We start from the raw sequence: 142,897 nt of genomic DNA, 5'->3' as shown, positions 1-142,897 counted from the left end.
CTCTCACTGTTGTGGCCCTCCCGTTGCAGAGCACAGGCTCCGGACGCGCAGGCTCAGCGGCCATGGCTCACGGGCCCAGCCGCTCCGCGGCACGTGGTATCTTCCGGGACCGGGGCATGAATCCCTGTCCCCTGCATTGGCAGGCGGACTGTCAACCACTGCGCCACCAGGGAAGCCCTCTGCCCATTCTCTCAAGAAATTCTCTCTCTCACTCCCCTCTTTCTCTCTCTCCTCTGTACACAAACTTTGACTTTGATTGCTCTATCCTGATTTTTCCAAAATTCTCCTAATCTTCTAAAGACCTATCTTGGTCTGGTCTGAGTTTACCCTTCCAGACTTCTCTCCCATTATTCACCGACATTGGCAAAGTTAACTGCTGTTAAACTGCTGTTTACCAAAAGTGACTCATGTTTATTGCTTTATAGGTAATTGCCTTTCTTGATTGAGAGCTTAGAATGTGTCTGGATTTATTATGATTTCATTCAATCCTCACAACCCCTGGAGAGGGAAATATTATCTACATTTTTAAGAATTTAAACTGAAGTTCACAGAGGTTAAGTAAGTTGGCCAAGGTGACGCAGCTAGCGGAGCTGGGATTTTAACTCACAGCTGTCTGATCCCAGAACCTCTGTTCTTATACACTTTGCTATTCATGCATTTGCTTATACTATGTTTATTTTGGAATGTTTATTCTTTCCATTTACAACTGCTTTTCAGGGACCAGGGCAGGTACAGCCTCCTCCATGAAGCCTTCCCTCATTTCATGTCCCCCGAACCCCAGAAGATGTGACCTGTCCTTTGGCTATGAGGAGTGGCTGTTGGTGTGGGGCAATAGTGCTGGGAGCTAGAGGAGCATTTGGAACACTGAAAAGGGACAACTGAGCTAGAGGTAAAGGGAAGGCTTAGAGTTTTGCACTGAATGTTTGCGCAGAATTTTGTGCACTTTTATTGATGTGCTACAAGGATGGGAGGTTGGGTAAACTGATAACATGAAACCAAGCAGGACCCTGAGGGGCTTTCCTGGGGACAAAACATCCTATGTCTCCCTGCCTCTTGTTTGTAGAAAAGCTTTAGCATCCTAGGCCTTCCCTGAGTTATTTTTTTTTAATATTTATTTGGCCACATCGGGTCTTAGTTGCGACGCGTGGGCTTCTCTCTAGTTGTGGCATGTGGGTTTTCTCACTCTAGTTGTGGCGTGAGCGCTCCAGGGCATGTGGGCTCTGTAGTTGTGGCACATGGGCTCCAGAGCGCATGGGCTCTGTAGTTTGCGGTAGGCAGGCTCTCTCGCCGAGGTGTGTGAGCTCACTATTTGTAGCGCATGGGCTTAGTTGCCCTGCAGCATGTGGGATCTTCGTTCCCCGACCAGGGATCGAATCTGCGTCCCCTGCATTGGAAGGCGGATTCTTTACCACTGGACCACCGGGAAGTCCCCCTTCCCTGTGTTCTAAAGAACAAATTTAATCAGAGAAATAAAGAAACAAAGGAAAACAGTCAGGTAAGACAAAATAATAAGAATGTAGCCATAAAACAAAGTCAAAGACCTTTAGTTCCTCCTTAGGGGCTAAAGATAATATCCTGAGTTGTTTTGCAGAACCCCCATCAGGTAGAAGAAGTTAACTGCTGACCACCAACATGTAGACCCCAGACCAGTTGGAACCAGAAGTTTGATGATGTTGGTGTTGACTTCCAAAATACCACCGAGTTACCTCACCACCAACCAATCAGAAGAACGTCCATGAGCTGATCAGGCACCCTGAGACCCTCTCCCTTACCTTGCCTTTAAAAACCCTTCCCTGAAAGCTATCTGGCAGTTTGGGCCTTTTGAGCATGAGCTACCCATTCCTGCTTGACCCTGCAGTAAACACTGTACTTTCCTTCACCACAACCTGGTGTCAGTAGATTGACTTTGCTGCATGTCGGGCAAATGGACCCATGTTTGGTTTGGTAACAAACACAAAACGCACTGTTGGGCTCTGGTTGGTCAGAGCAATGAATTTAAACCATATGAAAACTATGTTTGGGGGGACAAATGGGAACCAGGTGAATAAAACACAGAATTGGTCTTCACTAAATAACTGCACATGTGCAAAAAGTGGGGAGAGTGATTAGGAAGGGTGTGAAAGGGCTTTTCTTGGAACATAGAATGGCATCTTGGTTAAATAAATTGTTGTTGGCACCAGTTGGGTTTAGATCCTGGCCATGCCACTGAGCAGCTCTGTGACCTTGGCCAAATTACTTAACCTCAGTCTCCCAATCTATAAAATGGAAATAATAATATTAATACATATTTCATAACATTGTTGTGAGAATTAGATGAGTCAGTGCCTGGTGTACAGTCCCTGCTTGAGGAATATTATTTTCCTACCCATGGCAGAGGTTATGCAGCCAGCCCCCTATTTGAGAGTACGAAGTTGGGACAGATTAGATAAATTTTGGTGTGTTGAGAGGCATCAGTACAGTTCAGGAGATGGTTGGGGGGTCTGGAAGAGCAGACTGTAGGAGCAATAAATTGGGTTGATTAGGATTGCTGTGTCTATTCTGTGCAGCCATTTCTCCTGCTCAAGTGTAGACCTAATGGAAATAAACCTCTTTGGAGTTACCAATATTCCTATCTCAACCTTCGCCTTGCTCTTGACTTGAGAAGGACTAGTCTAGACCAATCAGGGAAGTGATCTGAGCAGTCAGTCTCTTCTTCTCAGGTCTCTAACTGGCAACCAGACTGTTCACATTAAGTCTCCTGCTCTACCGGCTAAGTTAGCCAGGTACCTTTGGCCTGTTCACATTAAGTAGTGCTTTTAAAAACAACTTTATCGAGATACAATGCATATCGACCATTTAAGGTGTAGAATTTGGTGGTTTTTAGTATATTCACAGAATTGTACAAGCATCGCCATGAAATTTTAGAACATTTTCAATGCCCTGAAAAGAAATCACTTTCCCATTAGCAGTCATTTCCCATTCCTCTTTCACCCTAGCTCCTGGCACCACCAATGTACTTTTTACTTCAATAGATTTGCCTATTCTGGACATTTTGTATAAATGGAATCATACAATATGTGGTTCTTTGTGTCTCAGCATAATGTTTTCAAAGTTCATCCATGTTGTAGCATGTATCAGTACTCCATTCCTTTTAATTGCAGAATAATATTCCACTGTTTGGCTATAACATATTTTATTTATTCATTAATCCATTGATGGGCATTTGGGTGGTTTCCATTTTTTGGATATTATGAATAATTCTTCCATAAACATTTTGTGTGGACATGTTTTCAGTTCTCTTGGGTATATACCTAGGAATGGACTTTCTGGATCATATTGTAATTTATATGTTAGAAAACTAAATTCAACTGAGTAAAATTTTGAAGATCTTGCTGGCTTTATTCAACAATTCATGAATTGTGTAGCATCTAATCTAGCAGACAGAAACAAATTCCGAAGAGCTATATGAAATGTAAGACTTTTATAGTCGGAAGGGAGCAGGAATAAGGAAGTTATACTAGGTAAAAAAACGAGTTGGTTATTGCAAGGTTAGTTTCCTTTAGGGGATGGTAGAGGTCTATCAGGCAGATTACCTAACTAGTGATGATCAGGTGATTCTTGATTGATTGGTTTAATATTCCATTTTTGGGAGAGCCCAAACTGTAATTAAGTCTTGGTCTGGTGACATGAGGCTTAGCATAAGTAACTCCATTTTGGTGCTGTTGTCTCATTTTTAAACATATGTTTAACTTTTAAGGAACTGCCAGATTGTTTTCCACAGTGGCTGAATCACTTTACACTCCCACCAGCAACACATGAGGGTTCCAATTTCTCCACATCCTCACCAACACTTGTTATTGTCTATCTTTTTAATTATAGACATCCTAGTGAGTTCAAAGTGGTATCTCACTGTGGTTTTGATTTGCATCTCCCTGATGCCTAATGATGCTGAGCATCTTTTCATGAGCTTATTGGTCATTAGCATATCTTCTTTGGAATCTGTACATTCAGATCCTTTGTCTATTTTAAAAATTAGGTTATTTGTCTTTTTTATTATTGAGTTTTAAATATCTTTATATATTCTAGATCCAAGTCCCTGATCATATATATGATTTGCAAACATTTTTTCTCATTCTGTGGATTGTCTTTTCACTACTGTGGAGCTGTAGAGAGGGGTATGGGAATAGGTGAGTAGGTCAAGTTATAACACTACAAACCCTGCTGTCTTTGTGGATGTTCAGCAGGTTTTCTTGAATAAGTATTCCTCAGATTTTGCAAGTGTTTGCTTAATTTCTAGAGCTCTGAAACATTAATTTTGACAATTTTTGCTAGTGTTTTTATTGCTTTTATGGAGGGGTGGATTTACAGAGGTCCTCACACTGGCATTCCAGAAACCCTGCCTAGATAGCCTAGATAGCCCTTATGCATATCTTTTTGAAGACATTAATAATAAAAAATAAATAACAAAAGCCTGCCTTTTATTATTTATATATTTATATTCTTTACAAGGTTTTAAGTTCCTGTGGCTAACCTTATGTGTTTTTCATACATTAAACACTCACTCATACCACAGGTACTGAGTAAAAACCTTACATGGAGTAGGTGGTAAAAAGTGAATGACCAAATGAAATTTCATCCTTTTTTATTATCCCCATTCTGAATCCATTGTGAAGGAAGTGAAGATGTGACCTAATTTCTTATAAAGGGAACTTTTTCTTCCTGTCATGATAGAAGTGAGAGAATAATCCATTTTCACCTCATTACTTTTCAGTTGCCTCCTTTATGGGATATTCACAAGTCTTATCTTCAGGAGAGAACAAGTCTTTCAACTCTGCTGGAAACTTTTTCTTCAAGTAATTATTTTCAGAAGCAAAACATACAATAAGGCTTTTGTATTGGTTGAGCTCTCAGGTTTTGGGAAGTCCCACTATCATTCTGGCTCAAACAGTCTGAAAATTTCTTAGAAAAATGTGAATTATCATTGTCAAGACATCATAATGTAAGCTTCAGACAGGGGCATACATTTAATTAACAAGATGAGAAACTAAGATCTGCAAGTTTTCTTATCTTACTTGGCTCTATCTGAGAAGTCTCCTTCATACTAAACACCTATGTTTTTTTTCTTACCTTCTCCCTGCCATCTAGTTCCAACCTTTTTTCTGCTCCCATGTATTCAGTAAAAATAAACAAAACAAAAAGTTCTCCCCCTGCCACAGAAAAAAGGAAAGGAAAGAAAATGTTGCTAGGGGCTTAATGCAGTCACTCAATTGTTCTCTATTCTTTTTACCTTTAAGTATATGTTTTCCTGATATCAACATAGATCTACAAAATTTTTTGTTAGTATTTGCTTGACAAAACTTTTTCTCATTTTCTTTTCAACCTTTTGAGTCCTTATGTTGAGGTGTGTCTTTTGTAAATTGCATATAGCTGTATTGTTTTTGGCTTGATAATCTGTCTTTTAAAATGATGTATATGTCCATGCCACTCTCTCACTTTGTCACAGCTTACCCTTCTTCCTCCCCATATCCTCAAGTCCACTACCAAACGTAAAATAGCTAGCTAGTGGGAAGTAGCCGCATAGCACAGGGAGATCAGCTCGGTGCTTTGTGTCCACCTAGAGGGGTGGGATAGGGAGGGTGGGAGGGAGGGAGACGCAAGAGGGAAGAGATATGGGAACATATGTATATGTATAACTGATTCACTTTGTTATAAAGCAGAAACTAACACACCATTGTAAAGCAATTATACTCCAGTAAAGATGTTAAGAAAAATCTACAAACAAAAAAAATAAATAAAAATAAAATGTATAATTTACCTACAGTAATGTTCATAAAGTTTAAGTGTACTGCTTAATGGATTTTACAAAAGTATCCACCCATATAACTAACCACTAACTACATCAAAACAGAATATTTCCAGTGTCCCAGAAGGCTCCTTTCGGTCCCCTCTCAGTCAATATTCCCCAAAGGTAACCACTGTAATGACTTTTATGATTATAGATAATTTTTTCAGTTATTTAACTTCATATAAATTGATTTATATAGCATGTACTCTTTAACATCTGGCTTCTTTCACTCAACATTAGTGTGAGAGCATCCAAGTTCTTGCATTTTAGCAGTAGTTCATTCGTTATTTATAAGAGCTTCAATATGGAAACAACACAAATGTCAGTCAATGGGAGAATGGACAAGTAAACTGATCTGAGGGGAAAAGAGTTCAATATTTCATCATTAAATAATACGCTAGCTTTTAAAAAATGCCCCTGATTTAGAGAAGTCCCTTTCTATTCTTAGTTTGGTGTGTATGTTTTTTTTTCTTAAAATAATGATCAGGTGTTGAGTTTTATCAAATACCTGTCCTGCAAGTATTGGCAGCTTTCTCCTTTATTCAGCTAATATAATAAATTGCATTGGTTGACTTTCAAATACTTAAGCAAGATTCATTATTGAGATACACCTCACTTAGTCATGATTCATTTCATACATTGCTGGATTCCTTTTGTTAATATTTTGTTTAGGATTTTTTCATCTATCTTCATGACAGATATTGGCCTGCATTTTTCATTTCTTGTTGTGTCCTTGTTAGGTTTTGGTAACAGTGTTCTGCTGGCCTCATTAAATACAATTGCTTTGGCTTTCTCTTTTGGTGTTTGCATTGTATATATTCCCACCCTTTATACTTTTAACTTTTCTGTATCTGTTATTTAATCTGAGTCTCTTTTAAGCAGCATGTAGTTGCATTTTTTCTATAAAAGAAAAAGTCTGATAATCTTTGTATTTTAATTGAAGTGTTTAGTCTATTTGCATTTAAAGTAATTATTGAAGATAGTTGGGCTTATAGCTACCATCATGCTATTTGTTTTTTATTTGTTCTGTCTATTCTTTATTTAGTTTTTCTTTCTTGCCTTTTTATTATTAAAATATTTTTATTACTCTGTTTTATCCTTTATTACTTTTTAGTTGTATATTCTTTTATAATTCCTTTCGTGGTTACCCTGAGGATTATAATATGCATCCTTGACTTATTCCAGTCCATCTTAAATTAGTATTTTTACCATCTGCTGAACACGTAAGAACCATATAACAGTTTCACTCCATTTATTGACCTCTCATCCTTTGTGCTATCTTTGTTATATATTTCATTTCTATGTATGTAAAAACTCTATGCGAGTTAATTTTTACGTTATGTATATTTTATCACAATACGAAACTCCCTACAAGACATTATCATTGTTTTAAACAGTTTGTGCTCTTTGCGCCTCCCTGAAGTTTCATGCTTCCATCTGTGATCATTTTCGTTCCACCTGAAGTGTCTACTTTCATATTTCTTGTAGTGTGCATCTGCTGGCAAAAAATCAACTTTTATTTGAAAATCTCTCTTGTTTATTGAGGTGAAATTCTTTTTTTTTTCTTTTTTTTTTTTGCGGTACGCGGGCCTCTCACTGTTGTGGCCTCTCCCGTTGTGGAGCACAGGCTCCGGACGCGCAGGCTCAGCGGCCATGGCTCACGGGCCCAGCCGCTCCGCGGCATGTGGGGTCTTCCCAGACTGGGGCACAAACCCGTGTCCCCTGCATCGGCAGGCGGACTCTGAACCACTGCGCCACCAGGGAAGCCTGAGGTGAAATTCTTTTAACACAAAATTAACCATTTAAAAGTGAGCAGTACGGTCACTAGTGTTAACAATACTGTATTATATTCTTAAAAGTTGCTATGAGAGGAGAGCTTTAATGTTTTCACCACCAGCACCACCACAACAAAATAGTAATTACATACACACACACACAAAAAAAAGTAATTACATGAAGTAAAGGATGTGTTAGCTAACCTTATTGTGGTAAACATTTCACAATATACACCTGTATCGAGTCATCACATTGTACACCGTAAACTTATGCAATGTAATATGTCAATATATCTCAATAAAGCTGAGGGGAAAAGTGAACAATTCAGTGGCATTTAGTATATACACGATGTTGTGCAACCACCACTTCTGTCAGATTTCAAAACATTTTCATCACTCCCAAAAGAAACCTTGTACCCATTAAGTAGTTACTCCTAATTTCCCCCTGTTCCTAGCCCCAAGTAACCACCAATCTGCTTTCTGTCTCTATGGATTTACCTATTCTGGATATTTCGTATAAATAAAATCATATAATATTATACAGGACTTTTTGTGTCTGACTTCTTTCACTCAGTATAATGTTTTTGAGGCTCATCCATGTTGTAGCTCTGCTTTTGCTGCATCCCATAAGTTTTGGTATGTTTTGTTTCAACCATATATGCATCCCGTATTTAAGGAGTGTAGCATATAAGGTCCTGCTTGTATTGTTTGCTTGTCAACATCTCCAAGCACTTTTAAAAATACGTATTTTGTGTAATTTTTATAATTGTTTCCAGTGGGAAAGTTAGTCTGCTAAAAGCTACTCCCTTACTGCTGTAATTGGAAGTCTTTTTTCCCATCCAGCTTTTGACTTCAACTGAAGAGGTTAGTTTATTATGTTTATTATGGCTACTGGTATATTTGGATTAAATTATACATTCTAACCTCTTACTTTGATATTTCTCATTGTCCTGCTACTCTTGTTTCTCTTCCGCTACCTTACTTCTTGCTTCCATTTGGATTGATATTTTAAAATGTGTCTGTTTATCTCAACTACTTTTTCTATTTGGAAGTTATATGCTATGTTTTTATTCTTTTAGTGGTTACCTAGAAATGTTAACAAGCATATTTAATAAAGTTTAAAGTAGGGCTTCCCTGGTGGCGCAGTGGTTGAAAATCTGCCTGCCGATGCAGGGGACACGGGTTCGTGCCCCAGTCCGGGAAGATCCCACATGCTGCGGAGTGGCTGGGCCCGTGAGCCATGGCCGCTGAGCCTGCGCGTCCGGAGCCTGTGCTACGCAACGGGAGAGGCCACAACAGTCAGAGGCCCGCGTACAGCAAAAAAAAAAAAAAAAAAAAAAAAAAAAAGTTTAAAGTAAATCAATGTATTTGCCATTCTCCCGAACAATGCAAGGACCACAGAACACTTTAACTCAGATTGCCCTGTTCTGACTTATAGGTATTTATTGACCAGAGTTTTTGTTCTATATTTTGACCCCATAAATTAGACATTGTTTTATGCATTCACTGTTTATTTTGGCTTACTCATATATTTACCACTTTCTAAATTTATTAGATCAAAGGGAAGGAAATGTAAGTTTGGTCAAGGCAAATACATTGACAGAGGTGTACTCTCCCAGGATTCAGGATTGAATGTGATGGGACTCAAGTACTTGAGACTGACACACAATGGGAGAAAGGAGGACTATTTTTGGAACCCAGATGATTCACTGAGTTTTTATTACACTCCTTTGCCTAATTATATTGGACAAATGGAAACTGAAGCAACCCAATAATATAGATAATACCATAACGAACTCATATCCTATAGACATAAAGAACTTGGTTTTCCCGTGAATTTAAGAACCTGGTCTAGCCTGGATGCTGGCAGAGGGAAAGGGGAATATAGAATGGGTGGTGGAAGAAGGCAGCTTTGATTATTATCTTAAGCAAAGTACAAAAACCAGAGATTGCAGCTGCTATGTTTTATGTTATTTTTTTAACCCTATTTTGATCCCCACCACCCTATGTAAAAAGCAGTAGTGGTGACCACTGTTTTAGGTTTCAGGTGGAAATTTGACTGGATTCACATCACCCTGTGGTCATACAGTAGCTGGTGGGACTTTGACCCTGTGCTTGTGAAACAAAACCTTCACCTAGATGAAGGATAATGAGTGGATACTGCGGGGGCATGAGGAGTGGACTGTGTTGGATAGCTTCCACTTGCTCCTCCAGATGCACTCCTCTACTTTTCTTCACTCTGCTCTAATCCCTGGGAGGCTGACCTTTATGGATTACATCAACAGGATCCCTGTCCTTTAGTTAATTTCTAGTTAGATATGTCCATTGGAAGTCCATGGCAGGATATCATAAAGAGATGGAGGAGTGAGGTTAGGCTATTTATTACTCCCAGCTCCTTCCTGTAGGATCACCTAGAGCAGGTTCTTTCAATCTACCAAAGGTCACAATTCTTTTCAGAGTGGTCCTTCTACATGAATCTTTTTGAGTTCTGGTAATCACTTCCCTCATTCCTTCCAATCTAGGGGTTTTAACAGCTCCAACATATAATGTTATCCCTTGTGGTTTTGCCACACCCTTGCCTATATCTTTGTAAACAATCCCTTTATTAAACCCTCCTTGAATTTTCCTATTTTGAGTGTGTCATCCATTTTGTATTGGAACCCTAATATGTCCCTTCTCCTTGTTTCCTCCCTCTCTGTCTTGTCCTTTTCCTTCTCCAATTCCCTTAATTGTAGGTATTTACTATAATTTCAGCTATTTGCTATAAGCAGATGACACCCACATCTACAGCTCAGTGTCATCCAGGCCTCAATCTCAAAGTCATATCTGACTCACAACTCTGTCCCACTCCTGCTTCCACTGCTACCAAATCAGTTGCTGTTACGTCTGTTTTACTTCTTAAATGTTTCTTCCATCCACTCTCCCCTCTCTAGTCTCCTGGCTATTATAGTGTGCAGCATGGTGATGAAGAGCATGGACATTGGCCTCAGTCAGACCTGGGTTTGAATTCTATATCTGCCACTTTCTTGGATGAGTTCATTCCCTCATTCAGTAATTTTTTTTTTTTTTGCAGTACGCGGGCCTCTCACTATTGTGGCCTCTCACTATTGTGGCCTCTCCCATTGCGGAGCACAGGCTCCGGACGCACAGGCTCAGCGGCCATGGCTCACAGGCCCAGTCGCTCCACGGCATGTGGGATCTTCCCGGACCAGGGCACGAACCCGTGTCCCCTGCATCGGCAGGCGGACTCTCAACCACTGCGCCACCAGGGAAGCCCTCATTCAGTAAATATTTACTGAGCATCGACTTTGTGCCAGGTACTGTTCTAGCCCCTAGGGATTCAGCAATGAACAAGACTAACTCCTGCTTTCCTGAAGCTTACATTCCAGTGTGGGAGGCAGATTATAAATACATGAACAAAACAATAAAAAAGATAATTTCAGATTGTACCCTGATGAAAACAAAACAGGGTAATGGAAAATAAGTGTCATAGGAGGAAGAAATCTTAGAGTCATAAGGGAAGTGTGGCTAGAAAAGAGAAGAGGCTCTTGGACTAAGCTCTGGGGCATGCCAAGATTTGGAGGTTTGCAAAACGAAGAGCAAATGTGTTTATGGTCTTTACTAAATGCCAGGCACTGTCCTAAGTGCATTATGTACAGTAATCCATTCAATCCTTGCCAGAACCCTAGAGGGTATCATTTTGATATCACCGTCATTTTACTAAAAAGCAAACTGAGGCACAGAGAAGTTAAGTAACTTGCCCAAGGTCATATAGAAAGCAAATGGTAAAACTTGTATTTGGACTTAAAGCAAGGGTAGGCTAATAATGTTTTATGTAAAAGGCCAGATAGTAAGTATTCTTAGGCTTTGTGGGCTATGCATTCTCCATTGCCACTACTTATCCCTGCCATTGTATAGTGAAAGCATTCATAGAAAGTACATAATACAATGTGAGTGGATGTGTTCCAATAAAACTTTACTTATAAAGCCAAGCCTGGGGAGGGCTAGATTTGGCCCACAGGCCAGAGTTTGTCAACCCTTGGCCTACAGAATTAATTTGACATTCAGGTCCCTACCTGCCTCTTTCAACCTTGCCTCCCACTTGCTCTCAGTTGTTGGTTCCCACTTGCTCTCAATTGTTGGTTCACAGACTGACCCCTGTACACAGAGGGCAAAAAGACATCAAAAAAGTGGCAGAGCACTCCAGATTGGTAGGTGACAGATTTAATGAGCAAGGGAACTTACATACTAGGCTTATCTTTGGGGCGGGTGGGGGGGGGGCGTCCGCAAGATGAGTAGATCTCTGCATCCATTCTCCAGAATCTTACAAGTTTATATACAGGCCTTAACTGGGTTTGGTCACGTATGTGCTCCAGATGGTCTCAACACATTATTATCTCAAGGCTGTGTCCTTGGGATAGCTTGTAGCGTGGGGAAAGCAAGCAGAATGCACATTCCAAAGATAAGGGCGGGGGTGAGGAGCTTCCAGTTGCCCGAGTCCAGCTTGCAGGTCAACTGGTAGTCACATCCTCTCCATGACCTCCTCCAACACCAATCATCCATTTAATACTCCAGCCAAACCAGATGATGCTCTGTTCTCTTTGTTTACACTAGTTCCTCTAGCTTAATTGCCCCCCTCTTCAAGCTCTGTCTGTTAAAGTCCTATGTATCTGTATTGATTAGGGTCCTTTGCAAGCATTAGAACTAACTTTGGCTGTGGTATAGACTGCAGGTGCTCATCAATATCAGTGTTCTTTTCTTTCTGGATGCCCATCTAGATTACATTTCCCAGCCCACCTTGCAGTGAAGTGTGGCCATGTAACTGAGTTCTGGCCAACGGAATATGAACAGAATTGACATGTGCTATTTTCCATAAAATCCTCCCACATTTGATCCTGCCAGCTGAATGCAGAGGATGCCTATTTTAGTCAACTCAAGCTGCTATAACAAAATACCATAAACTGAGTGATGTAAACAACAGAAATTTCTTTCTCACAGTTCTGGAGCTGGGAAGTCCAAGATCAAGGTGCTGGCTGATTCAGTTCCTGGTGAGGTCCCTCTTCCTGGTCTTCAGATGGCCACCTTCTTGGTGTATTCTCACATGGTGGAGAGAGATCATCTCTTTTGTGTCACTTCTTATAAGGGCACTAATCCCATTCATGAGGGTTCCGCCTTCATGATCTAGTTACCTCCCAAAGGCCCCAACTCCAAATACCATCACATTGAGGATTAGGGCTTCAACACATGATTTTTGGGGGAGACACAACAATTCAGTCATAGCAACTCCTAAGACCTAGAGGAGAGCAGAACCAAAGAATGGAAGGAGCCTAGGTCCCTGAGTAGCATGGAGAATAGTCCTCCTGCTAACCCACTTTGGATTGGACATGAATAAGAAATAGACATTTTTTTAAGCCACAAAGATTTAGGAGTTTGTTTATTATTTACCCAAATGAATATACTGGCTAATCAAGGAATACACCTGGAAGGCAATGATTTAGCTCGCAGAAGGAAAAAGTAAACAACCAGGTCTCAGAAACAAGGCATCTTGCAGGATCTAGATAGAGGGAACTAATGGACCACTTTTCTAGGCACACTGGCACTATGAATCAGCTCCAACTCTTTCCCATCTTTGCATTGCTCAGCTCAAAATTTAAATTCCTAAGAGGATCCAATTGATTTGGCTTGGACCTCATGCCCGCCTCTTGACCAGAGAAGCGCAGGATATATTGGTTGGCCGTCCTTCAAATGCTACACACAATGGGGGAAGGGAGTCTTCCAAAGGGAATAACACAGCTGGCGCTTGTAATGTCCTGAAAAGTAGCAGTAAACATTAGTCTTTATGTGGTCCATGGAGAATTCTTAATTTCATTTATTGTATTTTTCAATTTCAGATTTTTCACTTGATTATTTTTTATAGATTCTAGCTTTCAGGTAAAATTCACTATGTTGTCGTTTATTTTCTTGAGTATTTATAGTCCCTGTCATACAACTGCAATAACTGGATCACTATGAGTCTGTTTCAATTGCTTGGTTTTTTTTTCTCTTCTTGGGCTCATTTCTTGGTATGTCAGTTAACTTTTTACTGACTGCAAGACTTTGTGCCTGCAAAGGTATACAGGCTCTAGATGATCGTGTGTCCCTCCAAAGAGGTTTCCCCCCATTTTCTGTGAGGCAGCAGAAGGGCAAATTACCTTAATCCAATCAGCCACTGAAGTGACTTGAGGCTGTTTTACAGCGCTTGCTAGACTCAGCCTGCCTCTAGTTTGCCAGACTCAGCCTACCTCTAGTTTGCCCCATTCCAAGGATATAGCTCTTTACGGGGTCCCAAATGAGAGCCAGGGGCTGGATGTTTCCTAGGGACCTTCCTCTGCGAGAAGTCCTGGACTCCGACCTTTATTTCCTCAGCTCTCTGAAACTTCCCCAAACTCCACTCTACTTTTTGGCCACTCTGCTTGACTTCTAATATTTTGCCCTGTGCAACTTAATTGGCAATTTCCTGAAAGGAAAAACCTGGGCTGAGTGTCTTGCTCACTTTTCTGTGCTTCTCCTCCCTCCAGATTGTGGCCACTCAAATCCTAGTTGGCTTTGGCAGAACTTAAACCCCAATTTTTGTCGCTTCAGTCCTGTGATATTACCTAAAGCTCTGGTGGCCTCTCTGCCTCTTCAGAGTCACCCTCTACCCGGTGTCTGGGCCACGAATTGACAAATATCCTAAGGGAAAAAACAACATGTAGGAAGTTGGGCTTGCTTTGATGAATTTCCCTTCTTTCTGGAATCTCCCTTCTCAAGTCCTGGTTCTCTGATATTTTCGAAAAGGATTTTGTTTTTTGGAATTTTACCTGATTTTTCTAGTTACTCTCAGCAACAACATTGGTCTGCTACAAGTTACTCCATCTTGAAGCAGAAGTCCCTTGTATGGTACAATATTTTAATAAGTATTGGGCCTCCAAGAAATTTCTTATATATTTACCTCATTTATCTGGCCCATAACTGAATTGGAAACCAGATGTTTACAACACCTTAAATATGTAATGTTTAATGATGGTGACAATGTTACAGTGTGTGTATCAGTCAGATTTTAGTGCAGGAAACAGAAGCCACTCTAAGAAGTTTAAGCAGGAAGAGATGTCCCTACCTCTTTATTACAAAAACAGAATTATACAACCTGTTGTATTGAATACATCATATATCATGACATACATACACATGTCAGTACACACACCACATTTTTTTCAGTTTGGTCTAAAATATCTCATAGTGAGATGTACTGTATGAATTTAGCCAGTCCCCTATTGATGGAAATTCAGGTTGTCACCAGGATTTTTTTTTTTTGCCACTAAAAATAACACTGCAATAAATGTCTTTGTGGCAATGGACCCTGATGCTCTTATTTCTGTACAATAGAATTTTCCAAATAAGACTGCTGGGTCAAAGGGTACAAATATTTTAAAACCATAATAGATAGTTAAACTACATTCCAGAAAGTTCATAACAATTTACAGCAACGAATTTAAAACAGAGAATTGAGTACTTACAGAATTGCTGGAAGGTCTAAAGGAGTGGGGTGTAGGCTGGATTTAAAAGAATAGTTACAAAAAAATACTGAACTGAAACCTCAAGGGAGCTCTTACTTCTGATGTCACCTCTAGACCCCTGCCAGAATCAAGGACCTGCCATTGTCACCTCTGCAGCTTTCTCTGAATACCCAGGGAGCTAGACGAAGAGCATCCATAACTGCGCTCCAGTGATTAGAAACCACATCAAGAAACTGCTGTTACTGCCTTTGCTGGGGGTAACCCCTCTGTTCCTCTTGATACCCGGGAAGCTGGAGAAGAAACACTGCAGAAAATCATTTCTACAGGCAGGACTGCAATTTCTAGCTTGTCAGCCGATTTCCGTCTGCCAGACTTTCACATAAGTGCATCTACTGGGTGATATCTAATTCACATGCAAAGCCCTAGCTGGATGGGACTCTGGGGTGGAATGCAAGTGGAGTAAACCAATGCACACTGTTAGCCACAGTCTGTAGTTATTATATAGCATTACTAACTACCCAATTCTGCATAATGCTGGGCCTTAGAAGTGGGGGAAGATACAAAGAGACACTCTACAAAACAGGAAATGCATATGACTTATAAAATAATGGCAAAAGAATGTTTAAACAACTCACCAGTAATCCAAAAATGCATATTAAAGCTAGATTTTTTTTTTTGGCCTGTGGAATTAACAAATACAAATTTGAGACAAGCTGGAGCTGATGACAGAGCGATAAAAAGGACACTTTTATTTTATTCACTGTTAGAAAGAGCATAAATTGGCCCAAATATTTTGGAAAATGAATACCATACATGTCAAAAATCATTACTGATATTCATATACTCTGACCCAGTAATTTCACTTCCGGGAATCTATTCTAAGGTAATAATGCTAATATACTGAAGAGAAGTTTATATTATAAGATATTTGTTATAACATCACTTATAATAGAAAAAAATTGGAAACAGCCTAAATATATAATAATAGGGGAATGGTTGAGTGAATTTTGGATCGTACACAAAATTAAGTATTCCACAGCCATAAAATAATGCATAAGTGTAATGATAATAATGTTAGCCAGAAACTTTTATTTTAATCCATCAAGCACTATAGGCACAATGTCTAAGATCTATGAACTTTTATAAGACCTGCAAAGGTGTTTGACACGTGATGAATATTATTGGCTTCAAAATATGTAAGTAATTGCAAAATTAAAGTCAATAAATGTTTAAGTAAATGTCAAAAAATGTAACACATCGATTTTATGAATTACTTCTTTTTGTACTCAGAAACATTTCAGTACATTGGAAAAATTGTTGGTTAGATTGAATCAGTTTGTAAGAGTTCCTGAGTATATATAATCTCTGCTAAGAAGTCATAACTAATACATTTCAAAAGCAAAATTTTTAAAAATTACTTCAATTTAGCAAAAAATATATTTAATGTAGGATGTGGGTACATGTTAAAGTATAAATGGAGAGATTTGGGTGAGGCCACCTAAAGCAAGAGTACATGGGGTTTAGCATGGTCTTAAAATGCTCTGCCTAAGAAATGCCATGTTTTGAGTACCTACTGTGTTCCGGGCACTTTATATGCATCATCTTTAATCCCCACAGCAGTGCTGGGTTGTAGCTCTCTTTAATCATCGTTTCTTTCATAGGAGGAAACCTAGGCTTTAGGGAACTTATGCAAGTAGCCCAAGGTCACATGGCTAGGAAAGTCAGAGCTGGAATTTGAAGACGGGTTGGCTTGAATCCAAATCCTGAGCCCTTAAATTTATGTATGTTATGGTATCAATTTTTTTTTAAAAGGAGCTTACAAAATTGTATATGTAGTTTGATTGTGATTTTTAGAAAAAAATACAGTATTCATTAAAAACAAAATTTTTCTGATTTTTACTGCTCTGCATTTTCTAAAATATGTTTACAAGTCATGCAACACTTTAATTAAAAAAAAAAAAAAAATTGAGGAGTTTGAGAATACTTGTATAATAGTGACATCCTGTGGCTATGTGTGGGTTCATTACAGTCTTAGTTTTAATTTCAGTTTGGGACCTGACTACTAGAAGGCAGCACTGAGCTTCATGCTGGTCAAGATTCCTGGGCTGAATGTGGCCGAAAACTAGGTCAGGATTCTACCTTTCCTCTCAAAACTGGAGAAAAATAAACCCATTTATAATGTCATTTTTTGGCAATTGTACTTAAATATAGTTCAATGTAATTGTATTATATTTAAAAATATTATTCTGGGAAGGGTCTGTAAGCTTCACAAAATTGCCAGGAATCCACATTAGGAAAAAGGTCACTAATGCCTTTATCTGGCATATTCCAGACAGGCCGCTCCACCAGCTGGGTCCTGGAGAGAAGACCACAAGAAGCGGAGCTGGGCTTCCCTGGTGGCGCAGTGGTTGAGAGTCCGCCTGCCGATGCAGGGGACACAGGTTTGTGCCCTGGTCTGGGAAGATCCCACATGCCACGGAGTGGCTGGGCCCGTGAGCCATGGCCGCTGAGCCTGCACGTCTGGAGCCTGTGCTCCGCAACGGGAGAGGCCACAGCAGTGAGAGGCCCGTGTACCGCAAAAAAAAAAAAAAAGAAGCAGAGCTGCCACTGACTCATAAAGAAATAGAATAGATAGATGGATAAATAAATAGATAAATGAAACACCCTCTAATAGCTTCTCTGTATCCTGAAGCAATATAGCAAAGTTACTAAGCTCGCAGCCCTGGAGCCATGCTACCTGAATTTGAGGCCTGACTCCACCATTTCCTAGCTATGTGATCTTGGCCAAGTCACACAACTTCTCTGGACTTATCTTTATCTCCATCTCTGAAGTGAGGATAAGAATTGTCTCCCACATCTTAGGGTTCTGAGAGAAATAAAATAATACACTTATAGTGTTAGTTGGGGGGTGCTTAATAATTGGTAATTATTATATTGCCTGCTACCCAAAGCTATTCTTCCTTTAAGAACCAATATGTATCTTGTTGAGCATCATAACCAGAGAGAACTTTGTTATTGCTACTGAATTCGCAAAAGAACTTTCAGTGGGTTAGGGTTTATATGAAACATTTAAAGAGAGGTGGAAAATTGCACTTCAGAGCTTGCACTGGAATCAGGCAGATCTGGCTTTGAATCTGGCTTAAGCCTGCAAGGTACCTGCTCTGTCTAAGCCTCGTTTGTCAAAGATGGAGAAAATAATATTACATGCGTCATAGAGTTTTTGTGATGATTGAAACGAGAGAGCACCTTTCATGCTTGTAGCACAGTGACTGGCATGTAGAGCTCACAGCAACTGTTAAATTTTATTTTCCTCCTTATCTTCAGCAGGGTTATATGTGACATGGCAGCCCTTGTGGCAAAATGTGGACGTTTGCAGTCAGGAAGTCACGTGAGAACCTAGGGAGCAAGGGAGGTGGGGGAAGATGACAGAGAGTGGGAGATTAACTAGGAACACACCATTCTGGACTTATTTTTATAGCCCAGGCCCCAGCCCTGCAGAATTATTCATCCTGTGCCTCAGTCTCAAAAAGAATACATAGATCCCAGGCTAATGTCATGGAAATCCTTTCCCACTTTCCCATGATGTACATAATTGGGGGTTTCCTGTAGTGTTTAGTAGTGAAAAAAAATATTAAATATTAAAGGGCTGTGTTTCTGTCTTTGCAGCTAAAGTTAAGAGGGAACCTGGACACATGTGTCTGGCTTCACAATCAGTCTTGTGGGGAGAGAGGGTGCCATTTTGGATCCTTGTTCCATGGCTCCTTAGGAAGTAAAGATCATCCAGAGATGCTTGAATTCTATAAATTGTTAGGCTTCGATATAGGGAACATAGAATGGGAACTGATATAAGTTTCAATAAAATCCAGTAGAATCCCACTAATATTCTCCAACAAGACCCCTGAGGGACAATATTTAACCAGACAGTGTAGCTGATGTTTCTGACACAGCGATTCTAAAAGGTCCATAGGAATGACCCCTAAGATTGTACTCGTGAATTAACTTAAGGTTTTTGTAAAAATTTAGACTCACAAGGAACCCTGGTGGTTTTGAATCATTATCATTTATCATCATTAATTACACTGTCACTGAGGTCTAGAGATCCAATGAGTATTTTTGAGCCTATGGATAAATCCAATGGCCCCACCCTACAATTTCTTTTTTTTTAAATTAATTAATTAATTTATGTTTGGCTGCATTGGGTCTTCATTGCTGCGCGCGGGCCCTCTCTAGTTGCGGTGAGCGGGGGCCACTCCTAGCCGTGGTGCGCGGGCCCCTCACCGCGGTGGCCTCTCCTGCCTTGGAGCACGGGCACCAGGCACACAGGCTTCAGCAGTTGCAGCACTTGGGCCCAGTCGTTGTGGCTTGCGGGCTCTAGAGCACAGGCTTAGTAGTTGTGCATGGGCTTAGTTGCTCCGCAGCATGTGGGATCCTCCCGGAGCAGGGCTTGAACCCGTGTCCCCGGCATTGGCAGGCAGATTCTCAACCACCACCACCGGGGAAGCCCTACAGTTTCTTTTAAGAGGCAGTCGTTAAGGACCTTGAGTCTAAAACTAGACCACTTGTTTTCACAATCTGGCTCCACCACATACTAGTTGTGTATCCTTGGGCAAGTTACTTGACTTTTCTCTGCCTCCGTTTCCTCATCTATAAAACGTGGATGATAATAATACAAACCCTATAGGACTATTGTGATGATTCAACAATTTAGTATATGTAAAGCCCATAGAGCAGTGACTAACACATAGTGAGCCTTCAATAACTGTTAGCTATAATTATTAACATAGAGACAAGTGTTTGTGGAACTCAATAAAAAAAATATCGCTTTAGAAGTTTTATTTATATGTTAATTCCCAGCTACTCCTACCTATAAATTTGGAATCTCATGCCTATTCAGGATTTTGGAGCATTCCTTGAATGTGGCCCCTTGAGCATCCTAGCCCTTATCAGAACTCTCCTGTGAAGAATCTGCTGTCCCCGTAGGTAGAGAAGGCTAGAGGGCCCTCACTTGCATGAATATTTCTATCACGTCACCTAACATTCCACAACTGGGGATTGTTTCCTTTGGGTAGTCACCAGGATTTCCTGGACCCCCTGTTAAAATGCAAGCAGCCTTGGACGGACGTATAGCACAAGAGATGCATTAGTGGAATGCGGCAAGGATAAGAATGGGCTTTGTTGGAGCCAAATGGCCTTGGGTTTGAATTCGGAGTCCACCACTTATTCAGAATCCAACTGTCTGGGCTTAAATTCTGGCTCCACTGACTAGTGGCTGTGTGACTTTGGGTCAGTCACTTTAACCTCTCTTTACTTCTGCAATTCAAACAGTACCTATCTTATGGGATCATTGTGCAGATTAAAGGAGATATAGGGATTCCAAGAATGCCTACCATATCATCAGTACTCAATAACTATTATTGCCTAACTTATCTGAGTCTTGGTATCCTCATTTACAAAATGGGGGGAATAATAGCTACTTTCATGGTTGTTGTGAATATAAAATGAGATAATGTACATGTAAAAATGCTTACCATACTAAAAACCGGCAGCCAAATAATGACCATTGGCAAGAACAGGTGGAGAAACAAGAACTCTCGTATATTGATGGTGGGAATGTAAAATGGTACAGCCTCTTTGAAAAACAGTTTGACAATTCCTCAAAAAGCTAAACAGAGAGTTATCATGTCCCAGCAATTCCACGTTTAGGTATATACCCCAAAGAATTGAAAACGTATGTCCACACAAAAACTTGTACACAATGTTCATAGAAGCATTATTCATAATAGCTAAAAAGTGGAAATTACCCAAATGTCTATCCATTCATAAATGAGTGAACAAAATGTGATATATGCAATAAAGCAGAAAATTATTCAGCCATAAAAAGGAATGAAGTAGTGATGCATGCTACAAGATACATGACCTTTGAAAACATTGTGCTAAGTCACAGATGACTACATATTGTACATGGGCATTTATATGAAATGTCCAGAATAGGCAAATCCATAGAGACAGAAAGTAGATTGGTGGGTGACAAGGGCTGGGAGGAGGGGAAGCATAGGGAATGACAGCTAAATGGATACAGGATTTCTTTGTGGCAGGTCATAGAAATGCTCTGGAATTGGATAGTAGCGATGGTTATACAACCTTGCGATTACATATATCAAAACCCGCCAAATTGTACACTTTAAAAGAGTGAATTTTATGGTATGTGAATTATGTCTCAATAAAGCTGTTAGCTTTTTAAATGTCTGCCATATGGTAACCATAATTTAACAGAAATCATTTTTAGCCACCAACCCCTCAGCTCTTACCTTAGGAATACAGAACAGGTCCCTGAATGAGTGATGCTCGCGACAAAGAGGATTGCTAAGGGGAAGGGGATAGATTTAAAGTATGGGCGTGTGTGCAGAGTTGGGGGAGAGGGAGTTGGGGGGTCTCTCTTGGAAGGAAAGGCAGTGAGGCATTTAAGGAGGACAGGAGACAAACTTCACCTACTTCGAATTTTGCAGGGAGTCAGCCTGGATCATCTTTCATATCCTGGACTGGAATCACAACTGATGAATGTTCTGGCATTTAAAGCCATCCTGGAAAAAGGACATCATGTGTGATTATTGGACAGAAGAGAAAAAGGAAGAACACAGAGGCAAAATCCGAGGGTATGTGAGTCCAACTTTGAAAGGTAGAAGTAGGCAGTAGTCCGTGGAGGATGCATTTATCCAGAGGACTCTGTTAATCTCTGGGTCAATGCATTTAGGTCAGCACTAACTCTGCTACAGGTGGGATCAATTTAAAGGATTAGAAGTGTCTCTCTAAATCCTAATCCTGGTCTTGGGCTGGGGATGCTGAAGAGTGATTTAAAAAAAGGTTTATTCTCCCTCTCAATTATTTCCCCATTAATGGAATTTATCAACAGACTGGAGTCCTTGGCAGGATTGTGAACGCATAGAGGATGCCCTGAAATGGACACACGGGGTAGCCAGAGATTTGCATGCGCAGATGGTAAATTGAAGACTTTTGAGTGGTGAATTACATGGTGAGTAGTTGACAGCTCTTGTTTATTAGAAATATTGTAGTGGGGAAAAAACATAGCCCACTTGGGAGCTCAATCTTCTGACTGAGATATATCAGTTTTACTGCAATGTGTGGCGGGAAAAAAGAAACAAAATAAAAAATGAAAGAGAAAGAAAGAATGAGAGAGAGGGGGAAAAAGAGCTTTCAAGACACTTTAAATAAAGATTTGGGCTCAAAGGCTCTCATCCAAGCTTTCATTTAGTTTCTCGTGATTCTTTTTTATTTCATCCTGATGTTGTCTTACACAAGCTGTTAAATAACTTGATTCAGGCTGTAACTGCGAAGATCTATCATCCATAGAAGTCCCCAGCTTGACAAGCTAGGATGAGGAACCATTTTCCTCAGAGCTATTTGTCATAGTCTTTCTTTGTACATGTTTAAAGAACAGTCATTTCCCTTTTGAAATCAGGCTTCGCATCACATTGTGAAAGCTACCTGAAATAAAATGATGCATCCCTATGCTCCTTTCCATGGAAGCCCGATTCCATGCAGGTGTTCAAACCTGAGTTACCTAGGCAACGGCCCCAGAAGAGCTGTGGGTCAGTAGTATTCTATTTTCAAAATTTAATACCTTCAAACTTTTAGTTATGTCCACATTTCCCATTAATCCCAAAGAAGGCTTCAGCAGGCTTGTTGCGAAGACAGTGTCTTTTACACAAGAGCTTTATAATTTTGTTTTTAAACCCAAATCAGCAGGAAAAAAGAAGGCTTAGGGCATCCTCTCTCCCCCCTCCCTCCCTCACTCTCCCTTCCTTTTTCCCTTCATTCTTTCCTCCCTCCCTCCCTTCCTCCCTTCCTCCCTTCATCTTCCTCTCTTCTCTGTCTCCTTACTGTTTTTTTTCAGGCTAAGTTTCCTTCTGCAGAATCCTGGGATCAGGGATCAAGACTACATTCTAGAGCAACACAGAACTTTCTGGTTCTCAAGGGAGTGCTAGCAGAGCTAGAAACACCACCCAATGCATGAAATAGAGCCCAGGAAGAACGGAGAGACAAATCTTCAGCTTGGGAGTTGTTTAACAAAGGGCAACAACAACGTAGACAAATAGCAAGAGGTACTCTCTGACGTGTGTGTGGCTTGAGGAAGGACCCATGTTGTAAATGTGTAAACTTGAAAAATGCTACACAAAAGGAGCAAAATTTGAATTTTTTATTATAAGAACACTTAACATGAGATTTGCCCTCTTAACAAATTTTTAAGTGCAAAATACAATATTGTTAACTATAGGCACTATGTTGTACAGTAAATCTCTAGATCTTTTTCAGCTTGCTGAACTAAAACTCTCTGCTCATTGAACTTGCCATTTCCCTCTCTCCATAGCCCTCAGCAGCCACTATTCTATTCTCTGCTTCAATGCATTTGACTACGTTAGACATCTCACATAAGCAGAATTACACAGTATTTGTCCTGGCTTTTTCATTTAGCATAATATCCTCCAGGTTCATCCATGTAATTGCATATGGCAGGATTTTCTTCTTTTCAAAGGCTTAATAATATTCCATTTTATGTATTTACCACATTTTCTTTTCCATTCATCCATCGACGGACATTTATGTTGTTTCCATATCTTGGCTATCGTGAATAATGCTGCAATGAACATGGGAGTGCAGATATCTCTTTGAGAGCCTGATTTCAATTCTTTTAGATATGTATATCCAGAAGTTGGATTACTAGATTATATGGTAGTTCTATTCTTAATGTTTCGAGGAATGTCCATACTGTTTTCCATAGCTGCTACACCATGTTACATTCCCATTAAGAGTTTGCAAGGCCTGAAACAAAAGCCTGTTCAAGAACATGGTAATAAAACCTTTCACTTGTGCTCCATGTCTCCTCTTCACTATTTATTCAACAAACACTTGCTGAGTACCTATTATGTTTCAGGCCCTGTGCAGGGCCCTGGAGATACCATGGTGAGCAAAAGCAAGCAGGGAACTTACAAATTTGACCTTTTACACATGAGCCATGTTGGTGGATATTATTGCTCTCTTCCTCCTGATGTACATAGTTTCTTTTCCTGGTAAGATTTCTTGGCCAGGCCCTATAGTCCCCCACTTTTTATTTTGTAGCTACAGGCCTAGCACAGAACAGGTTCTCAATGTATCCTTGCTCATAGTGATAAGATAGTGAATGGTTTTAGGAATCCAGATTTTCAGTATAGTATAACTACAGCATGGGGGTGGCACTTCACATTGTAGGTACTTGATAGAGGATTCTAGACCAAAATTTAAAATGATCAGGAACTAGATCTGCCAGATGGGAGTAAGTGCAAACCACTCCAGCAAAATCTAATTAGAACAGCAGAGCCTAGGGAATGTTGAATGAATTCAGAAAGCAGTTTCATAGTGCAGAGGTTTAGAAAAGTCACTGCTTGGAAGAAGTACAGAATCCCAGGATCAATGTACATCAGAGAAGAAAGGGACTTGAAGATCCTCTAGTTCAGCTGAGGGAGAAAAAAGAGAGACCTAGAAGGGGGAACAATATCTTCAGTGTCACATGGTGAGTCAGTGGCAGATCTGGGTTCAAGATCCAGGCCTTCCGATTCCCAAAGCAGTCCTCTTTCCAAACAGCAAGGAAGAACTAGTATTTACTGAAGGACAACTGCGTGCTCAGCATTCTGTCTTATTTAATCCCTTACCTCAAAAGCGTTCAATTAAATTTGCCTCCATCTTGTAGATGAAGCAGTTAAGAAACAGAACTAACGTGCCAAAGGTCGTACTCCCAAGACTTCTGTTCTCAAAGACTAGGATTAGCTTCACATAGAGTACAATGTGATTGGAGGCCCGCACCCCCAGTTGTGCAATACTGCACCCTCAGTGAGGGGTCCCCAGGTTTGGCTGGAACACTGGTGGCAAATTTCTTCTAGTTGGATAATAAATTTCTGTTTGTTCCTCCTAGTTTACTCCATCCCTCCCCCTCATTACTTAATTTATTATTTCATAGGGAACAAAGGGATTTTTAAAAAACCACCAACGAATCATTCGAGCTCTATCTGGGTAGCATAGAAGGTATAATAAGGACTGTCTCAGTGACTTCATAGATTAGGGGCTGTTGGCAGGCAGTGCTTGATCAACTGGGATACAAATCCCCATCCTGCTACCATGTGCCCTCAGGCAAATTACTTGCCCTTTCTGAGCCTCAGTTTCATCATCTGTAAATGAGGGTAATAATAGTATCTACCTCAAAGGGCTGCGACGAGTAGATTTTATTTATTTATTTTACTTAGCCATTACTATCATTAGTTGCTTTTCTTTTCTTTTTTATTGAAGTATAGTTGGTTTACAGTGTTGTACCAATCTCTGCTGTACAGCAAAGTGACTCAGTTATACACATATTCTTTTTTTATATTTTCCATTATGGTTTACCATAGGAGACTGAATATAGTTCCCTGTGCTAGACAGTAGGACCTTGTTGTTTATCCATCCTACATATAATAGCTTTCATCTACTAATCCCAAACTCCCAGTCCTTCCCTCCCCCATCCCCCTCCCCCTCGGCAACCACAAGTCTCTTCTCTATGTCTGTGAGTCTGTTTCTGTTTTGCAGATAGGTTCATTTGTGCCATATTTTAGATTTCACATGTAAGTGATATCACATGGTATTTGTCTTTTTCTTTCTGACTTAACTTGGCTTCGTATGACAACCTCTAGTTGCATCCACGTTGCTGCAGATGGCATTATTTTGTTCTTCTTTTATGGCTGAGTAGTGCTCCATTTTAACCTGTGTACAAATGATGGGGCATACTATTGTGGTACGTCTGTAAGATCCAGCAGATGTGCCACTGACTGGTTTCTTGAAGAGTCAGGCTTTCTCATAAAATTAGGGGTGAAAGTCAAGGTGATAAGCAACAGACCCGGCCCAGACAGAATTATTGCTGGCAAGCCCAGTCACACAAGAGCCAATTATTAACCCTGAAGAGAGCCATGCCATTATTTTGATCTTTGGTTGGAATTAAAAATTCACTAAGGATTTTCCTCATTACTATCTCCCCCAAGCAGTTAATTCTTCTTTTTATATCTAGTGAGGTTATTCTTGGCCTTGGAGCAACTTTAGTGTTTTATTAATTCATTTCACAAACATTTATCTGGTACCTACTATGTGTTGGCTAGGCATTAGTGCGATGAAGAAGATCCTTAGGAAGTCCCAGTACAGTGGGCTCTGTTCCCCATAGAGAGTTGCCCTCGTTGCCTACCCCTTGTAGTTGAAAGTATGAGGTCCTGTAAATACAGAGATAGCAAACAGTTCGGTAGCTCTGTCACAACACAGACCAGAAACAGGGACAGTTTATAAATCAGAGGAACGCCTTTCCTAATGGGTATAAGGCACAGGTGGAAAAACAATGAACTCAACCTGGGGGTGTTAATTAAGGCTGCACAGAGGAGGGAACACTTTATTTGGGTCTCGAAGGTAGAGTTCATCAGGAGAATCTGGAAGTGAAGTATGGGAGGAAGGAGGAGGACATTTCAGGCAGAAGGAATGGCATTTTCCAAATCCTATGCTTGGCAGACTATGTGACATATGTCTATAGAACTGCAAAAAATTTACTATAGCATCAGGAGAGAACAGGGAGATGGGGGGGTATAGGGAAAGACAAGGGCCAAGTGGAGAAAGGCTTTGCATGCATCATCTTGAAAGAACTCTCCACATTTACTGACTCCACTTCATTCATCCCCATTCTTTTTTTTTTTTTTTTTTTTTTTTTTTTTTGCGGTACGCGGGCCTCTCCCGTTGTGGAGCACAGGCTCCGGACGTGCAGGCTCAGCGGCCATGGCTCACGGGCCCAGCCACTCCGCAGCATGTGGGATCTTCCCGGACCGGGTCACGAACCCGTGTCCCCTGCATCGGCAGGCGGACTCTCAACCACTGCGCCACCAGGGAAGCCCATCCCCATTTATTTTTGACTCATTGTGGGTCCTTCCACTTGCAGCCTTACTCTCTGAATCCAAATCTAATGGACAGAGACCTTTCTATATGTAGCTCACCTGACTTCTCAACAGAGTGTGAAATGTGATAAACAATCTTCATCCTCAAAGTGTCATCTTCCTTGTATTGTAAGATATCACTGTCTCCTGGATTTTGCTGTTTCTCTGGACTTTTCATGGAAGTTTTCATTACAACCTCCTTTCTCTCTGCCTGACCTTTAATTTTGTGGGTTTTCAGGATTTTGTCCTCTGACTTCTTTCTCTACTTTGCAACTCTCTTTTGTTGATCTTATACACTGCCATGTCTTCAGTTACCCTCTATCAATTGATTACACTCAAATTTATATCTCTGGCCCAGCTTTCTGTTACAAGATCCAGTATGTCAAATCGCCAACTGGATCTTGCTACTTGGATATTCTACAGGCATCATCAGTTCAACGTGTCTGATAGAATACATTATATTTCCCAACCCTTCCTTTAGTGTTCCCTATCTCAGAGACTTATATCATTTTCTAACCAGTTGCCTAGCCCAAAATCATCTTGGAGTCCTCCTTTTTCCCCCTTACCTTCTACATCTTGTCAGTCACTAAGTTATTATTGGCTTTACCTTCTTAATCTCCTTGATGTTTTTAATCTTGGTGGAATTCATCTCCATTCCTCTACGTCTTTACTACCACTTTCTTGGTCTGCCATCATTTCTCATACGGATTACTACAACAGCCTCCAAACTGGTCTCCCTGCCTCCAGTCTTGCCCCCTTCCGACCCATTCTCCACACTGCTACTTGATTAATCTTTAGAAAATGAAAATCTTATTACATCATTTCTCTGCTTAAAACTATTATCTACAGGATTAAATCTAAAAACTTATGAATGGCATATAGGACTGTTGGTGACCTGGCCCCTGCCTTGGTTGACATCACAGACCTGAGCAGAACAAATGCGTATCTTTTTCCTTTTTCAACCTCTGGGCCTTACTGTATATTGTTCCTTCTGCCTAGAAGGCTCTTAGCAACGACCCCTTGCAACCCCACTCACCTGGCTAACTTTTCTTTCAATACTTAACTCAGAGAGACGTCCTTCCCCCCTCCCTCTTCTCCTCCCCTGAAATTTGGGTTTGGGTGATCCTCTCTGTTTTCCTCTGTCTGGGCTACCTCAGTCATAGCACTTCTTTCTCTGCTTTGCCATTATCTATTTACATCTGTGTCTGTCCCCAAGAGGGCAGTGTGGTGGAGAAACATGGACATATTTGAAACTATAATAATGATAAAAATATCACTAATATAAAGTTAATGACCTGCCAAACCCTGTTAAAAGTGTTTGCTGTATGTTAATCCATGTAATCCTTACAACACTGTGAGATGAGCAACTATTACTGAAGTTGAATCAACAGTACTTGGTGATGGATTGAATGAGGGGCAGAGAAGAAGGAAGAGTCTCAGCTGACTACCAGGTTTCTGACTGGAGCAAGTAGGTGAAGGGTAGATGGAGGCACCATCTCCTGAGATAAGGATTACAGGAAGTAGAGGAAGAGGAGGACTTTTGGTCAGGGTAGGGGAGAGAATCTTCTAGTGTAGGGACTGCCATTCCTTTGCCATTCTTTCATAACTGTTATTTCCAGAAGTTTCAGGAATAATGTGAGTAACATACCTTTTCTTCTGATTGACAGGCATTTGGAAACAACAGTGTCCATCTCGGGACAGCAGACTCACCTTCCAGTATTTCTTCATTAGCCTGCTGGAAGCAGGAGAGCTCTGTTCTTGGGACCCTGGCCTTTCTCTCACCTTATGCTCTGGTTTGCGGCTCCCGGAAGACAGCGAGGGCACCATGGCCTTGCATCCTTCAAGCTCCTGTGGTGTTTGTGCCTCCTGGCCCTTACATCCCTCCCACAGCGGATATGGGCACCCCCCTGCAAGATAGGGGTGGTGGGCCCTTGGACTTGTGATCCGTTGTTCTCAAAGGCCCTGCCCGAGGTTGCCGCTCGGTTAGCCATTGAGCGGATCAACAAGGACCCATCGTTTGACCTGGGTTACTCTTTTGAATATGTGATCCTCAACGAAGACTGCCAGGCTTCCAGGGCTCTATCCAGTTTCATTTCCCACCACCAGATGGCCTCAGGATTTATTGGCCCTGCCAACCCTGGCTACTGCGAGGCAGCCTCACTCCTGGGAAACAGCTGGGACAAAGGGATTTTCTCTTGGGCCTGTGTGAATTATGAATTAGACAATAAAAATAGCCACCCGACCTTTTCTCGGACACTCCCTTCTCCCATCCGGGTGCTGGTAACCGTCATGAAATATTTCCAGTGGGCTCACGCTGGAGTCATTTCCTCAGATGAAGACATTTGGGTGCATACAGCCCATCGAGTTGCAAGTGCTCTTCGGAGTTGCAGCCTACCTGTAGGGGTCGTCCTGACCACAGGACAAGACAGCCAAAGCATCCAGAAAGCTCTACAGCGGATTCGCCAGGCAGACAGAATTCTCAGTGAGTGCCTTCTCCTGGCTCAGCTTTAAATGTGGCTTCAGTGAAAGGATATGACAATGTCCAAAATTTTCCTATCCTCACACCCTAGGATAGCACATCACTCCCCAGTTCTTTATGCATTTGCTCCCTTTCAATCACACTCGGGCCCCAAGACTATCCTGCTTCAACAGAGCCTATCTCAGCACCTGGGTGGGGAAGATTAGCATCAAGAGCAACTGTGGTCACACACCCTCCATGCCCTTAGGACCCCAGCAGTTTCAGATCAGCCAAGAAGCGGTGTTCTTGTAGCTCTATTTTTGTCTGGTCTAGTCAACTGAAGGGAGATTTACCGTTGATTCTCTTCTGGGTACTTTCCCTCATAGGTGCTCAGTGCCCTTGTGTCATCACATCTCACTTAGAACCTGTCTTCTCTGAACTCAAAAATGCACACCCACCCCTTCTCACTTTCCACTGCCTGAAAGCAGGGCTTCTCTCTCTGCAGCACACAACAAGCCGATATGGAGGGAGCTAGCTGATACATAAAAGCATATTAAAATGAGAAGCCTGCCTAAATTGTAACCTTTCCCCTCCCAAGAGAAGTTTTATGTTCAAAGATGATTCTTAAAAAAAAAAAACACAAACAAAGATGATTCTTGAAGAGATCATGGACCAAGTGTAAAGCAAAGGACTGACCCACTGACCCAGGGTGAGTTGGGTGCATTTTGGGAAAGGGGAGGGCTCTTCCTGGTCCTCTTAAATCAGATGGAAGTCTTTTACATATACATACTGCAAGCCTTTGTGACACTTGGTTTTGATTTTTTTTCTATTCGAATTTTTTAATCTCCACTTTACCTTTTTTCTGGAAAGTAGCAGTGATTTGTGGGAACACTGCTCATCCTCTCTTGCAGTCACTCCATCGCTTTAGGACAGATAGCTCATAAACTACTTGTCAAACTGATTACTTCTAGGATTAGTCCTGGTCCTAGTCATTTCCTTAACACAGCAATGGACTTGTTAGAGAATGGTCCAGCTTAGGGCTGGCCTATACCCAGGAGCCCATTTTAAGTTTCAGGTGTCTCCAGTATTGGACCTTAATTATGATCATTATGGGAGGATGAGGGCAAGAATTTTTAGTTCCAGGAACTATAGTAGTCTGCTTCCAGCTCCAGTCTACAAGATCCTATAAATGTTAAGCAATCAGTGTGGCTCTGATTACTTCATAATAGAGCTTGATTCTTTCAAAGCAGAGCACAGAATTATTTTTAAAGATATACAACCATTTCCAGGGAGGAATCATGCCAGAAACAGGCTAACATACTTAATATCATAACTTTATAATATGTTACAAATCTTCATGAAGCCCAGTGTCTCCTGCAAGTTTACATTCCATGAGTGTTTCACATCCCACCCATTCTAAATAGTATACTCTTTGAAATGACATTTTGGCCTCTACCATGAAATGTTAAATAAATCCAGGCCCCAAAGCTCTTCAGGTTGTCAGACTGAGAGAAGTTAGGATTGAGTGTTTACCACCCACAATTCTTTTGAGGCAGGGAGGTAGCAAATGTACATATTATCGCCGTACTATTAGAGATGCATTCCTCTAGGTCAATGGTTCTTACTCTGGCCGCACACTGGAAATACCTGGATATCTTTTCAAAATGATTGGGGCCAGAGTACCACCTCCAGACATTCTGATGGTCTGTGGTGAGGCCCCAGCAAAGGTATTTTAAAGAGCTTCCCAGGTGCTTGTAAAATGTAGCCAGAGTCAAGAACCACTGCTTCAAGTTCAAGAAAATGCAAATAAATGTTCTCTACTTGAAGTAACCAGACAAATTTTTGTCTTAATATGACTTTGTTTAATCAGATTGCTTTCTGTATAGCAGTGTGGATCAGCTCACTAAGAGAATGAAAATTTTAAGATGGGGGTAAGGGGGTAGGAGGCTGGAAGCCTAGAGAGGGAGGTATGTGGTTATGCAGCAAAGAAAGACCCTGGGTAGGGAGAAAAGCAGCAGAAAGCGCAGTAGGGACTCAGAAAGGGAGATAAAAGGGAGTGAAGACAAAGCTCTGCTCTCCAAGACTTTGCCCCGGGTTTCTGACAAAACATAGGCAGACTCAGGTGAAGTGTGCTGGGAGCTCAGCGTTATGAATCAGAACGTGCGTAGGTTGGGGCGGATGCAGGGAAACTGAGCCATTGGCTGAGCTGCGGCCTGAGTAGGACCTCGGGCACCTGAGTGTGCACTGTCCAAAAGCGTGCGTAGTACTCACACTTGGCACAGCTAGTTTTTGGTGTCTGAGGGCACTCCAAGTGATGGGTGCGATATGACAGGAGGACTTGCAGAAGGGGAGTGAGTCTTAAAGTAAGGTAAGCTTGTTGTCCACTTGATCATCCATTGAGACTAGTGCCTCAGCCAATAGGAGTATGATTCAGAGTATGAATATAAATAGAGTATCGGGACTTTAGCCACGAGGCCTAGGGTTCAGGGCACATCTCCAGTCCAATCAGAGAATGGGAGATCTGGTGAGAAACTGAGCTAGAAGTTAATGAGTATGGATTGGGCCAACTGAGCAGTAAGGACGGTTACAATACACCATATCCAGCATCTACTAGATCAAATCTCTAGCTGATCTTCTAGCCCCTTTCAACTGGTAGGAATGAGCCTGTGAAAGTATTCCTAGCTGTTGACTATTGGGACTGAAAGAGCACTGAGGTTTTTGTGGGGACCTCAGCTGAGAAGGGCTGAGGAAGGCAGTGCCTGGCCTCTTCCTTATTTTGCTGGGTATGAGACTACTTCTTAACACTGTGGACCCCCAAGTAAACCTTCAGAGAAGGACCTTTTGTGATGTAGAAAATATAGTGGAAAGGGATCCCTTCCTTTGGAGAGGACTGGCAATATTTGGAAGTAATGGAAATAGCTGGAAGACTGGTTTTGCCTGACCTACTCACTATAACAGTGACCAAAGCCCCATGTGGCAGTGGCAGTGGTGGCGGCAGTGAGAGATAGTGGTGGGGAGGGAGGGTAGAGCTGCTATGCCACTTCTCTTCCTTGTAAATTTATGTTTCCAATTATCACTGGCACATTACTGGAGTCAGAAGGAATGTCTTTCTCAGAAACTGGTCTAAATTTTGCTTACACAACAGCAGGACAATGATAAAATTTAATAGTAAAGATGATCATAACAATAATAATGGTTGTGGGCTCTTGGGAAGGGAAACAGCAGGGGTGTTACTAGAGGCTGCCATTGAGACAATGAAAGCAACCATAATACCACTTTACATGTGAAAAGCTCTCTACAGTTTACAAGGTATTTGCATATAGATAATGTCATTTAATCCTCAGGGTTTTCCAGGAGCAAGGTATTTTCTTCCAAGTTTTACAACAGCTGTGAATCTCACACAACAAGTAGGTAGGTGTATGCATTATTAACACCAAAGAATGGGGTAAATGAAGTCCCAGAGAAGGGGGGATTCAGGATTCAGCCTCTCCCAGATTGTCAGCTCACTTCTTTTAAGCTTCAGAGGCAATTACCAATTAACTTTGTGTCTGACAAAGTCATATAGGAGAGAGATTAATCAAGGACAAAGGCCTCAGCTTACAGGCAGGGCTGCTGTGTGCGGCTTTCCCTGCCCAAGGGAATCTAGCTGAGTGGGCATGAGGGCCAAAATTCAGTTCACTCTCCGCTCCTTAAACCATGAGTCCTGTTGGAGATTTTGATCCAATGGCACAAAAGAGCATCACTCACCAGGCAGAGCACCTGAGGGATTGCAATTACCCAGAAGTTCTTTTGCTAATTCTCAACAAAGACTAGCAGGAGGCCCCACTAAAAAGCTCTTTAGAGAACTTTTCAAATGGCTATTTCGAGCCCTCCTCCCTTCTCCTCACCTTTTTGCCTATCAATGCTTGGCTGATTGTGAAATCCTTTCAATTTGGGTTTACAAGGTTGTTGAACCATTTGGGGATTTCTTTAAATCCTTCCAAATTGGGAATGCTTCATTACAGTATGATGTTCGGTAACTAGGACACAGTCAGAATGTCCTTCTCTTTTTTTTTGTTTTGTTTTAAACATCTTTATTGGAGTATAATTGCTTTACAATGGAGTGTTAGTTTCTGCTTTTAACCAAGTGAATCAGTTATACATATACATATGTTCCCATATCTCTTCCCTCTTGTTCTTCCAAAGTCAGATACTTTATTACTACCTCATTGTCAGGGACCTGGCTGGCCTCTTCCATCTATTGAAGATTCTTGACATAAAAAAAAAAAAACAATAATAATAATAGCAATGATAATAGCTAATATTTATTGAGAATTTATTATATGCTAGTCATTTTGCAAGGGTTTTATATGGACCATCTCATTCAATTCTTGCAACCTCCCTATAAAGTAAGGCCAATTACTATTTAATGCACTTCACGAATGAGACTTTGGAGGCTGAGAGAGGTTAAATAACTTGCTTAATGTCACACAGCTAGTGAGTGGGAAAACTAGGATATGTATTCAGGTTGATCTAAAGCAGTGCCTCTCAAACCTAAGTGTGACCGGAATCCCCTGGGGGGCTTGCGTCCCTCCTCCAGAGTTTCTGACTCAGGAGGGCTGGGATAGGGTACCAGAATCTGCATTTCTAACCAGTTCAAGGTGGTGCTGATGTTGCTGGTCCAGGGATCATACTTTGAGAATCACTGGTTTAATGAAAGACATGCTCTCCTGCCTCCTGTCCACTTGAGGGATGCCCCTAAAGCTTACTCACTTGACACCCTGTGTTCCATGGTGTATAATTTAGCCCTTCCATTTTTCTCTCTTAACTTTTGGGCCCACTGATGAAATTCTTTTAAGTGCCTCAAGGTAACAAGTATCGCCCCAGTTTTCCTACAGTAGTAAGAATAGTGATACTGTAATACTATGGCCAAGAGCCTTAGTGCTGATAGGGAATTTGGTATACAGTTTGGTATAGATAAATGTAAGTAAATGTAAATGGTGAAAGGACAACTTGCTCTCTTGAATGGGTCCACTATCAGTAATGATATATTTATTGAAGACCCAGCCCAGGAGGAAATCTCTAAACATCTAGGCTTCCTGCGTTTAGGAGGCCTTACCTGCATAGCAGTTTAGGAAAAGCTGAAGAAAACATACGTTGCAAAGTATGGAGAAATATTAGAAACGTAAGCTGGGCAGCAATGTGAAGGCAATAAAAGTACTTGTAATAACAGTTTTACTGGGTAAGAAAAAACACGATCTGATGCAGACAGAATGGCCATTGAATGTAATATGTGTCTGACAGCATGCTGAGCTACTTGGACCAGTTTGACACTGGTGGCAGGTAAGTTAAGTGGTGGTCTCAGGACTTAAGGCCAAAAATGTGTGCAGGGTCCTCAGTCAATAGAAATAGCCACACATCGTGTACTACAGTGTTCTTAAAGTGTGGTTTGAGGGCCTCCTGCCCTGAATCACACTTTGGGCAGTGGTTGGGAAACATGCAGATTCCAGAGCCTCCCACCCTCTTTTTATGTATCCATTTTATAGAGTGCATGGGGGAGAACTGAGGGGAGGAAGGTGTGACTCTACTTGTTTCAGAGTGTGGCCAGATGGGGCTGAATCCTGGGGGAATGTGAGACCTGGGATAAACCACACTGTATGCCCCCCTCCTCCTCTGACCTGCTTACTCTCCCATCTCTCAACACTTGTTAACACAAAATAGGTTAAAATGAAGGTTAGTGGTAGGAAATGTCACAAAAGGATTAAAATGAAAATTAAGGACAATAGAATGGGGGGTTTCTGTGGATTGGGAGCAGTATTGTGGGCTCACAATATGAATATGACTCCTAAGAACTTCTTCAGCAATAGCTAGTGAAACCATTTTCATCTCACAAGGTGTGAGACTGGGCTCAGGTTCCTCCACCAAGCACTCCATAGCCAGTAATCTGGGAGAAATAAAATTTGCTTTTGGAGAAACATAGTTCCTCCACCTCGAGGAAGTATTGGATAGAGTATTTCAATATAGGAAGAGAGGTAGGAATTGAGTGACTTGGGAATTGGCTTCTCCTAGAGTTAGACATTTCCTGCTGCTAGCATTGAGGGTGAAAGAGAGGGTCCTGAGCAGCCTGCCATAGTGGGTACCACAGTATGAAGACATAGCTACTAGACAACTCAGTTGGGGCTCAGGTGGCTCAGAGAAAGCGCTAATGTCATATCCTAGTGAGATGGGATCTCAGGAGGATGTATCTCCTGGTTCCTGTTTAGGCTATAGAGTGGCTTGACTGTTAACAATCAGGATGGAAACTTACAAATTAATGTTACTCAGTGATCACCTGTTGACCCAGGTCTTGTCAAGGATTTACGGTTTCTGTCCACTAATCCTTTCCTGACAACTTACAGGTAAAATCCCATTTTAATGAATGTCATTTTGAGATAATAAAGCTATTTAGTAAAATAATCATGTAGAACAGATGCATCTACAAATCCCTATTGACAAAGCACTCAATCTATTAAATTAAGATGGTGCTGTTTGAATTCAGTATTTATGCTTTCTGTTTTAATAGTGTTCGATGGAAAAGTCTTACCTTGCAAAAAATAGAGTAGCTTGTGATCATTCCCTCTTGAGGCTTCCATTTCATCATCTGTAAAATAATGGGGGAGTAAGACAGGCTAGATGGTCTCAAAGGGTCTTTACAGTAATAAAAATTCTGACTCTGCCTAAAATGTCCTCTGTGTGGGCCAATGAAAGGAAAATTAACGGGAGGGTAAGGTCTTGAGCACAGTTAATGACACTAAACATTAAACACAGGCATGTTATTATCTACCTGCCCAGCAAATATCCCTTCGAATTGTTCCTCCATACTAGCAATTCAAAATGCCCATGTCTCGCATCTCAAGGAACCCACAAAAGATACCCAGATACAAAACTTCTCTTTCTGAAATTGTTTCAAACATTCATTGTTCATTGGGTATATAATATGTACCAGGATACAGAAATAAAATACAGTTTTTGACTTCAAGGAACTCATGGTTTCATAGTAGAGGCTGACATAAATAAATAAGGCAATGAATCTTGTAACTGCCATGACAGAAGTCAGTTCAGGGTACAGTGGGGCTCTAAACCAGTGTCACAAGTTGGTACCCTAGTAAAAAGAATGGCAGATGGAGATCTGTGTGCAGGAAGCTTATTGGGGGAATGCTTTCAAGGATAACACCTGTGAAGGAGAGGCAGCAGTAGGATTGGAAAAATTAAACTGTCATGCAGTCACAACAAAGGTCCCAGCCAGTCCCTGTGGGAGCTCTGGAGCTGGGGTGGCCCTTCAGTGTTGTCCAGAATTAAGGAGTGTTGGCCTCTATGCCTCCATATTGACCAGTCATTGGGTACAGGCAGATATAGAGAAAGGGGTGCAATGTGATAATAATTGTTTAATAGCCAGTTTATCGGGGGAGGAGGGGAAAGCCCTGATCTGTAGCATTTGCTAATTTCCATGGTGTTATAACACCCACCATGGCCAATTTCAAGCTACCAACATGACATTAACTAGTTCATAATATCCCTGAAAATTTAACCATAGTCTTTTGTGAACCAGCACAAGCCAGCTCCCAACACACTATGGTGGTTCTCCTCAGCTGAGGGCAATTCCCTGAGAGGTATCAGCTATTATCTCCAAACATTCCCAGCAGCTAGGAGAATGAATGCTTCATTCCTGAGGGTTGCATCTGACTGGCACACCGCAGCGCCCAATACACATAGTATATGTTAAAATATTTGCTGTATTTCAACCAACACAAAGCACTTAGTTCTATTTAACATTTCCCATCCAGGGGAGTAATTTTAATATTCCTTTAAGTTAATTAAATGAATTTTATCTCTATTGGGTAACCTTGGTCTCATAATCTAATCTCTGTTTTTGTAGAAGATCCCAATACTGACCCGCTTGCCAAGGATACTGTTGGAAGAACTGACCAGCTACCCGAAGCACCTGACTAAACTCAGTTTTTCCCCTCAATGGACATGTTACTGAATTAATTTGACCAAAGTGATTCATGTTTAATGGTGTAGCCAAACTTAGGGAGTTAGGGGCCTTCGGTTCTAGTTTCTCTTTCTAAATCCAATCATTGCCTTGTTGGACCTCTCTGTCACTCCATTTTCCCATCATACAATGTGTGATTATGAACAAGGGAGGCTGAATTCCTTGTGTGGCTCAAGAACTAGCTCCAAAGATATCCCTAGAGTATTCAAAGGAAGGTTTGCGCATCAGAATACGTGTAGAACCTCTCAGGGTAATTATATTGAAGGAGTTAATGGTCATTTTGAAAATTCAAGTTATGGTGTGTGTGTTTGGTATCTAAATCAACTTCATAACTTACTAGGTACACCTTAAAAAATAAAGGGTACCATCTCTGGCTCAAAGGGGAAATTTTCTGAGGGTATCTAACAAGTGCAAAGAAGGTTTTTGAAAATAGATGAGGCAATACGTAAATACCAAAGACCAGTCATTGAACGTAGTTTAAGCATACTCAGTTCCTGAGATTAAAGGTTCCATGTAAGCATGTATAATTAATAGTTACCAAAGGCAGTAGGGTCTTTGCCTTTCTTCAAGGAGCTCAGAATACTTGCCAGGCATTATCTAATTAAACTACTCAATGTACCTGTGAAATGCATTGGCATCTACATTTTAAAGATGTGGGCAGTGAAGCACAAGTGGGCTTAAACTAAACTCATTTAACATGCCAAGGGCGAAATTGGATACAAGACTTTCAGTCTCATGATCTAGCTGTCATTCTTCAACTGTGGCCTCCACTAATCCACTCTATTCTAGCATAGCCTTGCCAAACAACATAGTTTCATAAGTCTAGGAAGAATTAAAGTGAGTGCAAAGTAATTCCTATTATAGGGAAGTTGGATTTTTTAAAATTGAACATATCACCCATAATATTAGTAGCATTTATAGCAGAGTGTGAGTTAGTACCATTCATTGTCTATAATGGCCTTGGTAAGGGTGGGAACAGTTGGTCAACATCTGTTAGAATGTATGTCTGTAGGAGGTAGGCAATAAAAAGCAACAGTGGCTATGGGAATATCACCCATCTTCTCCCTCTAGCCTTCTTATTCTTAGGTATAATAATAGCTACCATTTATTGAGCGCTGTGTGCTAAGCCCATTGTATGTATTCCCCCTTCAGTCATCACTACCACCCCACGAAGTACATATTTACTATCTCCATTTTATGAATGAGGCAGAGAGAGGTTAAGTAATTTACCTAAGGGTATACAGCTAGTAACTGGTGATGTTAGGATATAAACCTAGGTTTTCCAACTCCAAAGCCTCTTAATTATGCTACCTCCCACTTGCTATGTTTGTTTATTTCAGTCTAGTACCAGTCTCCGCAGCCTGTAGACGTGTCTGATTTTTCCCTATTGCCTAGAGTCCCTGAAATACCTCAGCCTCAACTCAGGGTTTCAACATCTTGTTCATCTTAAAGACATAAGATAGATATCATTTACAAATTGGTTATAATACAATTATTTGTTTCTCCCAGTCTGTAGTTTTTGGTACTATATTTTACTAACATATTGCCACCATAACCTCCCTGCTTTGTCGGTTTCAGTAATCATCATGTGTATGCATTCGACCTTGATTGGGGGAGAGACTCAGACGCATCTCTTGGAATGGGCTCACGATCTGAAAATGACTGATGGAACCTATGTCTTTGTTCCCTATGACGCCCTGCTCTACAGTTTACCTTATAAGCATACCCCCTACCAGGTTCTAAGGAACAATCCAAAACTCCGGGAAGCCTATGATGCTGTGTTGACCATTACAGTGGAGTCCCAAGAAAAGACCTTCTATCAAGCCTTTATGGAGGCAGCAGGTAGAGGTGAAATTCCTGAGAAGCTGGAGTCAGATCAAGTAAGTGCAGATTCACAAGTTAATCATGAACAGAAAACCTCAAAAATCAGGAAGGTAAATATTTTTCCTATCAAGTGCCTCTATTCCATAGGAAACTCAGTCAACAGCAGGCAACCACACACAAATTAAAAACACCTTTTGTTTGCAGAAAACATTTATAAGACAAAGATACATTATTGGAGGTTTCTTTTTTAAATCTTCAAGCAACCTGCAATGATAACATATACAGCCATGAAGAAGAAATAAAATGTGTTTCAGAACAGGGAAACAAAACTTTAATATATACTAGTGCCGTTCAAGGGGGCCTAGTAAAAAGAAATCTTGTTTCTCACTCGAGTTTGGAACCAATTCAACAATAGGAGAGCTGGTATATAGGAAGATATTACCATTATTATTGATAAAGCTGGTGCTGGAGAATGCGGCTTCTGTCTATATGCATTTGAGTTTCCCAGTATTGAATCTAGGGGTTGATCAGACTTCTCCATCTAGTTACCAGCATTGCTGGACCCCTATATTTCTGCCCCGTGAGGACATGCCTTTTGTAAAACGTCCAGCCTGAAAGAGCATAGTGGAGCTTGCTCCCAAGAGAAAGAAGTTAGGAAGGCTTGGGCTACACATGTTTAGTTCTCCTTCCAAACTAACCAGTCAGATTAAGTCACTCCTTTGTGGGAAGGAATGAGTAAAGGGTTGAAGAGGTCAGGTGTTTTTTGTTAGTAGAGCTATCTGTATATGAAAGGAATCATTTGGAATGGGGAAGAATTCCTCCCTAATAATATACAAGAAATAATATTTATGTATGTATAGATGAATATATGTATAAACGTATTTCAGATCAAGTCACAGCCATTTGAGGGCTAGTGGAAGGAAAAGCAGTGGGGACAGGATGAAAGCAAGGACATGAATGGACAAGAGTAAAATGGACCAAAAAATGGACAAAAGACAAAAAGAGGGAAAAATACAAAAGAGACAAGGAATATGAGAGGAAGAGGGGAAGGCCAAAGATAGTTAGATTAGAAAAAATACAGAGGGGGTTTTTATAGGTTAGAGGCCAGATGTAGAAGGCAGTCATTTTCAGAATGGCCCATCAATAAGTTTAAAAATTCTAGCATTTGCTAACATACTGTATTAGTTATAATGCTCTGTTATAACTAATACATTAGTTATAATGTATTAGTTATAATGCTCTGGCTGTAACTAAGAGACAGCTCAACACAAAATGGCCCAAGTAGTTGTTTTTGGTTCAAAACTGGAAGATATGGGGGCTTTAGGGTCAGTTAATTCAGCTGCTCAGTGATGTTATCAGTGAACCAGGTTCTTTTCATCTTTCCACTTTATAATAGCATGCTAGATTGCCCTCATGATCTGGGTCTTCTGGTCCCAAGACGACTGCTACAGTTCCAGACATCATGTCCAAGTGCAACTGTCTACAGACAAAAATGGGGAATGTCCCTCTCTTGTGTCTCTTTTTAAGAGTGACGAAATCTTGCCCAAATGCTCCTCAAGCAGACTTCTCCCCACATTTTCCTGGTCACAATTGTGTCCCATACCCATACCCAAACTAATAATTTAGAAAGAGGAATGAGACCATCGTGACTGACTCTTATGGCTGCTGGAAAAGTGTGCAAAAAATTGAAATTCCATTAGCAAGGAAGAAGGCTATCAGGTAGGCTGGTGGTTGTGCCCAACACTCACATTCTCTATGATCTTCTCCTTTTTGTATACTATTTATTCCTTTATCCTGTGCACTGCCTCTCTATCTGAATAAATGATTCAGATGAAACTTAGGTTTTCTTATCTCTTTCTGTCCTGAGTATTGATAACAAAGATTTTGCAGATTCTTGTTCTAATAAAAAAAGTGACCAGCAGAGATATTAACAGTGTTGGATTTAAACTTTATTGCCACAGATATGTTTATAATAAATCTTTCTTTTAGGAGACACACACATGTTTAATTGAAAACAATTCATTGATTTGGTCAAGAAAGGCAAGAATCCCTCAAACTGCTAAGAATGATTGCTCAAACCAGTTGTTTGGTGTATTTATAGGCAAGCAATCATATGGTGAATTTTTGTACTTTTTATCCAATGATATCGCATCACATAGATACAAGACTAAGTCATCTTTTTACTTTAATCACAGGATTGAGGGAAATAGAAAGGTGTGTGTGTGTGTGTGTGTGTGTGTGTGTGTGTGTATCATATGTATGAGCAGATATTTTGATAAAAAAAATTCAGACCTTCTACTCTTAATGTTTGATCCAATCTCTTTGAGCTTGTGGAAAACATAAGGTAATTAAGGTAAAAAAAGACGCCATTAGTGTGGTTGCTAGGCAGCCTGTACGCTACTTTAGACAAAGAAATAGAGAAAGTGAAAACAAAGACTCTAAAGCTTATTAAAAAAAAAAAGCTTTTTTGGATACATTTCCACCCCCACTTTGCACGTGCCTTGGCTTTACTTTCATAACCAAAGAATGATAGAAGAGTGAGACAATTATTTTCATATCTCTGATAAACAAAACCCCCTTTTTTCCTAAATTACCTTGCTAAAAGGTATTTTTGAAGGGAGCTAGTATAGCAGAAAGAATATATGATAAGGAGTTAGACAAACTCGGGTTTAAATCTCAGCTCTCACTCTTACTAGTTGCGTGTCCTTGGGCAAGTTACTTAGATTTTTGAGTCTCAATTTTACCATCTGTAAAGTGGGTTAGTGATCTACAGCTTCTAGGATTATTGTGAAGATTAAACAAAGTAATACGTGTGAAGTGACTAGCAGAGTGCCTGGCTTATAGCTACTTCCTTTCCACCTTTTCTTTTGGGGGCCAGGATGACCTTATTGGTTGATGGTGACCTAGCATCTAAGTTACAGTCTGACCTCAACTTCCTGCTCTCTTGAAGTTTTATGATTACTGGCACAGAATCGCTCAATAGTTCCAGCTTTCAAAATTATCTCACTTTCAGAATTCCAAATGGTATTTTCTCAGATCAAATTACGTAGCTCAATGTTTGCTTATCCCTTGGCTCCTGTTGATTTTTCCTATTCAGTCAACAGATCAACAACTATTTATTAAGCACCTGCCATGTGCCATGTACTATGCTGAACTTCAGATAGAACAGTAAACAAGACAGGATTTTTGTCAGTAGTGAGTTTTTTCCCTTTTCATAGAGCTGTTGCCAACATTTACTAGCATATCACTTGTTCCTGCTCTTATGGGGCTTAAATTCTAACGAAAGAGAGATTGTAAATGAGTAAACAAATGTATGAGAAAGATGGCTATATTTCTCCTTTGCCCAATAACTTCCAGTGGAATTGAAATTTCTATATATAGGCTATATTGCTTATAGAAGTGGTTTGCATCCTCTTTTAGTTTATACACTTGCCCATTCAAAAATTATAAAAAACAAAAAACTAGGGCTTCCCTGGTGGCGTACTGGTTGAGAGTCCGCCTGCCGCTGCAGGGGACACGGGTTCGTGCCCTGGTCCGGGAAGATCCCACATGCCGCCGAGCGGCTGGGCCCGTGAGCCATGGCCGCTAAGCCTGCGCGTCCGGAGCCTGTGCTCTGCAATGGGAGAGGCCACAACAGTGAGAGGCCCGCATACCGCAAAAAAAAAAAAAAAAAAAAACACAAAAAACAAAAACATAAAAACAATTTTATACACAGTAAAATCTGTTAAATCCCTTATCAATTTCATTTGTTTTTCCTGAGGCTCTCTGTCCTCCTATTCCAATCTAAACTTGTTCCCTAAGGCTGCTGTACAGCTGTTATGGTAGTATCTCTCTTTTCATCACCCTGGAATTTGCTTTCTCTTTTTTCTGTGCCGGATTCACTATTCATGACTCTCATGACTCCCATTTGCTTGTTTACTCTCTCATTTTCGTTGAGTGCATCCTTTAGTAGCTTCTGAAAAAGGTATACAGGAGGTAAACTTTTGAAATTTTGCACTGAGAGTCTTTATTCTAGCTTCATTATTGATTGATAGTTTGATTAAATATATAAATCTAGGTTAAAAATTATTTTCTATTAGCACTTTGAAGACATGGCACATTGTCTTCTTATTTCCACCGTAGGTATTGAGAACTCCAACGTCATTCTTATTCCTGATCCTTTGAAGCAACCTGTTTTCACTCCTCCTTATCTCCCTTGGAAACTTTTAAGGTTAACTCTTTATTCCTGAAGTAATGAAATTTCATGATTATGTTTGGGTCTTTGACATGTATTATGCTGTATATTTGGTGGGACCTTTCAATCTAGAAGCTCATTCTGCCTAGAAAATTTTCTTATGTTATTTTTTTTTTTATAATTTCCTCAACAACATTGTCTTTGCTCTTTCTGAAAATATTATTAGTTGGGTAGAAGATTGCCTGGGTTGATTTTTTAATTGTATTATTAGTTCTCTTGTATCACCCATATCTTTGTTTTAAGCTTTTCTTCCTTGAAGAATTCCTTAAGTTTGTGTTCTGACTCTTTTACTGATTAAAAAAAATTTTTTGCTATCATGTTTTTAAGTTCCAATAATTGATTCTAGTTGTTTGATTATTCTATTTTTATAGCATCCTGTTTTTGAATATGGTATTTTCTCATATTTCTCTGAAGATATTCATTATAATTTCTTTGAAGTTTTCTTCTGCTCTTTGTGTTTCCCTCAGTTCCTAATTTTTCATGCTTCTTTGTTTTGGTCTTTCTATTTAATCTTGGAAGCTTTCCTTAAATGTCTGATGATCCTGGCTATCTGTATGTTTTTAAGAGTGAAGCTTTAAAAGGAGAATTTGAAAGTGTATGTACATGGTGGTTATGTTGACCTGTAGGCTTCAGTATAGGGCAATTGGCTTGCCAGCTGTTTTTTTTTGTTTGTTTGTTTTTTCCCAATACCTGTAGATCTTGCCTCTTGAGCCAGTCACTTTCTTCAGAGAAGAATGTTTCAATCTCCTTCCTGGGAGTTGTAATCCTGGTTGTCACTCTTCTAGGAGCCATGTTGGGGGAAGTAGACTGGGATTCTCATCATTAAGTATGAAGACTTTAACTTCATCACTCTTTTTTTATGGCCCACCTCACTCTCACCGTCATTTGGGTCAAGTGTCCCAGCTCCAGAGCTGCTCTGAATCAGTTTAACCTGTTTCCTGCAGAGATCTGGTTCTCCTTAGTACAAGTGGGATGGCAGAAGTCTAACTGCTCCTTACACAGACATCCAAAGCCATCCCTCTTTCGTGCTCTGCCTAACCTCCACTTCTGTACATAGTGCCTCTAATTCCTAAGCCTTTCCAGGATTCACAGGGAGCAAATCTGCTTGCTGCTTACCAATATTCCCCTCTTCAGATACTTAGATTTAATCACTCTCCACTCTGCTAAATCAGTTACCACTCCTGTAGCAGCCTTCTATCTTCATATTCTGTGGTCAAGTGCCACTTATCTTCTAGTGCCATTAGATATGGTGGTTTATTGTTTCTGTTTCTTGTTCTCCTTGTTGTTTGGGAGTGATGTTTGAGAGGAGGAAGAGAGTGAAGGAAAAAAATCTTGATTTTGCTATCTTTAATCGGGAAGTCATGAAAGGAAAAAAAAGTTACAAAAGGTATATATGATATTCTTTTATTGGTGGGTTTAATGACAGTCCATGAATTAACTTAGCATTTATTTATTTATTAAGCTCAGATATAACATGGTAGTTAAGAGCATGGGCTCTGAAGGCAGACTGCTGTAAACTTACTTAAGCTCTCTGTATCTTCTTTTCATTATTTTTGGATTAAATAAGTTAATACACATAAAGAGCTTACCTGGCACCTAACATCAATATGATGTTTTTCATTATTATTGTTAATGTTGTTATTTTTATTATTATGATGGCCTTGGCACTCTGCTGGTGATATAATGGAAAACAAAATAGAAGCAAGATCTTTCCTCCAGTGAAGGGGAACAGTTTTACCATTTCAGGGTGCTAAGGACACTGGGTCCAAAACTGGCACTCTATTACATATTTGTGACAAATTCAAGACTGAGACAAGGGTCTTGAACACTAACTTCCATGATGATATTACCAGAGCCCTGTGTTCCTCTTCTTAAATGCAAACAATAGCAGCTATCATGTAGTCAGTGATTATTCTGCACCAGGTAGTTTACGTAAATGATTCCATTGAATCCTCAGACCAAGCCTACAAATTAGGTATTATCAACTCCATTTTATGGATGATGAAACTGAGGCTCAAGGTAACTTGTCCAAGGTCATACAGCTGGCAAGTGGCAGAGCTGGAATTCCAACCTAAGTCTACTACCTGAAGTAATACAACCTGACCATTTAACCACACATTAGCCTTAAAAAAAAATTACATCGTGTCCCATGTCTAGTGCTTTACTCAAAGTAACATTGCTAAGTGACTAATACTTTGATTTGAATGGGTATTTGATTTGAATGGGTATTTGATTTGAATGGATTGTTTTCCTCTGATATAGGAGGTGATAGGGCTTTATGAGGACCCGTGAAAAGAGAAAAATAAATCAGAATGGAGAGATTGCGGGGGTGGGACATCAGTGAAAAACTTCCTAATTTGGTCTCAGCATGATTGGGCAAGGATTATCACTTTGTACCTTTATATTTTGGCACAAAAAGACTTCTGAAATAAGATTTTAGTTCCTGCATTCTTCTCTTTCATTGTATTCCCAATGCTTGTTTTCAATGAAATTCTATTGGCTACAAATGCATATTGCTAGAACACACATTTTGGATATTTTTTCCAAATGTGGCCTTAGTTGGCTAAGCAAAAGAAATCCTCTGGATTTCTCAGCCAGCCCGGGGGACCTTAAGCTCCTACACCTATTGTTTTCCATTACCATAAATATGGGTGCTTGGCAGGGGGATGCTAGGCCGAAGGTGATGTGGTTAGGACTGGAACATTCCAGGATGGGGCCCACTAGACAGGTTGTCAGAAAAGCTTGCCTGCAGCTCACAGTGGCTACAATTGTCTTTGTACTGCATTCTATGTAAAATAAGAGTGTTATCTTCATGAGTATCATCATATCAAACAGATTAGGCTATTAGACATTTTTTGGCTAAGTCCAAGGGTTGAGATCATGCATTATTGGAGGTACCACCTTTAATAACAAGAATTCAATTACCCTTTGGCTTCTTGGTCTCTGTATGCACCTGACTTTTTGTTCAAAGGTGATGTTGCCATTTTGTCCTTCAAGTGGTGCTTTCCAAGCCAGGTGTTTTAATGTACACTTCCAAGGACAAAGTTCTTTGGAAATCCGTTTTGTGTCCTTTAAGCACAGTAAATCTGAACTGATGATAGTCAGCTTGATGACACCATGAGCCATTAAACTGAACAAATTCAAATATCACTGCTCCTGACCCAGACCTTGTTCTCTTGGATACAGGCTCCAAAAATGCCTAGGGTAGAGCTAGCTAAAGTCACTGAATAATAATGAAAGATAAGTTTCCATTATCATTCATTTATTCACAATTCATTTGTTCATTCAGGCTCAGGTCTATACAGCACTCCAAACCAATAGACTGAGTCATCAGTGGTTTCACCATTCTGGCCTGTGATATAACAAGGCCATCTGCCCGACAGAAGGTCTTGCCAATCCTGTCTTGCTTCTTTAGAACCTAGTCAGAAACCAAGACAGAGGGTTGTAAAGAGTGTCCTTACTTTCCTTGTCCAATCCTCTATCTCTTTTTCTCATTATTTGCAGCAGTTGCAACTACAGAGCTTTTGTTACCAATGCTAACAGAGTATGCCTTTGGCTTATGGGAAGGGGCAATTACCATTGCTGAAAGGCACAGCAGGTAAAATGGCAACACAAACCAGCTAGAACACAAATCTAAGGCCTCATAGCAAGAGTGGGGCATAGTGACAGCCCCTCTTTTGCAACCAAATGCTGTTGCTACAGCTATGTTCTTTCCTAGCTTCAAGTCCCCCTACCATACTTCTGTGGCTCTGCGCGCGTGCGCACGCGCGTGTGTGTGTGTACACGTGCATGTGTGTGGTATGTGGTGGAGGCTGGAGAATCCTGAAGAACAAGCTTCAGGTTTCATTCATCTTGGGGAGTTGCTGTCAGTCAGCTCTAGCAGGGGTCAATCCGAGATGGCCAGCTGAAAACTCTGTGCGATGGGTCAGCTCAGAGGTGAGGATGATGTTTTTAAGCGTTTTAATCTTTGCTTTTTGTTGTAGGTTAGATGCAGTCCCTTTCCCAGAAGGCTCTGTGCCTTTCAAAACAGAATACTAGCATTCTCCCTGCTCTCAGGGTCTTGCTGCCCTGTGGTTTTTTACTCATTTGTTTTACTAGTATTGATTTTATACTCTACCTTCCAGCCTTCACTTATCGTCATAACCTACCAAAGCCCCAGTAAACAGGCAGACTCTTGCAGCAATCCTAAATACAATTAAATGGATCATCTGAGAACGTCAGGAAGGGGAGTTAGTAAAAACCCCTGGAGGGACCTCAGTGTGTGCTAGGCAACTAAGTGTGGGTGCCTTGGTGGCAGCACATGTCATCCATTCACCATGCCTATATCTATAGTGTGTGTTAAAGCAGGGTGGTGAAGGGAGATCATTGGAATAAAACTCAGGAGACTGAGATGTTGATTTCTACTCTGCTATTAGATGCTCTGTTACTGGGGCAAGGTCTTTGGCCTGAACAACTGGAAAAATGGAGTAGCTTTTAACAAAAATGGGAAAAACTCATAAATGGAGCACGAAGATTTGGGGTAAAGATCAGGAGTTTGATTCTGGGTACACTGAAACTTAATATTTAAGTAGAGATACCAAGTAAGCAGTTGACTATATGACTGGAATTTAGGAAACAGGTCATAACTGGAAGTGTAAACCTGACATTTATGGCATAGAGTGGTATTTAAAGCCATGAGAGCAGAAGAGATCACCAAGGGAGTGAGTGTAGATAGAGAGGAGGACCAAGGACTGAGCTGTGCGGCACGCCAATGTTAAAAGATCAGAGAAATTAAGAAGAAACTATAAACAAACCAAACAAAAAAGTCTGCAAGCTAAATTTGCTCCCTGGACTAGATCAAGATTTGGGAAGTTTCACAGGAGTTTAGAACTAGAAGAGACCACGGAGAACATCTATTTCAACCAAGAATGCTAAAATAAACTAAGAACCAAGAGACTTGGGTTCTAGTCCTGATTTTATGCCTAGGTGAGTGACCATGACCACTGCAGGACATCTGATCCTGTCCCAAATATCCATAAGACATTTGGTCCACACCAAAAAGTCCTTGATATTTGGTCTTGACCAAAACTTCCATCAACATTTGGTCCATAAGACATTTGGTCCATGCCAAAAGGTCCTTGATATTTGGTCCTCTCCAAAACCATTTGGCATGGACCAAATATGCTCATGGACATTTTGGGTAGGACCATATTTCCAGGACCTTTTGGTGTGGACCAAATGTCTTATGGACATTTTGGATAGGACTAAATATGACCAAATCTCAAGGACGTTTTGGCATGGACCAAAATCTTATGACTATTTTGGACAGGACTAAGTGTTTGCTAATCGACCTTGACAAATCACTTCTCTGGGTCTCTCTTTCATATCTAGGAAGTAAGATCGCTAGACCAGATGACTCCCAAGGTTTAGACATTCATGATTCTATATCCTCATTTTAGAGAGGAAGAAACTGAAGTCCAGAGAGAGGGAATAAGTAACTCGCCCAACATACTGGCATTAGGAAAAGACCCCAGGCCAGTGTGTCTTCTTCTATACTGTTGGTCTTGAACCCTGTATGAATATTAGAATCCCTGGGGAGCTTTTCATAATACTGATTACTGGGTTCCTAACCTAAAGTGTCTCATTTTGTTGGCTGGGTTGTGTTTGGCATTAGTATTTTTGACATTCCTCAGGTAATTCTAATGTGCAGCCAGGGTTGAAAACCCTCTGCTCTACATTTACAAGGCATGGCAGTGTTTTGCTAGCTGCTACACCACTCTGCATCTTGACTTGTATTTCTAACACAAAAATGATTCACTCAATTTTAAACCCTTTTATTCAGATGCAGATTGTTACAGGAGGATAGCTTTCTAGACCTTATGAAACCAAACTAGCAAGTATCAGCTTTCCCTGAAGCTCAGTAAAATGGCATGACCATAGCTTTCTTGAACTCCATCCTAGAAGTGAAATGTTGTGAAAAGCCACGAAGCCATGGCCAGTGTGGGAGGAAGCATGGAGGGATCATTTGCTCTTCTTCCCCACCTTTTTGGAAAAAGAATACAAGGTTTGTTCCAAAAATAAACTTACCAGGTTAATGAGCAGGGTATCAGACACAGGACACAAATGCTGTTGCTTTTACCATATTTATATGAGAGGAAGAGTCATGCTGTCCATTGTAGCAGCCTTGTTGCTTTACAGTGGCTTCTCACCAAAGCTTTGCCACTTTGCACAGCAATAGGATATGGGATTTCTTGATTAAAACCTACTTTCTCTATACACAACATTTGGCTCTGTATTTGTGGGTTTGTGTGTGTCAGTGTGCATGTCTGCATGTGTATGAGTTGGGGTATATGTTTAAAACTGTATTCTAGTGTTCACTTTCTCTGGGGAGCATGTGTCTAGGAGAATACCCTTTTTTTTTTTTTTTTTTTTTTTTTTTTTTTTTTTTTGCGGTACGCCGGCCTGTCACTGTGGTGGCCTCTCCCGTTGCGGAGCACAGGCTCCGGACGCGCAGGCTCAGCGGCCATGCCTCACGGACCCAGCTGCTCCGCGGCATGTGGGATTTTCCCGGACCGGGGCACGAACCCGTGTCCCCTGCATCGGCAGGCAGACTCTCAACCACTGCGCCCCCAGGGAAGCCCGAGAATAGCCATTTTGAACTAAGTCGGGACACAGACCTGGACTGTGGAGACACATTATTTATAGTCTTACCACATACACCTACCACTCTAGTAGTGCCAACCAAATGATTTTACTGGGCTTCCCTGGTGGCGCAGTGGTTGAGAGTCCGCCTGCCGATGCAAGGGACACAGGTTCGTGTCCCTGTCCGGGAGAATCCCACATGCCGCGGAGCGGCTGGGCCCGTGAGCCACGGACGCTCAGCCTGTGCGTCCGGAGCCTGTTGCTCCACAACGGGAGAAGCCACCACAGTGAGAGGCCCGCGTACCGCGCAAAAAAAAAAAAAAAAAAAAAGATTTTACCGTGCACAATGCACTAGTAATTAACCTGGTCAATTTCCTTTGCGTGCCTCTTGTCTAAAAAAAGATTTTACCGTGCATAATGCGCTAGTAATTAACCTGGTCAATTTCCTTTGCGTGCCTCTTGTCTATTTCATACTTATTTTTTTAGTGCCCTTTATAACTCTAAATCACTATCTTAGTTTAGGAGCATAAAAATATATTGTGTATGACTTGGTTTGCTCATAAAATTGTCATATTTGATATATTTAAAGATGTGAAGGCCTGGGGGAGAAAACCAGAAAAAATTCAGGGGAGAAACCAAGCAAGTCCTGAGAAACAATTGTTTTTTTTTTTTCCTCTGGGTCTTCAGAGCTCACCTCCACTCAGACGTGCAGCCCTTAATAATGAACACAGGCTTGGAATACACTCTGAGATTGCTCTAGGGTGACTAGGGCTCAAGATAATTGTAATTTTTAAAAATAGGTTTCACCGTTGTTTGGAACCATCTACAATTCAATTTACTTTATTGCACAAGCCATGAATAATGCTATGAAAGAAAATGGACGGGCTAGCGCTGCCAGCCTGGTTCAGCATTCCAGAAACATGCAGTTCTATGGATTCAACCAGTTGATAAGGACAGATTCAAATGGAAATGGAATTTCAGAATATGTAATCCTGGACACCAACTGGAAAGAATGGGAACTCCACAGTACTTACACTGTGGACATGGAAACAGAGCTCCTACGATTCAGAGAGACCCCAATTCACTTCCCTGGTGGCAGGCCCCCTCAAGCAGATGCAAAATGCTGGTTTGCAGAAGGGAAGATCTGCCAAGGAGGTAAGGAATGGAAAATCAATGGTAGTCAATTTGGCTCAGCTTGGGTTATAGGGAACCTCTTTAGGAGAAGGCATATTTTAATATTGGGACACTCATAGAATCAATCATTTGCATTTAGGTGACATAAACATCTTGGCACTCTACACAGTTAATTTAAAATAATAAGGACAATGATAGGTACTTTGCAGCCTTAAATAACCATCCACAATTTAAAAGCCCCCCCTACCTGTTTTTAAAAGGATCCCACTCCCAAAGAGGTTTTCCTAATAAGAGGAAGGCATGATGCTTTTTCTTGGTCTTTTGTAGGCTGCGATCTGTGACTGTTCCCTCTGCTAGAAAATTCACCTGTCCTTCCCTTGATGTATCCAAATCCTTTCAATCAGGTTCCACCACAGAAATACCATTTTCCACCCTCTCCTCTCTGAACTCTCGTTGAACTAAAAGTCTGTACCTCACAGCTTAGCACAAAATTGCTTTTCAGTTGTTTCTTGTGTATTGATTGTGTCTCTTCCTCCCAAATGGACTGCTTCTTGAGGGCAGGGACCAGAGCTAATAATTCTTATACCTTCCAACCACCCAACACAGTTGGCATCCCATGAATACTTGCATTTGATTGACTGATGGAACTCCTCTAGTTTGTGGAAGAGGGGAAACTCCATCTAGTCTCTGAGAGCCAGAGGGGAAATTTGGAAGGATCTATACTATTCCTATGCAAGTGTACCCCACACCCTTCTAAAACCAAATGCATCTATTTGAAATAGACTTCAACTTCTATTTTGTTTTAGCATGACATACCCAGCTACCTCTTTACTTGCCTCATCATATATTTCCCTCTGAAATCTTAGTAATCTATCCAAATACTTAGATTTTACAGAGGACAATTTACATCCTAGTGAAAACACTAATTATCAAAAACAGACTTACCCTTGAAGGACAAGTGTTACGTTTTTCATCTATAACTCACGAGGTCTATGGGCTCAGGTGAATTAAAAAGGTCTTTTATTTTATGAAGCCAACATAATACCCTTCGCAGGTGAGATAATATATTTATTCTCAAGAACTCTATTGCTGTCCAACTTAAAGTACTCAAAGTTTTCCATTCGTGGACTTTTTTTCTCCAAAGAAACACCCGGGTCAGCCTTAATTCATGTGATTTGTTATTGTCAGAGTGGTGAGTGGTTTTGCTTCAGAACAGTGAAATTGCTTTCTGTGTCCATAAAGTCAACAAGACAGACTGTGCCGGAGAAAAATAGAATTAAGTTAGGTAGATGTAGCTTGATTTTAGAGTCACCAGAAAGCACGAGGAGTCGCTCAGTGGTGCCCTTTATTTACAGCCTCTTTCTGATACCATTCTCCCTCTTCCTCTTCCTCTCTGCAGGCATCGACCCTGCCTTTGCTGTGATGGTCTGCCTTGCCTTGCTTATAGCCCTGCTATCTATTAATGGATTTGCTTACTTTATAAGGTACGTTTTTTCTTTTTGTATGTAAAAACACAAGCCCATTATAGCCTTGTTAATATTGATTTCTGGGAAGTCATGTTTCAGTATAATTGCCTCATTACATGACCCACTGATTTTCTTTTTTCCGTAGTGATTTACCATCCCTACCGGCCCATTTAGAGTGAAGTGTTTTCATGATGCCAAGAATAACTTCCTCAGCTGTGTTGTCAGTGTTGTCGCCTGTGAGTAGATCTGGCTGTCAACACTATCGTGAAATAAGGGAACTAGTACTTTAGGGCCTGCCTACTCCCTAGCTGTGCTCCCTTTTCCACTGGCAGAGTCTCCTGTAACCACTTCCTTCCTCAAATGGTATGGACTGGTAGGTATGGACTGGGAATATTTTAACAAGTTCCAAGAATTAGGCAGACTTTGGCTAGAATCTAAGATTTAGGAATAATGGTATTAATTCACAGGACTGTAGTGGGGATTAAATAAACTGAAGCAAGTATTGTACCTAGAACAATAGCTGACTCACAGTAGGTGCTCAAGAAACAGTAAATCTCATCTGCTTCCCAAGCACGTGGGACTCTCCTGCTGATTGTTGGGAGCCCAGGATCCTCACTTTGACAGTAATCTCTCTTGCCCAGGGTATCATATTCCAAATTTTTACTGTCCTTCTTCCTTGGACAAAAACTATCCTAGCTGATCATCAACATCATCAAGTCCTTGTTTTTCTCCCTCAGATCATTTAATACATGACCAACTACTCTGAGGAACTAATTCAGGATCAGGGATAAATGGCTGAAGATGGCTTAATATGACATCCCTTTCTTATAATCTTTGCATTTTAACAGTTGGATCCTCCCCACATTAGGATGATTTGGGAAAAATGAAAAATGAAATCAGCCATACCCCTCCCACTTTACCCTTTCCACCCTGTGAACCACACCTTTGTTATCTCTTTGTGGGTGGTCCTAACAGCAATATGACAAGAACTTGGTAGGGAACGGGAGTGGAGCTACTTTGGAAAATTCCAAGAAGAAAAATGTCTAGAGTGTATTAAGTAGCTGTGTAAATTTTTTTTTTCTTTTTTGCGGTACGCGGGCCTCTCACTGCCGCGGCCTCTCCCGTTGCGGAGCACAGGCTCCGGACGCGCAGGCTCAGCGGCCATGGCTCACGGGCCCAGCCGCTCTGCCGCATGTGGGATCTTCCCGGACCGGGGCACGAACCCGTGTCCCCTGCATCGGCAGGCGGACTCTCAACCACTGCGCCACCAGGGAAGCCCCAGTAGCTGTGTAAATTTGGACAAGACACTAAATCTCTCTTGGCCAGAATTTTCTCATTTGTAAAATGAAGGAATTGGATTAGATGAACTTTAAGAGCCCTTCCAGCTCTGATGTTCTAATGAGTCTGCAAAATCCTGGATTGAAACTATAACAGGTGTTACTCTTAGTGTTAGAATGTTAGCATCGCTATGAAAAACCACTATTATCCATCTCCCCGGTATTAGAAACTTGATAAAGCCACACAAAATAGTAGGTAGCTTATGCATTGTTAAAGCGCACTTGATAAAGACAATAGTGTAGTTCAAAGGAAGTTTTTCTTTCAATTTCTGTGACTGTGACATATCTCTGCTCAGAACAGAAATTTAATGTCTTTAGCTGCTGCCAAAGAATAAAGTATTTAATTAACATCACGAGATACTTAGTGAAAATAAATGCCCTCCAATCAAAATCTTCCCCCTCTAGGGAGATTTGAAGAGTAATAGGCTCTGGTTCCCCAATGCCAAAAGATGCCATGGCAAGGTGGAAAATGGAGTCACTTAGCTGTTTATTTGTCAGCCCCCCCCACTCTCCCCCAAATGACTGATCTCACTGGTCTTTCCCATGGAATGGACTGGTTTTTTGGGCTTAGAGTGAGCCTAACCTGCAATTCTCAGGAAGGGAAGGAAAAAAAGAAAAAAAGTCATGGGAGGGGGTTTGTTTGGATCTTGTGGGCTGAAGGGCAAAGAAGACTGGAGAGGAAAATGATTGGAGAGGAAAATGAGTGAGACAATTGGTACTTCAAGTGGTCACAGAAAACTCAGAGATGGGAGAGAGGCACATCATTTCCCAGAGTCACTTGGGCCTTGGTTCTTCAGTTAACAAAGCACAAAAGATGCCCTCTCTCTGCTGCCTTCCAGCCTCTCGCTGCCCACCGCGGCTGCAATCAGAAGAGCTGAGTGGCTGATGAGTTTCTGTAATAGATGGTGATTACTTGCAGGAGAGTGGCTCTCTGTTCCTTCCTTTTCTCTGTTTTGATTGTTTAAGTTTTTTTCTTTCTTCAGAAAGAAAGACGTGCAAAGAACCCAACCACCCCAAAAGAAAGGATTCTTTGAACTCCTCCTTTCTCCCTACTCTGAACCAGATTGCCTCGCCTTTCTATAAAGCTCTCCCGTGCTCTGTAATACTAATGATGATAATGAAAATAATGAGCTCTTATACTTTCATAGTGCTTCGTGCTTTTCGGAGCACTTTCACATATATTATCTCATTTGATTTTCAAAACAACTCTGTAAAGCGAGTAATGCAAGGACTATTATCTGGCGAGGTAGATGAGGACACTGGGGCATGAAGAGGTTAAATTATTTATCCAAGGTAATCTGGCTAATTAATGACAGAATCTGGATTGAGAGTCCAGTTTTTTTTCTACTAGAGTGTATTCTGTAGCATGATTATTTTTACAGGTGTGCCTGTTTTAAGACAATTCACTGCACATATGAAATAGATAAGTTAGGGAGTGATGCTTTACTTTGCCAAAAGATTCATGTGCTCTACCCAAGAATTCACCACAGGGCTCTTTTAATTTTCTCTGCAGGGCAGCAGCTCCCACAGTGATAAGGGACATATTTGTTGGCAGACAATTAGAAACACATTAATTGTTTGTTTACAAATCAGTAGAATCACTGAGAAAAACTGTCTGGGTTGCCGGTACTTAAAGCTACAGCGACACTGTAGACTTCTTAGAGCAACTTGACAAAGCAGTTTCATTCAATGGTTGTTTTCCCCATTCTGGCTGTCGGCTTTAATACATTCCACAGGGTGACCATTAAGGGGTTATGGAAAAAGTGAAGCCAAACTGTAGCTATCAGAGCCCCCAAGACAAAATAGAACAAAACAACCACACGGACTAATCCAAGGTTCCCTTCAGGTCCTCAGGTTGCTCAGTTAGCTCAACTGAGGACCCACCTGGCTGTGTGGGTAGACATCATAAACTCCTATGTGTCTAGTAATTGATTTGTAAGAAATAATTGCATTCACCGCAAATTAATGGGCATGTTTGGAGAGAATCAGGTTTAAACTGTGAGACAAGACTCTTTAAACAAGAGACCAATTCAGTCAAAGGAAAAAAAACTCAGTCAGCCCACTTGTTTGGAATCATGTAGACAAAGCAACCAACTGATTGAATTTTTCCACTTTTCAACCTGTTGCTTTGGCAACGTACAGATGCAACTTTGCAAGACAAGTGGTCTTGTGGGCAGAAATCTGGGCCCACAGCCAGACACCAAGGATTCAAGTCCCAGCTCTGCCTCAGGCTATGGAATCTCACATAATTTGCTTAATTTTGTTTTGTTTCTTTAATGTGTTTTTTTGTATTTATAAAATGGAGATTAATGATTCTTGGCCTTGGTATTATCAGAATATATACTATGGCATATGAGAAAAGTTGTTGAGTTCTTTAAAAGTATTCAGAGGTGTTGTTTTGAATGTACCCTTGATGTGGAATCACTGTTTTATTAGTCTGAGATATCATCCCCATGCAGCGCTTTCCCTTTTGATATCTCTTTAATAGCATTTTCACTTTTCTCTTTTGGTCTTTGTAACATTGCAAGTGATGAGGACCAGGCTTGTTCTCTCTCTTTGCTGTGGATACTGTGGTAAACATCTATGTGTGGTTATTCTCTCAATTATCTTGTATATTTTTAAACTTCTGTCATAGGGCAAATTTACCCCTGGTTTGCAAAACATCCAGCCCCCTGTGACCTTCTGATTGTATGCTTCTTTCAGACGTCGTATAAATAAAATCCAGTTGATTAAAGGACCCAACAGAATTCTCCTGACTTTGGAGGATGTGACGTTTATCAATCCCCACTTTGGCAGTAAGGTAAGGAGCATCCCTTGCTCTTACTGCACGGCCCAAGCTGGTATCCACACGCCACAAGTGACTATTGGGCACTTGGCATGTAGCTAGCCTGAACTGAGATGTGCTGTAAGAGTAAAATACACGTTGGACTTAGAAGACAGTATAAATGTAAAATATCTCATTAAAATTTTTAAATATATTAATGACATGTCAAAATGATAATACTTTAGATATATTGGGTTAAATATATTACTAAAATTAACCTCACCTGTTTCTTTTTAGGGTTTTTAATGTGACTACTAGAAAACTTAAAAGTACATATGTGGCTCATGTTACATTTCTATTGGATAGTGCTGTCTTAGTTTTGAGAAAGTGATGCAGCGCACTTTGGGCAATAGTGTAGCTTTGACTACATATAGCCCTTTTTTGTACATTTGGACTCAACATGTGATTGCTAGTTCCTCAATGGTGGGGGTACATCTTTTTTGTTTTAATGTTAGCCCATAGCACCTGATGTGGTGCTGATAGCGTAATAGGTGCTCTTAAAAGTGGTGAATGAATCAACTAGTGAAAGAAAGTTAAGCGTCACCAGGGGTCCTCTTCTGATTGTGATTGTGTCGTAATTGGCTATTTTCACTGAGTGCCTGCCACTATGTCCTGGCCTTGGGCTAGGCTTTGTAAGAGATGGCATGTAGTCCCTGCCTTCATGGAGATTACAGTCAAGTCAGAGAGACAAATCATACCATACGAGTCGGTGGATGCCATATTGTACAAAGGACACTAGAAATATGGTAGAACTTAAGAGGAGATAGATCAGTGGAGGAAGGCTTCTTAGAGACCCAGCACCGAATCTGGGTCTTAAAGAAGGCGGGAGAGGATTTGTCTAGGTCCCAGGTCACAAACTGGTAACCACTTTTGTCTGACATTTATGGTTTAAAAAAAATTGTAGCCAGAATTTTGGAATTGTGAGATTATATATAAAAACCTGGATTTCTGGATGTTCTTTATAGGTTGGAAGATCTATCAACTTTGGGCATCATTGTGGCAACTGGCTGAAACTCTTCAGTAGTTGCCATTTTGGGAAGAATTTGCAAAAACGGTGTCTGCAGTTTGACACAGTTCCCATCACTCTCTATTGTCTTAATACTCAACTTAATTCATCAATTTATATTACCTGCCTCGCCCCTATAGGCCTCCTAGGCAGAGAAAACAGCACAAACAAGAGCTTGGAAAAGAAAATGTGTAGGGAAGAGTTTTGTCCAGTGCAGCTAGTAGTAGGAGACTGTGCCTCTTTGTGCCCAGTATATGTGGTCAAAATAAAGACATTAGTCTTTGCCAATTCTAGTATGGTGGTGGCAGGGTGTAGGGAGAGGATTCCCACACCTCACATTGTTCTTATGTGCTATTTACTTTTGCTACACCAGCATACCAGATCTGAGAATTAATTATCTCTGTGACAGAACTGATCACTTGCCTAAATGTGACACTAAAAGGTATGCTTTAACTAGTTGGCTGGGTGAGAGTGGATTTACATGATAATACCCTGTGCATTTGGAATCAAATGAAAAGTTCAGCTGTTTGCTTTAAGTCTCAATTACAACCCTAACTCTTACTTGTTTAAATCACCAGATCCTTTTGTAAGGTTGATATCATGTTCCTGGAAATGTATTGCTGAATGCCAAAATGATCACTGTGGCTGAAAGCTACATTCTACCCTTATGCCATCAAAACTTATTGATGTTAGTCTCCATTTTTGAAGCCACCAGAGGACACTGGAACTCAAGTGGTGGAATTTGTCTGGATTTGTCATATTCAATATAACTAGATGTTTTGTGTGTAAAGTGTCAAAACAATAAACATAGCTCAATTTTGGACTGAATTAGCCTCTCCTTTTTATAGGCCTTGCAGTAGTCCAGTAAATATAAAACCTCCTCCACCTATGCCTTCTCTCTTTCCTACTGAGACACAAAATATATTTGGGTTTCATACCAGTTCTCACAAAATCACCATAAATAGCAGAATAGTGCTACCTTCAGATGAGCAAAGTGCCCAAGGTTGTAAAATCTTGTTCATGATAATAGATCTTTTCTTTTACTTGTGCATAAATTCTGACATAATGAGAGTTAAAAAAAAAACAATCATCACCACGTCTCACCATATGAGTGATAAAAATTAATAGCAACAGGGATAGATAGCCTTACAGGGCTGCTGCTGCTTCTTCTTCTTCTTCTTCTTCTTCTTCTTCTTCTTCTTCTTCTTTTTCTTCTTCTCCTCCTCCTTCTTTCTTTGCTATATTGGCCCAGGTGGAAAGGGATGGCATTACCTAGAAGAGCATAGCCCTTGGCCTCCAGATCCTTTGTGGCACTTGGCTTGTATCATGGGTTCTTATGGAAGAAGATAAGGGGAGCATGTATTTTCCTTAACTGCTGTGTAGTCACAAACGTGCAGCTGGCTGTGTCTAATCAGTCAAGAAGCCAAGGCAAGAATTCCATCCAAATGGAATGTCTGAAAGTGTAAACTCTTGGTGCATAAAAAATTAATTCAGTCTAGAAAAATTGGCAGGTCAGTAGAAGTCAGGTCAGGAAAGGAAGTTTTTAGAAGAAAGTGAAGCTGAAGCCCAAATATATGTGGATTTTGGCAGATTCTCTTGCTTTCTCCTTTGCCCTTCATGGAGAGGTTTGTATCTCAATATACAGATCTAGGTGCTCCTGCTGAGATATGAAAATAAAGAATGAAAGGGAAGTGGATTCCTCTCTGGCCTTGCTCTGTTGAGGAGAGTTCAGGTTGATGCAAGGGATATGTGAAGAGTCAAGTTTTCCACCTTGTCTGAATCTTGAGCTGTTGGGACTTCAACACATTAGGGGCTAAGTATAGCTTACTATTGCCTTGGAGCTTTGTGATTGTCTTGTCTTGGTAGAATGAACTGAACTCGGGGCTAAATCAACTGGTGATCTTCAGTTTATCAAAGACTGTTAAGGGCAGAGTGTGTGAAACTACTTAAGATTAATTTTTATTGGCAAGCAAGAGAGAAACAAAGCATGATGTGGTACAAAGAACACAAGACTGGAAACATAACATCTACGTTCCTCTTCCAGTCCCTAAGTCCCTCTCTGGGTCTCTGTTTCTTCATTGTAAAATGAGAGTGTTGGAGTTGGTGGTGGGGAATGGCCTAGACAATACCAAATGTAACTGCTAACTCTGAATTGCTATAATTTTAAGAAAGGTATATTTAGAGAAGTGGAAAAGGGTATGAGGATCTTGTTGACTTATTATTTCTTCATATGAAGTACGTCTGCTGGTTCAGTTGAAGATATTAAGTTCAGTTGAAGATGTTCAATTTTAAAAGTTAACACAGATTGGAGATAACCCTTCCTTTTGTCATTCAACTGTACACTTCCTAGCCCTCTCTTATCAGACTTATGTGTACTAATTAACAAATAAAGGAATAAGAAATTTGGCCTATTTAAACATCAGACTTATAAATCATGGGCAGATGATCTTCTCACTCTCTACCATCTTATAGCTTTCTGAGATATCTTCTGCCATTAATCTTTCCTGCACAAAAAAGGATGCCATTCAAGATGGTATAACATAAAGAGCTAGGCCTAAGAGCCAGAACAGTGGGATTCTGTCCTAAGTTTTCTATTGATTTTTTTCAAAATGTTAGATTCTCATCTTTTTCTCATTTTTGTCTATAAAATGAGGGTCCCAAATTAAATTATGACAGGCGTTCTTTCTTGTCCCCCAAAATCCATGGCTCTAATCTTCTCTAGGAGATGGAAATATCTGCAGAGCTTTGCCTTTCTTTTGTGGTATATGGAGGTGAATTGTGGTATACGGAGGTGAAGCGCAGAACCAATCCTAGCATTAAAAAATGCTGGGGATAGGAAAAATTAATCAATCTCATGTTTATAGAGCTCAACTCATAGAGTTACTCGATTAGGAATTAAAAAAGAAAAAGAATACCATGTAAGCATAGTGTCTATACCATAGCTCAATGCTCTGTCCTTAATCACGATAATTTTGTTCATAAACTTTCTTTTCTAATCCTTTCACAGAGAGGAAGTCGTGTCAGTGTAAGCTTCCAGATCACGTCGGAGGTCCAAAGTGGAAGGTACCCAAGGCTCTCCTTTTCTTCAGGGAGTCTAACTCCAGCTATCTATGAAAACTCCAACATAGCAATTTATGAGGTAGGATATCCAACAGCTATCTAATCTGCTGCCTTCTTGGGTTTTAAATTGAGGCAGTGACGTAGGACTTACTTAGTCTTTGTGCCAAAATATTGAGGCCTTTGTTAAGTCTTTCCTTTTGATAAGTATTTTTGTCCATTATCCCCTTACAGACTTGTTTGGTTGACATTTTTGACGATGATTTTCCTCGGCAGCTAATCTACTTACTTCCAACTTCATTGATCTTTCAACACCATGTATTTACTATGAATGCAGAAAAAAGTTCGTGAGGCCCAAACACTTAACCATGTCACTCATTCCAGAAGACATAGATATCATAATAGAAGAAATGACTTCCTGAGTGAACTGTTTGTGATGGGATGTCTAGAGACGTGCTTATATAGAGTAAGGCTTGGGGCAAGCTCTTCCCTTCAAATACTGCTTGTTCTTCCTTTACCTGTTAATCTCTGATATTACTGAAATCTTTAAAAAATTATTCATTTCTTTCCTTTCCTCAGCCTGTACTTCCTCTTGCAGTAAAAGGTTACCTTCTGATGTCTAAAATAGAAATCCTTTTTATTTCACTTAAATTTCTGTCTTTCATGCTTTAAGAGACCACCCCCAACCCCTTGTTCTAAGATTCTGGAATTTGGCAACCAGAACAAATCTTGCATCAGTTAGAGAGACGAACTGTTTCTTCTCAGCAGGAAAGAGTTAAGCAGGGGGTAAAAGGGAAACTAGACTGCCTTTCTGTCCCTCCTAAGTAAGGCCTTCCCAGTATGGTTTCCTTGTTTTGTTTGAAGATACTCCCAAAAGCAGCAAACACTCTCAACTTCAATAGTAACTACAAAGAAAGTCCAAAACAGGCCAGAATGAGTTTTTAGGTTGTCCACCATTGGATTTTCCAAGTGAATGCTCTCCTTCATTGGATAAATAATTTATAGCTACATAAAAACACCAAGATTAGCATGGCATATATTTTCTCATTGTACCTGAAGTGTGTTGACTTACATTTGGAGCAGGAAACCTCTGGGTCTTGCCTTGAACTTAATTTAATCAAAGAGGAGATTTGATTCAAATGTAAACTTGAGGTATTGGGGAATTGACAGTTCTACTCTCTCAAAGACCAAAGGCAAGATAATCTCAAGATAATCTTCAGGATGTCAAATGGAATGGGGCTGATGGCTTTACAAATATATTGACATCTCTAAGATTCTGAAGTAAATCTCAATACCTATGGCAGTCTCTTGGTTTTTCATCTGTAAATTGAGGGGTTGAACTAAATTCTTAATCTTGGCTGTTCATTAGAATCTCTGTGGGAAACTTAAAAAAATACCTATGCCCAGGCATAGTAACTCTGATTCATTTGGTATGGGGTGGGCCCAGGCATTGGTATTTCTTTTAAAAGTTCCCCTATATGTGCAGCCAGGGTTGAGAATTGCTGAACTAAGAGTAAGGCCTCTTCTGGCCCAGATATGCTATGAATCTCTGATACTGTGGAAGAATTTATGTGTTTAATTGTGGTATGTTTTATTTGGTGGAGCTGGAAGGTGATAGTGTAGAATTAAGAAGGGAGAAAATAAACATCTGTATGTAATTGGCCTTTAAGAATTTGTCAGATATTTCCTCACTTTGGAAGGAAGCAGTCAGTTGAGTTAGTTCCCATAATGCCTGTTGTTGGTCAGTCAGATCATGGGTGTTTCTGAACTGTGTAGGCCAAAGGAGGACTTTATCTGCACAAAAGGAAGGTGTTAGTGAGAATAATACCACACCATGAGGTCAAGATTAGGCTGATGGCAGGGTGTAAAGGAAGACAGTTGAAGCTAGAAAACTGCCTAGCTAGAGCTAAAGAGGACTCCGGGAGAGAGCGGTAGTCAATCGAATCAACAGACCAAAGAAAGAGGTCCAGTGTGCCTTCTGAAACAGCCCTCTATTAGGAGTGTTTTAAAGATTCATTATCTAGTTTCTGTTTAGAATAAACCGAATTTTCATAAGAATTTTTAGCGGAAGGTGTGGAAGTTCCAGACAATGTGCCTGGAGTAGCAGATACCTAATAACAGAGGACAGGCTTCTTTAGGACATGCCATAACATTGTAATACACTGACACAGATTCACACTTTGATGGGACACACAGATGCATAGCCTTCGGAACTGTACAGGAAAATCAGCCCTTATCTCAGAGATACTCTGTGAGATGTAAAAGGAAAGCCAGCTGAGCAGACTGCTGGGGAAAGAGCAATGACTGGCCGATGCAATGGGGACGTGTCAGGATCTGTTCTAATAGCCACAGTCTAGGGGAGAGGGGGTGAGGTGGGCAGTAGTGCAGCCCTGACACACTCAGAGAGAACCCACTGAACTGATCCTCCCTTTTTATTCTCTGACTCCTTCTGTCCCTCAACCTGTCCCTGTGTTTTTCTCTTTGTCCCATTTCTGTCTCTCCCCCGTACACCCTCCCCATTCATCTCTCTTTTCCAGAGCCTTTTTTTCTATCTTCCCACCTTCTATATCCCATATAGCTCTCTCTCCACTCCTCTCCTTTGCACCAACCATCTTTTCTCTCTCATCACAGAATTGGATCATCAAAGCTGAAAAGGACCTTAGAAATCATCTAAGTCGTCCAGCTCTATCAGTGAGGAAACTGAGGCTCAGGCCAATGAGGTAGCTACCCTAAGACCACCCCTGAATTTGAGGCAAAGCCAGGTCTAGAACTTAATTCTCTTGACTCTTAGTTAATACAACAGGGCCTTAGTGCAAAACTGATGGACTTTAAATTACTTCTAAAAACTTTAGTAGATAGAGTTTGATGTTTCTTCCTCTTAATTAAAAAGTGAATGATGAGTGAAGTATTTTATCATTCTTTCTCTTAAAAGAAAAAACAAAACAAATAGTGCATGCACGGTAAAGATAACACCGGCCCATATCCTCCCTTTTCCTCATTACTCATAAAGTAGGATACACACAGACTTAATAAACATTTGCTTATAAAGTTCATGAGAATTGTTTAAATCTTGAAACAAACACACACAAATCCCCCAAACCAAAGAAAGCCCATGGGAGGAAAGAGCAACAAAGTGGGAGATGGAAGACCTTGGTTCTGTTACTACCTAACCTTCTGACCTTGGGCAAGTCATTTAATCTCTTCAGGCTTCAATTACTTTAAATATGAAGCCCTCAAATTTGGTGATTTGGGAGGAAAAAAAGTTCTGCTTAACTACTTGTAAAAGTTAATAAGCAAGAGAGAAAGCGGACCCATATCTGCAATAGGGTGGACTCCAGGAAGAAGGTATTAGGCACTGGCTATAGGCAGAGTCAGGGCTGCCAGTACTGATATTCAGGCTGTACACTGCACAAGGGAACCACTTCTAAGAGGGTACTATTCACATTGTAGACATATAGTAACGTATATGAGAGTGGTGCAGGAGTGAGCAAAGAGATTCTGGCCTCTCAGCCTAGCTCTGGAATGAGGTAGCGGACCTGACAAAGAGGCCTTACCTGGCAGGCAGGGCTTGGTGGTACGCAGAATACTGAAGCTGCTAGTGGAGTGTTTTCCCTGGTGTCTGAAGGATGTATGAGTCAACGAGAGTGTGGTACATGCACAGATATATACAGCTGGGGCTGCTGCCCAACATCACAGGGCTGCCACAGGCTGCAAAATAATATTCTCACATTATTTTTTTACTTGAGGGAAAGCACCCTTTGCTAATTAGCACAAAGGTGCCATAGAAGCTAGCGGTGACCATGGTCCATGTAATATAATGGCAAACGTGCTGGGAAGGCTTTACTATATACACATCAGTGTATAACCCACACATGGGCTGACTTTGTAAACTTTCAGATTAAACCTCAGCCTTTGATCCCTCTAAAGGGCAAAATCCTTTAGATTTTGTGGGGCCTTACAATGGGCCTTTCTAACCAGTTCCTAAGTGACTATGATGTAATTGGTCTAGGGCCACACTCAGGGAACTGCTGGGCAAGAGACCAGGAAAGCTGCCTTTGGTACTTTGACCAATCTGCTACAGACAGGCACTGGTCCTGGACTACCTGTCTGAATTTTGTGGGCGTGAGCCTGGCTGACACAGTTTTGTTCAGCTGCTGAAGGTCTCTAGAAGCCATTTCCTAGTTAAAGGGTTTTGAGCTCCTTGGCCAGAAGATACCCTCTAACACACAGTACGGCGAGTAACTCAGATGCCTGCAGCTCCCATTATTAGCCTTTGCCTCCGGCTGGTCTCCAGATGTAGTGCCACAGCTGGATATATTCCATAATAAGAGAGTGGCTACACTCTCTTATTCTCGGAATTTGACTGTACAGAGCTCTCTGCTTTATTATCTCTACTTGATGACAAATTGGTGCAGCCTGAAATGGAATCTCCAGGCTATAGGTAATAGATGTGAAAGCACTTTGAAGAGGAGAGAGCGCTGTGCAAATGTAAGGCATTATTATTATTATTATTACAGAGAAAAAGGAATCTGTGTATTGCTTTTTTCAGATTTGGGCTGGACAGAAACTAAATAGGGCTTGGTGACTGATGAATCCTTGAGGCTATGCACGTAGAAGAAAATTATCTATCAGGCACTGGTGTTAAAGTGAAGACAGTAAAATAATTGTTGTCTTTGACTTGACAGCAGCCTTAGAAATAGCTGTTTTGTGCTTAAAAAGTCAGAAATAGACTTCTGAAAGAGTCTAGATTACTCTATTACTACGGTAGTACATTTGTACATCCAAATAAAAAATGTTTAATCGATGTTTAAGCCAATCAGTTTATGATTAAAGCATAACAGGCCCCCAAAATGACCTGTCCCACAAGAGAAAAATGGATCAAGGTAAATGCAGGAAACATTTGCTGCACTACATCTCCTGCCCTACATCTCTCGACATAGACGCCTCAAGGCAGTGAGAATTGCAACCACTAACCATCACCATTAATCGCAGGAAACCTGGTGCTACATCACTTAGCTATGAATGAGTGAAATGACCCGGGACTTTCTGCAGTTACTTAAGGAAGTCTTTGCAGAGAGCAGTATCATTCCTTTGATGACATCTGCATCCCTGCAATTGTTTCCCTGCTTTAGTTAATTGGAATTTTAAACTTTAACTTCTCGGTGTGACCTCCTTTTTAGCTCTGAATACAGAATGTCCATGGGGCGGAGGGTGAGAGAGGAGGAACAACGCTTGTTTAGGCTGATGGTCTAACTATAGACTCTTCATGTGGAAGGGACATTGCTCTAAAGCTGCTGGCAACTAAGGCTCACCAACAATCTTTACCTTTTCTTTCTAGGGTGATTGGGTGTGGCTGAAAAAGTTCCCCTCTGGAGATTTTGGAGACATTAAATCCATCAAATCAAGTGCAAGTGATATGTTTGAAATGGTATGAGAAACCCTCTCTTATATATATTCCCACTGAAACCACCAATCGTTTCTCCAAAGTAACTAATACCAGCTGTTAGGAAGATCCTTTAACAGATCAGTGCAGGGAAACTATAGGGTAGCTACTGACTCATTACGACCGTATGATGCAATGGCAAAAGTATGGGCTCCGGAGTCAGAAAGACATGAAGGATTCACTTCTCAGCTCTACCACTTAAGAGATATATTAACTTGGAAAAGTCACCTAAACTCCCTGAGCTTTACTTTCCTTATTTGTAAAAGGAGTATATTAATGTCTACTTCCCAGGGCTGAGATAATACACGTAAAGCATCTTGCACATTTCCTGACATATAGCTTCTTCGTAAAATGGTATCTGATTATTATTAAGTACATATCCCATAATCATTCAAAATCTCCGTTTGCCAGGCCTGGAAAAGTCATCTGGTAATTTCTATTTACATAAGAAAAATGGTGATTTCCCAATCCCACCAATTATATTGAAAAAGTCCTTGGGGGCTTCCCTGGTGGCGCAGTGGTTGAGAGTCCGCCTGCCGATGGAGGGGACACGGGTTCGTGCCCCGGTCTGGGAAGATCCCACGTGCCGCGGAGCGGCTGGGCCCATGAGCCATGGCTGCTGAGCCTGCGCGTCTGGAGCCTGTGCTCCGCAACGGGAGAGGCCACGACAGTGAGAGGCCCGCGTACCGCAAAAAAAAAAGAAAAAAAAAAGTCCTTGGATAGTTTGTTTAAGGAAGCAGTCTGTACATAAGGCAGAGATGATGATGCTTCCTCTCAAACCATTTAAAGTTGACTCCTCCTTGAACTTTGAGTTCATAAAAGATTTACGGAACTGTCTGGTTCCTTCAGACTCATGAAAGTGGGATTTCTAGAAGATAATGATATATTTCTTCACATTTATGAATCAGGCAAGTTCAAATCAATCCAATAGGTTTGAATGAGACACCTGCTACATCCAGACTGTACAAGTGTACAAGTGAGAAAACAAGGGAAATGGGGAAATGGAAGAGGTGCAGCCCATGAGGGACCCAATGTGCCTCATGGATCAGAATGAGATGTTATGATTTGGTATTTCCCTTACATGTGGTTTTGATGCCTGGAGCTGAAGGAAAAATAATGAGAGATGAATCCAGAAGGAGTGACTAAGGTCAGAGCTAGAATAAGCAGTCCCACACTGGTTTGATGATCTGGGATGCTAAACAGAGAGCTAGATCCAAAGTATGGAGCCAAACAATGCCAAACCTGGGGGAGCTGATAAACTAGAAGTATGGAAATAAGAAGACCCAAGGTAGAGTGTGTCCATGATACCTTTTTTTGGGTAATTTAAAATTTTGACATAATTTCAAACTTGCAGCAAAGCTGCAAGAATAATTCAGGGAACTACTGTATATCCTACCCAGATTCAGCAATTGTTTACATTTTTCCTAGTGCTTTTCATGCTCTATTTATAAATTTATGTACAGTCGGCCTTCAGAGTCCATGTGTTCTGCACCCCTTGATTTGACCAACTTCAGATTGGTTGAATCTGCAGCTGCAGAACCCACGGATACGGAGGGCCCACTGTACTATTTTATTTTATTTTTGTTTTTTTTAAGTTGACAAGTATTTATTACATTGTTTGATAACAACCAATATTATGTGTTAACTATTATTTTTTTAAAGGATAAAATCATGATTCTCGCACAAATACAAAATGAATACATGTCAAAGGTTTTGTTTAAATCATTAAATATATAAGGGAATCAGGAAGATATTACAACCACTTCAAGGCAGAATTCAAAGTACTGCTGTATCATTTTTTATAAGGGACTTCAACGTCCATGGAGTTTGGTATCCTCCTGGGTTTGGAATCAATCCCCAGTGGACACTGAGGGTTGACTATATATTCTTTTCTTCTCAACCATTTGAGAGTAAGGTGTAGACATCATGCCATTTTACCTCTAAATACTTCAGTGTTTATTTCCTAAAAACAAAGACATTCTTGTATATAACTATGGTATAATCATCAAAATCAGAAAATTTAGCATTGGTACAGTAATATTATCTAAACTGCTGCTCATATTTTAATTTTATCATTAGTCATAATACATTATAGCTAATTTTTCCCTGGGCCAGTTTCCAATCAGAGTTTACACATTGTAGTTGGTTGTCATGTCTTTTTAGTTGCCTTTAATCTGAAACAGAGTCTCAGCTTTTTGCTGTTGTTGTTTTTCTTTATCTTGATATTTTTGGAAGAATTCAGCTGAGTTATTTTGTAGATGGTCCCTCAATTTGGGTTTTTTCCATGTTCTTCATGGTTAGATTTAGGTTATGCATCTTCAGCCAGAATGCTACAGAAGTGATGCAGTGTTCTTTTCAGTGCTTTGTATTAGGAAACACATAATGTTAATTGTCCCATTATTAGTGATATTAACTCTTATTGCTTGGTTTAGGTGGTGTCTACCAGATTTTGCCACCGTAGAGCTACTGTTATTTTTTTTCCTCATTGTAATTAATACATAATTTGTAGAGAGATAATTTGAGTCTGTATAAATAGCCTGTTTTTTTGATCAAATTTTTACCTACTAATTTTAGCATCCATTGATGATTCTCTAACTCTAGCATTCTTTCTATGTTTATTTGTTGGCTCTGTATTGTAAGAAAGAGCCTTACCTTCTCTACCGTTTATTTATTTATTCATACATTTATACCAGTGGTTTTAATTTTATTCAATTATCTATCAGTTATATCTATCTATCATCTATCAATCATCCATCTAATACCTCCAATTGTAATTGAATGCCACAGAGTTCCTTCTATCCTTTCCCTTTCCGTATTTGTAACTCCTTTCTCCAACAGTTAGAAAACTGGCTCGCATTATCCTCATGACATCTTTTTGTGTCCCCTTACTAACTTGTGTTACTATGTCAGGTGCAGATAGTAACTCAATTCTAGGGTGAAGGCCAATTTTCCAGAATTTACCATGTGAAAGGCCCTAATTCCTTTCTAGTACTTTTATGAAGCAGGAAGTGGATCTGACGATGCTATCACTGTGAGTCTAGCACTGCTTTGACTACTATGTGCCTTCATGATTTTAAAATTTTGGGACTGAGTATCAGGGGCCAGACTGGAGAACACATCTTGGTGAGCCAGCTATAGAAGGGAGTCGTGTACAGTCAGATAGATATTCCTTAAAGGGAAACAGCTGGAGTCAGAAGGCCAAAGGACTGATGACTTCCAACATCTTTTAGGGTCCCAACTTCTCCAAAGACGTATGCAGGAAAATCAGGCTGTATCTATCTCCCAGTCTCATGTTCTTTCCCATCATCTGGAACTGAGTGGCATACTCCTTGTACCTTCTAATACCTTGGCTATTTAGTTCCTTGCCATATAATCTCTAATCATCTTCTCTTCCATTTCACTTTGGCCATCCACTACTATCATTATACCTTGGGGTTTGTCGTTATCTATAATTGCTACTGAAAATGCTTCACTTCCAAAATCATAGATTCAAACATCACACTCTCTGGCTATAGCCTTCTCTTCTTTCAACTGTGCCTATATTTTACATTGGGTCTTCCTGTCTACTGACCTCTACTTTCTCCCATCCCACAAGCCCTTCTTTTATCTTCTTTCATGCCCACCTTAGATTTCATAGTTGACCGTTTGAACACATTCTTATTTCTGTCTTTTTGGACACACATAAAACTCATATTCAGGATGACCCTAACTCTTAACTTTCTTTGTGCCTGCATCTGAACAGCTGAGTATTATGGCAGAAAGTCATGCAACAAGGTATATTGTTTCCATCTTAAAATGTCCCTTAAAATTATCCTTTAAGTCCATTATAATACTTCATTAGTTAATTCACTTTCTACAACCTGTATTTCAGAGCTTCTCCATTTTCCTTAAAAGTCCAGTGTTCTCTTCCTCTATTTTTACTGTTACCATCCTGGTCCAAGCCACCATCATCACCCACAAGAGCTACGGCAATTGTCTGTTTTGGTTTTTTTTTTTTTTTTAAAGAGACAGTTTAGTTTTTAGAGCAGTTTTAGGTTCACAGAAAAATTGAGCCTCCCCCACTATCAACATCCTGAACCAGAGCGGTACATTTGTTATAATCCATGAGCACACATTGACACATCATTATCACTCAAAGTCCATAGCTTACATTAGGGTTCAGAGGGTAGTACATCCTATGCATTTTGACAAATGCGTAATGATGTATCTACCATTATAGTAACATACAGAATAGTTTCAATGCCCTAAAAATCCTCTGTGCTCTGCCTATTCACACCTTCCTCCCCATAAACCCTGGCAACCACTGGCAGTTGTCTTTACACATATCCACTTTTATCATTGTCAAATCTTTTCTCCACATTGCAATCTGAGTCAAAATCAAACCTGATCTTGTCAGTTCTCTGCTTGAATCTCTTTAATTAGATTCCTATTGTTCTTCTCTTTGTGTGGAGATTTTAAATTACAGATTCAATTTCTTGAATAGATATTGGACTATTCAAACTTTCTATTTCTTCTTATACCTGTTTCAGTAAGTTATGTCTTAAAAGGAAGTTGTCCATTCCATATATGTTGTCGAACTTACTGGCATAAGGTTGTACATAATATGCTCATGCAATCTTTTAAGTAGCCTTAGGATCTGTAGTGATGCTCCCATTTTCACTTCTGATAATGACAATATGTGTTTTCTCTTTCTTGACCAGTTTTGCTGGAAGATTATCAATTTTATTAATCCTTTCCAGAAATCAACTTTTGGCTTTGTTGATTTTTCTCTATTGTATGCCTGCTTTCTATTTCATTGATTTGTATTCTGGTTATTTCTTTCCTTCTTAGTTTCTTTGCTTTTAATTTGTTGTTCTTTTTCTAGTTTTTTGAGCTGGAAGTTTTTATAGTTGATTTTAACCGTTCTTAGTTTCCAATACAGTCACTTAAAGCTAGAAAACTTCCTTTAAGTACTGCTTCAGCTACATCCTGGAAGTTTTTCTTTTCTTTTAAAAAACTTTTATTATAGAAAATAACAAACACACACAAAATAAACAGAATGATATAAACAAACTCCATATGCCCGTCACCCAACTTCAACAATTATCAACATTCTACCATTATTATTTCATCTCTACCTCCACCCACTTCTCACATCTCTAACTTGGTTATTATTGTTGTTATTTTGCAGTTCTGTGTTTCTGAGGTACAATTACATGCATTGAAATGCTCATATCATACATATATATAATTTTGATGAAGAGATATGCCCATATAATCTAGACTTCTATTATGATATAGAATAGGGGTCGGCAAAGTTTTTACATCCTGGCCTGTTTTTTACATCCTGGGAGCTAAGAATGTTTTTTACATTTTTTAAGGGTTGTAAAAAAAGAAAACAAAGATTATGCAACAGAAACTATACATGATCAGCAAAGCCTAAAATATTTACTAGAGGTACAGAAGAGGATTGCTGACCCCTGATATAAAACATTTCTTTCTCTCAAGAAAGTTCCCTTGTGTTCATTAGTAAATTATTGCGTCCCCCCCCCCAACCAAAGAAAACCACTGTTCTGGGTTTTGGGTCTATCTTGCATTAATTTTGCTTATCCTATAACCTCATATAAGTGGAATCATACAGCATACTGACTGATTCATTCGTGTTATCATGTGTATAAATAGCTTGCTCTTTTCATTGCTGAGTAGTAGTCAATTGCATGAATATAGCACAATGTAATTATCTATTTTCCTGCTGATGGGCATTTAGGCTGGTTCCAATTTTGGCTATTGTGAATAAAACTGATACGAATATGCTTTTTATGTCTTTTTATGGACACATATTTTAATTTCTCTTGGGTAAATACCTAAGAGTGGAATTTCTATGTTGAAATATAGTATATGTTTAACTTTATAAGACAGTATCAAACCTTTCCTAGTTTAATTTCCTACACGCAAGTTATGAGAGCTCCCTTTACATCATCACCAATGATGTAGTCTTGTCAGTCTTTTTGGTTTTAGTATTCTAGTGGGTTTCTATGGGTATCTCATTGTGTTTTTTAAATTTTAAATTATGATAAAATGACAGAAATTACCATCTCTAAGTTTTGAGTATATTCACATTTTTTGGCAACAGATTGTCACAGCTTTTCTCTTGCAAAGCTGAAACTCTGTACCTATTAAACAAAACTCTCCTTTTCCCCACTCACCCTCAACGCTTGATAACCACCATTCTATTTTCTGCTTCTATGAATTTGACTACTTTAGATACCTCTTTTTGTCACTGGCTTATTTCACATAGTATAATGTCTCATTGTGTTTCAAGAAGACATTTTTTTATTTACGTATAATTTGATGAATGAATTATCTGTTCAGTGAATTTTGATAATTGCATATATTGCATATATCTGTGTAACCACTCCCCAAAACAAGATACAGAATATGTCTATCACCCCAGAAAGTTCTCTTGTTTCCCTTCTCAGTCATTTCTTTTATCCCAGAGGCAATCATTGTTCTGATATCTATCATCATGAATTAATATTTTTTCTGTTCTTGGATTTCGTATAAGTGGAATGATAGACTATATACTCTTTTGTGCCTGACTTTCTTCTCTCAACATAGTATTTTTAAGATTAAATCCACGTTTTTGCAGGTATCAGTAGCAGTTCATTTTTTTAAATTTCTGAGTAGTATTTCATTTTATGAATATATCACAATTTGTTTATAATTTTCCTGTTGATGAACATTTGGCTGGGTTTCCAGTTTTTTGGAGTTACGAATAAGACAACTATAAATATTTGTTTAATTAAGAAAAAACACATAACATAAAATTTACCATCTTTATTTTTAAATGTACAATTCAGCAGTGTTAAATATACTTGCATTGTTGTTAAACACATCGCCAGAACTTTTTCAATTTGCAAATATAAAACTCTGTACCCATTAAATAGCAGCTCACTTTTTCCCCCTCCCCCTATTCTGGGTTAACCACCATTCTACTTTCTGTTTCCATGAATATGACTACTTTAGACACCTTATATAAATGGAATAATATAGTATTTGTCTTTTTGTGACTGGCATATTTCACCTAGCATAATGTCTTCAAGGTTCATCCATGTGGTAAAGTGTGAATAGATTTCTTTCCTTTTAAAGGCTGACCAATATTCCATTTTATGTTATTCATTCATTTCTTGGTGGACATTTGGGTTGCTGTGAATATGGGTGTGCAAATATCTCTCTGAGATCCTGCCTTCAATTCTTTGGCTATATACCCAGGAGTGGAATTTCTGGATCATATTGTAGTTCTATTTTTAATTTTTTGAGGAACCTCCATACTGTTTTCCACAGCAGTTGCATCATTTTACAATCCTACCAACAGTACACAAGAGTTCTAATTTCTCCACATCCTTGTCAACACTTGTTATTATCTGGTTATTTTTTTTTAATTTATAGTAACCACCCTAATGGGTGGGAGATGATACCATATTGTAATTTTGATTTGCACTTCTCTGATGATTAGTATGTTGAGTATTTCTTCATAGGCAACTATAAACATTTTTGTCCAAGTATTGATATTTTTGTGAACATATATTTTCACTTCTCTTCGGTAAATGCTTAAGAATAGACACTGAGTCATGGAGTAGATGTACGTATAGCTTTATATGAAACATCCAAACAGGTCTCCAAATTGGTTACAATATTTTACACTCCTGTCAGAAATGTACAAAAGTTCCAGTTGCTTTAAATTCTCAGCAACATTTGTCTTTTTGATATTTGCCTTTCTACGGTGTATAAAATGTTATCTTATTGTGGTTTTAATTTGCATTTTCTTGATGACTAATGTTATTGAGCATCTTTTCATGTGTTTATAATTCATTTGTATATCTTCTTTTGTGAATTGTCTGTTCACATTTTTTCCCATTTAAAAAAATTGAGAGTTTTGCCTTTTAATTGTTGAAATGTAGACGTTCTTTATATAACCTTCCTTTGGTCAGATATATGTTTTACAATATTTTTTCTCAGTCTGTGGATTGTTTGTTTAATGGTTTTGATGAGCAAAATTTTTAATTTTGAGGAAATCCAATTTATGATTTTATTTTGCGGCTTGAAAATCTTTGCCAATTCCAAGATTTTAGATTTAGGATTATGATCCATTTTGAATTAGTTTTTGTGTATGGACTGAGATAGTGGTCGTGGTTATTTTTTTTTTCCATAGCGATATCCAGTGTTCCAGTAACAATTATTTTAAAAAGCCTTTCCTTTCTCCACTTAATTAACTTTTCAACTTGGTGAAAAGTTGACTGACTATATATGTGTGGGTATATTTTTAGACTCTGTACTCTATTTCACTAACTCATCAGTGTACCCTACTGCCAATATCACACTATCTTGATTATCACAGCTCCAGAGTAACTCCTATAGTTAAGTGGTATAAGCTCCTGTAAATTGTTCTTTTTCAAGATTGTTTTGGATAGGGTAGTTTATTTTAATTTTCAATAAGTTCTTGAATAAACTTGTTCATTACTTCAATAAAGCCTTCTGGAATTTTTCATAGGGGGTTATATGAATTTATAAATCAATTTAGGGAAAATGGACATCTTAACAATACTGAACCTTCCAGTCCATTAATGTAGTATAGATCTTCATTTATTTAAGTTTTCTTTAACTTTTCTCATCAATGTTTTGATGCTATTATACAATATTGAGTAGAAATGGTGAAGGAAGACATCCTTGTCTTGCTCTTGACTCTAGAGGAAAAGAATTTAATGTTTTACTCTTGGGTTTGATGTTACCTGAAGGTTTTTTCACACATGTCCCTTTGACTTCTGATTTTCTGTGAATTTTTTTTTAATCATCAAGAGGTTTTTGTATATTCTCTGACTGCCTGCATAAGTTTAGATTTTAGGAGTTTAATTATGATGTGTCTAGGTGTAGCTGTCTTCATCTTACCTGACCTCTCTAGTATTTATCACATTTTCCTGAAATTCCTTCTGGCATTTACCTCAATTCCCTGAAACTCTTCCTGTGGTGTTCATAATGTTGTTCTAAATAAGCCTTTCTCCACTTCTCTAGCCTCATTTCTAAGTCTTTATGCAGGATGTTCTTCCTTTTCCCATCTTTTAAATGTTGATATTCACCCCCCGCTTTTCTTTTTATTTTATATGCTTCCCTTGGGTTATCTCATTCACTCCCATTAATTTCATCTACCATTTACATGTTTACAATTCCCAAGTCTGTTTATCTGGAACACACTATCTCCTTGGAATAGTTCCACCTTGATGTTCCACGGGCACCTCATTCTTAATGTGTCTCAAACTGAATTAATCAGCTGTCCCCATCACCCAAAATTTGCTTTCCCACTGTCTTAGGTCAGATTCTCTAAAAGCTGAGCCTGAGATGGAGATTCTCGTTCAAATTACTCATTGAGAGAATGCTCTCAAGAGAAAAGGAGTGAGGATGCAGGATAAGGCAGAAGTAAAAGCTCAGCAAGTATGTGATCTCAGCTTGAGACTAGCTTCAGTATGCTTTTATGGGAGAAATACTGGAGCACAAGTTATACCATGAGTTCCACTTTGAGGCGAGAGAGTTGAACTTTTGTACCTTTCCCAGTCAGTCAATCATTAGCTGAGGTCTGTGGGTGGGCCCTAACCTTTCAAGTAAGATAGCTCCCCTTTGGCTTAGCCTCTAGGACAATTTTCCAGAGAATGGAGCAACTGTGAGTTACCAGCCAACAGTTACAGCAGCTACAGGATGCACTGTAAAGGGGATATAGGCGGGGCACCAACATATCCACTACTAAAACATCCCTGAATTTCTTATATTGATGTATATCACTGCCATCTATCCAGGAATCCAAGTAGAAATCTAGAAGCAATAATGGAGCCCTTTTCTCTCTCATCCCCCATTAAAAAGTAATAATAATAGATAACAATTATTGAGTGACCGTAATATTAATTTCGAATTCTATAGCACGGTTCTCAAAGCTGCACAGGATGTGGCTCCTGTCTAACTCTCCAGCCTTTTATAAATTTATTTATTTATTTTTGGCTGCGTTGGGTCTTCGTTGCCGCACACGGGCTTTCTTTAGTTGTGTTGAGTGGGGGCTACTCTTTGTTGTGGTGTGCAGACTTCTCATTGCGGTGGCTTCTCTTGTTGCAGAGCACAGCCTCTAGGTGCACGGGTGTCAGTAGTTGTGGCACGTGGGCTCAATAGTTGTGGTACATGGGCTCTAGAGTGCAGGCTTAGTAGTTGTGGCTCACGGGCTTAGTTGCTCCGTGGCATGTGGAATCTTCCCGGACCAGGTCTCGAACCCTTGTCTCCTGCATTGGCAGGCAGATTCTTAACCACTGCGCCACCAGGGAAGCCTATCTCTCCAGGCTTGTGTCTCATATTCTTTCCTTTGCACTGTGTTCTGGCCACCCTAAACCTGTTGCAATTTCCTCAGCATAACATGCTCTCACTCTCAACCCCTCCCACCATGTCACCTTCACATGGTCAGCTCTTACTTGCGCTTCGTGATGGTCTAGACATTAGCTCCTCAGGGAAGCCAGATCGCCCAGACTGAATTAGATACTTACCATCTGAACTCTACCAGCATCCCGTTCTCCCATAAGAAACCACTTCACAGGGAAATACAGCTGTCAGTTTGTTTGTCTATCACCCTTCTTTAAATGTGAGCTCTTTCAGGATATTGATTTCATTTTGTTTATCTCTATATCACTAGCATGCAGTCCAATGCCTTGGACATTGTTGAGACACACTAAATGCTTCTCACATTAGTGGAAAAAAATGAATGGACACAAAGGTAAAATGTAGTCAAAATTCGAAGTGTTTCTTCTGAAACAAATTTTGTAAGCTTTGGCCTGATGTTTATGTAAGCTATTTATTTTAATAGATGCTGCATAGATGAATATTCACGGAAAGACAATCTATTCCACCTCTTACTGTACTAACCTCTTTAGTATTCCTGGGTCACTGAGCTCCACTCCACAGTGTCCCTAAAGAATCAGGAAGAAGGCCCCAGCTCCAATTGAGACAGAACAGCTGTGACTCTCTTCTCTCCCTCTGTTTCCAGATGAAGGACCTACGTCATGAGAATATTAACCCTTTAGTGGGCTTCTTCTATGATTTGGGGATGTTTGCCATTGTGACAGAATTCTGTTCCCGAAGGAGCCTGGAAGACATACTGACAAATCAGGATGTGAAACTAGATTGGATGTTTAAATCATCACTCCTGCTGGATCTCATCAAGGTTAATGGAAAGACTGAAAATCCAAGATTTTCTCTGTAGATTAGAACTTCAATATTTTCGGATGTTTCACTTTCCTTGGATCATTGTGATGCTCTCACTCCTCCACCTTCCTTCCCTGTGTCTGCCCTCACTTCTTCTCATAGCCCTTTTGTCCATATCTGTTATAAGGTCCTGATACAGAAAGAATTTGCTTGCTCCTCTCCTGCTCCCCTGTTTGAGGGCCAGATTTGTCTTTACTTCCTATAGCTATTGAGCACTCTTCTGCCTTAAGCAATCCTTTCTTCCATCCCATTTCTCTGCCTTCTGGATGTGGGAAAGTGCTCATTCCCAGGCTCTTTGGTTCTGCTTAGCCCCATCTCCTGGCTTTCACGTTCTAAAAGGTGGTTCAGTCTAGAACTAGGTGATGGGTCTTTGCATAGGTCTATACTATAGGTATAGATGTGGAACTCAGCATGACCAGAAAGCCAAAAGACCATCGGTTCTACCAGGCAGCACCTCCATTCTCAGAGGCAAGGACTATTTACAGCCAACGGGGTTCACAGATGGGTCCATGGATGGGCTTCAGTGGAGTCTATGAACTCCCTAGAGTGATATGAAAATTGTGTCTGTGTGCACTTGTAGTGGGCTGATTTGGATAGCCAATAGTCATTGAGCTTCCTGTATATTAATCACAATCTTGACCCTTGTATTGTGGCCTAACTCTTTTCAAGGTAGCTTTATAGACATTATCTCATTCCAGTTTTCTATAAAAGAAGTGTGATTATCCTCCTTTGACAGAGGCTCAGAGAAACTAAATGAGGTTTTTGTTATATAGTGTCTACCACACATAGTAGATACTCAATAAACATTTACCAGCTGTCTATTAAGTGGCAGAGCTAATAATAGAATCTAAATCTCTTAATTCCTATTCTAATACTCTTTCCACTCACTCTGTAAGCAAAGTCCCGTGAGTTAAGGGAGAGTCCTCTAAATGAGTCCTCTCAGACCCGTGATGAATGAAACCCAAGCATTAGACACCTAGGGAGAAATCTCCCCCACTATAGACTCTGCTTGGAAGTACTGGGGACTACAGAATTTCCTAGGGTGCAAGATGTAAAGCATACAAATACAAAGGGGTGCCAGGTGGCAAAATAGAGCCAGATACTTAAAAGGACTCAGCATAAACAGTCCCGAGATGACTGCACTAGAAAATGGATGTATTTATATGTGAATGATTAAACCCATCTGGTAAAGTCCTGGTAGATCACATTTGAATGTCATATAAGGTTACCAAGCAAACTGTAGCAGTCAGTATCAGCTTTCTTGCTTTCAGCTTTCTTTTTTATTGTCTATTTTTAATTAAAAATATATAAAAAATAAATTGTATATATTTTATATAATTTTAATATATTTTATATAAATTATAAAAATAAGACATTTCTAATTATAAAAATAATGCATTCAATTAAATTTAGAAATCAAGTGATATAAATATATTGGGAAAATACTGACAATTACTCAATCCTCCTTCATATCTTCCCCCCAAATTAATCACTGTTGACAATTTGGTGATTAGCCTTGCAATTCATTTTTCGTGTATTTACATACATTATAGATTTTGTTTGTTGTTTAAAATACATACTGTCACATAGTTCTGCAACTTACTCCTTTTCACTTACTTTATGGCTTAGATATGGTCCCCTATCAGTACATACAAATTGATCTTACTATTTTTTTTTATTTATTTTTTATTTATTTTTTTTTATTTTTTTAAACATCTTTATTGGGGTATAATTGCTTTACAATGGTGTGTTAGTTTCTGCTTTATAACAAGATCTTATTATTTTTAATTGTTGCAGAATATTCCATAGGTTGGATGTACCACAATTTGGACGTCCCTTCTTGATATTTATTATACATCCAATTATATAATATAAAGCAGAGCTGCAAGGAGCATTCTTGTGTATGTGCACATGTGCAAGCATTTCTTTGGAGAAGTAGAATCCCTAGGTCACAGGGTACGCATACTTTCAATTTTGATAGCTATTTCCAAATTACCCACCCAAAAGGCTGTACCAATTTCCATTCCTGCCAGTAGTAGATGAGAGTTTGGCTAGACCTTTTGGGGGAAAATCAGAATCTTCAAATTCTTGGCAATTATACATGTATAGATCTGTGTTTGAAATGTCAGTAAATCTTCCAATAACACACAGTTCTTTATGCCCACAAGATATGATTCTTCATCAAAACGTAAAATTTTAGCGCTAGAAGGGACCTGGAAACGATTCTTGTTGTCAAAGTTTTGCTTTGCCTGCGTGTAAGAGAAAAAGGCTGAATTCTAGATCATAATAGCTCATGCCATTAACAGTCTCAGAAAGTGGCTCTAAAAGCCCCAAATAGTTAAGTAAGTTGCTAAATAAATCCTGTTTGTATCATCTGCAGGGCATGAAGTACTTACATCACAGAGAGTTTGCTCATGGGAGGCTGAAGTCTCGGAACTGTGTGGTAGATGGGCGTTTTGTACTCAAAGTGACAGATTATGGCTTTAATGACATCTTGGAAACGCTAAGACTCTCCCAAGAGGAACCTTCTGCGGAAGGTAAGCGATGTATTGTACCCTTCTGATGCACACAAGGTAACTCCAAAGTTCAAATGAGAACATGCCCTGAATTAAAGCCTCAGGCTGATTCAACTCCCCACTTTTGTTGAAAAGCAGCCTCATTTCCAAGCCAAAGGAGTTGAATGAAGTCTGCAGGCTGTAATCTCAGCGCAGCCAAGCCTTCTGAACAAAGCCAGTGCAATAATGTTGAGTTCCTGCTGTGGCAGGATTAGGTTATATTGTGTGGAGACCCCAGGTGTCCCTGGAGGAACTTGCTGAGCGCTAGGCACACAGTAGGTGCTCAATAAATACTTGTCAGATTGAATGGAAGGTAATTTGGTAGCTGGACTCCCACAAAGCCCATTCTGGAATGGGATGTCACTAGAGCCTACCCTCACTGTCTCTGTCAGAGAGAAAGAAGCAAGGTGGGGGGGTCGGCCGCAAGTAAATGCTCTGTGGGTTGTGTGGGATGGCTTCAGACCGAACTATGGCCTTCTAGTAAATCAGTAGGCATGCCTGTAATGTCCACTTTGTGTTTTTGTCTTCTATTTAGTGCACGTGTGGCAACACCAAACAATGCCTGTAGAGGTCATAACAGATCAAAGAAATAGAAACCTGAGATGGGGCTTGGGAGTGGGTGATTGAGAACTATGAGGGAATGAATTGATGGAAGGGAGGGAGGAAGAAAGAGAAAGAGTAAGGAGAGAAAATGAATAGGGTTAAATACATATAGGAAATTTGCACATTAAAAGTTTTAACTGGTATTGCAAGGGGGAAGAAGAGAAATAATGACACAAAAACACAGAGAAACAGACAACCCAGGAGAGACACAGAGAGGGAGAGATGCAAAATGACAACATATACTCATATTCTTAAAATGATCTTTGGTGTTATAAGCTTTAAAATTGCTGACTTTATAGGAGAAATGAAGAATGCAGGACACAGAGAGACACACGCACGGATAGAGACACAGTCCAGTCATCAGTGGCATCATCTTTGAGCTTTACAAAGCTAGTGGAATACGAAATTTTAGGGAGTCATCCGGTCCAACTTGCTCATTTAACAGATGAGACACCTGAGTCTCAAGATTTGCCCAAATCGTGCAGCCACTTAGCAGCAAGCAGTTCCAGGAATTCAGTTCAGATCTTCTGAAGACTAGCTCCTACACCCAGCTAAATTAAACCATTTAATAACAATTTCCTCTTTCTCTGCGCATCCATGCTTTGAAGGACTTGAAGCTCCTGGTAATCACAATAGCAACATGTGCTATTGTCTTCCTCTGTGTCTCTGTTTGTCTCTGTCTCTCTCTTCGTCTGTTTCTCTCTGTGGGCCTGTTCTTGTTGACGACTTAGTCGTATGGTTATTATTTGGCTAATCCCAATTTGAAAGCTTGGAGTAGTTGCCTGGTGTTAGTGCTAGGATGTTGGGACGACCGCTGTAGAGTGGGAAGTACTTAGCTTCCTGTCAAAATTACTCATCTATAAAAGATAAAACACAATGTCCAGCTTCCCAGAATTCCATTGAATTCACAGGTTGGCTTCTTTCAAACTTAAGAAACTCTGGTTTTAGAGTGAGGAAAGCTAGCTGCAGTGGGTGTTTTTTATTTTTATTTATTTATTTATTTTTATTATTATTTTTTTGCGGTATGTGGGCCTCTCACTGTTGTGGCCTCTCCCGTTGCGGAGCACAGGCTCCGGACGTGCAGGCTCAACGGCCATGGCTCACGGGCCTAGCCACTCCGTGGTATGTGGGATCTTCCTGGACCGGGGCACGAACCCGTGTCCCCTGCATCGGCAGGCGGACTCTCAACCACTGCGCCACCAGGGAAGCCCTATTTTTATTTTTATTTTATTTTATTTTATTTTTGGTGGACTATGTCTGTCTCTTTCCCTGTTTCTCCCTCTTAACGTTTCGTTCCATTCTCCAAATTGCAAGGGCAATCTGGATGCTCAATCCATTCCTTGCACACTGCAGCCAGAGGGAGTTTCCTAAACTGCAAATCTGATCATGTTACAACGGTGCCAAAATTCATTGAATGGCTTCCCATTGCTCTCAGGATAAAGTTCAAACTCTCTTACGTGGCTTACAAGCCCTTCATGGTCTGGGCCGTGAGGACCTCTTGTGCTTAACCACTCCCTCCTCTGTCTCTATGCTCCAGCAATGCTGACTGCCTTCCAGTTGTTTATTTGCACCAGGCTCTCTCTTACTTCCAGAACTTCACACATGCTGTGCCCATTGCTTGGGACACTCTTCCCTTCCTACCCTGTTACACCCACTCATCTGAGCCTGGCTAGATTCTCCTCCTCGCACAGGGCTCAACTTAAATACCACTGATTCAAGAGACTTTCCATGACCCCTTAGGCTTGGCTAAATTCTCCTCTTTATGATCCTTTAAGGCTTTGAACTTTGTTGTAATACCACATTTTGTTGGTATTACATGTTTAATTAGCTGTCTTCTCTCCCTCCCCAAACTGTAAGTTTTGTGAAGGTGAGAAACAGGTTTGCCTCCCTCGGTGCCTTTCACAATACTTGGTGGAGAAAATGTTTGTTGAATCAATGAATGGATGAAGTAAAATAAAATAAAGAAATTTGAGGCTCCCTACCTTAGACGACAGGGCTAATAGAATCTTATGATTGGAAGGCCCTTGGAGATCATCTGGCTCAATTTCCATTTTATGGATGGGGAAACTGAGGTTCAGAAAGGTGAGCTGATTAGTGACCAGGTTGAGATTGTGAACCCAGGTCTCTTGACTTCCGCCATGTGTTCTCTTGTACCACACCACACTGGCTCTCCAAGGTTGATTTTATCACCATAGCAGGGCTCAAGAGTTAGTAGTAGCTCCAGCAAACACAAAACAAGCCAAAGTGATTTTTCTAGTTTTTTTTTTTTTTCCTGAGAGTTCAAGTCTAATGGTAGGTAGTGGCTCTTACTTGGCTCTGGAGTGGGAATGGGAAATGGGGGCAGGTTGTAAGTGTATTCATTACTGCCCACTCTCAATTACATAAGTATAGTGCAGATAAAGCCTCATTTTAGCCATTAACAACATACATGTAAGTGCTCTCTGAAAATACTATTTGGTAGTGATTGTATTTAATAACCCAGCTTTTTACCAGAGAGTCATGTCCTCTTTTCCCTTCTTGTGCTTTTTTTTCCTTCTTGTGCTTTTAAATGTGCAGGGAGAGAGGATGCCAGGAAGAAGCAGCTGCATACCATTTTCCCTCCCCCCAAAACCGTATGCCTGAAATCCCATGGTCAGAAATGTATTCCTTTGACTAAAGTGTCATTCAATCTTTTTGGCTTTATTTGCAAATATCAGTTCTCCTAGGTAAGGAGATAGAAGGGGCAAAACCACTATAGTGAGCGTATCAGAGACTCACAGGGGTGGTGGGGCAGGCGAGTTGGGGGACAAAGGCTGGGGACACCTGGAGGGCAAAGAGAGATGAGTATGTGATTCGGGGTGAGGCTAGAATTCCCTGTTCCGCCATTTTGATCAGAGTTGGCTCAAAGTAAGAATTTCCAGGGTGAGTTTCTCTTTCCTGGGTTTCACTAACAAACCAAAATCATCTCTGACCTTTTATCCTCCTTCTTGCTTCATAGGACCTTGTCCTTTGGGCTGCCTTCCCAATACCCCAAATTTGACAAGATGAAAAGTTAGCCAGCGCTTTCCCCATGCCACCTTCACCCTCAGGAGGCACTCTTTTCCAGCCTCCCTATCTGGACATCAACCTGCTGTTTACTCCACCTCTCTCCCCTCGGAAGAGCATATTGAGCCTATCCCCAGCCCTGTCCCTTCCCTGTCCATTGTAGCCTACCTATGTATCTCGTTCCCCATCCTGCTGCTGTCGCCCCTGCCCCCATTCAGGCCCCTTTCACCTCGCCTCTGGCTCTTACTGTAATAGCTTCCTAGCCGGTCTCCCTGATTCCAGCCTCTCTCCTTCTTCAGTCCAGTTTGTGCAGGTTGCCAGATTAATCTTCCCGAACACGGCTTTCATCAAATCCCTCTCCAGCTCCAGCACCCCTACTGCCTTTTGTATTCGCTCCAAATGCCTTCATTTGGCTCTCAGGGCCTCTCACCTTCTGCCCTCATTCTTCCAGCCACCCTCCCTCCCCCACTTCATCAACCCCATTTCTCATTTCTCATTATTCCTTAACAGAGCCCTTCTCTTCAGCCAAGCTAATCTGCTTACCAGCACCCCCATCCGCAATTTGCTCCTTTCTACCTCTTGTTCTTTTGCACATACTGTTCTTTCTCCCTGCAAAGCCCTTACCCTGTCGTCGGCTCTAGGAAACTGCATCCTTGACCTTCTTAACAAGCTCCTTTAACTTTTCCGGGAAGCCTTCCTGGATTAATTTGATCAGCTCAGTTTTTTTATTAGCTTGAACCTCATGGAATTGCCAATATTGAACCATTTTTGATCTACAGAAATGGAATTTCATATGTTTCAATATGAAGCATTCCCTCCAATTTTTTTGACTACTCAATTTATATTATTAACTGGTATTTCTTTATATATTGCTTAAGGGGCCCTCGCCCCACATTTCTGAGTCTCTGCCATAACTCTCTGTCCGGGTCTGAAATTCAGCAGAGCGCACAGTGGGTTCTCAGTAGTGGCTTTTAATAGATTCATTTCCTTACACTATATAGTGGCCCTCATCACTATCTCTGTTGTATTGCAGTTAGGGGTACACGTATGTGTCTTGCCCACTGGTCTGTGAACTCTGCAAGGGCAAAGGCAAGGTCTAATTCATCTCTGGCACTGCCCCTGTCCCTAGCACAGTGCCTGGTACATAGTAAATCCTCAATAAATATTTGCAGAACTGAGTTGAAGGAATTGCTGCACCCTTTTGCTCTGCAAGGAACAGAGGAGACTTGGGGATCCTCTAATCCTCTTAGATAAGACCTGGAGAAAGCAACTTATGACTCCTCGAGCCCCAGCACAGTCAAATTATCAGACACATATAGATCTCAGCACACAGCAAATCCATGGCAACCAGTCGGGCAGGGCACTCGCCTTTCCCTGGAAGCCTGCCAACTGCTACTTGCAGGCTCAAGAGAGCAAGAAAGTCAGCACCAGATAGTTTTTTTATTTCGAGCTTCTCTGCCCTTCCCCACACCTCCGCTGTGTCTGCCTGCGTGGTCCTGGTGTGGGGAAAGTAGTATGCTTTCTCTGAGAGTAATTCCTTAGATTCATAAATGCAGACTCCGGGGGGGGGGGGCGCGGAGGCACTAGCATGCCAGTCTGTCTTAATACCAATATAAAGCAGTCAATGAAACAGCACCCTTGGAGCCCTCGAGGGCACTGCAGATGCTGTCAGCTAATCCGCCCTGTATTCATCACACAATGCTTTCTTTTCAGAGTTGCTGTGGATGGCCCCTGAACTGTTGAGAGCCCCGAGGGGCAGCAGGTTACGTTCTTTTGCAGGAGACGTCTATAGCTTTGCCATCATCATGCAAGAAGTGATGGTCCGGGGCGCCCCATTCTGCATGATGGATCTGCCTGCCAAAGGTAAGCGGGAGGTGAGAAAAGGGTACCAGGAGCCCACCATGACCCAGATCATCAGGCCAACCCAGGCTGCTGCGATTTGCCAGAAGAGTGAACACGATTCCGTGTTTGTGCTAACTGCCCACTGGTCTGCAAGCAGCCCTTGTTGTGTGTAGGTGGGACTTGGAGCCAGACAGCTTTAGGCATTTGGAAGAAATAACCCTCACCCAAGAAGCTGGTCCTTTTCCAAACTGTGACATAAGCCAAGGGCCTACAGGACTTACGTTAGTCCTTTTTTTTAGCAGCCCCCTACTACTCCTTTGAGACACCCCCTGCCAGACATTTCAGTGCCCACTCAGTGATGCTCCTGGATGTCAAAAGTCCTCCCATTCTTTCCCTGTGACATGCCATAGTCTTTCATCCTTATCTCCCATCAGAATCTTCGGCTACCAGGCAAAATTTGGGGGGAAGCAGGATGTTTACGTATTCTAAAAGTATGAAATCACTAGATATTTACTAATTACAAATGGAAAAAGAGTAAGTTTATTAGCGGAGGATCCTGCAGACACCACCTTAACCAAGTGATCAAGGTACATCAACATTCATGTACCCCTGCCATGATGCACTGAAAAGGGCTCAATACCACCCTCGTGGTATTCTTGCCGCAAAATGCATAACCTCAATCTAACCATGAGAAAACATCAGACACACCCCAGCTGAGAGAGGCATTCTGCAAAATAACTGGCCAGTACTCATCAAAAGTGTCAAAGTCCTGAAAGACAGGGAAGGAATGAGGAACCATCACAGATTGGAGGAGACTGAGACATAACAATTAAGTACGATATGGGATCTTGAATTGGATTGTGAAACAGAAAAAGGACATTAGGGGGAAATTGATGAAATTCAAATAAAGACTCTAGATTAGTAATAGTATTGTACCAATATTAACTTCCTTTGTACTGCAGTTTTATAAGTTGCTAACATTCGGGGACATCCCTGGTGGTCCAGTGGTTAAGACTCCACGCTTCCACTGCAGGGGGGCGCGGGTTCAGTCCCTGGTCGGGGAATTAAGATCCCACATGCCACATGGCATGGCCAAAAAAGAAACAAAAAATTTGCTAACATTAGGGGGAAACCGAGTGAAGGATATATAGGCAATTATTGTACTATTTTTACAACTTTTCTGGAAGTCTAAATTTATTTCAAAATAAAAGGTTTAAAAGCTGCAAAATCAAACCAAACCAAACCTAAAATACTTAGTTGTCTCTTGCCCCACTCGGAGTTTTAGTTCACTCCTCTACTTAGAACCCCCCAACAGTTCCTCATCACGAGTTAAATGAAGCCCAGTCTCCTCACATGAGGTACAAGGCCCTTTACAATCTGGTCCCTAGCCACTTCTCTAGGCTTATCTTCTGTCACTCCCCATACTCCAGCTAAGCCACGTGACTGGCAGTGCCCTGAAATCACTACCTCCCACCTCTGTGCCTCCACACATGTTGCCCCTACCTTCTCCCCACCTTGCCTCATCCAACTCATGTCACCTCCACTGGGAAACCTTCTCTGACCTTTTCAGTGTGGGTCAGGTGTCCCCTCTGTGCTCTCATGTGCGTATATCTGCTAGAGCACTTATATTGCTGGTCACTGTCTGTCCTCCCAATTGAACTGTGAGCTCCTCGAGGACATAAATCATGCTGGGCCTAAGCAGAGAGGTGACCTATTTCACTCGTTGGTGTTCTCAGAAAGGGACTCCGTCTACCAGAGAGTTGGATGGGGCGGTTGCACTCCAAGGGGTCGACGTCCATGGAATCTATTGCACTGGGGGCAGGGTGAGAGATGCGATGCGGAAACCATTACTGGTATGGGCCAACCTGGGTTAACAGAGCAGAAGGTGTGGTGTCACAAGGAGCTGAGAAGTCAGAGGCAACGACTGAAATTCTTTCATGGAGGCAAGGGGACACTTATAACGGTATAAAGCAGTGCTGTTGGAGTGTTACAGCCAAGGCAGGGGTGGGAAAGGCACACTGGTGGTGCAAGCAAGGTTTGGTTCATGATGAGGATGTTAAAGTCAGGGGTGTGGAGAGGGGACTAGGGGTAAGAAATGAGCTGAAGCAACTCTACACCAGTAAAAATTAATAAATAATAAAGCTATTCCGAGAAATGTGGAACATTAAATTTGAAAATGGAAGCTCCAACTTCCATGTGCAGTAAAATCTTTCTTCAACCAAAAAAAAAAAAAAAAAAAAAGAAATAAGCCGAAGAGATAGTCGGGGCTTGGATTTTATCCTGTGGGTAATAAAAATCCACGAAGAGATGTTAAGCAAAAAAGTGACACGGCCAAATCCATGTTTTCAGAATGGTTTGTTGAAGGCAAGGCTGGAAGCGGAGAGACCATGCAAAGTGCTCAGCCCATAGTCTGATACACAGTTAATGTTCCACTGAAAGTGGGGTTCAAGTACCAGCGGCCAGAAGGATCCCATTGAGGCCCTGAACTATTTACTGGAGTTTTTTTTTTTAATTTATTTTTTATTTATTTATTTTTGGCTGTGTTGGGTCCTCATTGCTGTGCACGGGCTTTCTCTAGTTGCGGCGAGCGGGGGCTACTCTTCGTTGCGGTGCGCGGGCTTCTCATTGCGGTGGCTTCTCTTGTTGCGGAGCACGGACTCTAGGCACACAGGCTTCAGTAGTTGTGGCACGTGGGCTTAGTTGCTCCACGGAATGTGGGATCTTCCCGGACCAGGGATCGAACCCATGTGCCCTGTGTTGGCAGGTGGATTCTTAACCACTGCACCACCAGGGAAGTCCCTTTACTGGAGTTCTTAATTCCCTTACCTTAGGGGCCAGGCAGGACCCATAGCCTGGAACTGGGCTGGGCCTGGGCCTTCAGCGGGGGCTAATTGGGTCTACTGTAGAGATTGAGAGGCTTAGATGATTTGGGGGTGGGTGAAAGGAGCCAGATCATTGAAACAATGGATAAACAACAAGGTCCTAATATATAGCACCGGGAACTATATTAAATATCCTGTAATAAACCATAATTAAAAAGAATATGAAAAAGAATATATATATGTGTATATATATATATATATATATACACACACACACATACATATATATATAAACTGAATCATTTTGCCATACACCAGAAATTAACACATTGTAAATCAACTATACTTCAATGAAAACATAAATAGTATCTAGCAGAAGCAGAATAAAGCTGTGCTTAAATGATACCAATAGCTCAATTGATTAGTTTCTCAGTCCTTCCTCAATTGATTGATGTAGCCTTTGTTCAGATACAATTTATATTCAGGCCACCTAAGGAGAAAGCAAAAGACATTGCCTTTTTGTAATTTCTCCTGACCAACCCTATTCTTGGCTAAAACTCAATTATCTTTGCCAAAGCTTGGTGCTTTCCCCACAATCTGTAGACCTTTTTCTTCTTGCTTCTGGACAGAAATCATAGAAAGACTTAAGAAGCCTCCTCCTGTCTACAGACCAGTGGTTCCTCCTGAGCACGCCCCTCCTGAATGTCTCCAGCTGATGAAGCAGTGCTGGGCTGAGGCTGCAGAACAGCGACCGACTTTCGATGAAATATTTAACCAGGTAAGGACTCCGTGAATCTTAACACTCACAGCCCAGAAGCCATACTGAAACCAGCCTACCTAAACTGAACTCCGTGGGTTGTCATCACACTGTGGAACCTCTTGCAAGAGAAAAAGGCATTCGTCTTGGGGAAGAAGCATGGAATTGGCTATTTGAAGGCCTTTGGTGCTGGAGCATCCCCAGCACATCCTCCAAGAGCACAAGGATAGGTTTTTGTGCTCTTTATCTGAACCTCTGTTCCAGACCATCCACAATCCGATCTAACTAACCTTTCAAAGATGGAGTTGAACCACTAGGCACTTGCAAGACAATGGCATTGAGACCATCAGAAGATGGAATAGATATATCCTGGACTAGATGGGGATCCTCGTAGAGCCCCCTTTGCTTTGGAAATTCCAGAGAACTCTGATGAGTATCCCATTTAAGTGAAGCCAGATTGTTTTTGGAGGGTCAGGGAAAATATGGGGTGTTTGAAACAGTGTTCCAGATGGAAGGAAGTGCAAATGTGGAGTACAAAAGCAGGGGATTCCTTAGGTTTCTAGGGAATGACTTGAGGCAATGGAGTGCACGAAAAGTGATAAGCTCTCTCCTTAAGATACTGAGTTTCTAAAGAGGTTGACGCTTTCCCTAGAGTTGGGGATTAAAAGGGGGAAATGGAGAGCAGACAGAGAGAGCCCTGCTAAGGGAGCCCTGCTAGGGTGTGGTTCCTCTGTTGGAGCATGCTGTTGAGGGATTTGTTCAAACTACAGGATACCGAAGCTGAGGGTGTTCTCTGGGAGTGCTGTGTCAGCTCTGGCGGAGAGGCTTTTGAGCCTGGCTAGGGTACAGCACTGAGATGCTTTGTGAGTGGCAGGTATCTGAGGCGGAAAAAAGAAAGACTTGGATTGAAAGCCTGAGGGGCCCTGAATATGAAGTCATCCGTGTCCCCAGGTAACAATGCCTCCATTAGCCCGGCTGAGTTTTTTGAGGACACTCAAACAGGTATTCAATAGTATGGAAAAGGCAAAGGACCATGAAGGTCAAATTTCTGAAAACTTACCATGAGGCAGGAGAAAAAGCATTTGCCCTGGTGTTGATGCTAGAGATGTTATTTCAGAAGGCAGCAGAGAAGCCGGTGATAGATAGAAGGAGTGCACATCATACGACCTTCAAACAAGATTGCTTGGAGCTGCCCTCACTGAAATGCTTCAGTGGAAGTTTGGACTGTCTGAAAGACAAGGGTAGCCTCCCAACTCCCTGCCGCTGATAAAACTGAAATGGGAAGAGGAAGAGAGGGAGGCTCCCTGGGTTAGGCAATAGGGGGGGGCCCAAAGCATCTGAGCTGGCCACTGTAGGACCTTGGTGGACACGTAGATCTGGACCAGGCTAAGAAGGAAACTCCTAGTGTTAGCCTTGGGGCATTGAGTGCTATATGGAGCACGTGTGGCTCAGCTGTATAAAAGGGTTCATTGGGACAGATTCCTAGGCATGCGCTGAGCAAAATTACCACCAGTCTTCCCTTGTTGTCAACCCAGCATTTTGCATGCTGAATACAGCAATAAGGAGGGGTTACCCTTCGTGATTCCAATGCTATGCCAAGCTCCTTGTCTCTGTAAATGAACAGGGTCCCAGGAGGGCATATTGAAAATCTGTGGCATGCAGCCACCTCTAAAGGACCAGGGGCAAGACCAGTTGAATTTCTACATGACCCTGACTGACATGAAGGCCAAGTGCTAGGAGACACCATTATTCTTGGACCCCATGGTAAGAAATAGGGGTAGATCTTACCACGTCGAGCTTGGGTCATATTTAAGAGGTCAAAGAACCTCCCACTGTCCGAGAACTGGCAACATGGTAGCATTAGAAGATAAGGATGATTTTATAGGTTGATGATCTAGAAGAGTAAAAGAACACTCCCTGCCCTCTTCCCCTGACCCCACTCACAACTGGCCTGAGCTCAAGACCAAATCCTGGTGCCTTTGAAATGGCTAACTATTCATGTGCTAGCATCTCAGAACTGAAGGATCCTGCCTGGAGAGCACCTTTGCTTAGACTTGAAAGAACCAGAAGGGTAGGGGAAGAACTACTCAGGGAAAAAGAGCCCTGTGAGTGGGCCAGGGTGACAATAAGGGTGGGTAGTGACTTTTCCTATTTATACTTGGGGTCACCTCTCCTGCCTTTTCATTTTAGAGGAAGGGGTTTATGATAAGGGGGTCCTGTTCCATCATCTCTAAGTTTAAGAAGTAAGAATTCCCTGGCTCCTCTTTCTGTTTACTTCCAGTTTAAAACTTTCAATAAAGGGAAGAAGACTAATATTATTGACTCTATGCTTCGGATGCTGGAGCAATATTCTAGCAACCTGGAAGATTTGATCCGGGAGCGGACTGAAGAGCTGGAAATTGAAAAACAGAAGACGGAAAAGCTTCTAACACAGATGCTACCACCGTATGTGTGAACACCTGAGGAGTGTGAATGCTTGTAACAATGTGTTCTATTAAAAATAGAAAAAAATTACCCATCAACTAACTGCTCCCTCCCCCTGTCCTGTACACTCTCTACTCCCAGTAGTTTTGAGTCACACCTTCAAATCAAAGAAGAATTGGAAAGCCAAGGGAGCAGAGCACACTTCCTAATTTTCCACTGCTTGTGGATCATGCTAGTCATTTAAGTTTTTGATGCCTCGGTTTTTCTATGTGTCACTTCATGACTTTGCCTGGAAGTTGACCAATTAAAAGGAGGCAGATTTTTTAGCTCCTAGAGGAAAGTAGCAGGGTTGTTTTTCTATGTTTTTCCTTCCTTAGGTGAAAGCCTTATGTGTTGCTACAATTTCCAAATTTTCCAAGGCACCTTATCATGTTGTAACGTGATCTTCTAGGAGATAATTGGGGAAGCTAGTCTCATGCAAAGGCAGCTGCCTGGGAACATTTCCCCCTCAGGTGGGGTAGAGTTGGGTGGGGGGAACTGAGGAAGGATAGAGAGTTGCAAAAAACTCCACAAAGGTACAGATCAGGGCTCTCTGCTCAATGCTGCATCCCAGCACCTGTCACAGTGCCTGGCACACTGTAAGCACTCAATATCTATTTGTAAAATAGATGAAAGAATGAGTGTTTGCATCCAGGTGACATTTTCTTCCCTATCACTTACTTGGTGGTGATTTTTGGAGAAGTTGTGTTCTAGCAGATGTTTTGTGTGGCCTGGAGGGAGACCTGTGTCCTCTGAGGAATAGCTGTGTCTGTTTTCAGGTCAGTTGCTGAATCCCTCAAAAAGGGCTGCACGGTTGAACCTGAGGGCTTTGACTTGGTCACCTTGTACTTCAGCGACATTGTGGGCTTCACCACCATCCCAGCCATGAGTGAGCCCATCGAGGTGGTGGATCTTCTCAATGACCTGTACACACTCTTTGATGCCATCATTGGCAGTCACGATGTATACAAGGTACGTTACTTAGCAGAGCAGTATATTCCAGAGAGAAATTTTGATATGAGGCTCACCTATGTGTACTCCCAAATGGAAGGAGGGATGCAATTGTATTGAATGCTGTTATTTAGGAATTAAAATGTAAATAGTACACTACTTCCATTGGTCTCCCATTGGAAATGAAGGCCAAATAGGATGCATAGAATTTCACACTTTCCAAAACAACGATCTCAACCTGGCAAGAGACTGCCAGTCAGATTTCTTTTGAGCTATTTTCTAGAACTGGGACTAAGAAGAGGTTGGGGCCAAAAAGCATTATTGCACTTCAGTTTCTAAGTACCCACAGTGCAGACACGGAAGGGGATACAGAAAGTACTGGTGTCTGGCCCATAGTTGATGACTATGACAGAGTTCATCCTGGTAAAGTTTGTGTACATCTAATACGTGCTGTTAAAACTTGGTTTCCTCCTTTAGGTACCGTTTTTATACAGGAGGGAACTCTGGCATTATACATGTCAAAGAGCTATTGGACCTGAGGCTCTCTGGGATTGCTATAGGGTAACCTAAAGCCCACCTAGTGGTCTGAGGTCTTGGGAAGTGATTAATTGTGAGGTTGCAACCCACTGCTTCCACTCCCCCCCACCCCTCCAGCCTGTCAATTTCCACTCTTCCTTTCAAAGGTTGCAGGAGATGAGTGCAGAACAGATGACTACATTCACTCATTTCGGTGCCATGCTTCTTTACCCTTGACTGTATGTGCGGTCCTGTCTCTGGGCAGAAAATGACTAAAAATCTCATCGCTACATAGGAACGTTTCCACGTCTGCAACATGGTTGCTTGTTTTATTGATGGAGAAAGATGCCCCAGGCATCCCACACTTTAGACAGCTCCCCTGTCCCAGGAGCCCAGGTAGAGCTGGAGAATGAGTAGCTCCATTCATTGGATCCTTCACAGTAGTCTGAAATGTTCCAACTCTCAAATCACACACAGGGCAGTGTGTTTATCTCAGATTAGACAGGGCCCTTTCAGGTCAAGTAGAGAGCCTCGGGGCTAGGCCAAGCTGCCTAAATAGGGCTCAGAAATAGACATCATACCTGTCAATCAGCAGGAGCTGCAAACTAATCAAGAGGCACACATGGAAGCCACGGTGGAGGAAAAATCCATGGAATCAGACTACCTGTCTTAACTTGTTGAACTCAAGCAGCCTGAAGAGAAAAACAAATCACTGAAAGCTAATTCAGTTGAAACTAAAATCAAAGGTGACTCAGTGTGGGCAGTAACACAGCCACTGGTTTAATCAATCCAGCTGATACTGTTCAGACAATTGTTGGGGGTCTTGGGAATGAGATTGTTAGGTATTTTGATACTTCACGGCTGCAGTAAGAAGCTAGTGGGCTGTTTTCAGGACAGAGTCGGGCTATATAAATCCAAAAATGGAATCTAAGTTTTCAGTCATTTTTAATAAAAACAACACAGTGCAAAGGAAATAAAAATTGAACCAGCAGCGAGTTACCAAAACCGTTTGTGTTTTCATTTTCCTTACCTGTAAAATTGGAGTCACCTCCCCTGGCACTTGCTAATCTGAAATGGAAGGAAGAAGGCTGCTGCAAAATTATGAAGTTAGTGATTTGTTTTCAGTTTCAGTTCTCCTACTACCACTCCGTCTCAACCAGACCCCTTTCTATACCTCCTCTTCCCTTTCTGTGTCCTTATGCTGGTTTATACAACCCACAGTTCACCACAGCAGTCTCACACCAAGGCCAAACAGTGCCCGTGCTCCCTGCCTTTCTAACTTTCTCATCCATATTCCTGGGGGCTCCTGGACGACTGACTCATTAAAGCTGAAGTGTCAACCACCAGTCAATGATAATGGCCAGCCAGTGAGTTTCTCCCTCCCATATAGTATTTGCATTGAACTGTTGCCTTCCTCTGTGCGGGCAGGCATGCTTATCTGAGAGCAGGGATCCTTTTCTCAAATTGCACCAGGTATAGGAGGCCCTGAATGGAAGCATCCTGAGGTACAAAGTACCATAGGTGCAAAGGATCGCTGTTACTGGCTACATGGGAAGTCATGATGAGGGGCCTATTGCCAATTACGAAATTTTCTCTGGAGCTGAGTCATAGGCACAATCCTGTGACTTGTTTCAAGACACGTCAGTTTGACGACGATGATGATGTGATAATGATGGCGGTGGTGCTAATGGCTTGCACTTATTATCCACCAGACAGGTTTTAAGTGCTTTGATATCATTTAGTACTTAGAAAATTCTAGGAGGTAGGTGCTGTCATTATCCCTGTTTTACAGGTAAGGATACTGAAGCGCAGAGAGGTTAAATTACGTGACTAAAGCCACACAGTTTGTAAATGGTGCATCTGGAATTCTGAACGAGGCTGTATGACTTCAGAATTTCATGCTCTTAACTATGGCAATCTGTGAGTTCAGTTCTCTAGGAGAACATAGATTTTAACTGGATCCAAACTTGTACTAGCAGAGTCTGACAGGCACATTTCATAGAAGTCCCTTCAGCTTACTTATCTTTCGGATTTACCTGAAAAGTTTCACCTTACTAATCACCTAAAAGAGTGAGTACACTTCTGTGGGGAAGACGAGCACGGGTTCATTTGCCTTTATTTACAGGTGTCCAGCTCTAACTGCCCCTGCAAAGCAATTGAGGGCTACTATTGCTGCTCCTTTGAGAGGTGGCAGTAGGACAGGAGGAGGGAGCTGGTGGGAAAGGACTGAGTTCTCACACCCAAGGAGACTGCAAAACTAACTCCATCATATTAGCAAGGCAAAGCAGAAGGAACAGAATCTTTCACCTCCTTCCTTTCCTTTTCCCTATGCTTTCCTTAAGGCTGTTCTAGCTTATTGACCCGAAATCATCTAGAGAAATGCTTGCTGGGAAAGCACCTTCTCCTAGGATGAATTATTTGGAGCCTGATAATTCTCTAGGGTCAGACAGGAACCTGAGAAGTAACTGCAGAATCTACAGGTATGGGACCTAGACATCAGTATTTTTTTAAGTGAAGCTCCTTAAGTGATTCTAATGTACAGGCAGGACTGTGAAGCAGTGACAGCCTCTCTCTGGCTTCCTCACTTTACAAGAACACTTGGCCTCCATCATACCCTTTAAGCTCTGTGAAAACACACACACACACACACACACACACACACACACACACACACACACATTATTTACTTGCTAATTCTATCTCCCCTGATTTCCAGGTAGAGACCATTGGAGATGCTTACATGGTGGCCTCAGGCCTCCCAAAGAGGAATGGCATGAGGCATGCAGCCGAGATTGCAAACATGTCCCTAGATATCCTCAGCTCCGTGGGTACCTTCAAGATGCGGCACATGCCAGAGGTGCCAGTCCGGATTCGAATAGGCCTGCACTCAGGTAACAACCAGCAGCTAAAGCAAGAGAAGACATTCCCATGTACCTCAAGGGAAGGCTAGAAACGGGAGGAAGAGGGTAGCTCTCCCCTGATTATTGGCAGCTGGATTATCCAGGTGTCTAGTGCTACATCATTCCTTTATGTCTCTCTAAGTTAACTCTCTTCCCAGCACCTGCCCTACCCCAGTGGGCAGCAACCCTTGTTCTAGGTACCAAACCCTTCCAGGCTACCTTTCCTGTTAGAGCCAACAGTTCCATGTTTGACTATGATACAAGACCAACCTGCACATGTGGTATTTAGGATAATTGCTTTAATTCGTTAAAATCTCAACTCCTGGAGTATTTTTCTCCCACGCGCCTCTTCACTTGCTTGAACACCTTCAGGACTCCCCTTCATTGTACGCTTTCCACCTATCTTCATATTCATAGGTATCTTCACAGGTCTCTCACCTACTAGCCTCTTGCTCCCCTCTTTACTCCCCTCCTCTTTATCTTTGCTTTGTTCTTCTAGGTTCCTTTTTTTCTTCTCCCATCATTTTCATCCCTTTCCTACCAAATTTTGTAGAAGAATGATTGACATTTATCATGCCATTTCTTCACTATCCATTGCCTCTTTAACCCCTTTGCAATCTGGCTTTAGCCCTACCACTTTTCCCGGTCCTAGTCTGCCCTTATCTCTGCAGCATTTGATACTCTTGGCGATTCTCCCTCAATTGGCTTTTATGACCTCCTCCTCAGTCTCTGAATTCTTCTTCTCCATTTCATTTACTGGCTCTCTTAGCAATCCCTGCTCTCTAACTGCTCCCACATTTCCTGCAAAGCTCTGAGCTGTGATCTCCTTGCTCTCTGTATGTCCTGACCTCGAATTCATTTCTCAACCCACTCCAACCTGGCTTTCATTTCTACCATTGTCTGATAATCTCTTCTGTCTTTATCTGTCCCTTAAATATTGATATGCCTCAGGGTTCTGTCTTTCATCCACTGTTTCTCTCCCCTTATATGCTCTTCTGGGTCATCTCATCCATGTCTGTAGTTTAACTACCACTCGTGTGCTGATGACTTCCAACTCTACAACTTCAGCACCGGTCTTCTCCCTTAAGCGTCAGCCCTATATAGCAGACTTGCTACTGACATTTCCACTTGAATGTTCCACACAGACCTCAGACTCAACAGATCCAAAACAGAATGATTTTCTTCCCACATAAACAGCCTCCTCTTCCTGTACTTATTTTCTATTTCAGTTGGTGTCACCACCATTCACCTAGTTATTCCAGTTAGTCTTGAGAGTCATCCTCCTCGACTCCTCCCTCACCCTGACCTTCACCATTCAACCAGTTACTAAGTCTTAAGTCTGCTTAAGTCTGGGCCACCAGCATCTCTTGCCTGGATCACTGCAATAGCATCTTCTTGCTTCCACTCTTGCTTCTTTCCAACCGTCCTTCTCATGGTCATCACCACCTCTGTGTTTGCTTGCCTGTCCTTCCATTAGACTGTAAGCTCCTTGATGGCAGGAACCAGATCTTACTCATTTTTGTATCCTGAATGCTTAGCACACAGCAGGTTTTCAGTATTTTTCTTTTAAAGAAAAGCCTTCATCTCCCATTTGTGCTTCAGTTTCATATCAACAACCCCCCTCAGCACATCTCTTCTTGGATAATTCACCATTACTTCAAATTCTGCATATCTAAAGCTTCAAGTCATCTTTTCCCACAAACCAGTGTAAGCTCATAAGCCCATGCCAATTTCCTCACGGTTGTCAATCAGACAGCCAACACTTCTCCTTTGATAATGTCTCTCTTTTATCACTCCTTTTTGCCCTCCGTCCATCATCACCTCCTTTCCAGTACTTACAACCTTGTGCTTGAATTACTGCTGTTACACTTAACGGTTTTCCCTGGTTTTCCTTTCTCCCCTTTCGATGCATTCTATACACTGACCTGAGAAAGAAAAAGAAAAAGGATTTTCATCATGTAATTCCCTGCTCAAACTTCTCTAATGAGTCAAGGTCTGCCATCTTGTACAACCCAATAGCCAACCTTGTCTCTAGTTTCTCCTTAGGCACATGAACTAAGCAGACTGCTTTCTCTAAGAGCTTCCCAAAATTCCATGCTCAGTCCCAACCACAAACCTTACCTTACCTTACCTTCTTCACTGGGCCATTTTTGACTGAACCAGGTCTTAATAAGCAACCTCTCCCCCATTTTCTAAACTATTAGAGCACTTCTGCCTGTGCCATTTATCTTGCCTCAGCCATACATTGTCTTGGGTTGTTGCTTAATTGCTTCCAGTTTGGTAGTCTCTTTTCTTCAATTAGATTATAAACTCCTGGAGAACTGAGACCATGTGCTACATTTTTTTATTCCCCTTGGTGCCTAGCTCAGGGCTTAATGAATGCTGCTTGATGGGTGAGAAACGAATTAAAATGAGAAACATAACTTTTATTCTTAAAAATTAATGTTCAGAAAGAACTTTTTGAAGCAAAAACACTTAATTATTTTCTCTAATTCAGGAAACAGCAAAAAGATAATGCTGAACACTTTTCGCATAGAAACAGAACAGAGACCAGAAAGGTGAAGGTGGAGAAATTTCTAGATCATCTTGAACTAGGTTTTCAGTATGGTTGCTGAGATTTTTTTCAAGTAATGCTCACTCTCTGGACACTTAACATGATCGTACTAAAATGCAAGAACAAAACCCATTCTAAGGGCAAATAGAAGATATTCTCAGATTATCTTTATATACTACTCTTCCATGCCTCTAACACAAATGATTGAATGTCAACTCTACTTCTTTTCAGATTTTCCAACTGTCTTAGCAATAATTCTCTTTATAGACACGATTTGTGAGACAGCCCTATGAGATCCCTCCTTCCAACCCTAAGGCACGAGAAAGAGTCACATTTTTTCCCTTGCAACAAACATGTTTGGATCCTGAATCCCTGCCCAGGCTTTTCTGATTGGGTTTAATGCTTATTTGTCCCTGTTGACAGATATAAGCATCTTGGGTGTAACTGTTACTTGGAACAAAGGTATAAATCAGAAGGGTAATCATTTCTTCATCATTATAAATTTGCTTTCTGGTAGGGCAAAGAGTTCATTACTCACTGTAAGACTTCCTTCAGATGCCCAGAGCTATTTAGTGGCAACTTTATTCTTTTATGCAGCTGCATTCCTTCCCTTGGCAGTGTTCCTCTATTAGCATTGGATGCATACCTGTTGACTATACTCCCAATTGCCTGCTACTCTATAGGGCCGGTTGCTGCTGGAGTGGTGGGCCTCACCATGCCCAGATACTGCTTATTTGGAGACACTGTGAACACAGCTTCTCGGATGGAATCAACAGGGTTACGTGAGTACTTCTAGAGGGATGGATGGGATGGTAACCCCCTGCTACTGACAAAGTGATTCTTCGTCAAGAGAGGAGAAAGAGGGACTTCCCTGGTGGTCCAGTGATTAAGACTCCGCGCTCCCAATGCAGGGGGCCCGGGTTCGATCCCTGGTCAGGAAACTAGATCCCACGTGCCGCAACTAAAGATCCCACGTGCCGCAACTAAAGATCCCACGTGCCGCCACTAAAAACCGCCCAAGCCACAACTAAGACCCGGCACAGCCAAGTAAAAAAAATAATAATAATAAATATTTTCTTAAAAAAGAGAGGGGAAAGAGAGCAGAGAGATGTTTTACTGTTTCAAAGAAAAATCAAAGATAACTTGAGAAGTTGGAAGATTTAACACACATTATTTTGGTCTCTAATGACAAACCAGCAGGGGGTGATGTTGGATTGAACATGATGTTGTTCTAGACGTGAAGCTGTAGCTAGGTGATGCTGAAACAGCCAGACAATTTGATCAAAACAACTCAAAAAAATCCTTTGGGTAAAGGAACAAATTGGCCATCCCGGTAGGTTTGGGAGCGTCATATTGAAAAAGGAAATAGGTAAGGGACTGACATTTTTCAGTTTTTCAGCTAGTTTGTGGAGACACACCCAGAGCCAGCTGTCTCTCAGCCAGCTTCTGTTTGCTGCTCTAGTCCTCTTTTTGAACTCGTTACCACCCCAGGAGTTCTGGCTTCATCCAGTAGTGCCCTCAAATTTAGCTAGCAATAATCCCTCAATCTAAGGAGCTTGGAATTCTGAAATAATTAATTTCAACTTGCCTGTATATAAAACTCTTAGCTTCTTTCTATCAAAACAGGCATGGTATCAAAGATACCATTTCTCCCTACTTCTCTGAGAAGAAAGCTGTACAAACCATTAAGTCACTTGTGCGCCGCTGGCAACTCTTCCTTGGTTATTTCCTGCTACTATTAAGGCAATGTCAGAATCAAAATGTGCTTTACCTATGTTATGGTTGAGCAAAGCGATTTGTTCAAGCTAGTATAAAAAAAGCATCAAGAACCACAATAGATTCTATATATAGTTTTCATGGATTTTACATTTTAAAAAAACCACTTAAGCCCTTAGCAGCCCTGGCTCTGGCAGCTACTAAGCAAGACAAGCTCTTCTCAAACTTCAGCAATACACGTAAACAAGTCCCTGATGATGGTGGCCTATATCACAGTGGGTGGTGCCCTGTGTGACCCCCACTCCTCATCACTCATGTGTGGAAACAGCCTTGCACAATGGGTCCAGTCTTAGTCAATCTAGCCTGTGCAGCCATGATTAAGGAGGCAGCATGGAACTTAGAAGCTGTTGTCAGAATAAATTTTCTGACATCTGGGAAAGTCTTCGAACTCCACAGATATGGCAGAGGCCATGGAAGGAGTCATCCAGGAACTGCCGCACGCATGTAACTTTGCTCTGGAAGTGCAACCCAAGATGAAGTGAAATTGATCATGGAAACGCAATGCAGATTTGGTACAGTACTCTGGACTGATGTAAGCTTGTAGAACACTGAAGTCATGTTCTGGTCTGCACCAGGGCAACTCACTCCACACATTTCACGTTGGAAATACAGAGTTGAGAGCAGAAAGTGAGTTTTCAGGTTCAGGCAGCACCTCGTCCAGTGATCAGCTAGGAAGGAGAAAATGGAGTGAATCATGCACAGCAGTGTGTATTAAGCACTGACTATGCAAGGAAGGCATTGTGAGGGATACAAAGACGCAGACATATGTGGTCTCTGCACTACAGGAACCGGCTAGAGTGCTTTTCTGGAAGCTAATGACTGTGACTGAAATAGGACGTTAAGCGCCACTCCTGAGTGAAGATCTGTAAAGAGGTAGACTAACTTCACGTTGGATATGAGACTAGGACGTGTCATAGGTCTATTTTTTAAAAAAAATCAATCTCATCAATACCTCCTTTATGCTCAGTTGAATCTACTGATTCTGGAGTGGAAGTGACTAGTAACCCAGCCCTGGAGTGACCTTCCTTGCCACACAACTGGATGGTGGTTGGCATGAGCCATCTCTCTGTATTGAGCTGTGTGCTCCCCATCAGTAGGATTATTCTACTGAAATGTTCCCTCACAACAAGATGCTAGTGGAATGTCACACATAGGGCTGGCTCGGGACACACTAGCTGAATTTTAAGGATGGGACAACCTTTTCGGAGCAGAGGTTTTGGGTGACCATGAGGTAGTGTGGAAGATACAAACAATACTGAGCTGTCAAGAGAAGGAAAGTCATTTGTAGAACACAGCATAAATTTCTTGCAGTTCTTTTCAGCCATGACTTGCTACTCAGATTGTACTCAGATTCTAAAAGAATTACTTTCTCAAGTGTGTGTGAGACTGTCTTGGACTTTTATTGAACAGAACTTGAACAAGGTCTTACTTCATAGGATGACAGTTTTCAGGACAGTTAAGGATCCTACCTCAGTTAAATGATTGTTCTTCACCAAAGAATTACACTTAATTTCTAAAAAGAAGTTTTAGTCATAGTTCCTCATATAATGCTCTCATCCTAATTTGGGATTATTAGTTGGAAAATAATCCATTCATGTGTGTACACAGCTAGAGCCACCCACCCAAAGGACAGCTATAGATGTAGTCACCACAGAATGTTGGCAGAGGTCTTGGTACATTTCTCACTGATGTTTTAAGTTCAGCAATACTGAAAGACAGTTGGATGGATGTATATGGAAGAGACACCCTTTTGCCCCTTAAGTAGGATGGGCAGACCTTGGGGGTTCAGATCCAGCAGCAGCCTGTGAGAGTAGCTGGTGAAGCTTAACTTCCCTCAGAGGAGGTCACGCTTCAGCTAAGAGCAAAGTAGTGGTTGCTTTTTTCTTCATCTCAAACCTCAAGTTGAATGAACACCTTTCTATTGCATGGTCTTTCATCTGAGATAGTGTCTAGGAGGCTGACAGGTGCTACAGCTAATGTTTTATTTGGTGTTTGGCCTGGTGAGAAAGGCCATCCATCTCCGTCCCCTCCTCCTGTGAAACTCTAACTAAAGCTCTCTCTCTCTCTCTCTCTCTCTCTCTCAGGGACTTTGCTTAGGGTCTAGTTCATTTAGAAGTGGGGGCATTTATTACATTAATATTTTTCTCACTGATTTTACCTGAAAAGATCCAAAGTCATGCCTCTCTTGCTTTTACAGCTTACCGCATTCACGTCAGTCACAGCACGGTGACAATTCTTCGAACCCTGAGTGAAGGCTATGAAGTGGAGCTTCGAGGAAGGACAGAGCTCAAGGTATAATGTCCTTTTGTTTTTTGAGTCAAACCACTTGGACACACCTGCTCCTGGAGAGGTCATGGTCTGCTGAAAGAGTTTACCTGGGTGTCTGACTATAATTTGGGCAGAATTTCCAGCTCCATTTCTGGTTCCCAAAAGATTGTTCCTTTTTGCCTCACCTTTCATTCCTTTAAAATATGGCTACAGTGAGAAGGATCGTTAAAATCCCTCTGCATTTTTCTGACTAGGAGTTGCATTTTTCTCTCTTAAAAAATTGCCCAGAATTTGGCATTTCAGTGAGCGGCACTATTATTTACATTTTCTAACTTCCATTTCATTTAGTATGTGGCAGTGCTACAGTATTGGGGAGTTTGGGTTTCCTGTCCATCTGCTTGGTGGCTCTCCTTTCTGATTTTTCATCCACAACATTGACCCCCTGTTTACAGAGAGGCTTTATGTCTTTCCCCAAGGACCAGTCAGTTCTGATGAAAGACAAACATTTTATAGTGCCTTTTCTCTGTTAGAACTATCACTTGATCTGGGATTCAGGATTATAGTAATATTCCTTTTTCTTTTTTCACCATTTCCACTGGATTCTTTTCATCTTCCTCTGGGTACCCCAGGGCCCCTGGTTGTCCCAACTGTAAGAGACTCTAGAGATTTGATAATTTAACTCCATTTTCAGATGAAGAGCCAAGGCCCAAAAAGGTGAAGTAATTTGATCAGGGTCATATGGTCAGTTGATAGCAGAGTCAAGCCATAACCCAGGAAGCCTGACTTCCCATTCAGTAGTCTTTCTATGATACCATTGTCCATGAAAATTATTTCCTCAGTGATTATTCTTAGGCAAAGCAAAATCCGGGCACTGAGTGATGCACAATTTGTTTCTGTCATTTGCATGCCTACCCCAAATAGTGGCAATTCACATATAAGAGGATTTCAGAAGTCAAAGATTGGAAGGCCTGGTTCTAGTTGATCAATTAATTCCCTTAATGGCTAGTCCTAGATTGTCCCTTCCAATAGATCCTTAATATCTTCTAGCAGGGGGGATGGGTCACTTACTAGGGGACAGAGGTTTCTTTCCCACCTCTGCAGAGAATGCAAAGACAGGATGTGGGGGACGATAGTACTTAGGCAATGAATCAAATCACCCAAGGCGTTTGTGATCCCTCTATATATTTGGACATTTCTCAGCAGAAGAGGACAAAGGTGGCTTGGCTTCCTGAAGCACTTGCCTGCCTGTATTACTAGACACAGATTCCCTCATTTAAGAGAGAATTTAAGAGCTGAAGAGGTGCCACTTTTGAAACTGAAAAGGAAAAATATACCCCCATCCCCATGGTTTTTATTGCCCCCCAAATACCAGTCAGGAGCAATCACATCTTTGGGCGGTTCACGTACAAAAGCAGGACTACTTCAGAAGGGCCCTCTGCAACTTCACAGTTTCCCCTACCCCAGGGAATTTGGGGGAAGAGGCTGGGAGAGGCTTCCCCTAAGGCCATGTCAGGCCTTGGTTATTGGGGTGGCAGAGACCTCCTGAGGAAGAGAGATTGAGAGGGAGATACTGAGAGAGAAGAAGAGAGGGTGCCCCAGGGGAAAGGAAGGGCCAATGAAAAGAAGGATAAGGACAAGAAGTAAGACCCACAGAAAGGAAGGGAGAGGAGGGGAGATCTTTTCTGTCTCTGTACCTCTACCTCCCCGCCAGAGGCAGGTATTGGCTATTACCTAGTAGGGACTTGGGGACAGAAGATTCCTTGTCCCTTGAGGGCATGCAATATATCCCCAATAAGACGACATCACCAGCACACTTTAGAAATTCTGATTTAACATTTCCACCACCACCCGCCCCCCCCTCCCCCATCCACACTGTGTTGCTGGAAAGCAAGAATCGCTCTAGTGCCTGGGTCAGAAGGACTACATTTGATGGCCAGCCAGGTGTGATTTCGAAGCTGATGGCCAAAAACATCCTCTCCTTCCAGCTGGCTGATGCTTAAAATTCCTCCATCAGAGCCTCTTCTCTTCAGCTCAAGGCTTGGATCCAGTAACAACAACACTCTTCCCCCCTCTACCCCCCATCCCATTTCCTTCACTGGAGTGATGACGCTTTAAGTTGTTTCTTTTAGTGGGATCAAAGATGTGGATTGGATTGGCTGAGAGAGGAGAACACAGAGAAGTTGAGTAATTGGGTGGGAGGGGGGTACAAAGAAAGAGACCAAAATGAGGAAGCTTAGAGGAGGACACATTTAGAGACAAGAAGCTCATACTCTCTGGGAATCTGTTCCCCTGCCCACTCCAACCTCCTCTTGTACTATACTGGCACAGAATCATCAGTGCTTAACGGGCCATTTCTGCTTTTTTCAATATTTTTCTCCTAATGGCCTGGCGATAAGTCATCTTATTACCTCTTCTCTTACATGAATGAGTCCTGTTTCAGTTACTGTTTTCCCAACAAGTTTGAAGCTCCTTGCTGAGACTTTGTATATATCTAGGCTTATCACATATATTTGCCGGGGCCTCTTAGGTAGCTTTACATTCTGAAAAGATTTCCCCAAGTGGTTGTTCTTAGCTGGTTTCTGTTGTCCTTGCCAGAGGTGGACATTTACACACCAGCAACTGAGCTAAGAAGTAATGAGGTTGTACTGACAGAGTCATGAAGGTCAGAAGGTCTGGTCCATAATTCTTGTCCCATCAATGACTCAATGTGTGACATTGGACAAGTAACTTCATCTTCTCTGTGCTTCCATTTCTCAACATGGAGGCCTCTTCTGACCTGTGATTATCAGGCAGATCATTAATCACAAGCTTTAAAATTCCCTGCAGTTGCTTTTTGGCCTCTAGACCTGCCCCTTGACTCCAGTGTGTTGGAAAAGCTATATGGTGTAGAGGGAAGAACACTTAAAATTTGGAGTCTAAGATGTTGACTAGACTTCTTGTTGTGATCATTTCACAATATATACAAATATCGAATCATTATGTTGTACACATGAAACTCATATAATGTTGTATGTCAATTATACCTCAATAAAATATAGCAAAGTCATAGTAAAAAATAAATAAATAAAATTTGTAGTCTACTAGGGTTGGGTTCAAGTCCCAGCTATGCCTGCTTATTGACAAGTCATTTTATCACCATAAACCTCAGGGACCCCATTTGCAGAATGAGGTTAATAATAAACCTACTTTCCACAGTTTTTGTGAGGATTAAATAAGACAGAAGGTGCCAAAGCATCTTAAAAGTGTCAGGCCAAAGTAAGGTGCTATTATTTGGGAGATCTCTGGGACTGCCTAGGGATTGATACTGAGTCAGAGAGTTCGCCTTAGGCTTCAGTTGTTGCATACTTGTTCCCCCCCCCACCTCCCTTCAGCAGACTTTTGAAAGTAGGGTGGGTAAACAGAGAGCTAGGATTCTAAGAATTCTCCTGGATGGGCTCCAAAACCTCAGAGAGCCCCTGGAGCTCCCCAGCATACTCTGTGATTTGGAAGCTTGCCTGAGTCCATAACACTTCCATCCTATTTTGCAACCATTGGTTTTGGCATGCCAGTATGTCCCAGGACTCACCCAAATATCTAGACAATCCTGGCATCTGCAAATCTCCCTTGGGGATTGACATAGTGTCCTGATAGCCCCTAGAGCTCAAGAAAAACAGTCAACTATGGTTGGGGGTTGGGGTCAAGTTTTGAGAGTATGTTTTACCAAAATGAGGTCCAACGACACCTTGAGTATTCCAAGTACTCAAGGAATGAGAGTGCCAGTTAATGGAACAGTCTATTTACTGAGCACCTGTTCTGTACGAGACACTGTACTAGGTTCTGTGAGGAAAATAAAGAGCTGAGGAAGCAGAAGAGTTGGGCTTCTGTTTTAGGGCCCAAGACATGGCCCGATAATTGGGGTTTTTTTTGTTTTTTGTTTTTGCGGTACGCGGGCCTCTCACTGTTGTGGCCTCTCCCGTTGCGGAGCACAGGCTCCGGACGCGCAGGCTCAGCGGCCATGGCTCACGGGCCCAGCCGCTCCGCGGCATGTGGGATCCTCCCAGACCGGGGCACGAACCCACGTCCGCTGCATCGGCAGGCGGACTCTCAACCACTGCGCCACCAGGGAAGCCTGTGATAATTGTTTTTATTTAATTACACTGTGAGCTCCTTAAGGACAGAGCCATCTCTGTATTCCCAGCCCTGACACAACGAGGGTGGAATAAATGTAAGAATGAGTGATGGGAGCATATTTTCAAGTTGCTCACTTCTTCTGAAAACAGAGTGGCCCCAAACAGTCCAATTATTTGAGGTTTAGGTTTAGGGTGGGTTGGCTGCCTGTTCATGGAGGTTGGGCTGTTGTGGTATTCTCTTCCTACTTGCCTCATGGAGGGCTCGTTCAGAGCCTTGAACCAAATATTTGCGAACGCTTTGAGAGTCTCCAGTTAAATGTGCTAATTATTATTATGGTTGTTGTCGTGATTGTTAAGGGATGGATACATGTGATGTAAAATAGAGAATAATGGATGTGATATTTAAAGGGGGCAAACCTAACTGGAATCTCTAAGTTAAACTATTTAGAGCTGTTCCAAATGAGATCTGCCAAGAGTGAGACCATATTTCAGATTGAGTTGGAAACACATCCCATTACTTTTCTCAGTCTTAGTAAACACAGTTTTTCCTTACGGATTGGGGGAAATGACAGGACAGAGAAAAGAGAATTGAAAGGAGGAGAGAGAACCATGTTGTTGAGGAGGGTTGATTGGAAAGAGGGGAGGACAGGGCAGAGGCAGAAAATTTGGCTCTTCTGAGGTCATCACTCAGGCTCTGGGGCAATGAACTTGAGTTTACATTCCCTTCCTCTTCTCAGACCTGTGGTTCTTGACAGTCAACTAATGGGGCTGTAGGTGGAGGCCTCCCTGGGGTCTCTCTCTGTAAGACTCCCTTGGCAGGAAGAAAAGAACATTGCAGAAATGCAGACTTCTCAAAGCAGCCAGGATGCCCTGGGCTTAAGATCAGAGTTGCATGGTGTGCTTTCCATTTCTATTCCCTTTCTGGGTTTTGTGAGAGCCATTGGATGGTGGAGTGTTGGGGATGGAGGTGGACTCTGAACGTATGTACTCTAGATACAAAAGACAATGGGTTGCCTAATTCCAAAAGATCATGGCAAATATGACAAACGGAATCTTTGATTGAACGTACAGATGTTTGGTTGCTATGAAGCGGAACATCCACGTATTCCCAAAGATGGAGCTGCGTGTCAGCGGGTAGACAAAACATCTGGATGACAGCTTGAAATGCTGTTCGCTTTTCATCTGGCCTCTGTGGCAGCCTATGGAGCTTGTCTGAGCCTTAGGTATATATGGCAAAGAAGCCGTGTAGGAAGGAAGACTCCAGCGAGTGGTGATAAGGGGAAAGCAGAGGCAGTTTCTGAGCCAAACAGAATGTTTGCACCCTATTGAACAGAAGGACTTCTTTAGGAAAATTGGTTATAGCACGTTTAAGATTTTCCGTATTTTCTATAATAAGGGCAAAGGCACAGAAGAGACCTTCTGGCTGGTTGGAAAAAAAGGCTTCACGAAGCCCCTTCCCGTGCCTCCACCAGTGGGCAAAGATGGGTAAGTGGAGATCACACTTAGTTAGCATCGTCCCATGCCCCTCTCTGCCACACTCTCTTCGTTAACTATTTTTGTGTCTCTCCTGCCCCGCAGGCAAGTGGGCCATGGCCTGCAACCAGTGGAGATCGCAGCCTTCCAAAGAAGAAAAGCAGAAAAGCAGCTGGTGAGAAACAAGCCGTAAGGTAATGGCCAGCAGGGAAACAGAGCCCAGGAACTGGCCAGATATTCAAAGCTGGGGCTCCCTTTGGCATGGATGCCAGTCTCAGCCTACATTCTGTTGGCAGAGTGTGATGGAGTTGGTGAATCTCCAAGCTCCACTGAGTTGTGCACAAACCTTGTGGGGAGGCCTATTGCAGAGCAGGCTGCATCTGAGGGAGGTCAGCTGCCCCGGCCTTAGAGACATCTTCACCTCCTCACTGATAACGTATTTGAATATTAATGAGGCTGGCCTTGTTATCCAGTTATCAGGCAGGTGCACCCATCTGTCTCATTGTGAGCACTTGGGCCTCACGGTGGGCCACCTCTGGTCTTTAGAGACTCACCTCTATTTAAGCCACACAGCAATATTGCAACGACCCCCTTTTCCCAGGATTTATTGGCAAGATCATCTTCGAGGGGATGCTTATGCCATTTCCTCTGCAGGCCCTGCCCCATTGCTTCTGCCTGGCAACTCCTTGACTGCCTGGCTTGAATTCAGGACAATTTCCCTCATCCCTCCTCCCCTACTAGAAGCAGCAACAACAGCCTAATTATCAAGAATTCTCCCCATGTATTTATTTCTGAGGAATCCATTGCTTTATTGGGCTCCTGTCAGTATCTTTTCTCTTCTTTATCTTGCTTTCTTATTCTCTCTTTCATGGAGACACTGACCCTCAGACCCATTGCTCTCTCCACATATCCGTGGAAATCACACGATTCTAAAGTAAACATTAGGGCATCTCCACACACTCCTGCTCCCTTGTCTTTTTAACATGTTCCAGAATAATCACAATTCCAACAGCAGCTACCAAAGGCATCCACATTCTTCCTATATTTCCACTAGCCTTTGTTGACTTTGTCAGCTCTCGATGACTGCTTTTCTCCTAAGAAAACCCAATGCATCATTTCTGTGACTATCACAGGTACCCTCTATGTGTCATAACATTTATGCTTCAGAAAGCTTCTGTACTGAACATGTGGCTGCCCTGCGGCCCCCTGCCACCTGGGACCCGGCTCTGTTCTTTCCTGTGGGGAAGGAAACACCCAAGACACACAGCACACAGTCAGTCTCTGCCTCTGCCTCTGCCTCTGTCTCTGTCTCTGTCTCACAGCAGGAAAGGGTTTGGAAGCGCTTGAAGGGTTTTCCCTCTGGCAGGGTGGCACAGGCATTGGAGGTACCGCACAAGAACCTACCCATTCCTAAGAACGTGTTGGAGTTTGCCGCAGAACACACTGCAGCTGACTCGCCATCATTGGTTGTGTGCTTGGTAGCGCTTTCCCAGCACTGGAGATGGATGTAGCTGAGGCCATTTACACTCACTCATCTGGATCCCCTTGATAGAGGGCAAGATTCCGTGGGCTGTGCATCTGTGGAACAGATTGAAGCCAATTGGCCCCAAAGTGGATTGATTTGACCTCTGATCCTGGCCTCATCAGCACTTGTGCTTTAACCAGCGTGTTAATTGACCACAATGGCGTTGGCAGGCTGTACAAATCACAAAAGTCCTCAAAAAAGAGCCCCCTTAACAAATTTCAGAAGGCTTGACCTAAATCCAAGAGCTCCCAGACATCTCACTTACCTTTCATTAAATGTCCTATGTTGATGCCACCGACTAACACCACCTATTCCAGAATGTTTCCAACTTTCTATGAAGTTTCAGGCTGACTCTTAGTGAGATAGACTCAACTTATAAAATACCCACAAGATCTAGGAATGCCTCACACGCACTGCCACTACCATGGAAGCCATTGAGGAGACACTTGAAACCTTGAGAGAGCATTGTGGTGTCAGACAGGGAGGAAGGAAAGATGCTGTGAAAGGGGGTATAGCTTTGGCGAAGTGACTGCAGGGCTTGCCTTTCAGGCTGCACCCTGCTGCCTACCTAATAGCTTTTTCCTCCTGTCCTCCAATATCTACCACTTCCTAAAACTTCCTAGAGGTTGTTACTTTCCCTTAAATTTCACCAACTGGGGTTCATAAGCCTCCTCTTCCAACCATAGATATACATTTTGGAGGGTAAGGGGGGATTCATCACTAATATCATAATGAAGGTGAACTGAGCTAGATGCTCAGGAGGACTGGGAAGTTTCATTTTCATCAGGACTAGGAGAAATGAAGAAGTTGGCAGGTGTGTTTTTTTTTTTTTTTTTTTTTTTTGCGGTACGCAGGCCTCTCCCTGCCGTGGCCTCTCCCGCTGTGGAGCACAGGCTCCGGACGCACAGGCTCAGTGGCCATGGCTCACGGGCGCAGCCGCTCCGCGGCATGTGGGATCTTCCCGGACCAGGGCACGAACCCGTGTCCCCTGCATCGGCAGGCGGACTCTCAACCACTGTGCCACCAGGGAAGCCCGAAGTTGGCAGTTTTGAAGAATGAAGGATTATAGTGGAAGGCTTGGGACAAGACATGAGCAATGGATCCCTAGGAGATGTGTGAAGGGTGAAACAAGTATGAGGGTGGAAAAGTCAGTTTAGATTCCTCTACTTTAAAACTTTTGCTTTGGGTTTTCCTTGGACCCAAAGAATGGGAAGAAAGAATGCTTTTCCTTCTGCTCTCAGGACCTAGGACCTCAGCCAGAGGGCTAGTATAACTCTGCTTCATGTGGGTTAAATCAGCCTTTGTGTACTGGCCTAGAAACCTGACCACCACATATGTAACACAGTTTCTATGCAGCAAGGCATTCCAAACTCCAAGTCATTGACTTATAAATGTTTAGGACACATCTCATTAGGAAGTTGAGAATTACCTATGTATTAATGTGCCTCCTCTTTTTTTTTTGTTAAATCTGTAAAAACCTTGTAAATAGCAACATTATGCAATTGTAATTATGGAATCCTGACAAATGTAATAATGTTTATTTGTTCAACAACCCAGGAAAGTTTAGCAATTTGCAGACTGCTGGTGGAGTAGCATGATGTTGCAGAGCTTGGAATCATTCATATTGAAATCCTGTGAAAGGCCTAGGATGGAGAAGGTATACTTACTGTTTTCTCTTTCTCCCACCCAGGAGCAAATGGCTCCAAGATTGGCATCTTCTCTTGGTGAGGCAATGGAAAAGCTCATTCCAGTTCAACAAATTGTTCTGCCTGGGCAAGAAATTAGTGAATGACTATACCTCTGAGGATGATGACCAATGTCTAGGGTTATTCAAGCCTAATTCCACTGTAAGGGGGCCCCTGGGAAGTAACTTTAATAAGCTTCGCTCACTACACAGCTATCACCCAAAGGCCATTTCAATGTATACTACAATGGATGTGAACCCTAAGGAAGGGCAGAGAACCACCTCCAAGTTTAGTCATTCTAAAAGAGCAGACCCTACTTGGACTAAGATAAGAAGCTCTCTGTTTTCACAGAAAAAAAGTAGGAGGCACTTTGTTTTCTTTTTCATTTCGTTTGAATCTCTAGAAAGTATTTAATGAGCACAATTTACAACTCAGATACTGTGAGATTAGTGCCAGGAAAAAACATCTTCTAGCAAACATACATCTGAATCCCAGTGCACTGTGACCTCAGTTGGCTGGAATGCATAGGGAAGAGGAGGGGGGGAGAAGAGTCTGGTTAACCGTGTTGTTTGGATAACTGAGGGCTAAGAAGAAGTTCCTTTGTTTTCTGATTGCTTATTACTCAAAATCTTTCCAAAACTGTCATGATCTCTTTTCTTGTCTAAGTAAGGAGAATCTAGGCAACACAATTGAATTGTCCTTGCTAGGTGAGTATCTCACTGGGCCTCAGGGTCACATTCTGAACATGACGGAAGAGATGTAAGAGATATTGTTAGGGTAAAAGATATAGCGGTCGTAGATTGACTTGAGCAATTCCCTTACAGTTTGGTACTTTCCCTCCCTTCCCCTGTCCACCCTGCCTTTCAAGCCCCTACCCCTGCCCTTAAACTAAATCCCTTTGAACATTTGCTTTTACTTTATTCTTTTAGTTTTCCTACTTTCAAGGGGTTATTGGCAGTGGATTGCCACAGTCACATGGACCGAAGCAGTAAGGCTTAAGTCACAGGCATGTTTAAAATAGTTAAGCAAGCTTTTCCTCTCTTTTATTATAAAAAATAATCTCTTTATTAAAACAGCTGAACCCAAACATATCAGCCAGTAAAGCAGTTAATTCTTTTAGAACAAGCCTTTTTAAAGAAAGAAATGCCTAAGGTATAATTTGATACCTTTCTCACTAATATTTAATTTTTCCATTATCAGCTCACCCTGAATCTGAGTCACAAGCTCTTCCCAGCATTTTCCCCTCAATCTTCAGTCAAAGCGCCCTTGGACTACTACTCTCTTCACAGAAGCTCACTTCTCTCAGCCTCAGGGTGGTCTATTTACTGTACTAACGCTGTTCAAGAGGATGCAGAAAAGGCTCAAGTTGCCTTTCAATCTCCTCGAACTGAGTTTCTAATCCCTTTTTCTAGACATGGCAGTGGAGGAGGAGACATGAAATATCATCTTCTACTGGTGGCAAGGTTCAGTCAAAAGCTGAACTTTTAAGACTTCTAGAAAGAGGCAAAGCCTGAGGGAAGTTTCAAAGAAAGGTACCAACTTAAAACATGACTTTACTTCTCCTAGAGGAGGTGGTACTGCCTTCTTATATGAATATGGAAGGATTTTGGGGGGCAAGGTAGGGGGAATGAGGCTGCAGCTGTAGGTGCCATGGATCAGGATTCTCCCAGACATCGTGTAGTGCTTTAGCCCCAGGGACTGTCTAGCCCCTGGGCTGGCCCTGTAAAGTGAGCACTGACTAGCCAAAGTCTTTTAGTGAGCCATAAGATCCACTGAGTGTGATCGCTAGCTCTGTATCGAATCCTACCCTCTAGTTCCCCCTTTGGTATTTCTCTAGTCCAGCATGCCAACCAAGCCTACCTTGTCTAGCCTGCTAGTTCTGTCTTGGTCATGATCACATCTTCCTTTGCTTGATTCTATCATGAACCTCTATCTAAAATCATCCATCCTTTCTTGGATTCTTTTCCATTAAGGCCTTCTGCATTGACCAAAACTAAGCTTTCTTCAATTTGCCTTAGTGTTTTAATTATTTATGGAGAAGAAAAACACTCTCTACTTTCATGTACCATTTGATTTATTTAGTGGAGTATAGCCTGATTCTTATATTTCTCTATTCATCTGTCACTAATAACACAGGAGCTTGAGTTGGTGGTTAAGAGGGACCAAAATAATTTTTTCAAAATGATGTTTTCCTAAGTAAACTATATTCTTTGCGCAAAACAAAATATTTAGGAAACAACTTAAACAAGGTTTTCAAATAGCTATTTAAATTAGTTTCACCACATCCCTTATATCTGCTTGTTTTCTTGTGATTTGCCTCTACTCAAAATGGATTATTGGAAAAAGAAAGCCAAATGCTGATGAACTTCAAGTTGGGTTCTGCTTACTTGAGGTTGGACTGTACTCTACAAATGTAATGTAACAGAATGGTCATCCCATGGGGGATTATTTAAACCTCTTTAGATTTTTTTTCTTACTGATCTCAACAGCAATACATGTTCATTGTAGAAAATTTAGAAAACACAGAAAGGCACAAAGGAAATTAACATTGCTCAAAATCCCTTTAGATCATTTATTCTATTTTATCCTTCCTGTTTGGGCTCACTTCATAGACTATTGCATGTTATTATAACATCCATCCAGCCAAAGAATACCTGAAGTCAGCCTGATTCTCAAATTAGTCCACTTTACTTTTATTTTATTTTATTGCTGGCAGTGTTACTCATATGTCTGGTGGCGGAGGCTGAATCTGTTTAGATTGTGGGCAGCTTTCAGTGATCCACTTATTCCTTATTTCACTCGATGTAGCTAAGCAGGAGGAGATAGCAGATGGCTATCTACCTCATCTGTAACTTGGTTTACTACACAAAACTACTCTACCAAAAAGTGTTGTTCCAAGGACTCCCATTCTGCCTACCTTGTCTTAGACTTAGTATAAACAACTTTATTACCAAGCTACTCATCTCATCACATTCTTGTCCTTAAGCCAAGTGGAATCAACTTGCAAGGAGTGGGAGGTGGCAAACAGCCAAATGGTAATACTTCGTACACTGGGTGGTCACATCTATGTGACATCAAACAATTGGATGTAACTTGAAAACTCAGTTGAATCAAGTAAGCATTAATTAGACAAAAGGCCACAATGGATTGGCCCTTTTATTTTAGCCTCCTCTTCAGCCAAAGCTAGTCGACTTAATCAAACACATTTCCCACCTGGCTGGTTACTCTCCTAGCCCATTAAAATAATGGAATCTGTGCAATACGATTCTCTCTTACCCCTTCTCTGGTCCATGCCGTCTTCTCAGCTCAAGATGACTGATAGGTAGACCACAGACATAGACACAAGGTACCTTTTAAAAACCTACAATACATCTGTTATTTGTATGTTGTTTGGGTTTCTCTGGAGTGGTTTGTAAAAACTGTGCTATCTTACCTCCTTTCCAGTTTGGATTTGCTGCAGGACAAGCAATAGTGGATCTCTTTCAAAGAGGCACTGAGAGCAGAGGTGACTATTAATCTGTATTCTAACTTTGGCTCCCTGCAAATTAGAGTGGCTCCAGATGCCACTAAAGATTTTTCAAAGGTGACCTAATTCCAAGCAAATGAACGTGCGCACATAGAGTTATAGACCTGGCAGGGCCCTGGAGACCATCAACCGTGTTGAAATGTGGAAAAGTATATTAGGGTCCAGAGAGGAGAAGCTATCTTCCTAAAGTCACCATCTAGTTAGCAAAAGAGGAACTGCTCTTACCAAGTCAAAAAGAGATCTGAGTTATCAAGGACAACCCTTGACCCATAGGAACACTCCTTAGAGATCCTGGGGAAAGACCCCTAAGTGTACGTATGGGCATAAGCTTGGCAGGAATACTTTGGTTTGGGGTGTTTTGAGCTAGGTGACTGTATTGACATCACAGTCCAGAGAGAGAGAGAGAGAAAAAAAATTGCAGATTCCTTGGTCACTATATCACCTTTATCATGCAGACAGGATCTCATCCAGAGCCATACATGTTCCTAAGTTGATTTGGTCCGAGTGGATGAAAAACAAACCTCCAATTCTGCCCAGCCTTATGGATTCATTTGTTAGTTGAAGGCACATGGTCTTAGTCCTATTTATAGAATTAAAGTCTCAGAAATACCTGAGAAGAGGCCTGACTTCAGAGGACATCTTAGGAACATTTTCACTGTGCCCATCATCCAAATAAGAGCTCCAGTAAATGAGGAGGGAAGTCAGAGGAGAACCAAGCCTGCAAACTTCAAAACGAGATAAGAACCAATTCTGATTACTATTGTTGACAACACCTTTCTCCTCCAGAGCCATGAAATCTGAGTTGTGGGTACAGTTCTGTACCCAGTGGGAATAGTCTGGCCAGGGAGGGACTTTGCCCGTGCACTCACTGGCTCCAGCTACCTCAGGATGATTGAGCCCAGCATGGGAAGTAGTCCCAGGTGAATTTCTCATGACCATGCTTTTCTGGAATGAGAGATCAAAGGAAAAGCAATTGCTCCAAGCAAATGCTTAGAATCCTCTAGGGGACTAGCTGATGGAGGTAGGTTCTTTATAAGTGGCAGTATATTAACTTAATTGGGACATATTTGATGTGACTAAGAAGCAAGACCTGCTTGTTCCTTCGGGTATCCCTCGGTCCAGGAGCAATCTAGGGTCAGATTAAATTCACTTGGATGGTTGTGAGTCTGCAGAACCTGTCTCATAGGTCAGACTTGGGTTGACTTGGTCTCTTGTCCCCAAAGGACAAATATTAACATGAAATATCCTTATTTATGCCTATAAAGTGCAACACTACTTTAATGGTTTGTAGTGACAGTGTTCCAAAAGGGTGTCAAAAGATGGTTATGTTACTCCAGAGAAGTAAATTTTTTCCCTCTCTGTGTATATCTCTATTTCTGTGTACCTTTCTGGGATTAAAGCTCAGATCTTATAATCTTCTCTATCCTCTTTCTACAGTTTATGCTCTAGCCCAAACCTAGCGCTTGCTCTTTCCCCTGACCTTTTCTGATTCCATGCCTTTATTCATGCTTCTCCCTCTACCTGAAATTCCCTCTGAATACTACCATAGGAGGCCAATCCTTCAAAGTCTAGTCAAATATCACTTCCTCCAAAAAGCCTTCCTTTTTCCCACTAGTGATATGTCCCTATTTCTGAAGTCCTGTAATAATTGTACCTATACTTCTTTAAAAGTTATATAATATTAACTTGTTTTCTAGCTATTTGTATATTTGTCTTGTTGTCTCTACTATACTTCATTCTAGAGAGAGAAAAAAAACGTTACAAGCTTCTTGATGGCAGGAACCATGTTCAATTCATCTTTGTACTCTGCACAGTGCCTGACATATATAAAAGGCACTCAATAAATATTTGGTGAATGAATAAATGAATGTTTCTATGCCTCTCTGTATATCTTTCCTCTGTGCATTTTCATCTCTTTTCCTTTCTTATTTAATGTTTTTCCGGTGTTTCCATCCATCTGTCTACCTCTCACCACCCTTCTCTATCTGTATCTCTATATAAATTTATATATATATATATAATTTAGTTAACCATTATAAAAAATGTATTTTGTATTTGTTGTGTTTATTAAGTTGAGGTTAAATATCTTGCTTTTCATTTGAAAAGCAGTAGTGTTTTTATATCCCCCTCATAAAATTTCCAAGAGGTAAATTAAGTCACATTTCTATTATGCCATTGTTGCTTAACCTTTTTTTATCTTGATAGCCACTGTCTTTTTTTTTTCAACATCTTCATTGGAGTATAATTGCTTTACAATGGTGTGTTAGTTTTTGCTTTATAACAAAGTGAATCAGTTATACATACACATACGTTCCGATATCTCTTCCCTCTTGCGTCTCCCTCCCTCCCACCCTCCCTATCCCACCCCTCTAGGTGGTCACAAAGCACCGAGCTGATCTCCCCGTGCTACGCGGCTGCTTCCCACTAGCTCTCAGTTTTACATTTGGGAGTGTATATATGTCCATGCCTCTCTCTCGCTTTGTCACAGCTTACCCTTCCCCCTCCCCATATCCTCAAGTCCATTCTCTAGTAGGTCTGTGTCTTTATTCCTGTCTTACCCTTAGGTTCTTCATGACAGTTTTTTTTCTTAAATTCCATATATATGTGTTAGCATACGGTATTTGTCTTTCTCTTTCTGACTTCACTCTGTATGACAGACTCTAGGTCTATCCACCTCATTACAAATAGCTCAATTTCATTTCTTTTTATGGCTGAGTAATATTCCATTGTATATATGTGCCACATCTTCTTTATCCATTCATCCGATGATGGACACATAGGTTGTTTCCATCTCCGGACTATCGTAAATAGAGCTGCAATGAACATTTTGGTACATTACTCTTTTTGAATTATGGTTTTCTCAGGGTATATGCCCAGTAGTGGGATTGCTGGGTCGTATGGTAGTTCTATTTGTAGTTTTTTAAGGAACCTCCATACTGTTCTCCATAGTGGCTGTACCAATTTACATTCCCACCAGCAGTGCAAGAGTGTTCCCTTTTCTTCACACCCTCTCCAGCATTTATTGTTTCTAGAATTTTTGATGATGGCCATTCTGACTGGAGTGAGATGATATCTCATTGTAGTATTGATTTGCATTTCTCTAATGATTAGTGATGTTGAGCATTCTTTCATGTGTTTGTTGGCAGCCTGTATCTCTTCTTTGGAGAAATGTCTATTTAGGTCTTCTGCCCATTTTTGGATTGGGTTGGGTTTTTTTGTTGTTGTTATTGAGCTGCATGAGCTGCTTATAAATTTTTGAGATTAATCCTTTGTCAGTTGCTTCATTTGCAAATATTTTCTCCCATTCTGAGGGTTGTATTTTGGTCTTCTTATGGTTTCCTTTGCTTTGAAGTTTCATTAGGTCCCATTTGTTTATTTTTGTTTTTATTTCCATTTCTCTAGGAGGTGGGTCAGAAAGGATCTTGCCGTGATTTATGCCATAGAGTGTTCTGCCTATGTTTTCCTCTAAGAGTTTGATAGTTTCTGGCCTTACATTTAGGTTTTTAATCCATTTTGAGCTTATTTTTGTGTATGGTGTTAGGGAGTGTTCTAATCTCATACTTTTACATGTACCTGTCCAGTTTTCCCAGCACCACTTATTGAAGAGGCTGTCCTTTCTCCACTGTACATTCCTGCCTCCTTTATCAAAGATAAGGTGACCATATGTGCGTGGGTTTATCTCTGGGCTTTCTATCCTGTTCCATTGATCTATCTTTCTGTTTTTGTGCCAGTACATAGTGTCTTGATTACTGTAGCTTTGTAGTATAGTCTGAAGTCAGGGAGCCTGATTCCTCCAGTCCTGTTTTTTGTTCTCAAGATTGCTTTGGCTATTCGGGGTCTTTTGTGTTTCCATACAAATTGTGAAATTTTTTGTTCTAGTTCTGTGAAAAATGCCAGTGGTAGTTTGATAGGGATTGCATTGAGTCTGTAGATTGCTTTGGGTAGTAGAGTCATTTTCACAATGTTGATTCTTCCAATCCAAGAACATGGTATAGCTCTCCATCTATTTGTATCATCTTTAATTTCTTTCATCAGTGTCTTATAATTTTCTGCATACAGGTCTTTTGTCTCCTTAGGTAGGTTTATTCCTAGATATTTTATTCTTTTTGTTGCAATGGTTAATGGGAGTGTTTTCTTGATTTCCCTTTCAGATTTTTCATCATTAGTGTATAGGAATGCTAGAGACTTCTGTGCATTAATTTTGTATCCTGATACTTTACCAAATTCATTGATTAGTTCTAGTATTTTTCTGGTAGCATCTTTAGGATTCTCTATGTATAGTATCGTGTCATCTGCAAACAGTGACAGCTTTATTTCTTCTTTTCCGATTTGGATTCCTTTTATTTCCTTTTCTTCTCTGATTGCTGTGGCTAAAACTTCCAAAACTATGTTGAATAAGAGTGGTGAGAGTGGGCCACCTTGTCTTGTTCCTGATCTTAGTGGAAATGCTTTCAGTTTTTCACCATTGGGGATGATGTTGGCTGTGAGTTTGTGATATATGGCCTTTATTATGTTGAGGAACGCTCCCTCTATGCCTACTTTCTGCAGGGTTTTTATCATAAATGGGGGTTGAATTTTGTCGAAAGCTTTCTCTGCATCTATTGAGATGATCATATGTTTTTTCTCTGTCAGTTTGTTAATATGGTGTATCACGTTGATTGATTTGTGTATATTGAAGAATCCTTGCATTCCTGGAATAAACCCCACTTGATCATGGTGTATGATCCTTTTAATGTGCTGTTGGATTCTGTTTGCTAGTATTTTGTTGAGGATTTTTGCATCTATGTTCATCAGTGATATTGGCCTGTAGTTTTCTTTCTTTGTGACATCCTTGTCTGCTTTTGGTATCAAGGTGATGGTGCCACTGTCTTTGGATAGCAAAAATGGTCTCCATTCATGCTTTGAAAAGAGTCCAATTATTGTTTACTATGGTTTTCTCTTAAGGCACTGAGAGGAACCAATTTTAGGAATTATAATACCTAGCCAAGATAAGTGGAGACTAAAGAACTAAGGGGTGGGGCATGATAGCTGTCTTGATATATGTGAAAGGCTACAGTGAAGAGCAGGATTTCACTTTGTTTTAGGTGGTCTCAGGAGACAGAATCTGAATCAAATGATGGAAGCTAGAAACATAAGGTCAATATAAGGAAGAATTTCCTAGAAATCAGAGCAGTCCAAAAATGAATGTGTGGGTCTCAAAGACAGTGAGTTCTCTGTTATTAGGGGTATTCAGATAGAGGCTGAATGGCCATGTGGTGGGGATAGAGTAGATGATATTTCTAGGTTTGTAGGGGGGTTGCAATAAATGATCTTTGAAGATCTCTTCCTACTTTGAGAGTCTCTTGGTCTATGATTCCCTAGCATGCCTACTTAAAATAGACTAAGGTGGTTTTCAAATTTTAAGAACATATAAAAACAGATCAATTCAAATTAAAAACAGAAGAAAACATTACAGGAAGTAGAACTAGAAAGTTCAGACAGCCCTATGATAAATCACTGTCTTTGACCACTAAGTTTTACTCTGAGTTTCTTGGCAGTTAAGGTGAAAATGGAAGAAAACAACAAAATTGAGTCATATGGTTCTCTGTCGAGAAAAAAAAAAAATGCCTGTGAGTTCATCTGCCCAGATTTTTTTTCCTGCCACTGAATTCTAAGAGGAATATATTATGTAATTCCTTGTACAATAGGTAGTGTTTATTATAATGGACAACGTGGTTTTACAAAAGATACAGATATAATCTTCAAATGGAAATGTCTTTTCTTCCCCTTCAAAAAAAGGGGATGTGTGTAAACTGTCAAATCTTAAGCCGGTAAGAGCCTTTTTCTGTCAGAACACTAAGGTATTATGGTTAAGGTAAGTTGCTTTCTGTTGATCTGCCTCAATATGGAGACCCAGAACAGAGAACCTAGAAGAATGGACAGTTGACACGATCCTTATCTATTCTCAAGTGTCTCCTGTATCAAGTGATCCTTTCGATCACAGACAATTCATTGTTGAATTCTCTGAGGGGTCTCTCAAGGAGGATTGAGATTAGGAGCCTAAAGATTTGTGGTCTTTGCCAATTACTTGCTGGCAAAGGACAATAGAGATATGCATCCTGGTCCTACCTACCCAGTAGGGATGCCGTGAGGATGGAAGAAGAGAAAATTGATGTCGAAGCACTGGGGAAAGTTACAATATCTAACCAAATGTCAGGGGTGAGGGATAGTGCTATTGCCACCAGACTGCATCTCACTAGGGCCTAGGCCTCTGGCAGGGCTTTGGTAGTTAGCTACTGGGAAAAGCCAATTTGTGAGATCTGCTATGAAGTGCCATTGCATATTGACAGGGGCAAGGCATTCAACCTCACAGAAAGATGATTTTGTGAAATTAATGAAGCTTTGATAGAGTAAGGACCCTCGTTGTCCAGTATCAGAGTAGGTCTTATTCAAAGACAGTCTAGCAACCAAAAGTAATTTCAAAACAATTCAAATTCTTGTGCTAATCAAAAACCATGAAGGAGATTCAGAGCAGCTTGTTAAATTCCCCTTTATCTCGTGTGGGGTTTTTTTGTTGTTGTTGTTTGTTTCTTGCATCATATTCCACAGGTCTCCAGTGTCTTTCTCTTCAATTTATCCACCCCACTCCCAACTTTCCCTGGACCTCCAGGCAGAGCAATCCTCTTTTCTCAATATTTTCCTCTGTCCAAGCACTTTATTATGTATATTGGTTTAGAATGCAGCCTAAATCCTTGCCCCCTGCCTCTCATGTATTCTTGCTCTCTCTTCTTGATTGTGTATAGCAAAAGGCCAAAGATCAATTTTGCTAAACATAGGAGGGAGAAGTTGGAATGGCGAGAATCCGAGAAAATACAACTCAGCTTCTCCTTGATGCACTGGGAGAGGCAGAAGATTGTTAACATCTACACATGCATAATTTTTCACTCCATCACACCATGACATGGAAATTTAGTCTGTTCTTCATTATGGACAGATGGATCATCAGAATAACTCACTTTAACTCTCTTTTGTTATTAACCCAATTTCTCTTGTTTTTCACTCCAACTTATAGAATAGATTTTCCCACAAGAGTTGGAAACAAAGACCTTTGGAAACAATAGTTGATTATCACAAAACCTTCTTGTGGATGAGGTGAGAAAAGGTAGCAAGCCTGGTGGAAAGGCTGGGGTTCCTCTTGGACTGGTTGTATACATCATTCTAAGAGATGTCATCTTCAGCATGTAGAAGGAGCAAGGAGGAGTTGGCTAAACTTCCCAGTGTTTCCTATGTCTTCCCTTTGTAGTGCAGCTTCAATATTTGACTTGTGGTATGAAATCCCCAAGCATTAGGAACACCTCTTCAAACAAAAATCCAACCCCAAATTCTAAAGCCAAATGTAGATATTTTGGTAACTGATTGCACCAGTCATTCTTCCCTGTTGGTAAAGATTCTGGCTAAGAGAAAGAAAATTGAGTTGAAAGCACTTAAAGATGTGGAGAAAACATCTTCATCCTCTCATTTATGGCTCTAAAACACTGGCTATAGAGTTAAAGAAACGCCAGCTTCTGTACATTTTAGAAAGGTAAAGAAGTATACACTATGTGTAGATTTCTTCAAGATTCTTCCCAGATTAACAATGTAAATCACTTTAGTAGTCACTCTAACCTTGCTATTTCATGTAAGTCATGGGATGCTGATACCAGATGGGATATGCATTCTGGTTTCATACCAGTATTGGCACAATGTCTAAAGCACTTAGCAAAGGCTCTGGCATGTATTAATGAAAAAGCAGGTCAAGCTTAACGGTGATGAAAATGATATCTATCCTTAATCATCTACCCAAATATCTCGCCTACAGACCCCCCAATATTCAGTTTTCATACCTTTTTTTTTTATGGTGCCAATAAATAGATTCATATAACTTCAAAGGTGGAAGGGACCTCAAAGATCATTTAGTTCAACTTCTTATTTCACAGACTGGTAAACCATTCCCAGAGAAGAAAGTACCCTCTCTTAGTTTGCACAGCTGGTTAGTGGCAGAGCTGGGACTAGTACTTCCTTTCTCTTTGTTTCAGGTGCATAGTTACTGTTAAATTCAAACACTAGCTGTCGGCGAAATATCCACTATTGAAAAGGCACCAAGTGTCCTCAATAACTTCTGCACTTCACTTCAATATATTCTGACCCCTTTCCATTATGAAGCAGACGAATCATTAGTGATTAATTAGGTCTTCATATGGCACTATCATTTCTAGCCTGCTCCACGATCTTGCATTTTCTCCCTTCGTCTTTGGCACCGATTGTGAAAAAGCTACACAAACTATTTTTTGGACGAGCTCAGTTGGTTAGTTATATCACATCAGTAGAAAGGAAAGGCCTCAACTTTTGATTATTTAGTCTACACTCTTAAGAATTTCCTGACTTATACTTTCTAAATGGACTTAGTCTTTAGACCTTACAAGGAAGTAAATCATACTTATGTGAATAATGTATTTATTCAGTGTTCTTCTCCCCCATGGGAGAGAGGCTTGAATTTGCCAATCTGTGGATCAGTTTAGGATCACATATCAACCAATTAGCTTCCAAATCCACTAACCCAAATCTTCTGACTGTGAAAGGTTACAACTAGAACAAGAATCTGCTGAGAGCTGCCAGATCTCCCACATAACAGTTTTTCAGACTAACTTGTTAAAATAATGCCTTCATGATACTAGGTTACCTGATTTTAAAATTCCACCTTGTATTTGTGCCAGTGAGTTCTAATTCACTTAATTATGACACTCACCAGAGTGGTATTATCTATCCTGGGAAAGAGAGAATTGAATGTATTCAAAGTCAGTTGTAGGCAATGGCAACAGTAACTTCAATGGGACTGCAGTTCTGACCTGTCCTTCTTGTCCCTTATAAATATAAACTTAACTTCCAGAAGCCTGATTTAATATACTGAATATTAACCAGTAAACAGACTATTACCCAGAGGTCTAATATACCATTCGCTTACCTGACTGCAGTAGAACAATTTGGAAGAGGCAGTTGTCTAGATTCCGTCCAGGGTGTTACTCGTTAAAGTGACTCATTGGTTAATCTGCATCCTGTGAGATCAGCTGGATATTCATACAGCCTGGTGACCCTGAGAATGTGCTTGGAAGTTTCTCCAGTCATTTTTTTCTTTTATCATAGTGTCAAAGAGGTACTGGCAAATGGGCAATAGTTGGAGTTTCTTCTCTGCTTCTTTTCCAATCCCATCTCTGAGCCAAGGAATCAATGCAAGGATGACACATATGGCAAAGAGATCTGGGAAAATACTCCGTTCATCAGGTCTGCAGAAGCAGCCAGACCAGATAAATGGTTTCCAGAGTGGAGTTTTGTTTGTGGTAGGGGTGCTGAAGTGATCCGGATTGTCAGTTTGTGAGCAATCAGGTAACTGTGGAATTTCCAAAGCATATTTCCACTTTAGCTCATCATCCTTGGAGTAAACATCAACTGTGGCTATTAACTCCAGGCATCATTAGCTTTCTGAAGAGCCAGATAACCTGTCATTTTCAGATCAGGAAATTGCTAATCTATTCCTTTTAGCAGAAAATCTCATCATGATCAAAAGCACTATCACTGTGTACCTACTATGTGGCAGAAACTGTACATACGCGATCTCTCCTGATCCTCACAACAGTTCTGGGAGGCAGGTGCTATTATTAACTCCAATTTTCAAATGAAGAAACAGGCTCAGAAGGGGTAAACAAATGCCCAAGGCCACAAAGGTGGTAAGTGGCGAGTGGAATCAAAACCAGATTCACATTCTACTATACTCAAATGAGGCAGAATTATCCAAGGAGACCAAAATAACATTTTCACTGCAGACTTTGTAAGGCAGTGGACTATTTGGAATTCTGAATTCTAGGAATTTATTTCCCACTTGAGGGAACAGTTTCCTAGCTTTGAGGCGTGGTTCGACAGATACTTGATGGATGAGGCAGCTACTGGAGAACACATAAGGGTGGGGGGCAAGCATATTCAGCAACCAGAGGTAGAGTGTGTGCTCCCTGTGTTTTGCCTGGCTGGGTAGGTAGAAATGAGTTCCTTCAGAATGTGAAACAAAATAAGCAAACACAAACTATTAAATCACATTGCTCTTAACTGAAATTTCAGCCTGTTAGAGAGGTTTTGTTTTAAAGCATTAGTCAGAAGAAAAACACTCTACTGAATCAAAATTTTTTTAAAGTTTTATATCACTAAAACCATCAATGCTTCAAGACGGTCTACCTTTTCTTACAGAAGGGGCCTCTGATGGATACTGAATACTGGAATTTGGATGAAACCAAACCAGGAACCAAATGCCAGGACTAGCCACACTCATTTGCTAAGCCGTACTTCACCAACTGAAGCCAAATATTCCCACTGAACTGTGACCTGAACCAAAGTTTGTTGTTATTGTTTTTCTTTTCTTAACAAACGGTGAATTTATTCAAACTGGAACCAATGCTGTATATTTTCTGAAGTGACCGAACCCAAACTAACACCGAATTTCAAAGTACATAATCTTAATATTAAACCTGAATTTAATTGATACGCGTGTTAGTCCAGTCAGTTTCAGTCCTTGACTGATGATACCATTGAGATCCTAGAGCTAGAGCCCTAGCCTGTGTTTAGAGAGCTCAGCTCTGCTTTGACTGAGCAACTCGGTCAAGACCCCTGTGTCACATTACCCCTAAACTCACCCACGTTCTGAGAGAGCATGAGCAATAGAATAAGGTGGAATTGTCTGCTTTCAAATACAATAGGATGCATGTGAATGTCACTATAAGATACGAAACACACAGGGCTGTTTCTTAAAACACACCGTGTATACTCTTGCCTCGTTCTTTGCACACGCCTGGAAGACTTTACCTCCACATACTTTGCTCTCTCCTTTTTTTCAGGTCTCTACTCAAATGTGACCTTAATGGAGAATGCTTTCTATGATTACCTCATCAAAAACAGCACCCATCATACTTTTCTTCTTCATATTTTTTATAGCATCCAACACCACTTGAAAAATTATACTTTTATTTTTAGTTGTTTATTCTCTCCCACCACTAGAATGTAAGCTCCATGAGAACAAAGACTGTTTTGTTCACTGCCCTATCCCAGTTCTTTCAATAGTGCCTAGAAGGTGTTCAATAAACATTTGGGGAAAAAAGAAAAATATGACATAAAATAATATGGCATATTCCAATGAACATAACTCTGGGAGTCAGAAGCCCTCAGATATAGTCCAAGCTCTGTCATTAACTTGTGGTCTGGGACAAATCATGTTTCCTCTGTGGTGGAGTGGGACTATTTGATTCTTCTTTACCTAGTTCATGGGGATGTTGTGAGATTCAAAAGAAATGATATAGATGGAAGTCCTTGGAAAAGCAGAGGGTACTAGACTTGTGTATGTTTCCCTTCAGACCGTTGAGGTCAGGTCTCCTGCAAGAAGCCATTTTCACTTGTTTAACCTCTGGCAATTGTCATGTTGTCGCCTCGTATTCCTCAACTAAGGTAAGCTCCAGGGGACGAAAAGCAAATAAGCTACTAGTCAGTGGGCCTGGCCAGCCTTACTCCTTGGCAGAATGTGCCTAAAGGCCAAAAGGCCAGTCTAACTGAAGCCAGAATGCAAACTGATTCTCTTTGCCAAAACTTGCGCTGGTCCTGGGAATGAGCTGCACATTTGAAACAGGGACTCAGAGCAATGACCTATTTGGTTCAGCCACCTCATGTGCCAGGCTGGAGGCCCCTTAATCCTTCAGGATTTGGTCAATCATCAGTCTTTCAAATGGCCTAGGACAACCAGGCGCAAGGAAGTAAGCCGTTGACTTCTTTCCTGGCACCCTGTTCTGCCCTCCTCTGGCTTGCCATGGACATACACTGAACAAGTCATCAGAAGTCACCAGATATCTTGGTGTCCTGGCAGGTATTCACCGGCTCCAAGCCCAAATCCAATACAGCTAAACAACAAGCTGTTGATGAAGTCTCTGAATTAAATTTATGTGAAAGGTGCTATAGTCTGTACATACAAAGATTCTTATTCATTTTCCATCCATCACCTGGGCATGCCTTTAGGGATCGCAGGCTGGCATGGTTACTTTGATGAAGTACGAAAACAAATCTGCTTTCCCCCAAAGTTTCAAATGAATCGACTGCACAGCCATTAGCTAATACCCCAAATGAGACTTACTACTTCATGCTGCAAGAGATTTTGAAGGCGGTAGAGTGGACAGAGTGGGTAAAAGCTGAGGTTGCCTTGTGAATAAAAGAGAAAAAGGCACATCTAAAGAGTTTTCTGATCTCTAAGGCCTCTGAGTCTAAGATAACTTAAGGGTAGGTTCTGAGATAGGGGAAAGGGGACAGGAAGTAGACTTCTTTATTTTCCCTGCTCACAACCCACCGCATTCCAGCTCTGCCTCAGCCACTCGTCCCTTTGGTCTTTTGTTCCTGGGGGTGGTGGGAGTAGGGTGGTGATGATGAAACAAGTCCATTAGCGCCCCTCAACTGCAACTCGTAACCCCTGTCCAGCCTGGGAGGGGCCCTCATTGCTCTGCTTCCAGCTGACCACACCCATCCCTGGCTCAGGGATCTAAGTACTCTTGGCACCTCTCCCTCGCAGGTGTCTTATGGCCTAAGCCTGCCCTCCTTCTTCAACCAGTTTAAATTGGCACCAAAATTACATTCACAGATTAAGTTACTTTAAATATTTTAAATTACAAAAGACAAACATACTTGGTGACAAATTTTCAACCAATACCAATGTGTATAAACTAGAATGGGAAAGGTCCCCTTTAATCCCCCAATTTCCACCCCAGGGGTAAATGCCATAAGTGGCTTGGTACGTTTAGTTCCAGACAATTTTCTGTGTACTCTATGTTCAGGCAATTCAAGCAGATCATTAAAATTTCCAGGGAAATTCAATTTTGAATTCTGGTAATGCCAGATGCTACAGACCACAGGATAATTAGGGAAGGTGAAAAAGTCCTGGGTAGCATGGCATGGCTCTTTGAGACCCCTGCTGGTGGGTGGCAATGCATGTGTTGGATAACTAGTTGGCTGTCCATTAATGAGGTGCTTGCTGAGACATACGTGGGACACCTATACCTCAGGAAGCTGTACTGAAGCAGCCTAGAACCTAGGCTGAGCATTCTTAGCTTACCCGGCAAACTCTGGGTTGTGGTTGAAGCCAAACATCCATGCCAGCCTGAGAGATAAAATGTCTTCCTGGTGAAGGTGAAATATTGATGAAATATTGATTTTTTAAATGGGTGCCTCTTACACTGCTGCTTGCTCTGCTCTGGCCCCTCTCCCAGAAACAAAAAGCCTTAGTCAACTTAGTCAATGGAAAGCTCTTAGTAGAAGAGCCTCAGATGCAACCAAGAAAAGTGACATACATACATGAGGGGTTCATGGTTAGGGGTTAACCAAGCCAGTTTACTGTGGAAGGGATGAAGACGCGTGCGTCAGAGATTTTTGGAATGTCTAAGATCTTTACATTTAGTCCTTCATTCAGAGCACGCTCCAGTCTTTCACCGTTAAGCACTTTTCCCTGCCACTTCCTCACAGCCTCACAGATGTCATAAGCTGTTGTCCTCTTTGGGTCACCAGTGAAGAAGCAGGGAAAGGGTGGAGATCAGGTACTTAACCTGTGATAAGGACTACAGAAAACCCAGCAATGGGAGAAAGAACTAGTGGAAGCCGAGAGTTGCACACCCTGATGTCTGCTTCTCAGAACTGTGTTCAGTAGAGTCGGATTTTTAGCCTGCTTGTAAGCGTTCACTCGTTGACTCCCCGCTTCATTTTACCAAGGACCTGAGGAAGTCAGGAGTCTCAGCTGTTCTATCTTACATTAAAAGTGCTGCACAACGGGAAGTGACTCCTCTTTCTCCAATGTGGATAGCCGCCAAGCAGCCCGGTAGGGTTGGGCTTAGGGTCTGTAAAGCTCAGGTTAGAAAACTCACTGTTTTAAGAAATATGTTGCCTTGTTCAGGTAGGTCCTAGTCTAATCAGAAGGTCTACAGATCACTGCAGTTTGCAGGTGATAATGTATAGATCCACAGAGTGGCAGAGCTGGAAGGGGCCAAACGTAATATAGTCTCCCTGCTCTTACCCTAGACCTGGGAACACCAAGGCACACCAAGGCACACGGTCTCATCAGACCACAGGCATGTCATCCATCCCCTCCTGTGGCTACCACTGGCCTATCAGAGACCAGAGGGCTTTGAGTCATTAGAAGGGGTCCTTCTCCTGCCTTGCAGCTCTCAGGTTTCCATTCCTCTAAGAGCTTTGTATTTGTCTTCCTTCCTAGCTCTATCATGAGAAGAAATTACTTTTATTCAGACTAGAACATCGAGGTGGGAGGATGATAATGGTCGTAAAAAGCCTGAGCAACTTTCTAACCGCACCCCTTGCTATCATCAAATTCCCCTTTGGGGTGTCCCCGGTGGAACATATTATTTCTTTTAATCTTGCCAGTTGCTAGGAAGATGAGCCTAAGGGTGTGTGAGGTTCACATCACGAGGCAATTAATTTATTAATAATACTGTGGCTACCTTCAGTTCCATTAACAAACAGGCCTGGTGTGTGTGCCTTCCCTGAGGCATCTCGTTAAGCATTTGATAGAGCAGTGATTAGCATTAGCGTCACTAATACCTGACACTGGCTGTGTTCCTGGCATCTGCCCTTTCAGGGCAGGAAGCAAAGTCGAGAAAATAAGCAGCAAGCAGAGAAAATAAGGCGAGTGAGGGGCTAGATATATTACTGGAAACAGGATGGGTGGCTTACGCCAGCGATCCCCAGAATTTAGAATTTCATAGAAGAGTACAAATCATTTAACTTGGCAATGGCATAGGGTGGTCAGCTTTTATTTTGTTAAAAAAGAAAAACCTCTATAAGCAAAAATTTCCACCACTTCATTAATCGATGACACTTAACTCGAAAAAGGTAGCAAGGACAGAATAAATTTAAAGTAAATGTAATTCATAAAAAACCCTTGCATTGTCCTGATTCATCTAATTTCAACACAGACCAGTAGAAACACAGTTATAGACTAGGACCGGTCCACACACGTTGGCTTTTGGACAGTTCTGGTCTATATGAGAGCTAACAATCTCAGACTTATGGAGGCACCTACTTGCTGGTCTGGAGTGACACTGGTAAGTTTTCCAGAAGAACAGACAGGTATGAGGAAGGGTGGGAAAGTTCTGGGCCCAAAAAGGCAGGAAGATGGAAGGTTCTTTTCACTATCCTTCTGGGGCATGAGGGTGTGCTAAAAGCAGGAATGTCCTATGGGTAGACAAATCGAGGGTTTTCCAGTAACAAACGGGTATAGTTCCTGGATACAGCAAGGTAGCACAAGCAGACTTCCCACAGCATGGTCTTTTACCCACCCCTCCAAATGTACACACACTTAGGAGGCCCCCTCTTTTCCAAATACTGGCTGCCTGCATTATGTATTGGTAGGGTGAAAGAGCCTTCTACTTAGAGTCCAAACACTCAAATTCCAGGCCTGATTCTAATACTAGTCAGCTGTGTGATTTCTGGCAAGTTCCCTCCTCTCTTTGAGCCTTGATTTCCTCACGGGGATAATGAGGGAGTTGGACTAGACATGTCTATAGGCCCATGTAACTCTGTCATCCTCCCCACACTACCCCACCCCTTACCCAAGCTGGTCTCTGTTTATTCCATGGCCGCTGCTTAGTTTGGGGTTGATGGAGTCTTTCCTGGTAGCTCATCCCTCTTTTACCAGCAAGTTTATTATCTGGTCCCTGCTGGATTGGTGGTGGAGGCTTCCTCACCCTGTTCTTACTCTTCTCCTGCCCCATTACCAGCTCAGCAAGGTCGGCTCAGGACTGCGTTTCCCCTACTGCTGTGCATTATATCACCAAAGAGTGCTTCATGCTGGGGTCTATTAGCTGAGAACCCAAGGTCACTTCACTAATTGTCCATGGCTCTCTGGCTGTATGCTTTTCCTCTAATAGGCCAATTTGTCCATTTGTGATAGACAAGATTGCCTTTGGTCCAGAAACCCTTTTAGAGTGGATGACTCTATGATCCGGAGGCTGCTTCTAAACCTAATTGCTGTCCTCCATTAGATATTGCTGGAGCTGTGCTATCAAGACCAAAAGGAGTAGAGAAAGGGGGAGTTCAAACAGAGGAAAGAGGAAGGAATAAATGTGGTTGAAACAGAAGGGTCCACTCTTCCAAGCATTATTTTCCCCCTCACTCTATACTCCCACCAAAGGGCACTGACATACCTGAATTTTCACCCCAGCTCTGTCACTTATTAGTTGCATGATCTCTGGGCAATTTTCTTAACCCCTCTGAGCTTCAGTTTCCCACAATTGTGAAGTTGGGAGGATGTTTATACAGATTAGACGAGAATATACATATAAAGTAGCACTCAATAAATGGTAGTTCTTGCAATTCCTTAAAGCAGCTCTGTGGAGCTCTCTATTGCTATTTAATGAAACCCTTACCGCCCTGCTGGGCAGAGCTGGCTAGTCTCCCTAGCTAGGCATGCCTATCAGAAAACAGGCCAGTCTCTTCAGAGAGGTGAAATATATACACCCAGGCTGACAGTGACAGGCAGGGAGCCATCTTCAGCCTACGTATCAGAGAAGAGCTCACTGTAAGATGCTCTAGGCCTCACTACATCCTGGGGAAGCCAGACTGAACGCTTCTGGAACCCCTTCGGGGATCACGAATCTTCACTAGGGCAAAGTGAAGATTGAAAGGGTATCTATTTCCTACCTATGTCTGGCATATGGTGTTTTAAAAATTAATTTTACGTTGAGGTTTAATTGACATACGTTATATCAGTTTCAGGTATACAACATAATCATAATGATTCAGTATGTGTATGTATTATGAAATGATCACCACAATAAGTCTAATTACCATCCATCACCACACACAGTTACAGAATTTTCTTTTTCTTGTGATAAGAACTTTTAAGCTCTATCCTCTTGGCAACTTTCAAATACGGCATATGGTATTTTTAATCCTGACAGCGCTGTAAGATAAGCATTACATCCGCACTTTACCATTAGAGAAAGAGACACAGATTAGTTTCATGTGTTACTGTGGCCTTGGTGATGCCATGCTCTACGTATTACATTAGCTTTGAGGTAAGGTTCACGTCCGCAGCTAGCTAGTTACATCCATCCTTCTATGTGTATGGGTTAGGAGGTAAGGTACTTCCCTAGGGGCCAAACACCAAGATGAAAAAGGAGGCACAAAACCACAGACGTAAACACGGGCAGAGACAATCTTATGTGTTCACCAAGTCCCGTTTAATTTTCCTCTTTCTGGGCTCACAGGAAGGTTATATCTCCCACACTTCCTTGCAGTTAGATGGGACCCATGTGACTGTGTTTTGGTCAGTGGTATGTGGAAGAAGTGATGTGAACTACTCTCTAGGCTGGCCGTTAAAATATTTCACGGGAACCTTCAGCCCTCTCTTCCCCTGCCGCAAAGAGCTTGGAGCCCCATGTTGAGATGGAAAGAGCTTGGATCCCCACGTTGCCCAAGTTGGAGGAGAGCCCCTGATGACTCTCATCAGATTTTATGTCCATGTGAAATAAACTTTAGTTGTGCCAAGTCACTGAGATGTAAGAGTCTATTTGTTATTGTCACATAGCTGATCTTATCCTGACCAATGTATATATCAGTCATATATAGTTAGAAATATATGCATACTCAAAAGAGTAGGTAAAGAAAGAGATGACGGGAAATGGTTTGGCCTGTCACGCATGGGGGAATAGACGAATGACAACACGGATGGGAGTAACACAGGTTGGGGAGCCAGTGCAGGGGGTTTGTGAAGATCAAAACAACCTGAGGATGCCTAGCCCTCTAAGCTTCTTGTTTCAGGTAAGAAGAAACCTTATCTTCAGCTCTTGCTGAAGCTGCTCCCCCATCCAGAAAGACAGAGCAATGCTGGGAGAGAACATTCACAATAACTTAGATTAGGCTCACATGTTAATCGCATCCTGGTTGAGCAGATGCCGATATTCAGCAACCCCTTGAGCTGAAAGCCATTTTGCAGATCATTTAGTGTATTTTCCCTTAAATCTTCCTTAGAAAAAAGGAATTTTCCTGTTTTATGTCCTAAGAATAGACAAAAAGAAGTCTCATCTGGCTGGGTACCATGGGCCAACCCATTCAGGTTGTCCTCTTGATCAGAGGCCCCAAATGTTACACTGGAGAGTGGCCTCTACATGTCATGCCAGGTATGCACATCTAGCCCCTGAACTGCCAAAGATCTACGCTGGAACAGCTGTCCATGTCTTCCTCTAAGCCTGGGCCATTGCCTGCCAGCAATCCAGGCTGTTGCTTTAAAGTTCCCCTAAAGCCCACATGCTACAGTTTAAGAGCATTTCCTTTCGTGCTGTTGTCAGTAGAAATGGGGAATGCCTATTACCCATTCTGGCTAATTGCCTCCACCCAGCTTAGCTTCTCCCCTAGGATGCTGAGTTAACTGCCTTTCATTAACCTAGGAAAACTTCCCTTTTTGGAAAGCCTCCCTTAGTGAGTATTCCGAGCCTGACAGCAGCTGTATTCCTTCCAATGTCTATGGAAGTCATCGACGATTTTACAACTTCTCGATGAAGTCGGAAGAGGAAGTGAATTCTCAGCTAGGTTGGGCCATCCACAGTCTCCCAAGGGACTGTAGAGTGGCTTGAGGAAAACCTCATCCTGGCCTATTACAACAGTGCTGCCTTGCCAAAGTACACAAAGCCAGCCACTGCGCTCTGCCTCGAGCTGAGCCAGAGCAACGGAGGGCAGAGTGCAAGAACGGCAGGGCTTCCCTGACCTGACAAGTCAGGTGGCCAGTCCTCAGGCCAGTCAGCTCTGTGCCATGCAGGAGTCACTGCAGCCAGGCGAGCACACTGGCTTCCACGCAGCCGTGCTGAATGCAGTGCAGACTTCCCAGAACTGCCTTTAGTTTCTGATCCTAAAAGAGGTACTGAAATGAAATATAAAGAAAGGATGAAAGAATGAGAGAGGGAGGTAGGAAGGGGGGGAAGGGGAAATGAAATGAAATAAAAGGAAGCAAACCTTGCCTCTGAGTGTTTCTGGGACATGACAATGAGCCGTGTTGAGATTATATCTGCACATAGCTAGACAACCAGAATGTGTGTGCCTGGTAAATTCAGAGCTCTGAAATTATGGCAGGAACTTAAAAACCAGGAGGCCCTCCCTGCCCTAGTGTGCCTTCTCCTGCTATCTAAACATATGCAAAAGGATTTTAGGACAATTCCAAGAAAGCATAGCAGATGTGAAGCAATAGAGTCCAGGTGGATGTACAGAAGTGCTTAGATAATTTCCCTCATGCAACTTAGCACCCCAACCCGGGCATGGACCACTGGATTTCTCAAGTCCCACTGTTTTTCCTATTGGCCCAAACTGCTACCTGGCTCCACCTTGGAGCCAGCCATAGTCTTCCTCTTGCAGCAGCTTTGTGGAGCTCTGATACCTCATTAAGGTTGCTGGAGAAACACCAGACACCAGCAACCCAGTATCCATTACACTCAGTACAGCCCGGGAGACTTTAAGGCCTACATTATGAGGAACTGTGTTGTTTCTGGTGTCACTGAAAGGAAGTAGCAGGTACATCTTCAATGGATAGAGATGAAATAAGCACATTCTCTGAAGACCTGAGGGCAGGGGTGCTGGAACAGATGTGATTGTTTTTCCTTCGAGATCTCTTTCAGTTCCAAAATCCTGTAATTAGTACTATCATTTAAAAACTTTTATTTAGAAAAATTTAAACTTGAACTCTTGCCCTCCATGATAAGGGCATAGTTCTGTTCAGCTTCCCTGTAGTAGTCAGCCTGTTTGAGAATGCTGTGTGTGTGTGTGTGTGTGTGTGTGTGTGCACGCGCGCGTGTGTGCATGTGCACGTGCTCATGTCTCTATAACTGTGTGTCTATTTCTTTCCAAAGACAAAAGATTCCTGAAGAGTTATAGAGACCCACCTAAAGGTGCCCCCCATCCCAATCACCCTCAACCCACCCGCTTAGATAGGCTCGAACTCTAGGGATTCCTGAAGCCAGTGTACCCCCCAGCACACACTTGAAATTGCTCTTTATGTTGCCTTCCACCTTTTACAAGCGCTGTCAACAAAGCCATCAGGGCTGAAAGGTGTCTGAAATAAGCAAGTAAGCAAAATGACCTGAAGGAAAGCGGGCAATGGGATGTAGGGCATTGCGCCTCTTGGATTAAAGTTGTTTTTCCTCTGGGTCTTTAAGAAGAAGGGCATTGAGGTGACAAGGTCATAGCGTAAGAAGGGACTTTGAGAAAGAGAGTCACATTTAAACCACCCCAGGCAGATGCCACAGCACCCCTATTTTTTAAATTTCTTGACAAATTCCCTTAATTATTGTTTGTAAGTGCTCCCTTTTGGTTGACTTCTATTCCTTGTGCTACTTACTTCTCGGTTTGTGGGTGATGATGTATGTAGTAATGAGTCGGCTGTCCTGGGTGAGGCACTATGCGGTATACAAAGGAGGAAATCCTCCAAGATGTGGTCACCCTCTCTGCTTACTAGAGAATCTGGGTGCAGTTTGGACAGCTCAGAGCCTCAGTCTGAGGGAATGACAGGCCAGGCTAACAAGAAGTAGCAAGGGGATCCCACTGAGATGTGTGACACTTGCCCAAGAAATGTTCAGAACCGTCTTCGCTCTCGCTATCTCTGAGTAGTCCTACAGGAGTCCTCGAGAGTCAGAGCACTTCTTTGTTTCCTGGGTACTTCAGGGATTCCTGGCACAGCTACAGAAAACCAATCGAGAAAGCAGCTTCTTTCTCCAGCTTGTCTGTAGAGGGGTTATTTTCAGTTCTCTGCACGTAGCTTGGGGCTCCCTTTCTATTAATGCTCTGCATCTCAGAGGAAATAGGGATTCTTGTTTGAATGATAGGCCACGTGTTTCCACTTAGCATGTGGCAGTCAACTATTGTTCTCATGCCACCTTACTGGTGGTGGAAGCTGTGTGGATTGGGACCTGTTAGTGACATTTCAGAGGAGGGGTGACAGAAGCATTAGTTTGTCTAGCAGCATCCAAGCTGGGACACAGTGTGAAAAATAAAAGAAAGTGCAAATATATAGACACATGCACACACATCCACACATCCACAAGGTTCTGGGCTTTTCTAACCTCCCCTCCCTAGCACCCCTCCCATACACACACACATAAACAGCCATGGAAGCAAAGCTTGGCCTCCCAGGTGTACCCAAATAAGAGCTATAGGGCTCATATCTGGAATAGCAAACATCAGGATTAAGGAAGTTAGAATCTTCTCCTCTCCCACAGATGTTCCTCCAGGCAAGGTCATCCCTAGATAAAAATAGGGCTATTAGGTTCCTCTTCTTAGTGTTCTCCATGCCCTGTGCCCAACTTGCTTGGCCTCACTGCCACATCCCACTAAAGCACTCACCTGTCCTCCACCTGCCTTCTGTCTGGTGGCTCCTGCAGAGGCTGGCCTCTCCTCCAGTTCTTCCTGGCCAGCATAGCTGTGCAGGTCAGAGTGGCAACCTGGATGGAAAAGGTCAGCAAAAGCTGAGAGGGCTGTTCGTGCTTCTGTGCTCTGTCCAGACTCTCCTCTGCGGTCAATCACCTGTGGCGCCTTCACTGAGGGAGGCACTATGGGTTGTGGAAAGAAGGAGGAGACAGGTTCTGAGCTCAGGAATCTCACAACAGAGCTGAGGAGGAAGAGGCTAACATACTCACTGGAGACTGAAAAACTGGATATAGTGGTGAAGAGAGAATTGCCAGCAACCTTCTTGCTGAAAGAGCCGAGAGGGCATGGAAGCTTCCGGGTGAGCTAGAAGAGCTTGGGAAGACTTTGTATAGGACGTGGGAATTGACCTAGTATCCAGTGAGACTCACCATCGAGCCCCATACTGTGACGGGTTGGCAATCAGCCTTGCCTGGGTGTATTGGGGTTTGGAGTTGGGACAGAGGGGTGTGGCGGGGAGCCATAACCTAGAACTCTTCTAACTGCAGTCCTCCTGTGGTTCTCTTCCTCCTTCGCTTTGCCTTCTGCACCTCCAGCTACCCCTCCTGGTATCATCTCCTTGAGCTTGGAAAATTCACCAAGCAGCAGCTGGAAGCCAGGCATTGGCTGCTCAGACAACACTGGCTGGATTTCAAGTTGCTTTCAGACCATCACAGGGGGAAATCTGCTGTGCTCTTGCTCATTCTAATCAAGACCATGTGCTCTGGGCCCCATGGAAACATAATTGGTGGAATACTTTCTCCAATAGTTCAGCTTGCGGATTCAACAGGAAATACAAACTCAAGGTGCTGAGGAAGGGATGCTGGCTGCCTGGGCTCAAAAGCAAGTCACCTGGGTTCCCAAGGGGATTGCTTGTCCTCAAAAGAGAGAAGCTGTTGCGCCTCTGGAAAGGACACAGGATTCTGACGTTTCTCTCACTCCCTCCTCCCCTGAGAAACACAAGAGCTTCTTGTATCAATAGCAAGGGGAAGCTAGCACGGGAACCGTGATCTACTTCAAAAAGCCTTCAGGGTACACTGAATGAGAAGCTGGGCATTTCTGCCAACAACTGCTGGCCAGAGGAGGCCCGGGAAAGGCCAGGCGTTTACTGAAGGGACCTCTGGTGTGGTGGGAAGCTAGGGACCTGGGCTCTAGCCCCAGCGGAGCCATGAATTCCTTGTGTGATCTGGGAGCAGGCTACTCTTCCCCCTGCTTCTTTTTTCCCATCTACCCTGGGCCCCAACTTTCAAAATGAGGGAACAGCCTCCTCTCTAAGGGCTTTGGCATCTCTGAAATTCTGTGATTCAAAGTCCAGCTCTTTAGGCAGTGGACAACACTTGAGGGAAAGCAGCCTGTGAGAAAGCTCACTCCAGGGATAACTTCACGCACAGGAGTAGTGGATATTGTCTCACTGGGGTGATTTGGCATACCCTTGCCTTGCCTAAAAGTATCCCCTCATCGATGCATCAAGAGCCTCTGCTTAGTCTGGTCTCCCTTCCTTTGGGATAGTCCCAGCTCCCATGTCATTTTCTGAAACACAGATGATCTGTGTAACCCCTTTGCGTGAATGCACTAATCAGACGTACTTCTCCCTAACTGGAGGATAGAGAAATAGGGAGAAGTGATGGGGGAAGGGTACAGATTTGGAAAAGTGGTTGCCAAGGATGCGTATTTTCCTGCCTTACAATCTTACTCGGGGACAGCCCTGGAGTTTCTAGTCTTCTTGTTGTTGTTTTGTTTCCAGAGTGGATAAGGAAGTAGAGAGTTCTTACCTCCTTCTAATTATACCTTATTTGGAAAGTCAGTTTTCAGAGATGTTGGCTTATCCCCAGTTGGATTTGCATGAAGAGAAGCATCAAATCACAGGGCATTCCTGCTGCCATCAAGCAGCATTATATTTATGTTCTCTGTGAGGGATTTGGAAAGACCTTTAGCAATGGAGAGCCTATGGCCCTGGGCTCATCCATTTCCATTAATTAGACCCCTTTGTCATCATCAAGTTTCTCTGTTAGCTGAAGTTTTTCATGCTATGATTTGCAGGAGACGTAGGGTTTAGTCCTAGCTCACTTCTTACCTAAACTTGTGACCTTGGCAGAGGTCATTTAATCTCTGTTTGCACTAGGTTATGAACCACGCAAGAAAAATGGTCTTAATGGTTCACAGTTATACTTGGAAGGAAGGGCAGGCGAGAGGGAGAGAGGGCAGGTAGAAGGAAGTAAGTTGGGGAAAGGAATGGCGAAGAGAGGGAGTGGGTTGTTTTTTAATTAAAAACTCTATCACTGAGCTTGATCACCCACCTTATTCTCTAGCCTTGGCTCTGTGTGACTTTTGGCTGTTCGCTAAAATCAAACCCACCCTCAAAGGACAAAGATTTATCACCACTGAGGATATTCAAAAGAATGTGCCGCAGGCTCTGAACTCAATTACTAAAGAGGAGCTCCAAAAAACGTTTTGAGCAATGGCGACATCATTGCACTAAATGTACAGGGATTTAGCCTCCCAAGGTGCTAGTCTGAAGGGAACACCACTCTCTTGGATGTGCACGTCCTAATATGCTTGTGAAAAAGCAGCAGTCAAATTACATTATGGTCATATTTCAAATTATTGCCTGTTTCCTCTCCTTTCGTTCTCAATGGGGATTGGCAACAGCTAGTTGCCAAGTTTTGTAGGGAGCAGCTGAAAGCCATGTGGGATTTTTACCCTAGCTTGTTCTGTACCTATGGCTATTAGTTTCCCTTCGCTGTACATGCAATAAAACTGTACCATAGGAAACTGGCACTTGTACAATGCTTTATGCTTTTCAAGGCAGTTTCGTATCAGATAATAATCTCCTGGAGTGAAGGAACCCCATCTTATTTACTTTTGAATACCCAAACCCTAGAACAACGCCTCACCCATAACACTCAATAAATGTTCATGGAATGGAATGGCTAACCTCTCATCTTATCCTTGAAACATCCTTGTAAAAAGGCAGACAAGGTATTAATCAAGGTATTACTCCTATTTTACAAGGACCCAGGACACAAAGAGTACAGTGTGTATGGGGGTGGAAGAAGTCTACCATAGTATTCAGGAACATGGGCTTTGGAGATAGTTCTGGATTCCAATTTGGACTTTCCGCTGATTAGCTATTGACCTTGAGTTAATCGCTGAACTTCAGTTTTCTCAACAGAGGAACAATATCCTCCTCAACTGAGGATAATAATAGTTTCTACCTCCTAGGGTTATTGGGAGGATGACATGTGATCATCTGTGTAAGGCACTTAGCATAGGGCTGACGTAGTAAGTAAGCATTCAATCGATCAATTCATTATTTAGTGAACTGTTTAGTTTATACAGCTAGCTGGTGGCAAAGCCCGACATGGAATCCAGAGCTAACTTTAAGTGTCAAATTCCTTGCACAAGACAAGGTAGAAGTGAGTGTGAGATAAAGTGGCCTAAACTCTAGAGATCTGGCTAGCAAATGGAGTACAGAATCTCCTGAATGCCCTTTGTGCTTCTTACACAAGGGATCTTCTGAAATGGATGTTCAAGACCATTTGGTCCAATTCCCGCACCTTACAGAAATATTATCTCAGGCTTGAAGGAGATCCTTTTGTGACTCAGTCATTCCAACCATGGAAGCTAGACCCTCTTACAGTCCCCAACCTCCCTGAGAATGGAGGCAACTATATAGATTGATAGATAGTTTGTAAATACATATACACATACGTACCCACACACCCACACACATACATATTTTTAAGTAGCTGAGATAAAAACCAAGTAGACAGAGTAGCCACTGATTATAGGATGAAATCTGAGGCGGCATCTCCTTGCATTCCAACTTAAAATCCCATGGAACGGAGTTAAACAGAGGCCCATGTTCGCCTGTTTCCTGATTTCAGAAACATAAATCCAATCAACTGAAATGCCTCCTGTTTATACTGGCTACACAAGGCCCCTGAAGACTTTACACAGGAAGTCATTAAAATTCCTTATATTCTCCCCAGTTAAAGGCGTACCCAGTCAAGCGTCTTCCCTCTTCCTTCTATCCAGAGGAGATCTAGGAATCTAGCAGCCTTCAATACAGGGAAATACCTTCTCTCTGTTTGGAGACTTGCAGATTGTCCCATTTGGGAATCTTGAGTGACAATTTCAGTGAGCTACCCAAGGATTCTTGGCAGACCCAGGAATGGCCACTTATCTCTGCCTTTATACCTGAGAAAGCCCATATTCTCCCCTCACAGGGCCTACTCAACCTGATTTCTCTCTCTCTTTTTTTTTTTCCTGTCCTATAGTCACACCTGAAAAAACAGGGCCCTTACTCAGGCTGAGAAATACAGCCCCAGAGAGCCACAAACCTTTCAATCTTCAGTGTTCAGAAGACCAAAGGACCAGATCTCCACTTCTATTTGGCCCTTCGAAACCCAAAGCCTGAAACATCCTGTTCTTTTGCCACCTCTGTTTCTTTACCATACAGCTGGAGCTGCTCCAGTGGGGCAGAAGGATGAGTTCAAAAATACCCATCTTAAACTTTATATGTGGCTTGTCATCAACCTACAAGGAGAGCTTAAGCTAAAGCGTGGCATTCTTCTCATTCCTTCTTTTCTAATTAACAACATATGATCTCCACTCCTTTCCCTCACTCCCCTGCCAGGAGCTCCCCCCTTTCACAGTGCTAAAAGCCCAAAGATACTTGCAGTTCAGGCCAGCAGGAGCCCATAGCTTACCCAGGTCTTTTCTTCTTCTGTAAGAGGAGTCCCAAATTACTTCTTTCTATGCACCAAGCTGTTTCCCGCTCAACAAATTTCCGACTTCATCCTGAAGAGACAAATATAAGGGCATTTGTGGTTCTATGCCTCCTTGGGTTTGATAGATGCTCCCTGTCCTAAGCTCTCACACTGAGTACAGAGAGCAAGCAAACAAGCTCTGAGCCAGCCCTTCCCAGAGTTGGTAGTTTTGACCTCATCAGTCCAAACTTACATTTTCTGGCTCTCTCCCAAGCTTCTAGCACTCCCACTTACTCCCTTCTTGTTCTAGCTATATTTTTTTTTAAAGAGCATTTCCCCCAACACGAGAGAGAGAGAGAGACAGAGACAGAGACAGAGACAGAGACACAGAGAGAGACAGAGACACAGAGAGACAGACAGGCACATGCTTAACCCCCAAAAATAGAGCCTGGCGACATAATTCAACGGGGAGTTATTCGAGGACTTAAGGATCTTCTTCATGACCCACAGAGCCCATACCCTGGGTGACTAACTCCAAAACCTCTAATATGAGACCCACATTTCTTTGGGCTCCCATTTTATACTCACAAGACCTCCTAAACTCCAACTTGGGAAAGAGTTTTTGTGCTTGGCTATAGACCTCCCACAGAGCCAATGCCTGGTGAGGGGCTGAGGAACAGCTATTCTTAGGTCATACTCAGATCTAAAATGTTCAAATTAACTTTCAAGGCTAAATGTTGATTAATTAATATATAGCTAATATGTTACCAAGTTCTGATGAAACAGAAGCAAACAGAAAGCGTTCAGCACCCCATGCATTTAGTAAGTTGTAAAAGAGCATGACTAGGTCAATTGAATCATTTCTCTGATACTGAGAAAATGGCATGGCTGCTATAACATGGTTGTATTTGTAAGGTCACCATGAACAAGCTACTGATAAATCACACCTGACAACCCCACAACAAATCAATGAGAACTAAACAAGCTTAACTTTCAAACCAATAAACAGAAGGATGGAAGAGGTGTCATTAAATGCAGCCTTCTTGGAGGCCAACATTGGAGGTGATGGTAGTAACTTGAGAAGAGATGCATGCTCTGCTGGCCCTTTAGCGTTAGGGTTGACAACTGATGGCAGTGCTTAAGGTAAAGGAAGACGTCAGCGTTCTCCCAGGCCCCATATTAGAAGCATATCACTTAACATATGCCTTATCCACATAGCCTATCAATTACCTAGTCTATTCTTTCAAAACGTCTCCTGCCACTGTCCATCAACCTCTATACCCTCTTCCATCAGCCTAAGTGAAAGTTTTTCTCCATTCATGATTAATAATAGCTCTATATGAAATGCCCGAGTCATGCTAGACACTGATCCAAAGAGTTAGGAATACACTGAATCCTGTGTTAGAGATAGGATATTGGAATGATTATTCCATTTCCCAAACGAGTGCCTCTGCATTTCCCAGAAGGAGAGAAAGTCAAATGTTTCTGCAGTGACCTGTGTACGTAAGAGATGACTTGGTTTCCTGGGCAGATAGATTGCCATACAGTG

The 142,897-nt window shown here is 41.7% G+C and overlaps 1 protein-coding gene across 1 annotated transcript; it reads left to right on the top strand.

Moving 5' to 3' along the window:
• Positions 1–21,975: 21,975 nt before the first annotated feature.
• Positions 21,976–111,726, top strand: GUCY2F (guanylate cyclase 2F, retinal). Its single transcript, XM_029240805.1, has 20 exons — positions 21,976–22,164; positions 28,789–29,603; positions 39,169–39,470; positions 51,070–51,424; positions 52,803–52,887; positions 56,910–57,006; positions 61,044–61,175; positions 66,432–66,521; positions 77,587–77,763; positions 80,185–80,341; positions 85,700–85,849; positions 89,280–89,428; positions 91,689–91,852; positions 92,650–92,842; positions 96,054–96,228; positions 99,475–99,573; positions 102,765–102,859; positions 108,341–108,429; positions 108,523–108,611; positions 111,633–111,726. Exons 2-19 carry the CDS (start codon positions 28,907–28,909, stop codon positions 108,608–108,610), a joined length of 3,294 nt encoding a protein of 1,097 aa, XP_029096638.1. The 5' UTR covers positions 21,976–22,164; positions 28,789–28,906; the 3' UTR covers position 108,611; positions 111,633–111,726.
• The last annotated feature ends 31,171 nt before the right edge of the window (positions 111,727–142,897 follow it).

The sequence above is a fragment of the Monodon monoceros genome, unplaced genomic scaffold, assembly GCF_005190385.1.
Source record: "Monodon monoceros isolate NGI ecotype Baffin Bay Population unplaced genomic scaffold, NGI_Narwhal_1 Super_Scaffold_22, whole genome shotgun sequence".
NCBI lineage: Eukaryota > Metazoa > Chordata > Mammalia > Artiodactyla > Monodontidae > Monodon > Monodon monoceros.
This window is presented reverse-complemented; position numbering and strand designations above follow the sequence as displayed.

What these genes read in the sequence shown, in the direction of transcription:
- GUCY2F (XM_029240805.1), top strand. Translation starts at nt 28,907, where the DNA reads ATGCTCTGGTTTGCGGCTCCCGGAAGACAGCGAGGGCACCATGGCCTT. An exon ending in TCGATGAAATATTTAACCAG is followed by an intron (nt 89,429 to 91,688) that starts GTAAGGACTCCG and finishes GTTTACTTCCAG; the next exon opens with TTTAAAACTTTCAATAAAGG. An exon ending in CTAACACAGATGCTACCACC is followed by an intron (nt 91,853 to 92,649) that starts GTATGTGTGAAC and finishes GTCTGTTTTCAG; the next exon opens with GTCAGTTGCTGAATCCCTCA.